Here is a 102309-nt window from a genome sequence, read left to right on the forward strand (position 1 = left end):
ATCGTGGAGCAGTGTGGGTGACTGTATAGGTGAACTCCCTCTGTGTCTCTCACCTTTGGCGGAGGGGTTGAGACAGGAGATGACCTGCGCCCCCAATTCTCCGGCCAGGAATGTGTAACTCAAAGCCCGGAGTGTTTTCTTGAACACTAGTTACAATGACCCCTGTCCCTTCTCCGAACGAATGTGGTGCTGGCTGAGAAAGAGGCAGCACCCGAGGCAAAGGCAGGCCAAGTGCCACGTCACTTTGGCAGATTGTTCCCGACACAGGCAGAGGAGGAGCCCTGCAGAGACCCATAGCATGAAACAGCAAAGAGGGAGCGGACACAGCTAGATGCAGGTATGAGATAGAAGGCGGGGTTGGGGGAAGCCAGTGGAGCTCTTCTCGGCAGTTTTTGTTTTCTTATTCAGGGTGTCAGGTTGCCCTGCTGACGTGGCCATCTCTGCTGCTAGGCAGCCGCTGAGGCCGCCAGGAGGGAGGTGGACAGCAGGCTTCCTCCCCTCCATGAGCACCCCAGCTCCTGAGCTGGCCATCCTAGGGTGATGCCTGCAGCCTCAGGCTTGGCCCTTGGCGGACAGCCGCCTTGCACACAGGGCGCCTGGCAGTCTGTCCCCAGACTGCCCAGTTCCAGACTGTTGATGACCACCCCAAACGTCTTGGGCAAAGCCCGAACCACGGCCCTTGTCTCCCCTCTCTGCAGCTTAGAAGAGAGTACCCCAGAGGAAAAGGGATGTGATGCCTGGGAGCCCACTGCAGCTGCAGCCATCTCCCCACCCACCAATGGAAGGGTTGGGATTCTCCTGTCCATCTCAGCAGAACCTGGGGCCAACCAGGAGCACCCCCAGGCTCCCAGCAGACCATGATGGATGGGAGGTGGCTGGTCGCTGCCTGCAAGCTTCACCCATCTGTCTGTCTCCTTCTTGCGGCCACAGCATCACAGTGTCCTGACTCAGCTGGGACACCCTGGTCTGGCTCACAGGTACCCAGAGCAGAACCTTCACATTACCATGGAGAAATACAGCAGTGGAATACAAACTGCGTGTGCAGTGCATATTACAGATTGGGGAAAAGAGCAGTGTGCCTGACGAGTAGCCCTGTGAGACTCATGCCTCATGCCACACTGGTAACCAGCCTCAGGATCCCGAGAGCAGAAAGAGTGGCTGGGAGCACAGGTGTGCCATGGGTGAGGAGGACTGAGTGCACCAGACAATCCCAGGAAGGCTAGAGACCAGGTGACGGATAAATACTGAGAGTGGGAGGAGAGGGATATTAGAAGGAAATGTGGGAGAACAGTTTTACAATTTTGGAGTAAAATAATTTTATTGAGATTCCCAAAGCAAAAAAGTAAAATGAGATTCATGTAGAAGTTCTGTATGATGAAGGAAGCTGTCAATCAAGTCTTTTTTTTAAAAGGTTTATTTTTATTGGAAAGTCAGATATAAAGAGATGAGGAGAGACAGGAAGATTGGTCCACTGGTTCACTCCCCAAGCTGCCGCAATGGCCAGTGCTGAGCCGATCCAAAGCCAGGAGCCTGGAACCTCCTCCAGGTCTCCCACGCGGGTGCAGGGTCCCAAGGCTTTGGACTGTACTGGATTGCTTTCCAAGCCACAAGCAGGGAGCTGGATGGGAAGTAGGGCTACCAGGATTAGAACTGGTGTCCATATGGGATCTCAGCATTTGTAAGACAAGGACTTCAGCTGCTAGGCTATCAAGCCAGGCCCATCTACAAATCTATATGTAGTGAAGCGTTTAATGGAAATAGTTGTAACAGTTAAGAAGAATGGTAGCAACCCATACACATGAGGAAAGGTGCGTGGTACAGTCCAAACAGCACTAAGAAGACAGATCCATGAGCCATGCCAAGATGCTCAAGCTCTAGGACTGGACAGGAGGCCACCTAGGACCTAACATTAACAGTAACAAGGTGTCAGGGCCGGCATCACGGTGCAGCAGACTGATCGCAGCTGGTGTCATCGGCACCCTATAACAGAATGTCAACCCAGCTCCAGCAATGAGAGTGCCGGTCCAGCTCTGTGCTGATGTGCCCGGGGAAGCAGCTGACAATGGCCCAAGGGCTTGGGCCCATGTCATCGACATGGGAGACCCAGATGGAGTTCCGGGCTCCTGGCTTCAGCCTGGGCCAGTGCCAGCTGTTGTGGCCATTTCATGAGTGGATTGGCAGATGGAAGATTGTGTGTGTGTCCTCTCTGTCACTCTGCCTTTGAGTCTTTTTAAAAACAAAAATCAGGAGATGTAATTACATTGGTGAAGCTGTCTGAGGAGGCAGCACCAACTGTAACGTGTGTGCAGAGCTGGCCCTGGCACAGCAGCCTGCAGACGCCACTTATGCTCCCTTGGCCAGGGGCGGCCGTCCCCACCACAGCTGTGCTGGCAAGGGTCAAACGGGAAACCCTCAGCGAGGGCAGCATGCGGTGTGTCCATTTGGAGCAGCTCACAGCTGCTTCTCGCTCCATGGGCTGGACCCTGCGACCCAGGGGCCCCTGGCTGCCTTCGGAGCCCTCCTTGTTCTGCACTAATCCCAGTTCGTCTGGTGGTTGCCAGCCATGCTATATAGGTACCAGTCCCAACTGAGAAGTGCTGTGAGTGTGAAACACCGTCCCCTCCCCCCGCCCTGGGCCAGCTCCACTGTCTGCAGGGTCGCTCCAACCCCAGAGTGTGGGTGGCTGCGCACTCCCAGCCCAGAGCGGGAGAAGCTGGCCCCCTCAGGCCTGTGGTCTGCATGTTGGTCTCAGCGTGGGCTCCAGGAGGCAGGCCCACTCTGCCCATGCAGGGCGTGAAGTAGCAGGAAGGGCGCTGGTGGTCCTGCTCCTACCCCCACCCCGCTGCCGCGGTAACCCCAGTGACCCAGCCGTCTACTCCTCTGTTCCCGGAACGTCTGCTCCACTCTGAGACAACAGCCTTAGAGCTGAGCAGGTGGCAAGGTCTAATAGGCTGCCGGAGCAGGTGCTGTTGCGGTCGTCTTGACGATGGGGCTGGAGACCTGGGCATCAACTCTGGCTTTCCGCATGGCAGCGCTAATGACAGGAGGGTCACCATGGCAGCCGCAGGCCTTCTCAGGAGCACAGAGGCTGTGGCAGGCGCGTTCCCTACTCCACACCTGGTTGGAGCAGGAAGTGTGGAACGTGACAGTACCCAGGAAGCAGGCCGGGCGTGAGGGACACAGTGGTCCACAGCCTCATTAGGAGTCATTGTGCACCCCGGGAGGGAAGAGGACCCTGGTGGCTGGGTGTGCTCCCCCGCCAGCAGGCCACTGGTGCTGCAGACGCTGTCCCCTCCCCCTTCCCAGAGCTGCCATGGCCACAGCTGCAGGACACCCGGCCTGATGGGCCTCGGGAGAACGATGAAAAGGAGGAAACCGTGACTGACTGGACCCCGGACCGCAACACAGCCTCGGCCGGACCACAGCCTCTGAGGGCCCGCACTGGCCGTGACCCCGGTGGGGAGAGCCTGGGGCTCGGGGGTCCCAGTGCCGGGTGACAGGCTGCTGTGCAGATGCTGGACAACAGAGCCAGGATGGAGGCCGCCAAGAAGGAGAAGGTAACCATGTCCTGGGTTTGCAGCTGCCACCTCACGTCTGGGGAGAGGCTGTGGGCAGGGGACCTGGGGACAACCCTTGACGGATGGACGTCAGGCGGGTCACAGATGCAGGGAATGTGGGGGTGGGGAAGAGGGGCTGTGACTTTCTCCCTAAACAGCGCCATGCAAATATGCTCAGAGCCAGCCCTGGCCAGCAGTGAGCCGGGGAAGAGCTGCAGACAGGGGTTGGGGGCCAGGGCATGCCCACACCCCTCTCTTGTGGAGTACCCTGAGGGCAGCAAGGGTTCTGGGGTGGTGGGGATTCTAGATGGTGGAGATTTGGAGGCAACGGGCTTGGGGGCACCAGGGCATGTTCCCTTTGCCTCTCCCATCTGTGTGAAGTGCGAAGTCAGCATAAACACCTGCTTATCTGAGCTGGGCATGGCTAATGGTTTTGGAAAGAGAGCAGCCAGCCTGAGTCAGAGGGTGCATCTGCCTCTCCCTGGTGCTGTGGCTGATAGGTCCTGCCTGAGGGTTACTTCAGGCCTCCTAGGAGGTGGCCACGGGTGTCCTGAGAGGCGTAAGCAGACAGATGTCCAGAGAGCCAAAAAGGGGTCGTGTGGGCTGCAGCCATGTAGATGAAGCTGGAGGTGTGAGGTGTGCCTGTGTGAGCACATGCACATATGTAGGCGTGCATGTGTGTGTACATAGCCAGGGGCCACTTCAGTGAAAGCTGGGCTGGGGTTCCCAAGCCCCTGTGCTCACAGCAGGCTTGGACTCCTAGCCACACCAGGGCCCAAGGCAGAGGCAAGGGATGGGGCTAGCCTGGCTACCACAGATAGCTCTGTGTCCCCTGGAAGGCACTGCTTCTCTTGAGCCAGGTCTGACTTTGGAGCCCAGGCAGGTGGGTCAGCGACCCACTCGCTGACCGTGGCCTTGGCCGTGCAGACTTCTGGGGGAGCAGACTGCTTTGCGCTCTGGCTGTGCTATGCAGAAGGGATGCTGGTTTGCTGGTGTCTTTTGGCGGCGGGTAAGCACAGTCCGCCGCCTGCACCAGCTTTCCAGATCTCACTGGGGCCCTGGCTCCAGAACCCACAGGAGCTCTGTCCCGGGTCTAGGCTTCCTCTGACCTGGGCACCCCAACCCCCTGCGAGCAAGACCAGGTCCATGGGCAGCACCCTCTGGCCCCTGCCATGGCCCCCTCCTACTGGCTGGGGCTCCCAGGCATCCCCCCCCAGGGCTGATCCACCCCTCCAACATAGAGTTCTGCCCCCTGGGTGGGCCCTGGGCACCTTCCCCTCAGGGTGCCCCTTCTGCTGTCCAGTAAACAATAAATGGGCACACTCGGCTCACGGAGCACCTGGTGCACAGAGGCCGTAGCCCTAGCAGGTGCTGTGAGCTTTGGCCTAGTGACTGGTGAGCACCATTCCTGAAGGGGGTAGGGAGGGCAGGCTTGCTTGCAGGTGCAGTCAGGTGCAGTCTGGGTCATGGCAGGCACACACTGGGGAGTGCAGCCCCAGGTGCTGGCCAGGCTCTGCATGGGCTCTTCCCACTGCAGCTTCCTGGGTGGCGAGCCGCTGGCCCAAGCTCTCTGGTGTAGGTTCCCCTAAGTGAGCTGCTCCCACCCTGCAGCTCCACCCACTGTTCCTCCCAGCGTAACTAACTGATCTAAACCGGTCACTACCAGCATAGTGTGGGATTAGAACTTCTGCATAGGACCTGGAGGCCTGGAGCTACAGTCCAATCCAGGACACCAGAGAGGGCAGCCCAGGGGGCATTGGACTCCACCCAGTGCCTCAGCTGTCCTGGGCACCTTGGCCCACTGGAAGGAGTGCTTGAGGTTACAGGATCAACATTTTCCAGTTTGCCTGGGGCGCGGCAGCTGGGGCCACCCAGGCAAGTGGGCCAGGGACCAAACAGAATGGGGAAGAACTGGCAGGTCCTGAGCCTTGAAGGAGAAGAGGGTGGACAGGTGGCCTGTGGTTCTGGACCGTGGCCACTCTCATTAGAAATTGTCTGCAGCAGTGTTGGGCAGGCGAAAGGCCACACTAGGCAGGAAGGGCTGGGCAGAGAGGAAGAGCTGGCCCTTGGTTCGCATTCTCAGCAGCCTGTAACAGGAGGAGTGCTCAAAGAGTGTCTCACTAGGGAACATGTCCCTGAGGAGGCCCCAGAGCAGGCGCAGGTGTGGAGACAGAGACAGGCAGCAAGAAGTGTGTGGCCCTGATGGGGAGCTGCAGGGAGGGGTGTCCATCCCTGGGCTGAGAAGGGAAGAGGGAGGAGAAAGGCCAGAAAGCAGGGGTGGGGTGAAAAGGGATGCAGCCATGCTGCAGAGGAGCCCACGGGAGCACCAGGACTGCCTGCCCAGGCTCCGGCTCTTCTCAGCCCAGGCGTGAGTCTCCAAGGTGTGGCTGTCCCAGAGCCCTCAGGCCAGTGTGTTCCTGGCCAGCCTTGCACACGGTCTCAGACCCCTCCTGCCCTGCACCAGCCTTGAGGCCAAACTCACCAGTGCCCTATAGCCCTCTCCGTGCGCCTCCATTTGTGTTCTTCAGGTCCCACTAGGGTCTGCCGTGGGTCTGCCCTTGAGATCGGAGGAGCTGTCATGGCCCTTGACCCCTGCCATCACTGCTGATACGCCATCTGCCCATGGGCTCCAGCTTTGTGAAGGCACAGTGTGGTGACATTATGTGACGGGGAGAGAGGTGGTGGCAGCAAGAAGGGTATTATTGCGCGATGAGCCTGGGGTCTGGGCCCACACTGCTTAGCGGCAAGCAGGCATGACCCGGCAGCATCACATGGAGGCAGGCCACAGAGTGCTGCCCAGCCCTTCCGCACATGGTAGTTAGAGGTGACAGAGCACTGCCCACCACGTCCATGATGAGTCCTGTCGATCGTGAGCACGTGACCTTATATAAGCTGCCTACGACAGACAGCCGGGTCTGGCTCGGGGAGGAGGTCAGGCTAAGCACTTGAGTCATCACCTGCTATCTGCCAGGACACATCAGCAGGAAGCTGGATCAGAAGCAGAGCAGCTGGGTGGGTTTGGAATTCTTGTTGGTAAAAGTTTTTTCTAGGCTGTTGTTCCTGTCTAAGTCTTCCTGTCTTCCTGAAGCAATTTGGATCATCATCTACCTGCTCCGGGTTTCTGAGTTATGTGCAGGGAATTCTTAGCTGTGACGGGCTCTGGTCTGTTATCCAGGTCCTTTCTCATTTCTGAGTTGTTCATCAGTGGCTTGGTGTCATCACCAAGCGTTGGTCTGCTGCTGTGGTCTTTTTGAAGAGCCAGGTTTGGGATTATTCAACACGTTTACTGTTGTCTGGTTTGGATGCTTTCTGCACGATTGGTTTCCGTTTTCCTTGTCACCAAGTCCTTTATTCCGATTCCACTTGGTCGCCAGCGTGGGCTAGCTTTGCATCTGGAGATGGACGCGCTGTTCCCTGGTTTCCCACTTACTCCTTAGAAGGTGTTTGGGGGTGGAACATGTCCCTGTGTACTGCTCCGACCGCTGAGCCGAGCCCACTGTCTCTCAGCCCCCAGTGCAGTTTACAGCATTTTCCCTCCCGAGTGGACAGAGTGGCTGCTCGCTGTAGCCTCCAGCCCTGGCGCGTGCAGGCGAACCCTCCGTGCACCTCGTTCTGAGCCACTGGAGTATTTGTTTCTCTGACCCACTCTGTCCTGAGCCAGGCCCCCAGGAAGGGCAGGAGTCGGGGAAAGGACAAGTAGCTCCAGCTGTGGGTTCAGCTAGGCTGCCTGTTTCTGTGCTCTGCGATTGACAAGTCACTGTCCTTTGTTGGGGAGGGGACAAGGGCATCCTTCCTAGAACGTCGTGCTTGGGAAGAGGAAGGATGGGAAACAACGGAGGCTGGTCTGTGGTGCTGACCAAATCTTGGCCAGCGGGAACCGTGCTTCCCTTGCTGGGAGCGTGCACCTGCACAGGGCCCTGGGGCGACGGCATCACCCGCTGTGCCTCAGCCCATGCTTCCAAGGACCCTTCCTTGGCCACCATCCTAAGTGGGCTCCCGAAACTGCCTCCCACACACAGGGTCCTCTGCTTCTGCAAGGCTGGCTACTGGAATTTCTCCTTATAAACCTTGGGGGCCTTGCTCAGAGTGGCAGAGGCCCAACCCAGCTCATCTGCTGCCCGTGGCATTTGTGTCTGCTTTCTGTGGATCAGTTTATTGGAGAGAGAAAAATACAGAGAGCGCTCCTGTCCACTGGTTCCCTCCCCACACTGCCCACGCTGGCCTGGGATGGGGCAGAGGGAAAGCTTAGTCCTGGTTCCCCATGCAGCAGCAGGAAGTCAGTCATTTGGACCGCACCACTGCCTGCCATGATCAGTTTGCAGGAATCTGACCTGGGGATGGAGCCCAGCACTGAGGGGGTCGCAGCCATCCTAGCATGCCTCCCTCCCTACTTCCTTCCTCCTTCCCTTCATCCTCCCTCCTGCCCCCTCCCTCTCTCCATCCTGCCCTCCCTCCTCCCTCCCTGCTTCCCTCCTCTTCCTCTCTTCCTCCTTCCTTCTCTTCCTCCTCTCCTTCTTCCCTCCCTCCCTCCCTTCCTGCATCCCTCTTTGGACTGTCTCCCTCCTAACAGTGAGGTCTTAAGAACACCAAAAACAGCAGTCCCACCAGGTGAACCTGTGCCCCGTGCCGAGTCCGGCTATTGAGATGTCTAAATGGCCTCGGGGGAGTCCCCTTTCCTCGGCCCTGAGGAGGAGCCCTGAGCTGTGGTAGCTTCTGCAGCCCTGTGTGTAGTTAGTGTGGTGCCCAGCCTGATGCCTGCTATTGATCAAGACACCTGCTGGACAGGGAATCCATGCATGGGCGTGGCTGGGCAGCGATTCCCTTTAAGAAAGAAAGCTTGCTTTTTTTTTTTTTTACCATGAAAATAGATGAGCTTGTCAGTTGCTCTTTCTTTCCACCGTGGCACAGTATGTCGGAGGTAAAGTTGATTGTTCCTACCACTGGTACAGGTGCAAGTCGGTGCAGTGCTTCCGCTCCCAGCCCCAGGCACCCATCGTCCATTTCCAAAGCCTTTCTGTCACCCTGCTCAGAAACTCACAGCACTGTGTCCCCCTCAGACCTGCTTTTCTTTCTGTCTCTGTAAATTTTCCTGTTTTGATATTTAATATAAGTGGAATTATCCATATTTGTTCTTGTATGTAAGGACTCCCTTACTTACTGTGTAGTCAGGGTTTGTTCATGTTGTCATCTGTGACATAGTAACAACATTTTATTGAGGCCTGCACGTCTGAAGTAGAGTCACTTGCCAAATGGTGCAACAGCCAGAGCTGAGTTGATCCGAAACTGGGATCTAGGAGCTTTTTCCAGATCTCCCATGTAGGTGAGAGTCCCAGTACTTGGGCCATCCTCCACAGTTTTCCTAGGTACATTAGGTGGGAGCTGGATGGGAAGTACAGCGGCAGGACACAAACTGTTACCCATATGGAATGCTGCCATTGCAGACAGCGGCTTACACCACTACACCACAACACCGGCCCCCAGGTTCCAGAGTTCTGAAGTAGTTGCTTCTCAGGGTTTCCCCCCATCTTCCTGAACAGTTGGGTAGAGAGGGACCAACCCATGGAGCTTTCTGCTCTCCCGTGTTGCATCCTTCCCCAGTCATCTTGGACAAAAGCTTCATTGACTTAGTGCAGGACTCACACCTGAAGGTGAGGCTGTGCTGCCTGATCTTCCTCCTTAGAATGTTCTGGAATAGTCAGCAGGCTCTGGGGTAGGCTTTTGACGTTGTACCTGCCACGGATTAAAGGCTTGGGCAGCCTGAGTGCTGACTGCCCCTCCTCCCCTAGAGCAGGTCTGCCTTTGGATGCCGACTGGGATCTCGCGTTACCTAGGAGTGTGCAATCCTGGGTCTCTAAGGGTCCTAGCTGACCCTCCACCCCACCCCTTTCTCAGCCAGTCCTCGGATTCACAGTGCCCCTCAGCCAATCTCAGCCCATGTCCCCCACCCAGGGCTGGCTTCACGCTGTCGCTGCCTCAGGCCTCCAGCCCTGTCTGCTGTTGAAGTCAAACATAGGGGCAGAGCAGGCAGAAACAGAGGCACCCCATGTGCAGGCTGGAGCCAGAGCCTCTGGCATTTCCAGCAGCAAAGCAGCTGCGGAAGATGCTTCCAGCTCCCAGCACCTACCTGGTCCTGCAGACTCTCAGAAACAACCTGGAGGCAGCAGCCCTGGTAGATCCCAACCACCTCCCCGGCACGATCGCATCCTCCAAAGTCCTTTCTCTCCTGAGGGCCTCCCCCACCTCACAGGTCAGTCGCCACCAGTGACGGGTCTGGCCCGGGCACATGCCAGCTGTTGCAAGCAGCTCTGGTATGCTCCACTGCCCCTCCACTGTCTTCATTCACTGGGCCCCTGGCCTGCCACCTAGCATGAGGGCACAGCCAGTCTGGAGCCCATCCTGCAGTGAGCAAACACTTGCGACACCAAGCTGGCCTCCAGAGCCATTGCATCAGCAGACCCGCACCTGGCCAGGAACAGGCTGGGGCATGGTGCTGCCAGGGGCTCTCTGGCCTCCTGCGCCCACTGGTTTCCCACCTGCACTGGGGTCTCCAGAATTGCCCACTGAAATGTGGACCTTCATCTTGGGGAGTCCAGGCTTTGGTGCTTCTGTGTAAGAAAAGCGGAGAACTCCTCCCTTTGCAATTTTTTTAACTTGAATTTGAGAAATTTCTCCATAAATTCACAGTTCATTACATAAGAATGTAGGAGCTGGAAAAGCACAAAGAGACATAGGTTAAAATCACTCAGATTTCTACCACTGAGGTCACCATTGCCCCAGGTGGGTAGATCTGGCTCACAGATGTCTCTCTTGGACAGAAGGGGCTATGCTGGGTTTCCTAGCTGTGTCCCCTGGGCCACTGCTGCGGCCCCACTGCCTTGAATCCTAGTGGCTCCCATCAACAAAGCTTTTCTTTCTTGTATACTTTGGGCAGGGTAGTGGAGTGGTCTGAGACAGTTGTCCAACAGAGAAGACTAGGGAGAAAGACCTGGCATTTCTGGGGTGGTCACCCACCTGCCTGGCCAGCGGGAGCTGCCCACTGGTGGGAGGGACCTTCCTGGGATGTCAGGCAGTTGGCGTTCCCCCAGGGGAGTCACCCAAGTGAACACAGGCTGGAAACCATCATGTCCTGAGCGGCCTGCCCTCCACAGCCAGCCTCCCCTGGGGCCCAGCATCCTGCAGGATGTCCATATGGTGACCCTTATTGATCCAGGAGCTGCGTGTGTGGGCGACATCCCAGCTTGTGCTACTGGAGTGGGCAAATACCCATCACTGGTACTTTGTCCTAAGATTTCCTGAAGGGAAGCTTGTCTCTCAGCCCATGAGTGGCAACGGGCACAGAGCAGCCCCTTCTTCTCCTGCTCCTTTATCTCCCCTTCCTCACCGTGCTGAACTACCCTGCCATCAGTGTGCTGTTCAGAGTACACGTCCTCACATCTTCCTCGGGCCACCCTGGAGACCCGGGCATGTCCTGGGCGCCCCTCCCTTCCTGCTCCCGCCCTGGACAATTTTAGGACCAAAGAACCCATGAGGGCAGGGATGCTCCTTGCTTGCTGCCATTGGCTTGCAGTGTGGTGCTGGCCCAGTGTGGCTCCCTCCCCTGCACAGAAGGCATTGAGGCAGGACCAGGTGGCATGGGGTGTCAGGGATGCTGGACCCCTCTCTGCCTCACAGGTGTCAGTAGGGGGCAAGGAATAACCCCCAGGAAAAGGCACCTGGTCATCAGCCTGAGGGGAAGGAAGGGCAGTGTGACCAAGGCAGCCTGCTCTACACCCTGCACACCCACCTCCCACAGAGCAGGAATGCAGGGTGCGGGTCGTCTCTGTGGGTGCCGCATGAGGCCAGCAGAAGTGCAACCCCAGGGACAGCTGCTGCTTGGCCTGGCTGATCCTGAAGTCCAACCCCAGCACAAACCCACCCCCATGAGCAAACAGGGTTCCAGAGCCAGGGCTGGATGGCCTGTGGCCAGTGGCTAGTCACCAGGACTTTGGTGAGGCCATCTTTGCTCTATTTTGAGAAAGAGATCGATTGAGTCCAGGCCTTCCTGGGGTTGATAATCAGGCCAGTGGTGCTGACATGGCCCCCACAGACCCTGACCTGCCTCCAGTTCAGGCTAATTTTAGCAGAGCTTGGCAGGGACAAGCTTGCCCAGCCCACATCAGGGTCACTCCCAGGTGAGCCCAAACTGGGGCCTGGGAAGATGTTAGCTGCCTCGTGGTTGTGCGCAAGCACACTGACATCCAGGCCTGTGTGGCCTTGCATGGCTGCTGTGATGGACAGTTGAAGAATCCCAGCTGGAAGGTGGGCTGATGCTTGGCTGTGTCCCTGTGGGGCCTACTGGGGGGGAGCTCTGTGCTGGCCTGAGCAATCGGAGCCCCTTGGCCCTGTGCTCCCCATATCGAGCCCCCTCATGGGCCAACTTCTACAAAAACCCTAGACCTGGCCTTCCAGCCACTGGACTGCCTCTCAAACCCATGCACCATGCAGGTGCCCGACTCCAGGAAAGGCAGGGCATTCCCCCAGCTGCACGGCCACCAGGAACCCCTGTTGGCATTGGCACAGGCTGGGCCCCTCGGACAGCCCCCCTGTGTTTCTCTTAGCATGCCTGCCTCCAGTACAGCTGATGGCATTCCACCTTCCCTCACGAGTACAGAATGAGTGGGCTACCCGCTGCCCCTTCTGTCCTCAGGAAGCGGTGCCCAACCTGTGCTAGGAGGGCATAGTAGCCTGCCCTTGGCCCTGACCCTTCTGGCCCCTCCCACCCCATAGCAGTGAGCACAGCTCTTTTAATAGCCGCTTGCTGGACCTCGGCACAGAAGCCCTGGGCTGCCCGCTGCGGGTGACTTGGGGCCAGGCCTTACCTATATAGGTGACCACGGGCAGGAGCATCTCTGTCTCCCTCAAATCTCCTGCTGCTGCAGCCAGAAATATAACCATGGATGCCACCAGTGGGCAGGCCCAGTCCACTGCAACTCTGTTGAGGCTTCCCCTACCACCCCAGGAACCCTGAGTGGGCAATCCCCAGGTTTTACAGAGTCCAGGTCAGGGGTGGGGATGACAAGCGGGCACTAAGGCCCTGCATCACTGGGGGGTCCTGGCTAAGGCAGTGGGGCCTGTGCTGGCTACTCTCCCCCCGCCCCGGCTCCTGCCCTTATGGTGCTGCGGCTCACCCCGGTGCAACCCTGGGGCCCAGAGTGCCCAGCTCAGGGCCTTGGTCCCTGAGGATCTCGTACCTCCTGGCTCTCAGGCCACCCCGCTCTGGGTGAGTCAGAAGTCTTCCTCGGTAGCTGGCGGGCGGCCAGAGTCACTCAGGCAGTGGAGGGACTTGTGGCCCTGGGGCAGGCAGCTCTGGCCCTTGGCTATGTCCTTTGGGGCTCATGGTCCACCTGGGGGCTACTGGGAAGCTCCTCAGGCCAACCGTAGTCGGCTTGTCTTCGGGGCATGGCCCTCGGTGTCCTGCCTGTTGACTGTGCTCTGGACAGGGGTTGGGGAGACCTGCTCCAAGGCGCACTGCCTGCCTGGCTAGCCAGCCTCCCCACCACCTGAACAAAACGATGACATCAGCCAGGCCTGTGGCCTCTAAGGAAGTCTCTCTCTTGACAGGTTCCAAAGCTGGCAGCGTGGCACCCTCCTCTGTCCCCTGTCCTCCCCACTCTGTACCATCAGTTCCCCTCACTGCTCATGCTGTATCTTTGTGACCGCATGGAACCACCTAGCCAAGAGCTCAGCCTTCCAGCCTTCTGCCTGCCCTCCTGGCCTCATCTTCTCCTCACCCGCCCTGTCTCCTGTGTGACTCCATTCTCCCCACCACTCCTGGGAGTGGGACCTGGCTGCCTGCCTCCTACAACCCACACGGCGCCAGGCATGCAGAGTGTGGGGCCTCAGCAGGTCTCATTGTGTCCATGGGTCCCGATTATGCGACCCTGGTCAAGGTCAGCGGGGGGAAAAGGTCCCTGAGCCCCAGGTTGGGGCTCTTGTGAGTTCGGCAGCTCCCTGGGTGGCAGCACCTCCCTTTGCCAGGCTGCTGGGGAAGTTGACAAGGTTAGCGCGAAAAAGCCATAAATGTCGCTCAGTTGTGTCTCTGAACAAATGCATCTTGGAAGAAGACCCCCATCAGCAGCATGTAGGTTGTGTGCACCTGCACACCGGGCTCCTGTAAACCTCACAGCAGGTGCGGCTGCTTCCTCCCCAGCATGGCCAGGAGAGGACTGTGTGCCCCTGGAGAAGTTCCAGTTCACGGCAGGACAGCCAGGGCTGCAGCCCGTGCTCACTGTCTCACCTGCAGAGTCTGTGTTGGGGGGCAGGACATTGCTGCTGTGGAGCTTTGAGGACAGCCTGGACCTGGGCAGGGCCGTGTATCCCCGGGTCACCATGGGGCCGTTGTGTTGTTCATTTCTGTCTTGGGACACACCAGCCCTCCTACTGTCTGACTTTACTGGGTTTACATTTTAAGTCTGTGGCCTCAATAAGAATTGGCTTTCCATTAAGGATCTGTGTGTTGGGATGCTTTGGACTGCAGGAGGTGATGTCATAACTTGGCCATGGGTGGTGAGGAATGCTCCTTGGCCATCGTGTGTGTAGCTGGGGGTCTAGCATTGACCGCTCTTCCCTACCCCAGCCTGTCTCCTTGTGGTTGCAGGAAGCCTGTGGAACACTTAAGGACCTTCCTTGTGTTAATGTCAGCTTTCCATAGAACAGCTCCATGGCATAGTGATCAAGCCACTGTCTGCAAAGCCAGCATCCCACATGGGTGGCGGTTTAAGTCCCGGCTGCTTCACTTCCTTGCTAATGTGCCTGTGGAAAGCAGTGGAGGATGGCTTAAGTCCCTGGGCTCCTGCACTTCTATGGGGGACCAGGAAGAAGCTCCAGGCTCCTGGCTTCAGACTGGCCCAGCTCTTGCCATTGCAGCTACTTAGGGAGTGAACTAGTGCTTGAAAGATTCTCAGTCTCTCTATGTAATTGCCTTTCATATAAAAATAAATATGAAAAAAATTTAATACAAAAGTTAAATCAGGCAATGAGAACTATGTCACCTGCTCTCTCTAAAGCAATCACTGACGAATGGCTCAAGGTGCAGATTCTAAAAACCGAGGGAAAAAGGCCAAGTGGTGCTGCCACCCAGCCGGAGTTGAAAGCTTGTGTGCAGCATGGAGTAACAACAATCTCCATGATCGTGTCTGTTGGAGAGGCAGAGAGCGAGTGCACGGTCCTCTCCCCCACAGTGCTCCACTTCCCAGGGCCATGCTGGAGTCCAGCTGCGAGCTGGGAGCCCGCGGCACACCTGGGCTGCAGGCGCTCGGCTCTCCGGCCCCCCAGAGCCTGCAGCCACCACCGAGTCTCTAGCCCAGGCCTTCAGGTGTGAGACTCAGGTCAGGGTGTGGCTTCTGTAGAGATCAGACCCGTGGTGTTTCTCTGTGTCTGTCGTCCTCCTTTATGGTTCACCATTAAAAGAGAGAACCACAATGTCAAAGTGACATGTTCTCTACAAAGGACAGACACACGGCTGGACAGATGCAGGGTCCAGTTTCCTGAGGCTACTTGGCCTGAGCCGAGTCCTCATGACACTGAGATTGGGGGACAGTGACCACACCACAGGCCACCCCTGTGCCCAGGAGTGGAGCAGTGGAACTCAAGCTGCAGGTGCGCAGGCTCCTGGGCCACATACACCTGCTTCCCGTGTGGCCCACACCTCTGCTCTGAGGGTCCTGCCTTGGGCCAGATAGCCAGTCACCGTCAAGGTCACCTCTGAGAGCCCTGGACATGGCTCCTGCCATGCACACAGGCACAAGCTGGCTCAAGGAGCTCTGCCTGTGACGTCCGAGAAGCAGAATGACCAGATGTTCACACAGCGATGCCACTGCCTGCTGCCTTGCACTGCCTCCAGTCAGCACCACCCACCTCCCCTTGCCCAGTCTGAGGCACCACGGGCAAATACGCCAGACAGCGTATTGAGAGTCTGGGCTGGAGCTCGTCTAACTCAATCGTGCATAGGAGTCTGACACAACGGCCACCCTGGACCCTGGGTATGCCGGAAGCCCCTGGTGACAGCGCCTCCTGTCCTCATACAGGTGGAGCAGATCCTGGCGGAATTCCAGCTGCAGGAGGAAGACCTGAAGAAGGTGATGCGGCGTATGCAAAAGGAGATGGCCCGAGGCCTGAGGCTGGAGACCCATGAGGAGGCCAGCGTGAAGATGCTGCCCACCTACGTGCGCTCCACCCCTGAAGGCTCGGGTACGCAGGCCAGTGCAGGCTGCCTCCTACCCTGGGAAAGCTGCGAGTCATGTGTAGCCCAGAGCAGCACCCACTTTGGGCTCTGCACTTTCAAGTGCCTGAGGCAGGGTCCCCTAGGCAGCAGGAAGTCCCTGCCCAGCAGGGTGGCAGTCACTCTGGCTCCCCTGGTCCACCCTGGAGTCCTCAAACCCCAGGAGAACTGGCATCCCTTCATCTCACAGTCCCGGCCTTTCCCACTGGCCCACTCAGGAGGCCCAAGCCCTCCTGAGTCTGTCCCTTGACCCTGGAACTCAATTGCTCCTTGGGCTCTGGGTGGCCTTGCCAAGGCAGGCTCTCCCATGAGTTCCTCAGGTCAGTTTAGCCCCTCCCAGAACTTGCTGGTGTGTCCCACAACAACATCTGGGCAGTGTCAATAACTGATGGTTTCTCCCTGTCTCTGCAGAAGTCGGGGACTTCCTCTCCCTGGACCTGGGTGGCACCAACTTCCGGGTGATGCTGGTGAAGGTGGGGGAGGGCGAAGTGGGGCAGTGGAGCGTGAAGACCAAGCACCAGATGTACTCCATCCCCGAAGATGCCATGACCGGCACCGCTGAGATGGTGAGCAGCCAGGCCGGTGGGGTGAGGTGTGGCCTCCCAGATCCAGGGGCTCAGCAGGTCCCAATGGGAGGGCCCACCTGCCCAGCACCCTAGGCCTGCCAGGAAGCAAGGCCCCCTGTGAGAAATGGGGAGTTGGGAGGACACAGCAACAGCAAGGACTCTGGAGGCAGCTGGCAAAGCTGGAGCTCCTACACCCAGCCAGGCAGAGGCTGCTGACCTCCAGGGCCCAGGGCAGGGGACGGTGGCCCTCACCACATCTGTTGCTTAGTGTCTGCTTTGCTTCATGATGGGGGTGGGGCTTGGGACACCTTCCCTGGGCCCCAGTGCTCACCACAGGACTCTGACCAACGCCCAGCGTGTGGACAGGACAGCCAGGACACCTGCAAGTCACAGAGATGACAGGTGCCAGTTAAGGCCAGGGGCATGGGGCATGCCTCTGTCCACAGTCTGAGCTGGTCTGAGCTGGACCCTAGTGGGCTGGAGCATAGCTCCAAGGGCTGCACCAGCAGGGCTCCAGGGAGTCCAGGGGAGGCCAGGCTGGGTGCAGGGTGGCTGGGACCATGTGGCCTGTGGCCAGCCCTGTGTTTGCCTCCCAGCTCTTTGACTACATCTCCGAGTGCATCTCTGACTTCCTGGACAAGCATCAGCTCAAGCACAAGAAGCTGCCACTAGGTTTCACCTTCTCCTTTCCTGTCCGACACGAAGACATCGACAAGGTGGGCAGGGCGGGGGAGCGTCCCCATAGGAGCTCTGCTTCTGCTGCCCTGCAGTAGGCCCCAGCCATGAGGGCAATGGCCATGTCCGTGGATGGGAATGATGGCGAAATGGCAGCCGACTCCCTTGTGCCTGAGTGCCCCACACCCCCCACTAGATATGCTGCCACTCGCTGCCCGGGGTGTCTGAGGGGCCCCAGCTGACCATAGACTCCCACCTGCCAGGAGCTTGCAGGTTAGCCAGCAGCTACAGTTGCACAGGTAAACCACACAAACAAGTGGCACGGCAGTTAGGACGGCCTGGGAATGCCTGCGCCTTGTGCGCAAGCCTCGGGCTGGAGCTTCCACTCCGCTGCAGGTTTCGCTTCCCACTCATTAGCGCCCTAGAAGGCAGCAGGGATGGCTTGGCCCCCTGCCACCCCATGGGAGAGCCGGACTGAGTGCCCAGCTCCTGGCTCGGGCCTGGCATTTGGAGAGCAAGCCAGCAGGTGGGAGCTCTCAGTTGGGTGCTTTTCAGATAGAGGAAATGTGCGCATCAAGTTTGAGTGCTCTGGGTGAGGTGCAGTGCCAGCTCACAGCTCACGGCAGCCTGGCAGGGAGGCCACGCGGAGCCTTGAGGCAGCTGCTGGTCAGGGCTGCTGTGCAGGAGGCCTGGCCTGTCTCTGGGCTTCGCAGCACCAACACTGTCAGACTGGTGGGGATCCAGCACCACTCTGCTCCACTCACAAAGCCATGTGGCTGCTGGGGCCCTGGCCAGCATCCTGTCTCCACAGGGCATCCTCCTCAACTGGACCAAGGGCTTCAAGGCCTCGGGGGCAGAAGGGAACAACATCGTGGGGCTCCTAAGAGATGCCATCAAGCGGAGAGGGGTGAGCGCCCAGCCCCAGCTGCCCTCTCCCACAGCTACCCACAGCCCTGACACGCCCTGTGCTTCTCCACAGGACTTTGAGATGGATGTGGTGGCAATGGTGAATGACACGGTGGCCACCATGATCTCCTGCTACTATGAGGACCGCCAGTGTGAGGTTGGCATGATTGTAGGTAAGGCTCCCATGGGCCAGGGTCATGGCTGGACAGATGGGACCAGCCAAAAATGAGTGACAGTGATTGAGTCATTGCTTCCGGGAAGACTCTAGGGAGCATCTGCCTGGGTCCCAGCTCCCCAGTGCCTCCCCAGGCCCCACCCAGCCCTGAGTGGAAGTGGCAGGCCCTCCAAGTGGAACTGCCCATCAGCCTTTCCAGCCTTTCTCAGAAGTCACTGGGGTGGTCGCGAGCTGACCAGCTCAGCCATCTGCAGTGCACACAGGATGGGAGGTCTAGTGACCAGGGAGTCATGGTCATGGTTCTCTGGCTGTGTAGAGTCTGGAAGGCCACATGTGTGTGCTCCTGGCTCCCATCTGATTACAGCCCCTGGGACAGCGTGGACACAAAGGTCTAACATCCCAGGTCTAACAAAGAGGCACCCAGCCTGTCATGTGCGTTCCAGCTCCAACCGAGCGTTGCAGGTCCCTTTCACTTCCTCACCTGCATGGATGGGGGTTGGGCTGCCTTCAAGTTCAACTTCTGGATAGGGCCACAGCCCCATCCCCTGCCAGGAGTTCCAGCAGGCTGCCCCTTGCCAGGGCAGAGGCAGCAGGGGTGGCCAGCAGCTCACTGCTGCTCCCTGACGTGAGCCTCTGTGCACTATGTGGCACTGTCAGTCACCAGGATCTGGACATGGGAAACATTCATAGGCTAGATTTCCACCTTTCCAGAAAAACCAGGTAGCTGATGGACCCCAGCCATGTACCTGCATCCCTCGGTGCGCAGCCTGGGCAGTGTCCCCTACAGGACGCCAGGGGTGGTCCCACTCACATGTCGAGGACGTCATGTTCCTCTTCCCCCAGGGCCTGCATGTCAGGAGTTCTGCAGCGTGCAGTAGCGTCTGGCCTGCTCCAGGACCCACAGACCTTACTAATTTTGGGATGCCCCCAAACACTGCCCAAAACAAGACACTAAAACATGAGCTTGGAAAGGGCCAGAAAATATGGGCAGTGCACAGACAAGACCAAACACCCCACTCTGTAACATGATTGATTCTTCCCACCATCCAGTCATGGGTTGGGGTGCTGTCACCATCCCTTCTTCGGGAGGAGGACAACCCCAAGACTGGCCCTTCCAGTCAGCGCAGCCCACTTAGCCTGGGGGAGCAACGCAGGAAACCATCCCCCTGGCCTGGGAGGCCCCCAGCGGGGGCACCTGCTGGGGCTCCCTGAAGACTGCCAGTCCCTGGTGGGAGCTGAGCCCACCCGGCATCTTCCCCAGGCACCGGCTGCAACGCCTGCTACATGGAGGAGATGCAAAATGTGGAGCTGGTGGAAGGAGACGAGGGCCGCATGTGCGTCAACACCGAGTGGGGTGCCTTCGGGGACTCGGGCGAGCTGGACGAGTTCCTGCTGGAGTACGACCGCATGGTGGACGAGAGCTCCGCGAACCCCGGTCAGCAGCTGTAAGGATGTGTCCCCGGCTGCCTCGGGCTGCTCTCACTCGGGTGCCCGGCCCGCCCACAATTTTCGGGCTTGTGTGCAGACAACACTGGGGAGAAGTTCAGTATGACCGTGTCCCCTGGGGCCCCTGGGGAACAGGTGGATGCAGGTGTGTCAGCAACTGTGGTTAGAGAATGTGTCTTCCCTTTCCCATGAGCAAACACAGCTCCTAGACGCCCCTAGACAAGTGCACAGCACAGCTCCTAGACGCCCCTGGCACAGCCCCTACATGCCCCTGGCTAAGTGCAAGCTGTGCCTGTGCAGAGTGGACAGTGGCATTTTGTGGGACACTGGCGGGTGATCATCAGCCACAGCTGTCATGTGTCAGCACTGGTGACTCCGCTTCCTGCAGGCAGGGCATAGTAACTGCAGGGCAGGAAGCTTATCCTCCCCTAGCTGAGCTGAATGTAGAAGTTCCCAATGCCCCCTGTTCCTAAAACCCGGGGTCCCAAAGGCTGCCAGCGCTGCCCCGCGGCCTTCCAGTGACCAGAGCGGGGCAGCTCGGCCTCCCTTGTGGCGGGCCAACCTGTGTGACCGGGCGCCGGGTTTCCAGGTACGAAAAGCTCATCGGTGGCAAGTACATGGGCGAGCTGGTGCGGTTAGTGCTGCTCAGGCTGGCGGACGAAAACCTGCTCTTCGGCGGGGAGGCCTCAGAGCAGCTGCGGACGCGTGGCGCCTTCGAGACGCGCTTCGTGTCGCAGGTGGAGAGGTGTGCAGGGGGCATGGGCGGGGGCGGGGCTGCCGTGGGCTTCACTGTGCCTCAAGGCACCGTCCCGGTGCTCCCGAGAGGGTAGACACCCAGCTCTTGGAGGGAGCTGACCTGGGCAGGAGGCTGCTGGCCTCTGGCGCAGACGGGCTGCGACCCGCTCTGTGCCAGAGGCCAAGCCCCCAAACCCTGCCCTGGGCAACCCTCAGCGGCCCTCCCACCCCGCAGCGACTCTGGCGACCGCAAGCAGACTTACAACATCCTGAGCACGCTGGGGCTGCGGCCTTCAGCCGCCGACTGCGACATTGTGCGCCGGGCCTGCGAGAGCGTCTCCACACGCGCTGCGCACATGTGCTCGGCTGGGCTGGCAGGCGTCATCAACCGCATGCGCGAAAGCCGCTGTGTGGACGTGATGCGCATCACCGTGGGCGTGGACGGTTCAGTGTACAAACTGCACCCGAGGTGAGTCCCCCACCCCGCCGCCTGTGCCTGGTCCTGGAGTTGTTGATGTCCTGGGTAGGGTGGCAGCATGGGCTGGGACAAGTCTGGAAGGCACGAGGAGCCATGAAGACCCGCTTCTGACCTTGCAGCTTCAAGGAGCGGTTCCATGCCAGCGTGCGCAGGCTGACGCCCAGCTGCGAGATCACCTTCATCGAGTCGGAGGAGGGCAGCGGCCGGGGCGCAGCGCTGATCTCGGCTGTGGCCTGTAAAAAGGCCTGCATGCTGGGCCATTGAGGACGGCAGTGTGTGCAAGGCAGCCCTGGCTCGGTAGGGGACAGTTCTCCCAGCAAGAGACCTGGCCTGGAGAGGCCCCAGCCCCCCACAGCTAGCCTGGGGGAATGCAGTATATGTCTGTGGCAGAGTCCGTTGGAGGGGCAGCCTAAAGGCCCTGCCACATCAAGGAATGTGGCTCAGGACTTCACTACACTGCCTGCCTCCCACAGCAGGGAGCTCACCCTACTTGGGGCACCAGGTCCAGCGGCTGATCACAGAGTGGCCCTGGGGCCAGCTGAAGCTTGTGTGGGGCTTAAGCTGTTGGGAAGGGCAGGGGGGATGGTGTCACTCCCCAGATGATACTCCCAGGCATCACCCTGAGTAGCTGTGTTCTAGAATGGACGTGTGGGGGCAGGGTCTGGGGGGAAGGGTCTACCTGCTCCCCCAGGCAGGATGGCACCTTCAGCCCCCAGGGCCAGCCCGGGACTCAGGACCCTCCCCTGCCCTGGAACCACCCAAGCCCCTCTCCAGAGCCCCCTGTCCTTTCCATGCCCATCGTGGGGCTGTGTGGAGTTTTTAATTAAAAAAATGTGAAAGACTGGGACTTGGCCTGGGCACTGTTCTTTGGCTACTGTGCATCAGGACAATATGGGAAGAGCCAACACCGTGTGCCCTCAGATGCCTCTGCAGGCCCTGTATGTCCGGGCACATCCGGCCTTTGCGAAGTGTCAAGAGTGATGGGGTGACTGTGGGAACAGGATGCAGTGATGTGGCGAGGGGCAGAGGCAATGACAGGGCACAGGAAGGCCTGGGCCGCTGGCACCCGCCCATGGGTGCATACAGGAAGCAGAGGAGAGTGGCAGGCCAGGCACTGCTGTGCTGGGGGTGGGGGCGCTCTGGCTGGCTGTGTGCCGCATTTCCCATGGGAATCAAAAGCAACACTGTGGCTCCCCTTGGTTCAGGTGCTTCTCCCATGGGATTGCTTGGGATGTCTGCTTAGCTCATCAGAACCGAGTGTTCACGTGCTAGAGACGCTTCGATGTCAGTGGCTTTCCTCCTCCTTTATACGATAGTGTGGGCACTGCACTGATTGGTGAAGATGTGTGGGTAGGGGCCAGCACTGAGGCCTGGCAGGTTAAGCCACTGTCCGTGACACTGGCATCTCACATGGGGAGTGCTGGTTTGAGTCCTGGCCATTTCTACTTCCTACCCAGCTCCCTTGTATGAGTCTGGGGAGACAGTGGCTGAAGGCCCCAAGTGCTTAGTCCCCTGCCCACTCATATGGGAGACCCTGGGGAGTTGCAGGCTCCTGGCTTTAACCTGGCTCCCACCTCACTGTTGTGACCATTTCTGGAGTGAATTAACAAATGAAAGATCCATGTCTGTCTCTCTCTCCCTGTCACTCTGCCTTTCAAATGTATAACAAAAACACAATTCCTGGGGCCCAGCGTGGTAGCTTAGAGGCTAAAGTCCTCACCTTACATGCACTGGGATCCCATATGGACACCAGTTAGTGTCCCTGCTGCTTCATTTCCCACCCAACTCCCTTCTTGTAGCCTGGGAAAGCAGTGAAGCACGGCCCAAAGCCTTGGGACCCTGCGCCCGCATGGGAGACCTGGAGGAAGCTCCTGGCTCCTGGCTTCGGACTGGCTCTGTTCCGACTGTTGCAGCTACTTGGGGACTGAATCATTGGATGGAAGATCTTTCTTTTTGTCTCTCTTCTCTGTAATAATCTGACTTTCCAATAAAATTCCTGGTAGGTTACACATCTGAATGGAATGATCTCCATTTGCAACCAATAAAGATCTTACAAAACGCCACACAAAACGAGACTAGGGTCTGAGAGGTGCAAGCCCTAAATGTCCCCCCACCAGGGATCCCCCTGCTGCCTGCCCTACTTCTCAGCCCTCTGCCTAGCCCCTAGGTTGCTGCTCTGAGACAGCTGAGGGCCCTGGGCTCACCCACGGTCCAGAGCCACCCAAGGGCTCCAGGACCCAACTGTGGTGGTCCCTTGGGATGCTTGGAGCCTGGGCACCATGCAAACAGCATCACAGGTCGCAAGTGTCCATGTGCCCCAGGGCAGATGGGAAATATGCCTTCAGCACTTGGCCCTCCCTGCCCATTGGAAGTTTCCAGCATGGGTACAAATGCATTGGAGCTTGGGGAACAGTAAGGCCCCAAGCCAGAGGTAGAGATGTCCCCAGAGAGGTACCCCTCAGGGAAGGCCGCATGAGGAGATCCCACAGGGGCACAGCCACAGGGGGTGGCATGTACCCTTGGTTCAGCACCTTGGGCTGGGCTGCTCTGCTCAGGGAGGCAGGGCTTGGCTCTGCAGGCCGGACAGGTCCCAAGGTGTCATACCCTGGGCAGAGGGGAAGGACACCAGGAATGTGACTGGAATCTGCTGGGCCCCTCATTCTCTCCCGGCTCCAGCGGGGGCTGCCAAGTTTGGGCCTGTCCTCTGGACCTCGCCTTATTTGGAACTCCAGGTGATAAGGCTGGGACATAAAGGGGGCTGGGCCCTGCGGCTGGGGGAACAGCCAGATCCCCGCAGCGAGGATGGTGAGTGCCTGGCCTGGGGTCAGGGCCTGGGGTGGGGGTTCTCCTGGGAATGCAGAAGATAGAGTGCGAACCCCCCCCCCACACCCCTATGGCGTTGCAGGCCAGCAGGAAGGCGAGCACCCGGGGCAAGGCCGCGGCCACCAAGCAAGCCCAACGTGGCTCCTCCAATGTTTTCTCCATGTTTGAGCAAGCACAGATCCAGGAGTTCAAGGAAGTGAGTGTCACGGGCACTGTCACCTCCTCCTGCAAGTCCCCTGCTCTGTGCCCTCACAGTGCCCTGCCCCCCGCCATCTCGCTCCTGTCCTTGGGCTGGGGACCGTCCCTACTGAAGGTCCCTTCCTCACAGGCCTTTAGCTGCATCGACCAGAACCATGACGGCATCATCTGCAAGTCAGACCTGAGGGAGACCTACTCCCAGCTGGGTGAGTGCAGCCCCTCTCCGTGCCCCGTCCCAGCTCCCACCTCCCGGCCCTGCTCTGGGCTCTGTTCCCTGTGCTCACCGCCTCTGCCTCCTACCCCCAGGGAAGGTGAATGTCCCTGATGAGGAGCTGGACGCCATGCTGCAGGAGGGGAAGGGCCCCATCAACTTTACTGTCTTCCTCTCGCTCTTTGGGGAGAAGCTCAACGGTGAGCCTGGGCCCGGTCTGGGCTACCTTAGCCAGATGGCCAGTGTGTACCACAGGGACCCCCTGCCCCAGCACGCACCCCCTGCATCCTGAAGTAACCCACTTGGCCAAGCCCACCCAGAGTACATGGACTACCCCTGTACACACTGCTGATGTGGGGGTCAGGAAAATAAACCCTCCAAAATGCCCATTCCCAGTATCTTAGCCAGGCCCCCCTGGAGGACAGTAAGGAATGCCCCCACTCCTGCCCCAGGACACGTGTCAGGGTTCACCCTGGGTGGGCCTGGTAGGCAGGCTCACCTGGTTGCCTGTGCCTCCCAGGGACAGACCCCGAGGAAGCCATCCTGAGTGCCTTCCGCATGTTCGACCCCAGTGGCCAAGGGGTGGTGAACAAAGACGAGTGAGTGTGAATCCCCACCCGGGCAGTGTGCTGGGGTAGGGGTGCAGCCCTTGGGGAGCCCCCCATCTGCTCACATACCCCTGAACCCCAGGTTCACGCAGCTTCTACTGACGCAGGCGGACAAGTTCTCCCCAGCCGAGGTGAGATTCCATCAGCACTGTCCCTGGCACCTTGTCTGGGACCTGCCCTGACTCCCCAATGAAAGGGTGTGAGGGTACACACAAAGCCCCATGTTCAGGGGCACACGTATCCCTCGATCGCGGCCCTCTTCCAGAACACTCTCCAGGGTGTTAGAGCCTGGGGCTGAACAGGCAGAGGGCTGGTGCAGCTGGAAGGCCCTGGAGCCAAGTCTCAGCGAGCTGCTGCCTCTCCAGGTGGAGCAGATGTTTGCGCTGACACCCATGGACCTGGCCGGCAACATCGACTACAAGTCCCTGTGCTACATCATCACCCACGGCGATGAGAAGGAGGAGTAGGGCTCATGCTCAATAAACAGCTGCTGAACCACAGCTGTGTGCTGGCTCCTTTGGGACAGCTGGGGTGGGAATGGGAGAGGTGGCCCAGGGGCCCAGTGCGGGGCTCATCCCACACTGACTCCCCAGAGCCCCAGGGAGGGTGAGTGCCTTCCTTTTCTAGGCCAACCCCTGCTCCACCTCTACCTGGCCCAGGCACAAGTACAAGATAGGCACAGCCCAGCTCCTCAGGGCCATGCAGAGAAGCTGGGTGTACAGCCCAGCTGCCCACCTGGTGGCCCTAGGGACCCTGCCGGCAGTCTCCACTTCCCTGGCACATGGGCTCAGGGGACCTGCACTCCAGCCTGCAGTTTGCTGCGTTCTGTGTGAAGGACATGAAGAGCCTGTCTGAAGAACACCCAGACTTCACGCTGGAAGGTCAGGCAGGGACCAGCTCTGAGGACACTGGACCCTAGAAGTGGCCAGAGCAGGTGCCCCTGTTCAGCCTTGTGGGTGGAAGGGAGGGAACTGTCCCTGTCCCATTCATGGCTCACCTGCAGAAACCAGGGCTGACGAGCAGGGACCCCATCCTGGGAAATGAGGGGCACAGAGGATCCCTGAGAGTGATAGAGAGAAGGGGCCAGACCACACAGCCCTACTCCTTCCTCACAAGGGCCGTGGGGATGCAGTCACAGCCACTGTGGAGTGGGAGGAGTAGAGGAGGCCCCTTCCTGGAGGTCCCCAGAGCGGGTTCAGTGTGGGTGTTTGATTCAACCATCTGATGCCTACATCGACACCAGGTCTTGTAAGGGAACATGTCAGGCTCCCATCCCAACGGCAGCCAATGCAGCCCCTCTGGTAGGAAGTGTGAGGCTGCGGCTGTCACATATCCGTCCCACATCAGGCCCATAGCGGCCACATGGCTGCTGGCTCTGCAGCCTGCACCAGGAAAAGGACAAGCTGACCCACAAAGACTTGCGCCTAGACTCATGTTACCACAGCTGTGAGGGGTGGGGGATGCTGGGGCAGCAGCACCTTCACTGCTTCGAGCTGCAGACCATGCAGAGAAGCAGTGGTCTCGGTGACACACGGGCCAGTGCCTGCCATCCACCACGGCATGCTGGCTGTCCTTTCCCAGGGTCCAGCCCACCCTGCACCCACCAAACTTGCCTGTCCTTCCTGACTACACCCGCCCGACTGTGCACACCTGCGGCTATTCACATTCCCTCAACAAGCACAATGTCCTGTTGGTCCCCACAGCAGTCAGCAAAATCAATAAAGCCTTTGATGAGTGTTCCATAGTATTTGTGAGTCAAGATTCTGCTTTTTAGAATTCTCCTTTCACACTTCCAGTAGTTAGCTGGTGAGGCTGGACCTGTCTGTGCCCACACTGCCTGTGTTGGTGTTAGGTTGGGGATAAAGGAAGGACCATGCATGTAAAATGCAGTGTGTGGTGTATGTGGTATGTGCAAGTGTGCATGGCATGTAGCACGTGGTATATGTGGATGTCCGTGTGGCAACAGAGAAACGGACCAAGATGAGGACTTGGGAGATCCTACTGAGGCAGCCACTGACTCCTGTGGCTCCAGGAACCCTAGGCTCCTGGCGGTGTGACTTGGGTTATGAGGCAAGTGTGTCATGCACACCCAATCTTGAAGATTTAGTGCAAAGGAGTATACCCAACACTTCATTAACAACATTCATATTGATTATATGTTGAAATGTCAAAATGATATATTTTTGATAGAGTGCGTTAAGGTATTGCTAAATAAAGCAACATGGTTTTGGACATGCTGAAGTACTGCTAAAATTAATTTCATCTACTTTTTTCCCTTTCAAATGCGGTGAGCAGGGAGTTTTGAATTCCTGGGAGTCCCATGTGGCCCAGGCTGGATCCCATGAGCCTGCCCATGGACACAGCCCTCGGGCCACTCGGGGCCCCACCTTAGCCTGGACAGTTTCCGTGAGGATGTGGGGGCCAGCATCCCTACCTTGGGTTGCTGAGTGCCAGTCTTAGGAGTGCTGCTTACTTCCCCTTTGGGGAAGGCAGTCAGCAGGCCCAGGTGGCCACCCCGAGCATGTTGTCACCAGACTTCCCTGGAGAATGGGGTGGAAGGGGCAGAGCATGCATGTCCAGGCCTGCTACACACTCCACAGCCTGCTCGGCCAGTGCCGTTGCTAGCCCTTCTCCCTGCCTGGAAAAGATGTCTGGGCTGGTGGGAGCTTGTACGAATGGGGCCTCATCTTCCCTCCTGGGGACTCCCAGGCCTGCAGGGGCAGTGGGGACACCCCAGGCAGTGCCAGCCCCTGGCTAGGTGCCCCGCGGGGCTCCGCCTGGCTCCCGTGGTACACATCCTACCCTGTAACACCAACAGCCCCCAACATGGCAGTGGTCCTGCTCTACCCCCAGTCCCACATTCTTCTCTTCTCTAGCTGATAAGAGAGCAGACAGGCGGCCCTCCCCGGCTCCTGCCTGGCATGAGGAGCATGCGACCCTGAGGCTCTGGTCAGCTGAAGTGGGGCAGTAGGGAGGCGTCCCAGGCACAGCCTGTGCTCCGGCTTGGGTTTTCCTGCACAGAAGCACAGGCTCCAGTCCTGCTGGAGGTGGGGAGGAAGGTCCTGCAGCCCTGGGGGGTCTGCTGGGCTGCACACTGCCCCTGCACCACCAGGAGCTCAGTTGGGGCTTGGGCCCAGACTTAGCCTTCAGCTGCACTCACCTGCAGGTGCAGCCCAGGTGTGGTAGTTTCCCCTTAGGAGACAAATGTCACACTGCCCTTTGCCACCTGACGCACGTCCCCCTGGGACTATGGGGGGTACAGCTCAGGGCATGCGGGCCTCACACACCACCCCCTCCTCTGCCCACTTGGGTTGCACCTGCAGCAGCCGCTGTTGTTTGCAGCCTTGCATTCTCACAGCAGAACACAATCCTAGCCCACCATGACTGCCAGGACTATCACCTGGCTGCCAGACGGGCAGGAGGCGGCAGAGCGGTGTATAGGTTTCAGGAGCCCGAGTGTGGTTAGATGCCCTCTCCTGCCAACGCTCCTCCCACTCCTGCAGGGCTCCCAGCCCGGTCTCTGCCACCCCGGGCGCCTAGAACGACCTCTCCAGTCTGTGGATCATCCTCCAGGATGCGCCGCTGACATGCAAAGCCAAGCGGCTCCAAAATAGACCCTTATCTCCCCTCTTGCCCTTCCTCCGTCAGCAGCACCCTTCCCACCCTTCCACGAGGACCCCCTGACCTCCTACCCTCCGACACACTCTCTTGGCATCCTCTGCATCTCTGCCCCTCCCAGCCGTGAGGTCAGCATGGCCTGGTTGCCCCCGACCTCAGGGCAGCCATAGGTAGCTGCCTGGGGACCACACCCCCTGCCAGCAGCCCAGCACAGGCTGTCATCAGCTGAGAGTCCTGCACATGACCAAACTGTCCTTTTGAAGTGAGCACAAAGTTAAGAGAATCCCAGGCCCTAACTTACAGACCCATCCTATACAAGAGGCTAACTTGTGCTTGTAGACTAGAGCTGGGCTTGGCAGATGGACACTCCGACAGACACCTACAAGGACCTGCGGCTCATGGCCAGGGGAGCTCCAAGGGGAAGAGCTGCCAGTATGTCAGAAGTCCCCGGGGGTGAAATTCTTGGGTGGTACTATTCTCCCGACACCCCATGACAGACACTGATGTAATATTAATAACACTGTCAGAAAAGCCAATGAACAGCCAATGATTTTATTTTACAAGAGAAAGAGAATGAAAACAAAGGCACTGCTTAGTACACATATACACAGAGACGCACTCCTCACGTAAGGGCTCTGCTCAGGACAGCTGTCTTCTGCTGAGTGGCCCCTATCCTAATCCTCCGTCTCCAGCGAACACCTCACCTGACCCTGGTCCTCCACCTCCTGGGGTGACCCGCATCTTTGCTTTGGAACAGTCCGGCTGTTCCGCTGCCCACCAGCCTTGGTCAGGGACACAGCACTAAAGGAAGAGCAGTACTAAGCAGTCTCTCGCTTGCCGCATCTGCTCTTCCTCACCTCCTCCGGGGAGTGCTGGTCCAGGTCGGTCACCCCAGCCAACCCTGGCTGCTGATTCAGAGGCACCAGTCTCCCCGGGCTGGATGAAAACACCACTCTGGCTGCAGGCGGAAGTGTCTCTTGGCATCAGAGGCCAGACCAGCAGAACATGGAGTTCCAGGAAGAGGCCAACATCTCACCAGTGGACTGCTGTGTGTGATGACCAGCATCACTCCCGGCCCTAATTCCTGGACCCACCAGTGCTGGCCACAGGAGAAAACACTGGTTGGAAGCATACACAGCCTTCTGGAGGACCCTGCCTCAGCTGGCGCCATAACTGTGATGGCAGATGGTAGGCTAAGTCCACAGACGGTAGGTTTGGGAAAATCGGTGCCTGGGCGAGGGAGGAAAGCTGCAGCAGAGTGCTCTTCCAGGAAGGACCAAATGCTGCTGCACCCACGGTGGGAGCAGCCCAAGGGACACAGCTGTGCCCCAGGGTGCTGAATGCTCACCTCGGGCAGTGGCACTGGTCTCCGCTGCTGGCAGGCTGGGCACACTGCTGGCTTGGTCCGATATGTCTTTGTTAAAGAAGCCTTTACAGCTGAACCCACACACAACCTGTCTCAGCCAAGCCGACTTCCTCTGAGCTATGACATGGGTGACTGCAGAGTGACTGGGATGCACACATCAGGTTCCGCTGAGGCCACCCTCGGTGGCACAGACATCTTTACGTCCTCCGCCCACTTGGAGAGTTCACCCACAACATCTCATGCCCTGACCATTAAGTTTCCAGTCTTGTTCCAAGTCCCTCACCATCCGGCTGAACTGCTGGCCACGGTTCACCGGCTGATGTGGAAGCACACATCCAGCCATTCTTGGGTACACCGGCCTGCAGTCGGCCCTGTCCTTCAGCGATGTCCCAGAGGGGCTGCCTGTGAGGTACCCCTCTCTAGGATACAGAATCCCAGGTGCACCCGCACACCCATCCTTCTATTTCCTGCTGTCCAATCAGGATAAAGGACTGCAGGGGAAAGGAGACAGACGCTGCAAGCTGCAGTGACACGGGCCAGGGAGTGGGTACACCCCTCAGGCAGGGCAGGGAAGGTGTACCACTAGCCTTGCCAGGGAACAGGTGTTGCTCAAGGAGCAAACTGCATCAGGTACAGCAATTCCTACTGCAATCACCACAGTTCATAAAAGTTCCAGATAACCCACTGACATTCTCCAGGGCGGACAGGCGAACTGAATGACGAGCGAGTGTGGGGACAGCCCTGCTGCCTGCGTGCTCCAAGTTCACTTCCGCAGCCCTTCCAGACATGCAGCTCTGGTTCCAGGCTACCGGCAGCAATCCTGCCTTCCGCTCAGCCTGTCCCGCCATGCTAGGCTCACGCCACAAGTGAGCAGACCGACAGGGATCCTGCCAGCTGCAAGTACACCTGTTCCAGGCACGCATCCCGGCATCCCGGCATCCGGCAAACGGCCACAGAGCAGTGCGACTGCGAGGCAGACCTGAGCTGAAATCTCCTCGTCCCATGGCCCCCATACTACCTGAAGGCTACAGCGACTTTTCGGGTCTCCAGGAAGCAACGTCAGCTCAGAGCCAGAGCCGAGTCCCCAGAGGAGTTGAGCACTGCCTTCTCCGCGCACTGAGCCTGGCTCAAGGCCGCAGGTCTCTTTGCAGGAAGGACAGAAGGATTACCATTATGTTTTCAGCAATGAACCGGGAGGACCTGCCTCAAATGGCCAGCCTACTCTCCGTTCGGTCTTCAGAACTGGCTGAGGGCTGTGAGTCTGTTTTCATGACCCAAGGGAGTCTTTTGTTTACTTGACCTGAAACAGTTTTCTGCTTAGATTAAGATAAAATCTGGGCTCTTTCTGGAACATCATGATAGATCTATGCGAAACAATGCTGAGTGCTGCTTTGTCTCTGCTGCTTATGGTGGCAGCTATACCCAGCTGGGGCTCCGCATGGCCCAGGGCCGGCTGGTGGCCCCTGCCACGCCTCCAGCGTCACATCATGCCCATGGCGCTCAGGCTTTCCAGCTGTGCCATGGCAGTGCCCACAGTGAGGCCCGGCCCGCAGAGCAGAGCCACCACACAGCTCTTCAGGGACGCGGGGGCCGCCCTCACGAAGCGGTTTCTCACAGCAGCACTCAGGAGCGTATCCTCAGGCCCCTCCCAGGGTAGGGGAGTCGAGCGTAAGTGACAAAGCCACTCGACCATTCCGATCTCCCTCAGCCTCCGGATGCCCTCTTCCACGGTGAGCCACGGCAGGTCGGGCATCTCCAGTTCACTGGCTGTGGGCCACCTCTTGACCCATGCCTCGGCCAACCAGCCAAACAAACTGTTAGAGCCCTTCTTGACGTCCTGGGCGGCGGCGTTGAAGGCAGGATCTCGGCTTAGGGCACCCATGTCCACAAACTCGGCACGCGTCAAGTGGACGTCCTTCCCACCGCTCTCCCACACCCTGAGCATCCACTCCCAGGCCGGCTCCTCAGACTTCTGCTTGTACCCATCAGAAAGCTCCAGCAACTCCTGGGGGCTGCGGCCTCCCGCCTCAGGGCTCACACTGTCGGCCTCCACCTCCGGGGGCAGCTGTGAACTGGGTCTGGCCGCTGGTCTGGCCGGAGAGACGGGTGCCGCTGGGGGGTCTGGAGGGGAGTCGCCCGAGCCCTGCGCGACCCCCACTGCCCGGAAGGCCGGGACCACCTCCTCCGGGGAAGCGGAGTGAAGCCCCTGCGACACAGGCGGGAAGGTCCACAGAGGCGCGGCCGGGGAACCTGTGAGCGGGAATACAGCTGTGGCTGTCCCGTGGCCGGTGGGGATGATTCTGGGGGGCGGGAGGCCCATTTCTAGGGACATTCCAGCCCCGTCGAAGTTCAGGAGCTCAGCGTCCCCTGCTCCGGGGTCCTCCCACACGTCCCCATCCCAGCTCACCGGATCCCACTCTTTGCCGACCAGCGACCTCACCTTGGCCGCGGACACCCTGCGCGGCCGGGCGCTCAGCTTCCGCTGCAGCTCGGCCAAGCGAATGGCCAGGGCCTGTGTCTGGTTCTCGGCCACCTCGGCCCTGCGGCTGCACGCCAGCAGACTCTCCCCGAGGACGCTCTTGGAGACGCGGAGGTCGCTGAGGCGCAGCTGCAGCCGGGCCACCATCTCGCGGAGCTCCTCCTTCTCCTTCAGCACCTTGTCCAGGGAAGCCAGGAGCAGCCAGCCGGCCTCACTGTGCTCCCTGCTCCTCCACAAGTGCTCGAACGTGCCGTGGACGGAGTCACCCACGTCCTTGCCTCTCACGAGGGGCGAGTCGGGAGCATCGAACGCGTTGATCTTGCAAATCTCTGAGAACAGCTCCTGCCACGGGCTCCTGGGGCCTTCGGCACTCCCGGAAGTAGAGTCCTTAACACTTTTAGGTGTTGTCTCCGGGAAAAGCCAAGTCCAGAGACCCCAAAACCAGTTAAGGAAACCCATGCTGAAAATTCGGGTTCCCCTACAGCGGTGGTACTAAAACGGATGTTGCGGATCTGCAGAGAGAGCGAAACAGCAAACGGCGCAGCTGCTGGGAGGAGACTGCCCAGCACAGCGGACTCACGTGGAGGCGGCAGGGGCGCTCAAGGTCTGCAGGCCTTGGCTCTGAGCTCAAGGCCGGAGGCCTGAGGGCGGGGGAGGGGGCTGCGACAGCCCCAAGGTCGGCGGGCTGGAGTCCTCGAGTCCCACGCAGCAGCCCTGGGGGGAGAGAGGGGAGTCAGCGCGTGTCCAGCGTTGGCGCTCCACCGACCGGCCAGGGCCACGCGGAGCGCGGCCCTTCCCCACTGGAGGTCCACGCGGACTCACGCCAGCCCCCTGAAAGCATCCGCACAACCCCCCCCATAGACGCCTCACCAAGGCATTCCCCAAGGAGCCCTAGCGGACGCCTGAACTACCACAACGACCTCACAAGAGCCCGCCATGGCTCCAGGCAGGGGCTGGCGGGAGAAGCCGAAGGGATGGACCCTGCACCACGCCTCTCGCCCAGCTCGCAACCGCCCCGTTCCAGACCCTCCTCTCGTTACCGTCGCCTGGGCTCCGGTGCACCGGTCTGCATAGACGCCAGGGAGTCGCGCGCCTCTCCAGCACTACAACCTGCCCTGGGACCAGTACACGGCCCAACGTGCACCGGGCCTCTCCGGCTCCCGGACCCAGCCCCCTTCCGGGTTTCCAGGCATGCGCACGGGGTAAGCTGGGGGCCCGTCCCGCCCTTCCCCGCCTCGCGTTGCCCGGGAAACTGGCGGGGGCGTGGCTTCGCGTGGCGCCCGGGGAGTGCAGCACGGGACCGGCGGGATCCGGCGCACGATGACGCACGGACCCGGGCGGAGGGAGATTGGAGAGTGGGGCGGAGCTGGCGGCGATTGGCGGGACACGCGAGGGCGGGGTGGGCGCGCGGGGATCGGCGGGATGCGGCGGGCGGCGCGAGGAGCGTGTCTGGCGGGGTCGCGGCGGCCGTGAGGGAGGGTCGCGCCTGCGATCCAGAGGGTCGGGAGTGTTCCGCCGCTGCCGCGTGGGGCTGCGCTCGGGACCGGCCTCGGGAGTCCCGAGCCCGCGCGCAGAAAGCACAAGCAGACGGGAGGACGCCGTGAGTAGCCGGGGGTCCTCACTGCGGCCCTCGGCCGTGGGCGGCTCGTCCTCCGAGAATCTGCGGGGCTGCGCGCGGGAGCCTGCCCGAGCTCACGGCCTGGGCAGGGGAGACGCGCGGGAAGCCACGGGCCGGTCGGCGTGGGCGACGTCCGCAGACGCCGCGGTGGGCGGCAGAGAGGCCAGATCTGAAGTGGGGGCGCGGGAGGGGACCTCAGGCAGGGAGCTGTCAGCGCTGGGCGCTCTGCTCCACGGGGTGGCGTGGAGACCTGCAGAGTCCTGAGCAGCTCAGTGGGGACCCCGAGCACAGGGGGCCAGAGGGGTACCCCAGGTAGGGAGCCGGCGGCCCTGGGCGCTCCGTGGGGTGACGTGGAGCCCTGGTGGCCGATTTGCTCTACTGTGGTTTTGGCTTTGATTACTTAGCAGAAGCTGACACTCTTACCATAGGCTCATTGCTTAAAGAAAGGCTGCTCTAGCGCCAGAGAAGGGGCAGGTGCAGAGGAGGTGGAGGGGCCTGGGGCTCCCCTTTGCATTCCACTTCTCTCCCCTTTGAGGGCACGGTGGCAGGGATACCTCTGTGTGCCCACAGTGCCCTCCACCGCTGGCCAGACGCAGCCATGTTTTCCGAGCAGGCCGCCCAGCGTGCCCACACTCTGCTGGCCCCTCCATCGGCCTCCAATGCCACCTTCGCCCGTGTGCCTGTGGCCACCTACACCAATGCCTCACAGCCCTTCCGGCTGGGGGAGCGCAGCTTCGGCCGGCAGTACGCCCACATCTATGCCACGCGCCTTGGTCAGATGAGACCCTTCCTGGTGGCACGGGCGCGCCAGCTCTGGGGTGAGTGAGTGGGGGGGTGCCTCCCTTGGAGCCCCCACATGTCTCTGATGTAGCCCACTGCTCAGCTACCCTGGCAGCCTGACCACTCCCCACCTAGGGCTCTCTACTGTGTAGCAAGGGACACTGGAGTCATCTGTGGGTTTCCTGGACGCTGCCCGCTGCTGCAGTGGCAGACGGAGTGGTCCTCCTTGTCCTGTTGCGGGTTACCCCATCTTTTGGCGGGGGGGCAGGCATGGTTGGCAAGCACCCCTCCATTGCTGCTGCCTTCTCCCTGTACTGGGGCTGTGGACCTGCTGTCCCCGGGCAGTGCAGGCCACTGTCTCGTCCCCATCTCTTCCTGTGGTCCCAACTGCAGTTAGACACTGTGGGGTGTGAAGTGGGACCCCATGTCCTCCTGGTAGCACTGGGTGATGCCCATGTCCTAGCCTTAGGATTTGTACGCGGGGCTTTCCATGTTGGGTTTCTTTAAGATTTGTTTGTTTGAAAGTCAGAGTCACAGAGAGAAAGAGCCTGCGCTCTGTCTTCTACCTGCCGTTCATGGCCGTAACAGCTAGGGTGGAGCCAGACCCAAGCCAGGGACCGGGAGTTTCTGCGGGGTCTCCCGTGTGTGCAGGGGCCCAAGTCCTTGTTTCATCCTCTGCTGCTTTCCCAGACCTTGGACAAGGAGCTGGATGAGAATTGGAGCAGCCAGGACTCCGGCTGACCCTCATGGCATGCTGACACTGCAGATGGAGGCTTGGCGTGCTGCACCTTAGCGCCAGCCCTCCCAACCCTCTAGTCATTTTTTAATTCATCTCCTGTCCGTCCCATTGCCTAGTGAGGTTGTTGTCGCTGAGGCTTAGCTTACTCACAGCCCCTGTCCCAGCACCAGGCAGGTGGAGCTCAGCGCAGCTTTCGCATCAGAACCCCTTCCTGGGGGCTTTAGGGGCTCTCGGCCCACCCACTCCATCCCAAGCTAGTGTCTGAAGGCTGCCTTGGGACCTCTGGGGGAACAGAGCTGGCACGCTGCAGGGATCGAACTGGGGGTCGATGCACATGGAGCTGGAGTGGGGTGTTTTCAGGGCATGAAGCATGTGGGGAGGAAGCACAGGAGTGGGAGTGTGTCACACACTGGTGTCAGAGCTCAGGCTAGCGAGTGGCACTCTGCATCAGTCCCCATGGGAGCCACCCTGCTCCCTGCTCAGCCTGCACCCCCATCCTCCTCTGCCTGCCTTCATGGGCCTGCTCCCTGTGCTAGTCCGCCATGGCCTCTCATGAGCAACTCGGCAGCCAGAGCTCTTGTTCTTATGGCTGTCTTCCTTCCCAACCTGCACCCCTCCCCAGCTGCTCTCCCCACTCTCAGTCTGCCCTCCTCCCCAGCTGCTCTCCCCACTCTCAGCCTGCACCCCTCCCCAGGCTGCTCTCCCCGCTCTCAGCCTGCCCCCTCCTCAGCCTGCTCCCCGCTCTCAGCCTGCCCCCTCCCCAGGCGGCTCTCCCCGCTCTCAGCCTGCACCCCTCCACGGCCTGCTCCCCGCTCTCAGCTTGCACCCCTCCCAGGCTGCTCTCCTCACTCTCAGCCTGCCCCCTCCTCAGCCTGCTCCCCGCTCTCAGCCTGCACCCTCCCAGGCTGCTCTCCCCGCTCTCAGCCTGCACCCCTCCCAGGCTGCTCTCCTCACTCTCAGCCTGCCCCCCTCCCCAGCTTCTCTCCCCGCTCTCAGCCTGCTCCCCGCTCTCAGCCTGCCCCCCTCCCCATTCTGCTCCCCGCTCTCAGCCTGCCCCCCTCCCCAGCCTGCTCCCCGCTCTCAGCCTGCCCCCCTCCCCAGCCTGCTCCCCACTCTCAGCCTGCACCCCTCCCCAGCCTGCTCCCCGCTCTCAGCCTGCACCCCTCCCCAGGCGGCTCTCCCCGCTCTCAGCCTGCACCCCTCCCCGGCCTGCTCCCCGGTCTCAGTCTGCCCCCCCTTGCACACAGGCAGCAGTGTGGTAGTGAAGAAGTTGTGTGAGCTGCAGGCGGGGGAGAAGTGCTGTGTGGTGGGCACTCTATTCAAGGCCATGCCCTTGCAACCCTCCATTCTGCGCGAGATCAGCGAGGAGGTGAGACAACGAAGCCGAGCACCGCCCACAGCTGGGCCAAGGACGCTTCCCCGGGGCTGCCCACCAGCCACCTACGTCAGCCCAGGGAGCCCCACGGTCACCTTCTGTCCCTGTGTTCTAGCACAACCTGCTCCCGCAGCCTCCTCGGAGCAAGTACATCCACCCGGATGACGAGCTGGTGCTGGAGGATGAGCTGCAGCGCCTCAAGCTGAAAGGCAGCCTGGATGTGTCCCGGTTGGTCACAGGTGGGGAGCCCCTGGCTGGGGGTGGCCAATGGGGGACAGCCTGTTCCCGCATGGGGGCAGTAGCCCCAGGCAGCAGGGGTCAGAACTAGAGTTCTGTGAGAGCCTTCCTGGCAAGGCTGAGGGGAGCCCACTGGTGTTGTCCCTCTGGGTGACAGATGCTGACACCCCTGCTCCCCAGGGACGGTCCTGGCGGTGCTGGGCTCCGTGAAGGATGACGGCAAGTTTCTGGTGGAGGACCACTGCTTTGCCGACCTGGCTCCGCAGCAGCCCGTGCCTACGCTCGACACAGACAGGTGAGGGGCAGTCCTGGGAGGAGGCCCGGCCCAAACCGGGGCTGCCTCCGTCCTGGCGCCCTGCAGGACCCTGTGTTCCACAGGTTTGTGCTGTTGGTGTCTGGGCTGGGGCTGGGCGGAGGCGGTGGAGAGAGCCTGCTGGGCACCCAGCTGCTGGTGGACGTAGTGACTGGGCAGCTTGGAGATGAAGGGGAGCAGTGCAGCGCCGCCCACGTGTCCCGAGTCATCCTGGCCGGCAACCTCCTGAGCCACAGCACGCAGAGCAGGGATTCCATCAACAAGGTGCGGCCTGCCTGGGTGCTGGGTGCTGGGAGGGTCCAGGCCTAGCTCCCTGGGGATGGGGACAGAGTGTATGGGGTCTGTGGACTGATTCGGCCACATCTCACTGGTGGGCTCTGGGTGTCCCTTTGACCCAAGTCCCACTCAGGTGCCAAGTGGCCTCTTGGCTTCTACTTTAGGCCAAGTACCTCACCAAGAAAACCCAGGCAGCCAGCGTGGAGGCAGTCAAAATGCTGGATGAGATCCTCCTGCAGCTGAGCGTGAGCAGCTCGGGGGCCGGTGGGATCAGGCAGAGGAAGAGTGGCCAGAGCAGGCCCGGGCACCCTTGGGCTCCACGAGCTCCCTGCCCTGTGCCCTGCAGGCCTCAGTACCCGTGGATGTGATGCCAGGAGAATTTGATCCGACCAACTACACACTCCCCCAGCAGCCCCTGCACCCCTGCATGTTCCCATTGGCCACTGCATACTCCACGTTGCAGCTGGTCACCAACCCCTACCAGGCCACCATTGACGGAGTCAGGTAACCAACTCAGTAACCCAGGGGTTTATCCTGGGCAGCATGGGGGCAGGGCTGCCTAGAGCCTGCCAGTCCGCCCTTCCCTCCCAGTGGGGCACCCCCTGTCTGGACTGGGAGTCAGCCCAGCCCTCCCTTACAGATTTCTGGGGACTTCTGGCCAGAATGTGAGTGACATTTTCCGGTATAGCAGCATGGAGGACCACCTAGAAATCTTGGAGTGGACCTTGCGGGTCCGTCACATCAGTCCCACAGCTCCTGACACCCTAGGTAACAGCACATCGATTCTGGGGGAGCCCAGGGTGCCATGGGGTTTCCCGCATGGATCTGTGTTGCTCCATTCTTGTTCTGGCTACTTTGGAATCTTGTTTGCCCAGCCAGGGCCTACTCAGGACTGAGGGCCCTGCACGGTTCCCAGTACTGTGGGTACGGGCAGCAGGGATGTGGCAACCTGGTCCCAAGGCAGTGTTACTGCCACCAGGGCCTCTGTTGCTGGCCTCCAGCGGCTCTGGCACGAGCTTGTGTGGAGACCAGAGCCCTGCTGAGCCATCAGCGCCCCCACAGGTTGCTACCCCTTCTACAAAACTGACCCGTTCATCTTCCCGGAGTGCCCACATGTCTACTTCTGTGGCAACACCCCCACTTTTGGCTCCAAAGTTGTCAGGGGTAAGTTCTATCTTCTGGGAGCAAGGTCCCTTGAGGAATGGACAGGCTGGGACCTATGAACAGCCGTGTCATCACCATGGGGCCACTGGCTGGTGGACTGAGGGTGTGGGCCGCTGAAGGCATGGCTGCCTCTGTGCCCACTGGGAGCCACTTGATGTGCCCCCAGGCCTGAGGGGTCTCCTGTGGCTGCTTTGTAGGCCCCGAGGACCAGACGGTGCTGCTGGTGGCCGTCCCTGACTTCAGCATCACGCAGACAGCCTGCTTGGTGAACCTGCGCAGCCTGGCCTGCGAGCCCATCAGCTTCACTGGCTTCGGGGCGGAGGACGATGACCTGGGCGGCCTGGGGCTGAGCCCCTGACCCTGTCACGGAAATAAAGCCTGTGTGTTTGCTACTGGGTTGTGAGCCTCAGGACCCATGGGCAGCACTTGCTCTCTCCTCCCTGTGCTGCCAAGGATAAGGCAGTCGGTGTCACGAGCTGGTTTTATTGGTGTGATGTGGGCTCCCCATGGTGTGGCAGGAGTCCCTGCACAGGCCCTGGGCTGCTCCCTGGGCCCAGGCCAGGCCTGGGCAGCTCTCAGAAGTCCCCAAAGTTCACGGTGTACGTCTCCACAGTGGTGAAGGGGAATGTGGGGCCAGTGGCCTCTTCCTCCCCCCACTCCTCTGGCTCCAGCTCCTCCAGCTCTGTCACCACTTCTGTGTAGGTCTCGGTCTCTGTCTCCTCCCAGCCTGCTGAGGTTGGAGGCAGCAAGTCCCAGGGCGCCAGGGTGGGGATGGGGGTAGAAGTAGGGACGGTGCCTGTAGTTGGCATAGGGGGCGTTGGGCTCACAGGGCCTGCCGTGGTCTGGAGGCGTTGCCGCCTCATCTGCTCCCGCAGGCGCAGCCGCTGCTGTAGGCGCTGCCTCTGCATGCGCCGCTGCTGGGGAGTCATGGGGCGCGAGGGGTCAATGCGCAGGATGGGCCGGTTTCCGTTCATGGCCATGATCTCCCGGATGCGCTTCCAGTTGGAGCGGGCCAGCACGAAGTTGCACTGGGTGGCCCCGATGTCATAGTCCACGTTGCAGGTCTTAGAACTGGCTGTGTAGCCCTCTGCGTGTGCCGTCACGCGGTATTCCCCCGGATTCAGGATGCGCCAGTAGTCACCTCCGCTGGCTGCCATGGGAGGGAGGGGGGACTGGGTGGGCTGCCCCCAGCCCCTCACCTGGGGAAGGCAGGCCAAGGTGTGACCCACGTACCTGTCTTCACACCGTGGTTGATGCCACTCACAGAGATGGTGGCATTGGCGATGGGGATGCCTTGCTCATCTGTCACTACCCCCTTGATGCCACGGTGCACCTGCAGAAAGAAGAGGTGCGTGTGGAGGGCCCACGCCCAGGCCAGGGTTCAGGTGCCCCCATAGCCCCATGTGGCCTGGCCCCACCTGCTCCATGAAGGTGAGCAGCGCCTCCTTGTTGTTCTCCCACTCACGGGGCAGCTCGCTTTCGTGGGGGAACTTGTCGCAGCCCAGGTAGATGGAGAGCTCCAGGCAGTTGGTGTGCAGGTAGCTGAAGTCATTGATGGCTGGACAGGGACAGGCAGACCTGTGTTCAATCCTGCCCTGAGCCATGACCCTCCTCCCGACCCCTCTGGCCGACTCACTGCCTGAGCGGGGTTTCCACTTGGCCCCATTGACGATGCCTGTGCCACTGGTGTAGTCCTGGGCCTGGCACCCACCCCGGTAAGGCTCCGTCATGGTGAGGTGGGCAGAGGCAAAGGAGATGGCCAGCCAGCGGAAGATGGCGTGGTCAGGGGTCTCCTGGGCCTCAGAGACCTCGTCGTCATCTTCACCCCGGGCAGCTGCCATGGCTGCAGCCAGCAGCTGCTCCTGGCTGGGCGTGCGGGCCATGTCGTAGGGGTAGGACACGAGCCTCTCACCTCCGTTCAGATTTGCTCCCAGCACAAAGGGGTTCTTCTCCATCCAGGCGATGATGGCCCGTACCTCCGTGGACACCTGAGGCAGCCAGGGTCATTGTGGCACCAGCACCACCACCGTCCCCTCACACAGCGCCAATCCCCTCTCATGCATGCCCCTCTGGCTGTCCGCCAGCCCCTGCCCTGTTAGCAGGCTGCTGCTGTCTCACCGTGGCATCAGGGGACAGGTAGCGCTCGGGGATGGGCAGGTTATTGTTGGGGACCCGGTAGGGGACCCATTTCCTCTCCTCAGCTCCCCAGAGCACGGTGTTTAGATCTGGGAAGTCCTCAAAGATGTCAAACCCCTCCTCCGTCCACAGTCCCAGCGCCCAGTTCCCAAACTCGGAGCCCTGCGGAGACAGCCAGCCAACTCAGCAGCAGACCTGGCGCCGGCCACACGCTTCCCGCCAGGTCCCCTGCCACCCACCATCTGCGCTGCCACCTCGTAGCCGTCGGGGTTGAGGGAGGGCACCAGGTGGATGCGTGTGTCCTGCACCAGGCTGCGCACGCGGGGGTTGCCATCTCGATACTCGCGGCACAGGTACTGCATCAGCAGCAGCAGCAGCTCGCGGCCCAGCACCTCATTGCCGTGGATCCCGGCTGTGTAGCGGAACTCGGGCTCCCCTGCGAGGGCAGGGGCCGTGGCAGCCACTTAGACAACCGAGGCCTGCTAGACACCACAGGACAGACCTGTGCCCCAGGTGGCCAATGCCTCTCAGAGCTGGACCAGTTACAGCGCCAGGGCCTTGCCTGAGCCCACAGTGGGGGGAGGAGGCACAAAGCCCTGTAGGGGTGGGGCAGAGGGGAAGCCCTGGTACCATCATGGCCATGTCTGCAGGCCTTACCTAGCTCATGTTCCCCGGGGTTGTCCGAGATCTCCATGGCGTAGATCTTGAGGCCACGCGAGCTCTTGCCCAGGCTGTATGTGCGTGTGATGGTGGGACACTCCTCATTCACCACCTTCATCAGCTGGGGCAGGATGTCAGGTCACTGCTGGGGCCCCTCCCGCTGCCTGTCTCCTGCGTGTGCAGGGACAGATAACCCCTGCCCGTCCCAGGCCCTGTCCTACACAGGAAGGCCAAGTCCCTGGACCCAGCGGGCCTGGGACACGCACTCCCAACCTGGCGCATGTCCTTGTAGCTATGGTGCCGGAAGTCCAAGTCGTCTGTGACCACTACCTCGTTCTGTGCATAGTAGCTGTAGACGGCTGTGGAGGGGTACAGGGCAGAGCCCTGAGCCTGCTGCTCAGCACCCAGGCCAGCCCCAAGCCCTACCCTCAGCAGGCCCCAGCACTCACGGGACACAGGGCAGCCCAGCACCTCGAGGCGCATGCACAGGCTCCCATTCCAGGTGAGTGGGTAGACACGGATGAAGCGAGCCACCACTGGCTCTGGAAGTTCGCTCAGCACGGGCGTGTCCTTGTCCACGTTGCCGTGGAAGGTCTGGGGAGAGCAGGCCTCAGAGCAGCCCTGCACCCCTCTGAGAACCCACCCTGCCTGGGAGAGGGCAGATGGGGGGCCTGGCACCCACCATCTCCTCATAGCCGTTGGTGTACATCACCCATGTCTGGCTGTCGTTGCTAAAGCCCAGGAAGAAGGTGGTCACGAAATCGTCGCTGTGCGGGGGCAGGACATTGGTCAGCTGTAGGCCGCAGGCGCCCCTTGTGCCACCCCCAACTGGGCCCCAAGGACCTGGAGGCTGTGGCTATGGCCAGGACTTGTCCCTGACCTCTGGCCTGGCAGGCATGGGTAGGCCCCTCGCTGGCCTTCCTGGTATCCCACAAACCCCACCCACTTCCTTGGGGTCTGCCCTGGCCACGCACTGAATGCTGGAGTCCCGGCCCTGGGTGATGACGCCCGTGAAGCGGGTTGTCCTCCTGGTGTCCACCTCAAGCCACTGGGTCTGCGACTCATCCTCAGCACACCAGGCCCCATCGTAGTAGTCATCCTCATTGGCACCGGCCTGTTGGGGGGTGGCAGGAGGCTGAGCCTGGGCCCAGGAGCCCCTCGCCCCACTGGGATGACAGCTAGGGTACCCACCTGCATGTTGAGCCGGCCACGCTGTGCCCCCAGGCCGTGGCGGAGCATGGAAGAGGCACGGATCTGGTTGTCCTCGATGCGGTGGGACTCCATCCCGATGGGCGGGCACTCTGGGGACACACACATACAAGCCGGGCTCACAGCTCACCCCGCCAGACCCCAGGCAGCTGTGACTGCTCCAGGCACGGAGGCTCACATGACATCCTCAGGACAGGGATGCCTGTGGTGGTGACACAGGCCTTGCTCCTCCCCTGTTGTCCCCTGAAGCAGATGACCTTGGGCCAGAACCAGGCTGCTACTTGATGAAGCTGCCGCATCCAGGGACACCCCTCACCCCAGGACAGAAATTGCACAGCAAGAAGGGGCTCTGGGCACCCCCACCCCTGCCTGACTCCCACTCACTGATCTTCTCTGTGGGCGCCCATTCTTCCTCCAGTTCCTTGCCCTTCGAGGGCCCTGGGGGCACAAGGACAGGAGGTGATGCCAACTCCAGGCAGAGGGAATCCCTGGCCTGCCATCCCCAGCCCGGTCCAACCATGCACCTTGGGCGTCCTTGCCCTTCTCCACAGTCCACTTGTCCTCCGTCTCCTCCTTGGGGCCGCCACCCTGCTTTTTGGGTTTTTCTGGAGGATACAAGGCAAGAGGCTGGTCATCCAGCCCTGGGACTCTGTGGGCAGGGTGCGGGGAGAAAGGGCCGGCCCACTGCAGGGACTACCACGTCCCACTCACTCCGCTCCTCCTTCTCCTCGTGGGTGTCCTGCTCAGCATCAGGCTCCGGGGCCGGTGGGGGCGGGAAGTAATAGTCCACTATGGGGAGACAGATGGCTGAGGTAACAGCCACAGAGCCAGGGGTGCAGACAGCACAGCACAGAGAGGCGGGGCGTGTGCCCACCTGGCCCTCACGAGGGGTGCAGGCAGGGAGAGGCCCCAGGGCTGAGTGGTGACGTGACAGCAAGCACCTGGGATGGGCCGGAGAGGGGACTTGAGAGGCAGACAGGGACCTGGGGCAGGACCAGGTGAGGGCCTGGCAGCTGCTGCCTCGAGTGTGGACAGACCAGAGAGGCGGGGTGGGCCTCAGGCGGGGCCAAAGCTAAGCCAGGGCAGGCTGGGGGAAGGACAGCAGGTGGGGCGAGGCAGGCTCCTTCTGGCCCTGACCTTGGATCACATGTGCCTCCCATGCGGTACTCACTGTCATCATAGTTGGGGATCACAAAGCCATCCCCGTAGTCAGGGGGCAGCGGGGGCAGCAGAGGTTCCGAAGGGGGCTCTGGATGAGGGGAATGGGAGAGTGAGGCACAGCCTGGCCCTGGCTGTGGCCTTCGCCCTGACCCCTGGCCCCATACCCTTATTCTCAGCTTCCTTGGCCTTCTCTTCGGGGCGCTGGGGCCACAGCCGCTCGGGCCTCTTCCTGCTGGGCGGCTTGGGCTTCTTTTGGCGCCGGATGTACTCAACTGCAGGCAGGCGGGCTCTGAGCTCGAGCCAACCCCCACCTCCTGCACCCTCCAAGGCGCCGCCAGCCGGAACCCCAAGCCTGCTCACAGTCCTCGTAGTCTTCCCGCTCGATCTGGTCGTTGTAGTCCAGTGTGGGCACCTCTGTCTCCTCCTCCACCTCTGAGGGGACAGCACCAGCCTGATGACCAGGCCCATGCTCCTCAAGGAAGCCCCTTGGGGGCTGGGGCAGACGGCAGCCACTCACCAGGCCGTGGCTCTTGGGGCTGTCCACGGGCTGCCGACTCCTCCTCAGGGCTCGGCCAGACATGTGTGGGGGGCTCACCTGCAACAAGAGGTCCCAGAAGGGGCAGGTAAGGGGGCCCCACGGAGACAGCGCCCAGGGTACACGGCTGCTGTCTCCGGAGCACCCCCTCACCCTCGCTGCTCTACTCAAGTCCACAGGCGCCCACACAGACCTGCCTCCCAGAGCCGCTCCTCCGGGCCGGGGCTGGGGGGCGGGGGCAGGGGCCACTCCGGGGGTTCTGAGGGGGCTGGCACAGAGGGCCTCTTCCCTGCCAAGGGCCTCTTAATGGCCTCAAGTGGCTTTTCCTTGGGTTTCTTGGTGGCCTTGGGTGGCTTCTCTTTGGGCTTCTTGGTGGCCTTGAGCGGCTTCTCCTTAGGTTTCTTGGTGGCCTTGGGTGGCTTCTCTTTGGGTTTCTTGGTAGCCTTGGGCGGCTTGTCCTTGGGCATCTTGGGCAGCCTGGGAGACTCCTCCAGGGGCTGTTTGGTGGCCTTGGGCGGCTTGTCCTTCTTCCCTCTCTTCCCTTTGTCTTTGGCCTTTTCTGGAGGGGCTGGCCAAGAGGCAGACAAGTTAGCAGAACTCTGCCCCATGGTAGCCCTCCACCCAGGAGGCCTGGGATGTCCCTCGCCCCTGGCTGGGACCTGACCTGAGCTTGAGTCTGCCAGTCACAGGCTGTTAGCACCATGACTCGGTCCTCATGGACAGACCCTCACCCCCAACCAAAGCCTCTAAAGGGGAACCCACAATCCACTCTGACTGGGAGGGCACTTTCTGTGCTAGACTCAGCACACACATGTGAACCACCCCCACCTCCCAGCCAGACCTGGGGAGGGAGTCGGCCACGGGAGAGTGGGAGATTCAGGGGTAGGGAGCATGAGGGCGCTTGGCAATGACAAAACGGCAGCTAGCCAGGTGAGGGCAGTCAGGCAACTGTAGGTGCCGGTGCCGCGACCCCGGGAACGACGGCGCCTCTCAGTGTCCTGAGAACAGAATCACCAGACCCTCCGCCACACTGGCTGCCAGGAAGACCGCCAAGATTTATGGACGCGGATTACGTAAGCTCCCCGCGTGCCTGGACAATGCCTCACCTCGGTAATTCTGACGAGCCCGACTGCCTCTGCCACCTGCACGCCTCCTGGGGCAAGGGTCCCCAGCAGGCCCTTCCCCACCTGCTCTCCCGGGTCCAGAGGGACAAGCCAAGCACGAGCCCGTTGTGCTCCCCGCATACAGGCGGAGCCCGCGGGGTGGTGACGGCTCACCCCACATGCACGTGTCCCGCAGGCGCCCAGCCCCGCAGGCCCCTCGAGTCCCGCCCCAGCTCACCTCCAGCGGCCGCCCCTGGCCTTGCCCCAGCCTGGGCTTTGCGGCCGCGCTGGGTGGGCTCGGGCGGCGCCGGGGCCTCCACGTCGTCCTCCGGCGGAGTCCCGGGCCCCAGCTCAGAGAGGAAGCCCTCGAGGAACTCCTCGATCTCGTCGTCGGTCAGCACCGTCTGCGGGCACCCTCCGGGGCACAGCGCCAGCAGCGCCAGGAGGCCGCCAAGCAGGGACGCGGTGCGCGCCACCGCCATAGTCACTGAGGGTCCCCGGAGTGGCAGGAGAGGTGACCCGAGGGGGCGCAAGGGGCTCCGGAGGGAGGAACCTACAGGGGTGCAGGGGAGGGGGGACCCGACGGGTGCAGGGGGCTCCGGAGAAGGGTTCCTCGGGGGTTGCCGAGTCTGCGCGCGGCTCTCCGGGGCCGACGGGGGACTGGGCGGTCCGGGATCCGCGGCCCTGGCGGCTGTGCACTCCGGCCCGGCGTGGTGAGCTCCCGTCCTCTCCAAAGCGCTGGCTGCGGCCGGGGCGCGCCGGGGCTTCCGGAGCTGGCTCCCCACCCCCAGGGAGGAGGAGGAGGAGGAGCCGGGCGCCGACGGAGGGGCTGCGGGGGGAGGGGGGTCGAGCCGGTCGGCGCCGCACTCTGGGCGCTGGGCGCAGTGCGAGCTGCAGGGATGTCCCAGGACCCGGAGGCTGGCACCCAGGACACAGGGACTGGGGAGAGGAAAGGTAGGAGCCCCACGCCCTTACCTCACGTTGCCTCCGGGGCCTGCCCACCCCCATTCCTCACTTTTTGTGGGCCCTTGCCTGACAGGCCTGGGTGTCCTCTGTGCTGTCACATAGCCAGCCACTCAGGGCTGTGTGGTACTGTGAGACGGCGGCTCCCAGTCAGAGGCAGGTGCAAAAGTTCCCTCAGAGGTGCTGGCCCTGACAAAGGAGCTGGGCGAGGGCACCCCCCCCCCCCCCCGCCCCGGACGTGAGCCAGAGTCTGTCACAAGAGCTCTGGCCACTGTCCTGTACTGCAAGTGCCAGTGTGAGAAGTTGTGCCTGGCGTGGGCCGTGAGCTTCCCCAGGGTGAACCTGGGCCAGAGCTCGCTGGACCCCCTGCGGGAAGGAGCAAGCAAGAAAATGCAGCCGAGCCCTGGGTCCAGGTCAGAGGTGGTCAGCAGGAAGCCAGGGTGGTCCATGAGGCTCAGGGATGAGATCAGGTGACAGGATGGCAGACAGGGAAGCACCGAGGAGGAAGAACAAGACAGCTGTGCCAAGACCTGGTCCTGGTCACCGGGTCTCCCCTGGCCTTCAGAGCCCTGCCCTTCCCCCAGCCCTGCCTTGTCCCTGGACTCTCCGAGCAGCGCCCAGGGTCAGGCTCCCACACCCTGGCCCAGCTTGCACCCTTGCAAATGTCTGAATCATCGCCCCTGCCTGACTGTTCTGGGAACTCACTGTTGTCCCCATGGCTGAGGTGGGAGGGGGCAGTTGGTGAGGGCTTCCTGGGAATGGCTCCCACATCCTCAGCCAGGGAAAACAGAGAGAGACTGGAAGAGCCAGGCGGTGGAGCTGGGGCGGGGTCTGCCTGGTACAGGGGCATTGCAGAGCCCAGGGAACCCCTCCTCAGCTGAGGAGCACAGGGCTAAGCCACACTGCCCAAGGGCACAGCCCAGGTCAGGATGAGGCCTGGATTCTGCAAGCCTCCCTGGGCCAGGAGCCTGGGGCTGGCAGAAAGGGCCTGGAGCAGAGGGCTACCCACCAGAGCTCAGGGTGGGGCTTCCCGGGCCCCTCAGGCTGTGCTAGAGGGCAAGGGCTGTGGGCACAGCTGGCCTCCTAGCCCCTTGGGTAGGGGAGGGAATGTTGCCAACCAGATGTGAGTCAGAACTTTGATTTCACCCCAGTCTGATCAGGAAATGCCAGGGAGGCCATGCTGCATCACCCTATGGCCCTGACCCTGACCGCTATGGGGTGGCTTGTGGCCAGCGGCTGTTGCAGACAGCGTGTTTCTTGGGGCAGCTCTAGCCTGGCCTTGAAAGGTGTGAGGATTGCACCTGACCCTGCCGCTCACTTGCTGGTGACCCCTGACCTTGTCTGCTGCTCTTCCCGCATACATACACCATGGGGCCCTGTCATGTGAACCTGCTTCAAAAGCATTTGAGAGGGATTCAGGGGTCCTGGAAGTAGGACCCTGGGATCCCAGACACTGCCCTGCCGCTGTCTTGGGTTAGCTTCCAGCAATCAAAGGAAAAAGGTCCAGACCCCTAGGGGGTTTCCCTTTTGTGTGGCCTAGGACATTGCCCTTAGTGGAGGGGGTGGCGCAGGAGGCGGGGCGGTCTGGGCTCTTGCAGACGGCATCTCATCAGCCCCGTGCCTGGCACAGCCATCTCGTGGCTCCCGGCAGCCTGGAACCCGCATGTGATTTTCCACAGGCCAGTGGCCGCGGCGAATTCCTTCCACTGACCGCAGGGCAGGCTGCGGGCCCAGCTGTGGGGAGCCATGCTGGGGTGGGGTCACACACCGCAGCCGGGGGGCCGGCGGCCAGCACCGATGAGTCAGTGTGCAGCCCTGGGAGCTGGGATGCGGGAAGGGGGCATGTGACCGTGTGAAGTCAGAGGGCTCTGGTGGCAAACCAGGTCGGCCCTGCCCCATGCTTTCATCCAAATTAACTCCAGACGCCTGCCTGCCTCGGAGTTGCCGGAAGGCAACCAGCCAGCGCACGCAGGCTGGGGAGTTTCCCAGCAAGCACAGAGGACTTGGGGGATGCGCATTGCACCCTCTGGGTTTCTCAGTATGCTGGCACTGGAATGCAAAAGCAAACAGCACTGAAGAAAAAGCTCGTGGGCCAAGCTTTGGGACCCTGCACCCGCATGGGAGACCTGGAAGAGGTTCCTGGTCCCGGCATCGGATCGGCGTGTACCGGCCTGTTGCGGCTCACTTGGGGAGTGAAACATCAGATGGAAGATCTTCCTCTCTGTCTCTCCTCCTCTCTGTATATCCAGCTTTCCAATAATAATAATAAAAAAAAAGAAGAAGAAAAGGCTCGTGGGCCTTGGCTTGGAGAGCAAAAACTGGGAGCCCCAATGGTGCCGATGGCCTGCCCTGAAGCTCAGACCAACCCGCAGCGAGTCCCGTTGCTCCCTGCCTTGCACTGAGGGCTGAGCAGGAAACGGGCAAGAATTTGCTGTGATGAGTCTGTACCATGGGGCCTGAGAAACAGCAGGTTTTTTATCAAGAGTAGCTGCTAAGGAGACTTCTTCCCGCTTGTAAAGCTCATTCAACTCCATTTCCACCTTTAAAGAGAGCTGAATGACCATTGACAGACAACCCATGGAAGAAACACGGGTGGCCGATGCAGGTCCTAGAGAGTTACTCCATAGACAGTTCCCCCACACCTCTCTCTCTCTCTCTCTCTCTCTCTCTCTCTCTCTCTCTCTCTCTCTCTCCCTCACACACACACACACACATTTCTGAGCTGTGTGGGTGTTCAGTCTAGCAGCTAGGATGCCCACAGCCCATACAGAGTTCCAGCTCCAAGCTCAGGCTCCCGACTCAGCTTCCGCAGACCCTGGGAGGCAGCAGGTGGTGGCTCCAGGGGCTGGAGTCCTGCTGCCACCCATGAGAGAGAACTGGAATGAGCTCATGGCTGCTGACTTTGGCAGCATCCCATGCCCAGCTCTGGCCAATGGGAGCATTTGAGAAGTGGGCCAGCAGATGGGATGGGAGCTCTCTCTCCCTGCCTGTCTCCAAGTTCCTATCAAACTGTACCACTTTTTCCGTATCAAACTTCCATAGCCTAAAGCCTCTGTGGTGCTGCGACTCTAGCCATCTGAGAGCTGCTGCAAGAAGAGCCCGCAGCCTGCAGGGTCAGCCCCTTCCAGCTCAGTTAGCGTCATCCACCAGGAGCTCCCTAAGGCAGCTGAGCCCCTCGGCTGGCTGTCATTGATGGAAAGTCCCAGCACCCAGGACCTCATTCCTGCTCACATAAACAAGATTTAGAGGTTGGCTGGCACGGCAGCCCAACAGCCTCCAGAGATTCTGGCTGCTTCTGCTTTTGCAGCTCCCTCAGCCCCAACATGTGGCGTCCTTCAGCATGAAATCCCAGGGAGTAGCACAAGTAAGTACCAACTCCAGGTCGGCCTAGTGGCACAGCAGCTTAAGATGCCAACTGCAATGCTTGTATCCCAGCTGCTCCACTTCCCCTCCTGCTTCCTGCTTGTGGCCTGGGAAAGCAGCAGAAGATGGCCCACGTGCGTGGGCCCCTGTACCCCTGTGGGAGACCCGGCTGGAGTTTCTGGCTCCTGGCTTCAACCTAGCCCATTTGGGGAATGAAACAGTGGATGACAGAGCTGTCCATCTATGGCCCCCTCTCTGTAACTCTGTCCTTCAAATAAGTAAAATAAATCTTTAAAAGGGAGAGAGAGAGAGACCCGTTCTTGGTGGTAGCAGTTGTGTTGCCAGCTGGCAAGTGAGGTATTCACATTCTCTTCTGTCTGCAAACCAAGCCAGGAGCTCAGCCAAAGCAAGCCAGAGGCAGGCAGCTGTCCCAGGCTGCGGGGACCCTGGTGTGCAGCTTGCACACTGGAGAGGGTAGCACCACAGCTGCCCAGGCTCTGTTCCCGATTTCCTGCAGGCAAGGAGGGGTTCTCCCACAAAGCCCCTGCTGTCTGCATCCCCCCACATCCATTGGCCGTTTCTGCACCCACAGCCCTGCAGATGCCAGGGTCCGTCTGTCCCCACTTGGGACTCATGAGCAGCGACCTCAAGAGAACCATGGTGCAGTGAGCCTGCAGGCCCTGGGAGGTGTGGTCAGTAGACAGGCCCACCCGGGTAGGGCGCCCTCCCCTGGTCGCAAGAAGCAGGCCCTTGTGCTCGGCATGAGGCGACATGCCCAGTCCTGGGAGGTGGAACCCATATGCCAGCGCCACAGGGAGGCCCTGGGGTCTGCTCTCCTGCTAAGACAGGTGGTTATGGCTCCCGGGGCTCCAGGGTGGAGTCCCTGCAGGGAGCAGGTGGCTTGTCCCAAGGCCCGTAGCCTGGGTGTGGATGGCCCACCTGTGCTCAGTTCTGGACTGGCTGTGGGAGCTCCATACCGCTGACAGAGGTCAGGGAGAGGCTGGGTGGCCATCCCTAGAACTGGGGGTGAGGCTCGTGGGGAAGGCACCAGGACAGACAGCAGGCAGGGGACTCCAGGGATACATACCCCGACCAAAGCCACCCTCAGCTATCCCTCCAGGCGGTGGCAGTCTGGGCCCAGCATCTCGGTGGGCCCTGAATCTGGGCTTCACTGCACAAAGTACAGAAGGCTAGGAGGTTGCTGTCGGCGAGCTTGGACCCCAGCCGGAGGGGGTGGTGAATGTTCTCTTACATAACCTGCTGGGCGCTCTGGGAGTCAGCTGCCCTCCAGATGGGCTGGCTCGACTGTGTTGCCGGCCCAGCCTTCCCGGCACACTGTCCCATCCCTGCACGATGGACATGAACGTCGCTCCCTGGGGATGAGGAGGGAGTTGCCAGGGCCAAGCATGGAGAGCAGCGTGATGGTGGGTGCCAGTTCAGACATGTGAGCACCACCCACCACTCCCAGCCCCTCATGTTCCACCTGGGCGTCCACAGCTGCTTCTATCCTCCCAGGGATGTCTCACAGAATATTTCTAGAAGGAAAGTAAGAGCCCCTCCTCTCCTCTCCCCTATTTGGAAGTTTCAGCCACAGTTCCTAACCTGGGGCACGATGCTGAACTCTACCACCTGCCATAGTCCTCACGGATGACTGGCTTGAACCAGGATCCAGAGGAGGCCTCATTGCTGTGGCTGATCCATTGCCCACCTCCATCCTAAGCCACTGGCTTCCTCCATCTCACTTACCCTTGTTTGTGAAAACCAAGTGGCCCCCACCTTTCCCCAGGGCATGCATTTTGCAGATTTCCTGATGACGTGTTCAATCTCTGACTTCAGTGATCATATCTGCCAGGGACGCGAACCAGGTCACCAAGCTGACTGCCCCAGAGGCATCTTGATGCTCCTTTCCCCGCGGTGACCACAGTAAGGATGCCTTCCACCTCCGCCCTGGTCTCCAGGGCCTCAGCTCTACAGGTCACAGGTGCTCCATCCTTGTCTGATGGTAGAGCCACCATGAGCAGCAGGGAGACATCCGGGTGCAGACAGGGTGGGCTTGTCGACCTCGGTGAAGTCTGGTGCTGTGGCTCTGCAAACAAGGATTCAGGTCGCTTAGGGACTTGGTAGTCTGAGACAGGAGCTAAGCCACACCTGTAAAGAGACAGAGATGAAGGGTCACCTCCCACAGGCCCTTGGAGGGGGTCTGCCCCCATGTGCAGGGGTCATGGTACACCCAGCACTCACACCTGCTCTTCTGAGGCCTCTGAGCTTGTTTCTCTGCCACCTTCCACTACTGGGGCCTCAGTGTGAGACTGCAGGTCTCTGGACACGGGGCTCCTCTGACTCCAGCCACTGAGCTGCACCTTGAGATCTGCCCGACTTGCGGAACTGGCAGTCTGGTCTTGGGATCCTCCTCCCTTGATTTCTCTGTAAACCTCATGCTGCCCCCTGCTGGCCGCCTCCGCCCCAGGCCGGGGATAATCTCCCTGGCTCTCCTCTCGCAGCAGATCCAGCCCACATTCCTGCCGGTCACCACCCCACTCGCCTGGGCCAGCCTGCCCCCGCCCCACCCCGCTAGGCCAAAAGGCCCCATTCCTGCCTCTGCACAAAAACCCCTCTCGCTTGGAGTCAACGCAAAGTGCTTCCCGGGCCACAGCCACGGGGACTGGGCCCGGCTTTCCAGTCCCCGTGGCTATAGCCTCTGGGTCCTCCTCTCTTGAGTCCACCAGGAGTGGCCTCCCCTTGCCCTGTGCCAGCGCCCACTGCATCAGGCCTCCTGTCCACGCGGTCTCTGCCACTCGGAGCCTGTTGTCACAGGCAAAGCCCACAGGAGGCACTATTGCTACTCCTTTCTCTGAGTCACTGTGTGTCCCAGCCAAGTCCCCTTGGCCATCTGCCTGTCATCTGACATCGTGTGTCCCCCATGATGCACTCCTGCACTTCAAGCACAGCTGGTCACCACAGGGGATCTCCTGGAGCGAGCAGTGTGGCCCTGGCTTCTCAGGTGTGCTCCCCCAGGGATCATCTTCCTGGCTGTCCCCTTTTCTCCTTGACCTTGACCCGCCGCTGTGCCAGGCAGCCTGTGGTTGCCTGTGCAGCCTCTCAGGACTCTGTGTTCCACAGGGAGCAGGAAGCTGGCAGCCATGTCCCTGTCTGTGACCGGCAGGAAGCTGAGGGCCACGTCCCTATCTATGATCAGCAGCAGGATGTGGAGACACCTAAAGAATGGGCTGGGCCCATTGTGCAAGAGCACAGCAGGGTTCCATTTTGCCGTGATGCAGACAGAATCATCTAGAGCAGGGCACAGAAGGCTCAGCAGCTTGCAGGAGTCCTGGTGCCCCCTACCACCAAGCCAACGGGAACACCTGCTGGGAACACCAGGAAGGCTCTGAGTAAGGATGCAGCACTTGCCTGCATCCTCCAGCCCAACCCTTGGGTGGCCGGGCGCCAAGGCCTTCTCTGCCCTCACCCACACTCCAGACCGCCCGCCGGGAGCCCTGAGGGCCTGCAGTTCTGCATCCTGCTCCCACAGAGCCTGTCCTGACCAGAGCTGCTCATCCCCTTAGCAGGCGGGTGAGGCTTCCGGACCTGGCAGACTTCCCACTGGAGCCCCAGGCTGTGATCCTTTGCTAGCCCAGCCACTACTCCAGGCTGCCCTCACCCCAGCACCAGGCTGAGAGAGCAGAGGCGCGCACGCCAATGCCCAGCACCCTCACCCCAGCACCAGGCTGAGAGAGCAGAGGCGCCCACACCAGTGCCCGGCACCCTTACCCCAGCACCAGGCTGAGAGAGCAGAGGCGCCCACACCAGTGCCCGGGGCCAGCAGCCTTGGCAGCCCAGGTTCAGCTATCAGCAGCTTCCCCCGCCCCCCACCACTGGCTCCGATGAATACTGTTGACAGGCTGCCTGTAGGGGTGGGGGGTGGCTAGGCCCCAGAGCAGGGCAGAGTCCTGGCCCTGTAAGGACAGGGCCCTCCTGGGATGCTTGGTGGAGAGTGGCGCTTGGGAGTGACCCCCTGGTCTCTGAGCAGGGAAGGGGAGTTTGCCCGAGAAGGGGAACTGCCACAAGTAGTTGGATACAAGCACACTCAAGCATGGGGGCTCATAGCAGACCTCAGCACAGGCTGTGGCAGCCAGAGAGGGTGCTGCGGGCGCTGTAGTCGCCAGAGCACCCATTCAGCAGGATGCCCGGCCGGGCAGGGACCAGTGTCGAAGGGGACCTGGGGTCGGGTGTATTCCCTGGAACCACCCACCCCAGCAGGCTCTGTGTCCCACAGAGCAGACAGCAACTTAGGGGAGGGGATGGCAGGGCAAGGGAGAGCTCTCCAGTTACCCTCTGGCTCAGGCCAAGGCCTTGCCTCTCACGGAGCCTCCCTGGCCTGATCCTGGGGGCTCTCAGGCCAGCAGAGCAGGTGCCTGGAATCCAACAAATGTTCTGCACTTAAAAAAAAAAAAAAAACTTATCTTTTAATTCCGTTTTTTTGAACTTTAAAAATAAATGTTATTTGAAATGTGTAGTGACAGAGAGCTCTGACGTACTGGGTCACTCCCCAGCTGACCGCACCAGCCGCACGAGGCCAGGTCTCCCCGTGGGGGCAGGGCCCAAGCACTTGGGTCCTGTGCTGCTGCTTTCCCAGGCCCTCGGGCTGAGCTGGACCAGGTGTGCAGCAGCTGGGGCTCGAACTGTCGCTCTGCTGTGGGATGCTAGTGCTACGGCTGGTGGCTGAACCAGCTGCTCAAGAACTCTTTTTTTGTTTTTTTAAAGACTTCTTTATTTTTATTGGAATGGCAGGTTTTCAGAGAGGAGTGACAGAGAGATCTTCCATCTGCTGGTTCACTCCCTAAGTGGCTGCAGCGGTTGGAGCTGAACTTGTGACAGGGTGAAAAATCAGAGTGAGTGCATCCAATGGCAACAGCCGGGTTAGATTGGTCCTCCTGCCCTGGGAGGAACCAGGTCCTGGGAACCGCCCCGTGAAAAGTGGAACCAATTTCCAAGAAGCTGAACTGGAACTGTAACTATAAAATTGTTAGTCTTGGCTCTAATCTGTGTATTGTGGTTTCTATGCCCTTGCTTGCTTGCTTGCAGGCATAAACCTTACCAGGATGTGGGTTTTTTTTCCCCTTAAAAGCTCACTGCCCTGGGCCCGGTGTGATAGCCTAGCGGCTAAAGTCCTCACCTAGGGCCTGGCACAATAGCATAGTGGATAAAGTCCTCATCTTGCATGCGCTGGGATCCCATATGGTCGCCGGTTCTAATCCCGGTGGTCCTGCTTCCCATCCAGCTCCGTGCTGTGGCCTGGGACAGGATGGCCCAAATGCTTGGGACCCTGTGCCCATGTAGGAGACCCGGAAGAGCTCCTGGATCCTGGCTTCAGATTGGCTCAGCTCCAGCCGTTGTGCTCACTTGGGGAGTGAGCCATCGGACGGATGATTTTCCTCTGTCTCTCCTCCTCTCTGTACATCTGACTTCGCAATAAAAATAAGCAAATCTTATTAAAAAATAAAAAAATAAATTGGCTGTAGTAGTCTTTTATATGGAGCATCTACAACAAGCCAACTCCAAGTCAGGAACCGGGAGGTCTCCCATGCGGGCGCAGGGTCCCCAGGCTTTGGGCCGTCCTCGACTGCTTTCCCAGGCCACAAGCAGGGAGCTGGATGGGATGTGGAGCAGCCAGGATGTGAAGCAGTGCCCATATGGGGTTCCAGTGCTAATGAGGGGAGGATTAGCCAATTGAGCCGTCACACTGGGGCCCTGTTCTTTGAAATAACGGTTGTACAAACAGAATGAAAAATGTCTGTACCACTTGTGGGCCCACAGGGTCCTGAAGACGCTTTCTTGTGCAGGAGGGCACTCTCCCACGTCCCCAGTGTGTATGCCACAGGTATTCCGACAGACACAGCCCCACCTTACACTGGAAGCAGTCAGGAAGGCCCACAAGGACACCCCTCCTGCATGGCACCTGTTGGCTCCCAGGCAGGGCTGGGAGCACTCCTGGATCCCCCACATGGTGACGGGAACCCACGTCCTTGGGCCGTCACCAGGAACGTGGGTCAGAAGTGTGGTATAGCTGCAAACCTGTCGGCATTCTGATGTGGATGGGGGACCTTCGTGGCTGCACATATGCAGGTGGTCAGGGCCCCAGCCAGCACTACTGCATTCTCAGTGCCTTCCACCTTTGTTGAACACTGCAGCTGCTATGCCCTGGAGGTGCCTGGGGGAGCCCCTCTGGGCCCCAGGAACTCTGCCTAGACCATACATTAGTTCCCCAGGGTGCTAGGACAACGCCCATGTCCAGGTCCCGTGCAAGGCAGTTGGACGGCTGGCCTGAGGAGAGCCGAGTGTCAGCACTCCAAAGCTGTGCTTTCCAGAGTGGGCACCTGGGCCTCTGCTGGGACCCAGCTCGGCCCTGCGCAGACATCACCCCACGGCCTCCGCTAGCAGCCTCCGCTAGGGCCCCCCGCAAACCACCGCGGAGGCAGGCCGTGCAGAAAGGGCCACAGATAGATGTGTCCATCCGTTCCATTTCCCCACCGCCCTCCCAACCCTGGAACTGCTGAGGCAGCACGCGGGGTTCTAGCCTCCCCTTCTTGGCCCATGGCTGCCAAATCAGCTTCCAGTGCCCTCAGCGCACGCCGGCTGGGAGCTGGGAGGTAGCTGGCAGTCTCTCAGGTGAAGGAGGAGCCTCTCTTGCTGCACAGGCTAGGTGCCCACCTCCTACCTGCAGCAGGTGTACCAGTGCGCATGGCGGCCTGTGCTCCTGCCCTAGGGCCTCCAGCTCTCAGGCCCTTGTGTCACGCTTTCCTGGCAGTTTCCAAGCTGACCGTCACATGGAAATCAAGAAAACTCCGGTCGCCTTTCTGCCAGGCCGGTTTTGGTTTCTTTTCCGGGTTTAGACGCATCACTCATCTGGAATTTATTTTGGTGTTAAAGGCACCAATTACCGTGGTTGCAAGATCGCCGACCCCGCCGCCATTCGGCTGAAAACCCCTGACGTGGTCCCCACGCAGGTGTGGGCGTTCATGGGTCGACTGGTCAGGGGCGCGCAGGCCGCGCTGACCCCACAGGTGAAGCCCATCACCCCCAGAGCCTGGACGAAGCCCCTCCCATGCCCATGCCCCGCCCCCGGCCATGACCACACCTCCCATGCCCAAGGCTCTCCTCCGTGCCTGGCCACGCCTCCCCAGCGCTTTTGTAGGCCACACAAGGCATCCCGCCAGGGTCATTTGCATAGGGGGCGAGCCAGCCTACATATTTGCATAGAGGCGGGGCCTCCGGCGTAGCCCGGACACTACAGCGCTCTGATTGGTTCCAGGCTCGCCCTAAGGCTTCTCTTGAACGGGGCGGGGCCCAGCGGGCGCTCAGCCCGGCTTCCGTCTTCCGCAGGCCTCCACGGGGACGCTCCCGGATGCTCCCGAAACGGCGGCGGGCGCGGGGCTCGTGTGCCGGGGCTTCCGCCGCTGCCTCTGCAGAGTGCCCCGTGCGTTTTCCCGATGTCGCCATCCACCTGGTGGAGTCGCGCATGGGTCGCACTCGCCGGGCCTTCCTCACGCGCCTGGCGCGGTCCAAAGGTTTCCGCGTCCTGGAGACCTGCAGGTGCGCAGCGCGGGGCATCCCCGGCCCTAGGTGACCCCCCATCCCGTGCCCAGCCCCCCAGGGCCGCTCCCGCGCTGCCCCGGCCTGGCGGGTACCTCAGCCCTCTCCGCCTCCTCCGGGCCGCACCTGCAGCTGGGTTCAGAATTGGCCCCGGCCTTTGGGGTCTAGAAGGATGCTGGCGGGACTGGAGTGTGGGCAGCGTCCAGCGAGGTGGAAGGCTCAGTGGCCTCCTCACCCCCAGGGTTGGAGCTGGGGCCGGTGCCCTTGCTTAACTGGGTTGAGGAAGTTCACACGTGAGGGGCTATGTCCCATCTGTTTTTGCACTGGCTCTGCAAGGTTGGGTGAGTCCTTGGCTGGAGTGGACCGGAGCCCTGGGCACCCTGCCCCACCTCCCCCCAACTCCTTTGTCAGAGGCGGGCTGTAGGATGGTGGGTGCCACCTGCTGGAGCAGGGACCTCAGTTCCAAGGGGCTGGAGTACAGTCAGCCTGGTGTCCCAGAAGGACAGAGGGCACTTGACCAACAGGAAGGGCCCTGGGCCTCCCCTGCCTTCTCCTTGCCCAGCCCCGAGGTGACCCACGTGGTGATGGAGCAGACGTCTGCAGAAGAGGCTGGCCGCTGGCAGGAGTGCTGGGCAGCGGCCGCACCCCCGGGCTGCCCCTTCCCGGCCCTGCTGGATGTCAGCTGGTTCACAGAGAGCATGGCCGCGGGACAGCCCATCCCCTTGGAGCAGAGGCATCAGCTGGAGGTGAGCTGGTGCAGTGTGGCCTCCAGGGCAGGGCCGTGCCAGCTTGGGACTGCAGGTTCTTTCAAGTCCATGGCCTCCGCCTGCCCCAGGGCTCCCCCTGCTGGGCGGGCCCTGCAGCCAGTGTCCCCCTGGCTGTGCTCTGGCTGGGCTCTGCCTGCCCAGCAGGGTGGATACCCCAGAGAGGCAGCAAAGACAGGTTCTGGTGACCTGTGCATTCCTGCCCACAGGTGCCCAAGCCAGAGGAAGGACCCCAGGGGCCACTGTGGCTGCCCACCTATGCCTGCCAGCGGCCCACGCCCCTCCATCACCACAACACTATGCTGTCGGTGAGCTACCGCCGGGGAAGGGTGAGGTGTGCCATATCGGGGTGAAGTGCCCTGTCCTTGCCAGCATGTCCCCTGCAGGAGGCCCTGGAGACCCTGGCAGAGGCAGCCAGCTTTGAGGGCAGTGAAGGCCGCTTCCTGTCCTTCCGCAGAGCGGCCTCGGTGCTCCGAGCCCTGCCCTGCCCCATCACAGCGCCGAGCCAGCTACAGGCACTGCCCCACTTCGGAGAACATTCCTCCAGAGTCGTCCAGGTAGGCACATGTCACCCTGGGCTGGAGGTGCCAGCACACTTGTAGTTTCCTGGCGGGTATCACCTGCATCAGGAAGGGCCGGCCAACCACTGATGCTCCCAGGAGGCCCTGAGCAGCCCCATGAGTAGTTTTCTGCTTTCTTTTAAAGAAATATTTATTTACTTGAAAGCCAGAGTTACACAGAAAGAGGAAGAGTGAGATCTTGCATCCATTGGGTCACTGCCCAGATGGCCACAATGGCAGGGGGTGGGCCAGGCTTTAGCCTGGAGCTTCTTCCAGGTCTCCCGCCTGTGTGCAGGGCCCCCAAAACGTGAGCCATGCTCCACTGCTTTCCCAGGCTGTAAGCAGGGAGCTGGGTCTGCAGTGGAGCAGTCGGGTGTTGAGCTGGTCCGCACTGGGATGCCAGCGCTGCAGGCAGCGGCTTAACCTCTGTGCCACAGCACTGGCCCCATCAAGAGTTTTTGAGGACCCCACAGATTGAGGTTCCCTTTTGTACACCTTCATTGCTAGGACACGTAGTTACAGGAGCTGCATGAAGTTATGGCTTTAGTAAGCAGATATTTATGCGCCCCAGGGCTTGCTACTCAGCTTAGAGATGGGCTGTGTTAGCCAGGACCCAGCTGCGGGGCTCCTGGCTTCCTGGGGCTCTGACCAGATCCCTCCCCAGCTCTGGCAGCGACCGTCTCCTGACATAGGCTCCGCTTCCAAGTTCTGTTATCCTGACTTCACCAAGCCCCCAGCTGCAGGGCCTGGGGTGCCTGGCCCCCTTGGGCTCTAGTCTGTCCCCCATGTTCTTGAGCTGTGCCCTGTCTGACCTGGCTGCCCAGAGCTTGGCTGTGTCACCTCCCATAGGAGCTTCTGGAACGCGGGCTGTGTGAGGAGGTGGAGCGTGTGCGGGGCTCAGAGAGGTTCCGGACCATGAAGGTGTGTGGCTGGGGTTGGAGGGAGGACAGGCAGCAGGAAGGCCTCGTGTCGGACATGGCAGCTGATGCCTGGGTTGCTGGATTCCAGCTCAAGCCAAGTTCAGAACTCACAAAGGGTGGGTGGAGTAGGCGCAAGAGAAAATAAATGGACCACTACAATTTCATGATCATAATGGACAATGCAAGAAAGCTGTCCCCTTTATTTATACAGAAGCAGTCACAAGCTCTGGCACAGACGTTTTACGGCATGGTCAAGTATGTGTTTCCCAGGATAATTCTGCCGTTTATTTCATCTTAAAGCAGGGTGTTATCTATCCTGACCCTGTGGTCAGGAAGTTCTCAATAGATGGTGCATATCAATCAGTAACACTTTCTAGGACTTAATCTTGAATCAGCTAGGGGAGGAAGTGCATCACAGAAGGAGGGACCTAAAGATCAAGCAAAGAAAACCCTAAACATTGGTTCCCACGACACCCGTGGAGTAAACACCCTACATTAGCCTTGTAATGATAGTATAAGCGTTCTCCAGCCCTCCCAGCCATATGGTCAAGGGGGGCAGCAGAGACGGCAGGGATTGTAAAAGGCCCTTTTGCCAAGAGTCATTCTCTGTTGCCTTCCAGCAACATCGACTTCCAGGCTCACACTGGTAGTAAAAACCCACACAGCAGTGGCAAACATTGCCTCAATGGATTACAGAATTCTCAGCGGGGTGGTCAGGTGTCCATGCAGAGGGAGGTGCACCTGCCTGCAGGTGGATGCAGAGACATCCGCAGGGCCCTGCCACGCAGCGGGAAATTCCTGGCGGCCTTGCCTGCAGGGGAATAGTTCACACACCCTTGTGTCCTCCACACCCACTGCATGGACCCCAGCACTGGGTCCCCCGACACCGTCTGCCTTACCTGACCATGAGTATCTTCAGGCAGGCCTTGTGCTGCCGACACCTGAAGGGAAGCCTTTCTTGGTGTCACCCGGCACTAGCCTGTCCTTGGTCACGGGTGCCACTTCCTTGCCATGCCTGGATTCCTGCTACTGCTGGCCACCTCATGCCTTAGTTCTGTTGGCTCTGACCCAATTTTGCCGCCTGGCTCGTAGCTGGGTTGGCATAGGTACAGCATGGCCTTGGGGAGGGTATGCTGTCCACCATTAATGAGGAGGCCTCAGCAGAAGGCAGCTGAGCCCTGTGGGGCAGCAGCCTATGGCAGGATGGGGGCCCTTGTGTTTAGGGCATCCAGCAGGTCTCCTGGGGTGCCTGTAGTGCCCAGGCAGGCAGACCCTTGGGATGGGGCACCCTTGGCTCCCAGAGATCCAGATGGGAGGAGGTGTGGGCGGCCACCCCTTCCTGCTGCTCTGCAGAGCAGCCCCAGGTGCTGGCTACACAACAGCCTTCTTTGCTTCCAGGCAACCAGGCTCCCTCTGCTTCATCCTGTGGGTCTGGGAGGGCTCAGGGTGGTCGGTCCAGGGCATGGGCTGTGGTACCTGTGGGAGCCCCTGTGTTGGGGGCCTGGTGCCAGTGCCTGCAACTCGCTGAGGCCTGGCAGGGCACACATAGTAGGGCTGCAAGTCCAGTGTCCAGCCCAATATCTGTGGGGCTGTGCCCGGGAGCCAAGGGCACTGCCTGGGTGGCCCGGGTTCCAGATGTGGGTTTTGGCTGCCAGGGGAGTGTGCTCCCCCGACCAGAGCGTTACCCCAGTGGGCTGTTTCTTCTCGCTCACAGCTCTTCACCCAGGTCTTCGGGGTAGGGGTGAAGACTGCTGACCGCTGGTATCAGGACGGCTTGCGAAGCTTGGATGACCTCTGTCAGCATCCCCGGACACTGACCTCACAGCAGAAGGCTGGTGAGCTCAAGGGAGGCTGTCTAGGGCTCCCAAGCCACCTGGGTGTGGAACATGTGCAGCCCAGGGCCCTTAGCGCTGGTGCACAGGGGGTGGGGGTGCGCAGGTGCCTGGTGGCCGCTGGCAGGTGGGCTGCCTGGGATCGGAAGAGTTGAGTGTTACTGTGCTCCTCTCCACTGTCTTCTGGTTAGACTCACCTGGGCCAGGGTCAGCTGGGGCCCACCTGCCCAGGGCCGTGCTGCTGGCTGTAGGTCTGTGGAGGGGTCCAAGTCATGCTGACATGACTGGGGGCCAACGTAAGTTCAAGGGGCATTAAACTGCAGTTGAATCTGTCACAAGGTGGGTGTCTATGGCCTTGGAACCCACTCAGGCTCTGTGTGTCACTCACATCTCTGCTGCATGGGGGAGCTGCTTGAGCTGCCAGTGGCAGCTGTGCCCTCCAGGTGGCCGGCCTGCCCTGCCCGAGGGCTCTGGGAGAGGGCCCCTCAGACTTGCTGCCTGACTCAGCTGTGGACAGAGAGCCCAGCGCTTCCTGTGCCACACCTCCCATGCCACAGGCAGCGAGAGTGCCAGCAGCGTTTTCCCGGAGCACCCACGACACCAGGTGCTGTGTCCCATGGCTGGGGAGTGGGCGGTGGCTGGTGGCACAACTGTCTTTCTCATAGTGGCATCTCGTGTCATGGCTGGGAAGACCACGACATTAGAAGGGACAACCTGCAAGTTGACTGTCCCTGTTGTATCAGTCCATCTGACTGCAGCACTGTATCATGAGCTGCAGCCCCAGGCAGGAGAAGCTGACTGGGAGGTGGGGGTGCAGGGCTTGGGCACCCTGCTGTCCAGGAGTACATTGGGGCCCTGGAGCAGAAGGGCTGGGCTGTGCCTCTGCCTCCCTGCCCTGTGCTGCTGGGAGATAGTGTGGTGGGGTGTCAGGACCGGCCATGTGAGGCTAGCCTCTGCTTCTCATAGGGCTCCAGTACCACCGGGACCTGAGCTGCCCAGTCCAGCGGCCAGATGCCGAGGCCCTGCAGTGCCTGCTGGAGGCAGCTGTGGGGCAGGCCCAGCCCGGGGCTACTGTCACACTGGCTGGAGGCTTCCGGAGGTAAGGGGAACCTCACATGTCCTCATGGCTCGGCTCCGGGCCTCTCCCCCAGCGTTGGGACCTCCTTGGAAGGACTCGCCCCAGGTCCGGTATCACCAAGTTCTCTCAGGGGGAAGTTGCTGGGCCACGATGTGGACTTCCTCATCTCGCACCCTACGGAGGGCCAGGAGGCTGGGCTGCTGTCCACAGTGATGAAAAGCCTGCAGGACCAGGTGAGGGTCTCCTGCCAGCTTCTGCCCAAGCCCCCTCCCCACACCTTGCCCAGCCTGGCCACACAAGCCTGCCTCCCTGGCAGGGCCTGGTCCTGTACCACCAGCACCAGCCCAGCCGCTGCGGGGACTCCAGGCACCTGCTCTGGCAGAGCCATACCATGGATGCCTTCGAGAGGAGCCTGTGCATCCTGCGCCTACTGCAGCCGCAGAGAGCTGCTGCTGGGGGCCCCTTGGGGCCTGGCCCAGCCTGGAAGGCTGTGCGGGTGGACCTGGTGGTGGCCCCCAGCAGCCAGTTCGCCTTTGCTCTGCTGGGCTGGACCGGCTCCCAGGTGGGTCGGGCTCCCAGGAAGGGGTGTGAGAGGAACCCAGGGCTGGGCCAGCCCTGCTCAGGGCAGTCTCCCTCCTGCCCTGCAGCTGTTTGAGCGGGAGCTGCGCCGCTTCAGCAGGAAGGAGAAAGGGCTCTGGCTCAACAGCCACGGGCTATTTGACCCTGAGAAGGTATGTCCTGACCCCTCCACTGGGGTGCTGCAGTGCCTCCAACCTCTGCGCCATCCCTCAGCCTGGCCTGGGCGGGGCAGCTGACGTCAGCTCCTGTTGCAGGGAGCCTACCTGCCCGCGGCCACTGAGGAAGACATCTTCTGCCACCTGGGCCTCCGTTATCTGCCCCCAGAAGAGAGGAATGCCTGAGCCTGCCCTGGTGATCCTGAGTGCTGCCCACCTGCTGGGGGTCGATCCCTGCAGAGCCAGCCTCATACCCGGCCCTTGGGTTCCTGCCCTGGCCAGGGACCAGGGCGGCCCCCCAGCTTGTGGAGCATGGCCTGTGGCCCCTGTGGCCAGTGTCCCCACCTGGGTTCTGCTGTTCTTGGCACAAGCCACTGCCTGTCCCCACCTGCTCACCCATGGCAGTTCCTAGCTAGGAGCCTCATGTGCCTGTTCCTTTCTGCCCAGCCTGCGGCCTCATCTGTACCTTGCTTGGGTATAGGGGTTTGCCCCCCGAACCAGACCACCGGATGCCTGAGAGACCCAAGTCATTCTGAGCAGTCTTCCTGCTGGGACTGCGATGACCTCGCTGGCCAAGCGTGACTGGGGATGCGTAACGCCTCACTGCCTCTCCTCCTGTTAGTGCTGGTGGCCCAGCGTGTCTGAGTACAGAGATTTTGTGATGTTCCTTTTCTTGTTCATCTGTTTGTTTACTGTATCAGTTTCTGTAACTCATGTTTGCTGTGCTGTTACCATAAAGCCTGGTGATTGTTGCCCAACTTCCTTGTGATCTTACAGGGGCTGTGTGCTAGTGTTTAGTTAATAAGTAGCTTACCTGCCTGCCCTGCAAAAGTTTTAGTATAAAAGTGCTTAGGAGGGCCTGGTGGCGTGGCCTAGCAGCTAAAGTCCTTGACTTGAATGCGCCGGGATCCCATATGGGTGCCGGTTCGAATTCCCGGCTGCTCCACTTCCCATCCAGCTCCCTGCTCGTGGCCTGGGAAAGCAGTCGAGGACGGCCCAAAGCCTTGGGACCCTGCACCCACGTGGGAGACCTGGATGAAGCTCCTGGCTCCTGACTTCGGATCGGTGCTGCACCGGCCGTTGTGGTCACTTGGGGAATCATCAGACGGAAGATCTCTGTCTCTCCTCTCTGTATATCTGACTTTGCAATAAAAATAAATGAATCTTTTTAAAAAAAGTGCTTAGAAAAACAATAGAATGTGCATTGGTTCACTTGCCTTTGCATCCCTGTGCCATAATGTTCTCCTTAAGAAATGGCTTGGCAACAGTTGACAATAATGGAAGTACAAAGAGTTTGTTTACTGCGCAGCTTCGAACTGCTGCCTTACACGGATGACGCAGTTTGGCTTCCCACCACATAAAGCGGAAAGTATACGGGGCATCTTCTAAAGGGAGACAAATGCTGTGAGCCCCTACAGGAAAATGGTTTGAAACTTATGCCTTATATTGCCACTTATAATCAGGGAAAGAAAATAGTTCAAAAAGATAAAAGGAAGTTTGTAGTGAAGGCCTTCCATTCAGAGAAAGGACTGCCCTGATCCTCCCCACTGCCCTTTAACAAAAGAACAAAAACAATTGAATAGGTACTAGGTGAGGTGATCAGTATATCATTGATTGTAAGATTTAAGAAAGAATCTATGACATATGCCTTTATAAACTTTTCATTTGTAAGTTTCTTTAAAATTTTGTATCCTTGATATTAGTTTAGGTTTAGTGAAAATTGATTTTGGATGTAACCGCATGCCAACCGTGGAGCTCCCGGCTTCAGCTGGTGTCTGCAGGTTTGAATGAGTAATGGCTTGCCGAGAATGTTTTCTTTGAAGTGAAGTAATTTTTTTAGGATTGTTTTTGTATTCTTTTAACCACGAAGTAAAAATGAAACAATTGGATGTTGTGCAAAAGCTTGTGATGATTTCCGTATGAATAAAGAAGGCGACTTCTCTGAGTCGTCCATTATGAGCATCATGCTCTAGTGGGCCACGTGTCGTCTTGCCTTCCTGCTCGATCCACACATCCTTCCTGAGCTCTGGAGTCAGCTGAGCTGGTCTCTGGCACTGTGCCTCTGCCTGCTAGGGAGGGCTGAGGGGGCTGTGGCAGTGGGCCCTGGAGCACCCCCTCCCCCAGGCCTGACTTCTGCCTGGCCTTGCTCTGAGGCCCCACACAGCACAGGCTGTCACTGGAGCCCGAGCTGGGCTATTTTAGGTTCAGCTCTTAGGCTTGCTGCCACCCGCTCTACTACTGGCTACCTGCCACCGCCTGTCCCTCCTGGAATGCTGATTGGCAGTTGGCTGGGTGGGGGCAGGGCATGGACTGTTATAAAGCCGGGGTGCTGCCGAGGTGCTGCGCTGGCCCCAGAGCCCCTTGTCCACCACCACCACCATGGCCACCCACCGCCTAGTGATGGTCCGCCACGGTGAGAGCACCTGGAACCAGGAGAACCGCTTCTGCGGCTGGTTCGACGCAGAGCTGAGCGAGAAGGGTGCTGAGGAGGCCAAGCGGGGGGCTGTGGCCATTAAGGACGCCAAAATGGAGTTTGACATCTGCTACACATCAGTGCTGAAGCGGGCCATCCGCACACTCTGGACCATCCTGGATGGAACAGACCAGATGTGGCTGCCCGTGGTGCGCACCTGGCGCCTCAATGAGCGCCACTACGGGGGCCTCACAGGCCTCAACAAGGCAGAGACGGCTGCCAAGCACGGGGAGGAGCAGGTGAAGATCTGGCGGCGCTCCTTCGACATCCCGCCACCCCCCATGGATGAGAAGCACCCCTACTATGCTGTCATCAGTAAGGTGAGCCTGGGGTGTGTGTGGGGGAGGTCCCAGGGTTGGGCGGGGGGCTGGCATCCAGGGAGGGAACAGCAGTGTCCCTGTACTCCCCAGGAACGCAGGTACGCAGGGCTGACGTCCGGGGAGCTGCCCACCTGTGAGAGCCTCAAGGACACCATCGCACGTGCCCTGCCCTTCTGGAACCAGGAGATTGCCCCGCAGATCAAGGCTGGCAAGCGGGTGCTCATCGCAGCCCACGGCAACAGCCTGCGGGGCATCGTCAAGCATCTGGAAGGTGAGGGGCCAACTGGGGAAGGTGTTTAGAAGTCATGCATGCACCAGGACGTGGGGCAGACATCCCCAAAGGTCATGGGCACAAAGCTGCCCAGTGCTAACTACTGCCCCAAAGCTCAGGCCCCTGCAAGCTCCAGGGTGGCTTCCTGCCAAGGGCACCCAGCCGGGCAGGGCTTCTGGACTGCCAGGCGGTCCTGGGCAGAGCGGAGACTGGCCCCTCTAAGTCTAAGTGCAGAAGCAGACGTGGGTCTGTGGTGAGGCCATCAGATACAGCAGGGTGGGGACTATGCTGACACACTGGCCCGAGGGGAGCTGCCATCTCCAGACCTTCTTTTCAGGGGCCTCTCCTGGCCTGGTGAGGGGACAGGCAGCACAGTGGCAGGGGGTGCACGACTCAGCAGAGAACACTCTGGACCATCCTATGTAGCAGAGGGTGGGGCAGCACTGCCAGCAAAGGTCGCGCTGCTATTCCCGGCCAGCAGGGCCCTGGAGCAGATGGGGTTGGATTTCCCTCACCCCAGTGGCTGGGAGCAGAGCTTTCTCGGCTCCCGGCATGCAGGATGAGCTGTGGATGGCAACTTCGCAGGTCTTGGTTTCAGCACTACGCTATTTCTGTAGCTGCCAGCCTGGCTTGTCTGTGACCTTTAGGAATGGGGCTGGTGCCAGAGGGACTGATGGATATTGTGCCTTGGTCCAGGGATGTCGGACCAGGCCATCATGGAGCTGAACCTGCCCACGGGGATCCCCATCGTGTACGAGCTGGACCAGGCACTGAAGCCCACCAAGCCCATGCGCTTCCTGGGAGATGAGGAGACCGTGCGCAAAGCTATGGAGGCTGTGGCAGCCCAGGGCAAGGCCAAGTGAGGGTGGGCACCGGCAATAAAGCCAGCTTTTCCCCCTGCTTCAAGGTGTGTGGCCAGACGTGCCAGGCTCACGGCCTGCCAAGCTCAGTCCACCACAAGCAGCTCAGTGCTGAGCCATGCAGCGACCATGTGTTTGGCCCAGAGGGAAGGCAGGCCTCCCTGCAGGGAGCAAGGTGTGCTCCTCTGAAAGGGGGTGGTCCTGTTTTCCCTGCCCTGAGTCCCACCTCCCTGCTGCAGACACGCCCTGTCAGTCTGGGGGCTTCCCTACCAGGGACTCCCCCACTTGGGGGAGGACATCTGCAGGGGAGGTTGGGAAGTGGCCTGGAGCGCAGCACCACCTGAGCAGAGGGGCCAGGCGCTGCCCTAGGCCACAGGCTGGATGGCCGGGCCTCTCCCAGAGCCACTGACACACAGCGAGATGCCAGCTGGCATGTTTATGCTCTTCCAGGTGGCTTGTCACTGGCCCCTGAGGGTGCAGCCCTAGCACAGCGCACACCCCCGGGAGGTACTTTCCCACGGGAGCTTTCAGGGCACAGCAGAGCCAGAAACCCATCAAATAAGTGATTGGCAGATTCGTTCTTCAGATAGACAGGCTGGGACACAACGGCAGGCGTGCAGGCCATTCCAGCACACCTCAGATGTCAGTCAGTAGTGGCCCGCACCGTGGGGGCAGCCACAGGGGAGCCTGGCAAGGACCCCTCTCACAGGCCGGCCCATCCTCAGGGTCAGCCCTCACTGAGATTGGCTCCGACTTGGTTTGGATGTCACCAAAGACCATTCTCCTGAGGGTAAGCATCAACCTAGGCAGCTGTGGTCACACCCCGAGAACCAGAGCAGGAAAAAAGGCAGGTGCAGAAGGCAGCTCCGCCCAGCCAGGACTGCAGGAACCGTTGGGGAATCACCAGGTTATTGCTGCGTCTGGGGTGACAGGTTGTCCCCAGGCTTCGGCGCTCAGCTGTGTCCCTGGTTGCGGAGGGGAGGACGGCCTTGGCCTCACTCAATGAGCTCCACGTAGTTGGCGGGGAACATGCCGAAGTGGCCGTCTGGCCCGTAGCCGCGCCACCAGCCCTCATCGATCACCTCGATGCCCGTGATGAGGTTCTCGGGGTCGAAGGAGATCTCGGTCTCGTCCGCTGCAAGGGGGCAGGCCCGAGGCTGCAGCAGGGGCTCCGTGTGGCTGAGCGCCACCCGCAAGCCCCTCCCCAGAGCTGCCGTCGGGCGCCCCCGGCCAGCAGCACTAACACCGGGCGGGATGCGAGGTCATCCCTGCTCCAAGGGGTTCTGCCTCCCACTCTCCGTCCACTGGCACCCCATACCCCGGCACCAGACCTGCGAGGTGTGGTGGCCAACTGGGAGCCTTACCTGCCTGGTAATCGTACAGGGCTCGGGCACATAGCCCCTGCCCGCTGAGGTCCTGGCCCTGCACGTACTGCTCTGCGCCAGCTCCCTGATGCATCTGCCGGACGTGAGAGTGACAAGGGACCTCAGGGCCAGCCAGCACGCCAGGGTTGGTCCCTGACAGCTGGCTCAGTGCTCACAGCCTGTAGTATGTGCACCATAGGAAACCCAGGCATGCTCGAGCCCTCCCATGAGGGAACCCACCAGCGGAGGCGCCTCGTAAAGATCCTCTGGCTGCGGGGGCTCCTCGTACACAGCCTCCTCTTGCTCCTGCTCAAGGTCTGGAGGGCTGTGGGGCGCTGGCTCCTCAGGGGCACCTACAGCAGAGGCCATGATAGGGCTGAACCCCTCTGTAGCCCCAGCACCCCTGTACTCCACCAGTGCCCCCTGCAGGCCCCTGGGAGGATGCACGCCTTGCCTGCCCGGGGCCTGGAGAAAGTAGGAGTTGGCTCCCGGCTGAAGGGGACCTCCGGCTGTGTGAGCTGCTTCTGCAGGAAGGGACTCTTCAGCTTGCCTGCAGACACAGCAGAGATGCCCGTAAGAAAGCGACACACACACACATACACACACACGTGGACATGACCCACCAGTGTTCCAGGCCTCCTCCCCTCCCGCCCCTCTGCCCGTATCACACACTCGGGGCTTCGTGGAGGCCCCAGGCTGGAGGTCTACCTGGCTGAGGGCTGGAGATGGAGGTTGTGGACAGGGCCCGCTCCTTCTGCTTGAAGATCTCCCGCGGGTGCACGGCTTGTGCTCTGGCTGACTCCTGGTGGAGGGCGGGCAGACACACGTACACTGCCGAGGGAGCAGGAACCCAGGCTGTGGCCCACTGCATCCCTCCTAGGGCAGCCCCTCAGGGCTGTGTACGTGTAATCTGGAGGCTTGGGGCCCGCACAGCCTGTGTTGGCACTGCTGCCCTTGCTTCTCCGCACCACGCCTCTTGAAGCCTCAGCTGGGTTTGGGTGCACTCCATGGAGGCTAGCAAGCCCGGGTGAGGGGCAGCCTTGAGGCCATGGGGGTGTGAACCTGAGGTGCCCAGGCTCTCTGGGGGTGAGAGGTGTCCAGCCTTACCCACTCCTCTCTGTTTCTTGAAGCCACGTCCTGCTGCTGCTCACTCGTCCTGCAGGCAAGGCCGGTGTGGCAGCTGAGGTGCAGCACGGGGTACCTGGTCCCCACTCCGCACCTGGAGGGGAAGGCTGGGCTCACCTGGCGGGGCTGGCCGCAAGCTGCTGCGCCTGGTAGCGCTGCTCCCGGAGCTCCGCCTCGCGCAGCTCCCGCTCCCGGTGCTCCTCCTCCAGCCGCTGCCGCTCCTCCTCTGCCCGCCGCTTCTCTTCCAGCCGGCGGTTCTCCTCCTCCTTCTGCAGGGGGGCCTGCCTGCTTAGCCGACCTCCCCTTGGCCTTGGGCCCAGCCTCGGACCAGTTCCCACAGGTGTGTCAGGGAGGGGAGCCACCACTGTCCAGCGCAGGGACAACCCGTGTACATTCCAGGAGGGCTGATGGGCATTCCCCACACAGGCAAACAGCCCATCCCCCATCTCCCCCCAAGCCCATGCCTGGCAGGGAGCTCATCTGCCCTACCCAGCAGCACCCACCTCAGCTTTGGCCCAGAAACTGTCTTTGCCAACCTTCTTGATCTCAGACACAGCATTGGTCTTCTGGTACACAGAACCCTGTGGGGTGAGGGCGTGTGCTGGCACTGAGGCCTTGGGTCAGGCCACAGGCAGAGCTGTGAGGCTGGGCAAAGGCAGCCAGCGTCCCAAGCGCCAGATCCCATAGGCAGAGAAATCCCCCAGCATCCCCTAGCAACTGGCAGAGCCATGAGCAGGGAGCCAGCATATACTGCTGGTTGAGGCAGTGGCTCCTGGCCCTGCCCCGCCTGTTGCCAAGGATACAGGGTCACAGCAGCAGGAGTTCCCACATCATGGTGGCTGTGGTTTGGGGCTGCATCCCAACACCACACGAAGCTTCTCCCCTTGGCATGGGGCACCGTGGCCTAAGGGTGGCAGGACGACCAGAGGGCTGTATCCCCTCAGAGCCAGCTCCAGATCAAGGCTCCGGACTGGCAGTCACCCCCAGGCAGGCCCCAGGACTCAAGCAGGGATGGGGGGTGGCCTCACCACGGGGGCCTGAGGCCCTGTGTCCTGGAAGCGGTTGCTTTCCCTGTGGAAACTGTAGTTGGCCCCTGAGGCCTTGGCCACCTTCTCCATGATGCATGCGGGCTCCACGTCCTCCTCTGCCCGTGCATTGATGGTCACGTGAGCCCCCTGTGGTGAGAGCAGTGCGTGCCTCCCTCAGCTGAGGCTAAGGGTGGGTCCCAGCCCCTGCACTGAGGGTTCTAAAGCAAGGGCTTCCCTCAAGGTTCCCGCCAACCAGCTGGGGCACACCCGGGCACCTGTGCTGCTGCGGAGAGCCCTGCCCACTCCCCAGGGCAGACACCCCTGCTGTAGTTCAATGGGTGCCCAGGCACCAAAGGCCTCCCTTGGGCTAGGTGGCATGCAGCTGAGACAACACTGGGAAACCACCTTGTTCTGCAAAGAGAGCCTCCTTCCTGAGAAGCCGCACCCTTGCCAGTGTCCTGTCACTCTGGACCCAATCGCAATCAAAGCTAAATGAGCAAAACTGAAGAACTGGCAGGACCACACTCGAAGTCTCCTTGCCAGTAAGCAAAATGCCAGTCAGCGGCTGGCACAGCAGCACAGGAAACTAAGCCTCTGCTTATGGCACTGGCATCCCACATAGGCACTGTGTTCTAGTCCAGGCTGCTATACTCATGACCCAGCTCCCTGCTGTCCGGGAAAGCAGCAGAGGGTGGCCAGTGCTTGGTCTCCTGTACCCACGCAGGAGACCCAGGAAGATGTGCCTGTAATTGCCTTTCCAATAAAATGAATCTCTTCTGATACATGCACTTTGGAACTTAAGGTGTGCATGCTCATGCCTGGGAGTGGAATCTTCTGATCTTGGCCCAATGACCAGACGGGATGGCAGTGGTGGGTGAGTTCCTGGCCCAGCACCTGGACAGCTGGAGTGGAAGGCCTGCCCGTTACTGCAGCAGGACTGGCTTGGCCCTCACCTTCAGGAAGCTGGCCATGGTGCTAACATGGTTGGCGCACACTCCTTTCCGCGCATCATTCACACCCTCGCCCGTCTGCAATGCAAGCACAGCCAGCATGACCCAGGGCACTCCCAGAGCCACTGCTCCCCTCCCCGGGTACCCGGAGGCAAACTTTCAACCCCCAAAGCAGAGGCCAGTCTCCTGAGCATGTCCCACAGACCCTTCGAGGTGCCCAGAGTGTGCTCTGCAGGGCAGCGCTGCCTCCCACCACAGGGTCTCTCCTGGGGTGACCTGCCCCGCAACAAGTCCTGGCCCTCTGCCCAACTGTTTTGGCTGCCCCATTCCTACTCCATCTGATGGGAATGTCTCTGGGCTTGAAGGGTGAACTGTTCGCAATGAACCAGCCACGGCCAACTGAGGGCTCTCCTGGCCTCGGCGGCATCCTCATGGCCAATCCCCACGTACCCAGTTGATGAGGACAAACTTGGGCAGGCCGGAGTTGGGGTCCTTCACCCGGCAGAAGGCGTACATCACCTTCCCGCTGCTGAGCTCCTCCACCAGCTCCTCGAGGCCGCCCTCTGCAGTGCCACAAGGACAGTTAGAGGCGGCCTGCGCCCCAGCCCACCCCAGTGGCCACGGCCACCTCTACACCAGGCCTTCCCACTCCCTCTGGCTGCTGAGCTGCCCTGGGCCCTGCCCCGCTGGCTGAGTACCTATGGTGACTGTTCTCACCCACACTAGCCTAAAGACTACGCCTCTAAACCCCTGGGGACCTCTAGAATAAGAAAACAAAGGCCGTTGCCACTGAGAGTGGCCAGGAGACTCCCACGGCAGGCCTCTGTGCCAGTGGCTGGCTGCCTGGGCCCCTGTGAGGGCCCCTGGACAGCAGGGTTGGGCTGCTGGTCACTCGATGTCAGCTCAGGCTCCAGGGCCTCAGAGGGCCAACCCTCAGAGCCAGACAGAAGATGGAGTGGGGAGGGCTGCCCTAAAGCATTCACCCCAACACTGAGCCTTGGTCTTCCTGCAGGGAGGAGCAGCTCAGGACACAGGCAGGCCATGGGTTGGGAAGGCATGGTTCTGCTTTCCCGTGGCTCTGTCCTGGAGGCTGCAGGGCTACACCACTTGCTGTCCCGGGTGAAGGAGGCCACAGAGGAGTATTTTCACTTACTAACTGCCTGGGGCTGGCGCATGAGGGGCAGTGGGGCAGGGAGCCCCCCCAGCTGCTGCAGGAGGCCTGGAGTTGTCGCTGCGGCCGAGCCACACTTACAGCAGCGCTCCTTCTGCTGTGACGGCTACAATCGCCTCCCCTCTGCACACTTCCCTACCTCGCTGCAGGGCTTGGGGAGCCCGCCCGAGGCCACACTCACCGCCCGTGCCAGCCACACGGATGTCATTGCTGTTGCCTTCATAGGTAAAGAGTGCCCTGGAAGAAGACACGCGCAGGTTCTGTGGCCTGCACCAGGCCCGCCCCACCTTTCTGTACTCAGGGCCTGGTGGATACGCCCCGCCCCGCCCCACCCTGCTGCGACCCGCCTGGCAGGTTCTCTCAGGTGGCCAGGTGACCTGCAGCTCAGCCTAGTGAGATAGGGAACACAAGTCCACTCGGGAAAACGTAAGCTGTGGAGTCGGATGACCTGCCACATGCTCACAGGTGAAGCCCTCGTCTGGTAACCAGATACACGGCTTTGAAGAGACAAAAAATGTTTACGCATTCCTGCACCCAGAAGCTGCTGCCAGGCAGCGAGTGCCATGGGCAGATGCCACACAGAGCAGAGAGAACAAGCCATCCCAGGCCCTGGCCAGGAGGAGGGCAGGCAGCAGACCCAAGACGGAGAGCCAGGGCTGGGCCCTGCCTGAGCCTGTCCAGGGCCCTGACCGAGGCTACACGCTGTGTGACCCTCCACACCGGATGGCACCTCTGCCTCTGTGCCTGGGCCTAGATGATTTTCCCTGTAAGACTATCAGTCCAGAGAAGCAGGGCCACTCCAGCCCTTCCAGCGGATGTACCACACGTGTCCCAGTGCTTCCGATCCAAGTCAACCAGAGCTGGAGGAATGTGAGGGCCCCAGGAATCCAGAGGGCCTCCCTGCGGGGGCTCCTTCCCCAGGGCCAAGAGGCTGAGAGCCACCTGGGATGGCAAGAGGAAGTGCGCCGCAGAGCAGGGGGGCCAAGAGGAACCAGCCTGAGGTTTGAGGAAGAGACGTCTTCCGTGCGGCAACAAGCAGGTGTGGCCACCGTGCGAGCATGATGGTCGGGTGCAGAAGCTGTGTCACCCACAGCCAGTGGCTGGGGCGGGCATGGGCCTCCACCACCGCAAAGCTATCGGTGAGGAAGTGACACCGCTGAGCCGTTTTCTCAGCGAGCACGTAGGGAAAGGCCACTATCTGCTGAGTAACTCAGAGTGGCTGTGACCAAGTGGGTGGGGGACCGGGACAGGGCTGCCCGTGCTGGGGGGGGAAGGTGGGGTCAACACCTGCCTGGGAAGGTGAGAAGCCCCAGGTGAAGAACAGGGAGCTGACACGCCTCACCCCAACCCAGATGCCTCCCAGCAAGGCGGGGCACGGGGATGGACTGGGAGCCAGGCTAGGAGTCATCCAGGGAGTCGGTGCAGGTTAACCCTGGTGGCCAAGAGCCCCCTTCCGGGGCCAAAGCAGGTGACTGCACGTGGATGGGGAAAGGGGAATTTGGCTTGGGGTGCAGATCCTGCTGACGGGGTATGAGGCAGGCGGGGGGAGGCGGGTCAAGTATTCCCAAAGGCACCGGTGGGAACGGCAGACGCCTGAGCAAAGCAGGCAAAGCCGCCTCGCAGAATGAGGAGCGCAGGACAACCCCGGCCCAGGGAGGGGTTGCCTCCCAACCGCCTGGGCGACCCAGGCCCCGCGCCGAGGCCTGGGGAAGGGTCCCGCCTGGGACTCGCACACCTTCCCCGCACATCCAGGGCGGGAGCCGGACAGCTCGTCCCGGTTGCGGTGCCCAGCCAAGAACCCCCTCTTGGTTCACCTGCCTGGGTTCGGCCCGGTCAAGAGAAAGGGAGGTTCGCAAGTCCACGCTCACGGCCTTGGACGCCCCCCACCCCAGCCCAGACCCCAGGGCGCTGTCAGGGGAGGCCGGGGCGTGGCTTCCGCCTTCTCACAGGAGGCTGCGGCGGAGCCCTCCTCTGCCCCAGGACCGTCCTCCGGCCAGCAGGCACCCGGCAGCCCCCCAAAGGCAGCACGGCCAGGCCGGGAGCCCAGTCCCGGGCTGGTCCCGGGTGGGGGGCGCACAGCCGCGCCCGGCGCGCACAGACCCGCCGCGTCGCGCACCAGTCGGTCGGGGACTTCTCCGTGACCACCCGCACGTAGGCCTCCTGCAGCGCAGGCCCGTTCCGGCTCAGGTTCGCCGCCATGCCCGCCGCGCTGCCCGCCGCGCTGCCCGCGCCGCCTCCGCCGCCGCCCCGCCGCCCTGCGATACCAGCCGCGCCGCCGCCGTCCGGAAGCCCCGCCCCGGAGGCCGGAAACGGAAGTGGGGCGGGGCTCCGGGGCCGGCGGGCGCAGGTGGACGCGGGATGGCGGCGGGAGGTGGTCCCTTGCGGAGGCTCGCACCTCAGCCTTTGCCGACCCGCCGCAGGCACTGCCCGGTGAGGCTCGGCCACTGCAGGCGGTGCCGCCTCCTCCCACCTGCGCCTTCTGCGGTGTGGTCCGGAGGGGAAGGTGAGGAAGGAGGAGAATCCATCTTGGGTTTCGACTCCACGCCCGTCCGGGGGTCGTCCTACGTGGAGGGGAGGAGGCCACGAGATGTGGGCGCTGCTGTGGGTGGACTCACCGCCCGCCAGGAAAAGGCAAAGCCAGGTAGTTCCCAGCTTCCTTCCCAGCCTCTCCTACCGCCTTAGCATAAAGACCCACAGGCGGCAGGTGTACAGGTTAAGCCCCTCCTGCAGTGCGGGCATCGCATATGGGTCCAGGCTAGTGTGCCTGGGAAAGCCTCGGATTTCGACCCCAGTGCTTCGGGCCCCGCACCCCTGTGGGAGACCTGGAAGACGCTCCTGGCTTCAGGTCGGCTCAGCTCCGGCCTTTGCGGGCACTTGGGAGTGAACCAGTGGATAGAAGTTCTCTGTAATGCTGCCTTCCAGATAAGTAATGCACCCTGCACTGTCGTTTCAATTTGAATTACTTCCCCAAGTTTCAGTCTCCTAAGCTTGGCGTGTATGGTTCTAAGAGACCGGAAACGATTCTGGCCCTGGGGCCCTGGCAAGGGGGCTGCGCCACAGCATCAAATCCTGCAGCAGCAGCTGGGGGTCCTGCGTATTGCCCTGCGATGCTGTCAGAGGTCTTGGCGAGATGAAGCCTGAGACCTGGTATCTCCAGAGCAGTGGCCTGGGGCCCATGGACATGACCGCCTCAATTGTCAGAGTGATGGAAGGGCGTGGGAGGGCAGGCTTATACTGTGGACTCCTGTTGCCCTCAGCGGCAGGAGCCGGGCCAGCCCCGGGGTGGGCAAGCCCCTTGCGCTGTGGCGGTGAGCTCAGGCAGGCGTGGCAGGCCAGATCTCACTGCTGAACAAGGCCTCAGCTAACCAAGCTCTCAGAGGGCTGGGACTGTGCTGGCTGTTTCTATTCTGGCTCACATCAGGGTTGCGTATTGTCTTGGTTGGCTGTGCTCCTGTAACAGAATACACCCTGTGCGCCCTACCAGAGGACATGGGTCATCTTCCCAGGGAAGCCCAGGCCACGCCCTTCACAAGGCAGGAGCTTTCTGCCCATGCGGGGACAGTGCAGGGTCAAGAAAGGGAGTGGGGTGAGAGCCCCCCCCCCACACACACCTTGGTCACAGGAGCCAGAGGGCAGTGCATGGACAGGGAGGACCCCAACTCGAGGAAGTCCCAGGCGCGCCTGCCAGCTGTGCCCCAGGTCCTGCTGTTGCCTAGGCAGGCCTTCCTGCCTCTCCTTCCTCAGCCCAGCCTCCCCCACCCCTTGTGAGTTTCTGTTCCCAGCTTGGTCCTTCCCACCTGAGGAACTCAGCCCATGGTCCCCGGCTCTTTTGCGTGTCTGGAGGCCTGGTGTCTTCCCCCTCTGGCGAGGCTGTTTCAACCCCTTCCATTGCTGGTTTTGTTCCTGCGGAGGCCTGTAGCCACCTGCTCTTCAGTTCGGCCACCACCTGCTCTGGTTTCCTCTGCTACACTCACGTGTACAGTCAGATGCCCATGGGGGCAGATTGGCCAGGTCCCATGCTCTCTTGGTTGTACAGGCCCAGGGAGCAGGTCTCTGTGCTTGGAGCCGCGTCAGCTGGTGACTGGCTCCTGCCTTCCAGGAGAAAAAAGCAGGCCAGGGCCAGATCCAAGGAGCCAAGGCTGTGAGGAGGGGTCTCCTGGGGTACAGGAAGCTCCTGCAGGAAATTGGAGATGGGAGCGCGCCTGAGCATGTGCGGCCGGTGGCAGTGGGAGAGGGCGAAGGGAAGGCCCTGGGTTTTATTCTGGGTGTAGTGGATCTTGAAGAGGGAAGTGATATTCCGTCCACAGCCCGTCTCTACCTTGGGTCTCTCCCAGCCCTACTGGGGAGGGAGGAGCCCTACGTGTTAGAGCAGCTTGGGATTCCCTACAGCTGCTCACTTTCAAGTACAGCCCATCCACGGGGAAGACCAGGTAGTGGGAATGACAAAGCTAGAGACTGGCTCTAGAGAGGGCACGAGCCTGCCTCCCATCAGCAGCCCTGGGTGAGGGAGCAGGCCTGGGGACAGTGCTGCTGTCCTGCCGTGGTGGTGGAGTGCCAGCAGAGGTGCAGGTCACAGGTGCAGAGCCCACAGGTGTGGGCCGGGGGGGAGGAGGGCAGGCAGGCCTGCGGGCTCAGAGCTGACCTCTGTCCCCCTGGCAGGCTGGTGCGCACAGGCTGGTGCACAGCCACCAGGAAGCCCCTTCTCAGACACAGACCTCAGCTGTGAGCGTCCAGGCCTGTGGACGTGCGTGCTGGCACTGCCCTGCTGTGTTGGGGACACATTGCCTCCCTGATGTGTTCTTTTTTCTCTTTTTGATTTTATTTATTTTTATTGGAAAGTCAGATATACAGAAAGGAGAGACGGAGGAAGATCTTTCATCCGATGATTCACTCCACAAATGTCTGCAACGGCTGGAGCTGAGCTGATCCAAAGCCAGGAGCCAGGAGCTTCTTTCTGGGTCTCCCACACGGACGTAGGGTCCCAAGGCTTTGGACCGTCCTCATCTGCCTTCCCAGGCCACAAGTAGGGAACATGGATGGGAAGCAGGACCACCAGGATTAGAACTGGTGCCTATATGGGATCCCAGTGCCTGCAAGGCGAGGACTTTAACCACTAGGCTACCGCGTCAGGCCCCCTCACATGTTCTTGCAATTCCTGCATTTTCCTGGAGCCAGATGCAAGGTCAGAGTCTTGGCTCTTTTCAGCAAACCCAGAGCTCTCCATGCCAGAGAGGGAAGACCTGCGGCTTTCCCGACTGTTGTCCAGTTACTGAGCACAGATTTGCCTTAGAAATGGGTCTGCAGATGTGGGTCCCGGGGGAGCCTTGGGGGTGCCATGGTACCCCTAGCACGAGGCGTCTGAATGGAAGAGGCTCTTCTCCAGGCATGCCTGAGCCTGCGGAGGCACAAGTGATGACCACTGGGGCCACAGCTGCCAGAGCGAGGTGCCTGCGAGGCACAGAGCCCGCTCTAGGCCTGCAATGGCCAGGGGAAGCTCAGTTTGGACCCTATCTCCAGTAGAAAAGGCAGGCTGGGGGGAACTGAGTGCACCCAAAAAACTCACTAGTTTCTGGGGAGTCACAGGATGTTCCACTTGAAAGCCTCTGGCCTCAGCAGCAGTGTGGGTCAGCGCCCCCTTGCCTTGCCCCCGACCACGGCAGGAGGCTGTCTGAAGCTGTGCTGGTACCACCTGTGGCCCCACGCAGCCTTCCTCTTCAGCCCGGCTCAGGCTCCTCCACGCATCACCTTCCAGGCGTGGACCAGCTTTCTAACCCATTCACAGAAGGCCAGGCCCCCACCGCTCGGCTTTAGTGATTCAACCCCCTCAAGTTTAGTCCCTCTCAGTGCTGTCCCTGACCTCACCCCACAGCTCTTAGCTGCTGGGACAGCCCCATGTCAGGAAGCCTGCTAGCTAGTTGGCTGCCCACCATACTCCTACGCAGGCTCCAAGGTGCCCGTAGGAGTGTCCACCCCTCCTGCTGGAAGGGAAAAAGGAGCCTGGGCCGTTGCTGTCCCGCAGGGCTCCGAGCGAGCTAAGCCTTTATTGACACTGTGGTCTCCCTCCTCCCGTGAGGTGTCTGGGTGGGCTCCTGGTGGGAGGGGGCAGGTGGGGGCCCTAAGCCCTCACCATGCAGCCAGCACTCAGACCCCTTGGGGGTTCATCCTTTTGTCTCTTCCACTTGCTGCATCTCGGGTGGGGGAGAAATGGCACCGTGCAGCCTGCGCAGCAGGACTGGCCAAGTCCCAGGGAAGCCCTGTACCCGGGCCTCCAGAGAGCCCGCTCGGGCTGAGGTCCTGGGAGGAGAGTAGGCACCGAGTTCTCCCAGCCAGGGGTGCGTGAAGAGGGGTCAGGCTGGGCCCGTCCATGAGGGCAGGGTTGGGGAGGCCACCGTTATCAGCCCCCGGGAGAGCAGAGGAGAGGGGCTGCTCGCAGACCCCAGTGGGCCCAGAGGGAGGCTGCGGATCCTAGCAGTGGCAGCTGATCTGGCGTCAGAGAGGGAATGGCGTGTTTGGCGATGACCATCAGGAGTCTGAAGAACAGGTGACATCCTGTGAGGGACCTAGTGACGGCTCAGTCCCCCGGAGCCCTTTCCACCTGGGCAGCATCTCTTGGCCATGTCCCCCATGAAGCTCCATCCAGGACGCCTATATGGCATACTTCTGCGTCCATTCTTGCTAGTCTGTTGTCCCTGGAAGAGAAGCGGAGGCAAGGCACCCTCATTTCCAGTGGGTCCTTGCTCTCACTAGGGAGCAGAGCCCTGCAGTGGAGAGACGCTTTGGGCTGCTGCTGCCACCGCTTCAGCATCCATGGAGTCGGACTTGCCTGCGGGGGAGGACCGCCCATGGCACCCTGGCATGGCTCCAGGCAGCCGCCCCACCAATGCCACAGCACAGGCTTGGGACCCGGGTGGGAGTGAACCAGCAGCCCCTGCTGTGGCTGGGCCATCCCACTGGGCCCTGGCTCCATGGGGAGGACAGGATGAGCCAGTGTGAGGCACAGGAGCAGGCCTGGCTCCCAGCGGGGGCTCTGTGGGTGTGGGTACATCCTTGTTCCAGCCAGGAAACCCAAACTGGAGAGATTGGCGGTTACAGAAAACAAGGGGAGACGACCTTTGTTCTGTCAGAATGGCTGTGGCGGGGGTAGAGGTGGGCGACTGACAGGCGGTTCAGATCGTCTGGGGAGCAGTGTTGTGGCACATTGGACAGTTGCCGCCTGCAGTGTTGGCAGTGCACGTGGGCGCCACTTGCAGTGCAGCTGCTTGCTAATGGCCTGGGAAGACAGCGAGCATCCTGGCCCCTGGTGCCACAGGGGAACCCTGGAGGGCGCTCCTGGCTCCTGTGGCTCAGCCCTCGCTGTTGCAGCTGTCTGGGGAGTGAACCAGTGGGTGGAAAATCTGTCTCTCCCTCTCTCTCTCTGTAACTCAAGTAAATAAATACATCTTTTTTTAAAAGATGTATGTATTTTATTTACAAAGTCAGATATACAGAGAGGAGGAGAGACAGAGAGGAAGATCTTCCGTCCGATGATTCACTCCCCAAGTGAGCCGCAACAAGCCGATGCGCACCGATCCAAAGCCGGGAACCAGGAACCTCTTCTGGGTCTCCCACGTGGGTGCAGGGTCCCAATGCATTGGGCCGTCCTCGACTGCTTTCCCAGGCCACAAGCAGGGAGCTGGATGGGAAGTGGAGCTGCCAGGATTAGAACCGGCGCCCATATGGGATCCCGGGGCGTTTAAGGTGAGGACTTTAGCCGCTAGGCCACGCCGCCGAGCCCAATAAATACATCTTCAAGAAAATAAATAAAGATGCATCTTGCCCCCGCCCCCAACTGTGTGTGGCTCAGAACCCTGCCTCCACTGCCAGTGCCAGCTTCTGCCACCATGTCCCGCGTGGCAGCGGGTAATGGCTTGAGGACTGGGGTCCCTACCACCTGCAGGGCTCCAGATTTTGGCCTGGCCCAGCCAGAGCTGGGATAATTCCACCTGTTTCTATCGCTCTGTCATTCTACATTTCAAAGAAATAAATGTTTCAGGTCCTGCTTGTGAGACCCAGTGTCTTCCTACATTTCAAACATGAGGACGCACAGGTAGCCAAAGCTATAGCGCCTCCAGGTGGTTGGGTGCAGGGCTACGACTGGGCGTGGCTGTCCACAGGGAAGGGCTAAGCGCCCGGAGGCTGGAATTCCCAGGAGGCATTGACGCCAAGAAAACAGTGACCCACGTCCAATCCAGTAGCAACTCCCTTCCTGCACATACCTTGGGCCTGACGACCCCAAACATACCAGCACCTGCCCGTCTGTTCCTGTGAGACAGGCAGGGACGTCCCAGCACCTGCCCGTCTGCTCCTTTGAGATAGGCAAGGATGTCCCAACTGACAGTCATCTGGTCCTGGACTGGAAGATCCTGTGAGGAAGGGTACTGGCTCCTGGGGACTGGGCCCGGCTCAGGGCCACCACCAGGGCAGCCTTGGCAGTGCAACCTTGTCAGCAGCCTGTCCCCCAGCCTGGCCTTGCTCTGCACATGGCTTGGTTCTGATGTCCTGCAAAGCTGCACCCGGGGGTGGTAGGGTGACAGGTGCCAGGCCGCCCTGGGGACAGTTCCCCTTCCCTGGAGCAAACATCCAGGGAGCTGGGAGCTTCACCTCTGGGACCCTGAAAGCGTGGTCGGTGGGTAAGTGGATGCTCATCAAGAAAGCGCCTCAGGCTTGGCAGCATGGCCTAGTGGCTAAGGTCCTCGCCTTGATCCCATATGGCCACTGGTTCTAATCCCGGCAGCTCCACTTCCTCTCTATCTCTCCTCCTCTCAGTATATCTGAGAAAAAAAAAAAAAGCGCCTCCGTGGTAAGGACTGTCCGGTTGCAAGGACGAGACAAAGAGATCAGTGGCTGGGTGGGCACAAGAGCCAGGGGCACACTGGTGTATGACCTACAGGCCCAGGGCAGTGGCCTGCCAGTGGAACACTGCACAAAAGAGAGAGACAGCATGTGAGGCCCCTGCTGACACCCGCTGTGAGCCCTGGGCAGCTGTCCACATAGGCCAGCTCTCATTGCTACGACCGCAGGGTGCTCTGAGCCACCCTCTGGATGGGTAGCTCACGGCACCTCTGCAAGTTCCCCGGTAGAGCTATGCTCGTGGCTGGGATTCACCATGGGGACAGTCACACAGCCTGTAACCTCCCCAGGGTCCCTCTGTCTTCCCAGGCTTGCAGGACAAGCTGGTCCCTGCTGGTCCTCATGCAGCTCCACGCACCTGTGCTCACCCCCTGCCCCCCTTCCCATGTGGGGCTGCCTTCCCCATCCAGAAACATGCTGGGCGTGGGACTGGCCCAAAGTTTCAGGCTGATCCTGAGCCGGCTTCCTGCTGGAGTACCCGGGCATGGGGGGAGGGCACAGTGCAGGGCTGCTCCTCCACTGCCCCCACCCCTGAAAGCAGAAGTGGAGGCAGAGAGCAGTGGCCCTGGGCCCTCAGGACTAGCTCTGGAACATTCACACCTGCACCCTGCGCCCAGAGGCCCTGCCTGGATGCCCATGTGACCATGACCCTGAACGGGCCCCAGGGAGGGAGGGGTGCCAGGTGGCAGAGCCAGTCCCCTCTGAGCACCCACAGAGTAGCCCTGGTGGGCAGCGGTTGGCAGAGACAATACACACACGCAGAGCCACCCAGTGGCCACCATGGCAGTCACACTCACACACATAGAGGGGTACCCAGTAGCCACCATGGTGGTTGTGGCAATTGCAAGGCATTCCCGTGTCAGAGGAGATGGATGTCTACCCTGAAATGGCTGAAACTCAGGCAAGACTATACTGTCCTGAAACCTGTAGTTCTGAATAGCAGTTTCCACAGTTACAACCAAAAATGAAGTTGACCTGTCTTTTAGAAGGTGAAATAAAGTTTAAGCAATCATTGAAAATAAGGGAACAACATGAGACCTCGTTGTGACACAACAGTGGGGTTACATGGGATGTGCCACGTGGCTACAATAATCAGAAAAACACCAGGCCCAAAGCAAACCGCAAGGTCACCACAGAGACATGACAGGGCCAGTGACAGCTTTCTGAACAAACACACACTTGGTATTTCTCAATTTTCGTTTTTACTTTTTAAATTTTACCTATTTTTATTATTATCATTTTATGATACAGTTTCATAGGCCCTGCGATTTCCCTTATCCCCGCCCCAGGTCCTCCCCCATCACTGAGTCCCCCTGTAGGATTGCTATAGTATTGTTCTTCATACACAGTCATATATCCATCATTGGACATATGGCAGAGTCCAGCATCCTATTGTCAAGATATAGTAAACAGTTTCACTGGGATTCCAGGTATTTCTCAATTTTTTAAAAAAGTGTATGCGGGCTTGGCAGCGTGGCCTAGTGGCTAAGGTCCTCGCCTTGATCCCATATGGCCGCTGGTTCTAATCCCGGCAGCTCCACTTCCTCTCTATCGCTCCTCCTCTCAGTATATCTGACTTTGTAATAAAAATAAAATAAATCTTTAAAAAAAATAAAAAAGTGTATGCACTGCTTTAAAAGTGCATGAAAACTGATATCAAGATTACAACAAAAGAAATTTTGCTACATCGAAACCTTGCCCATTCACTTAGAAATGCTATGCTGGCGGCTCAATGGCTCAATGGCTCAATACTCCCCTTACAGGTTCTGGGATCCCATATGGGCACCACTTCCTGCCCCAGCTGCTCCACTTCCCATCCAGCTGCCTACTTGTGCCCTGGGAAAGCAGTGGAGGGCGGCCTAAAGCCTTGGGATCCTGCACCTTTGTGGGAGACCTGGAGGAAGCTCCTGGCTCCTGGCTTCAGATTGGCTCAGTCTCCTACATGGGATGGAGGAGGAGGGAGGGGCAGAGGGCTGCTCCCAGCTGCCAAACTACATCAGCACCTGGGAATGGGGATGCAGATGTCCACTTTATGTCATCTTAGAAACCCCAAGGCAGGGCCCGGCGGCGTGGCCTAGCAGCTGAAGTCCTCACCTTGAGCGCACCAGGATCCCATATGGGCGCCGGTTCTAATCCTGGCGGCTCCACTTCCCATCCAGCTGCCTGCTTGTGGCCTGGGAAAGCAGTAGACGACGACCCAAGTCTTTGGGACTCTGCACCCCTGTGGGAGACCCGGAAGAGGTTCCTGGTTCCCGGCTTCAGATCGGCACAGAACCGGCCGCTGCGCTCACTTGGGGAGTGAATCATCGGACGGAAGATCTTCCCCTCTCTCTCTCCTCTCTGTATATCTGACTTTGTAATAAAAATAAATAAATCTTAAAAAAAAAAAAAAAAACCAAGCCGGAGGAGAATGTCCAGGGGTATTGCTTGAGTGGTTGAGAGTTCTGAACACTGTTGATTTTATTGCTTAAAGGTTGAGAAAATCCTTCCAAGTTCCATTGGCTGACAGAGTCCCCCCAGTGCTCCACTCATGCACTGGGGCAGAGTCCAGCATCCTATTGTCAAGATAAACAGCTGTCCACGGCACAGGCATCAGCAATGGAGGAGGCGCAGTCCTGAAACATGCATGTCAAGGCTGGACCACAAACTCCATAAGTTTCCCTGTGGCTGGAGTTTTGAGTCCAGAGGTCCAGTTGGGGATTCCCCCAAGGAACCTCTTCTGGGGTGACCCCAGATGTGACTTCTGCATGTGCCAGCCAGCACAGGGTCCAGTGCAGTCCATCACCTACATCAGCCTACACACACTGGGGATGTGGCTGCCTGGTCAGTTTCAGCCCCAGCCCCATGTCCCATGCAATTCTGCACTTTATCTACAAGGATAGTTACTGCCCACATTTAAAAAATTATTTGTTTTCTTTTTTTTTTTTAAAGATTTTTTCATTTTATTACAGCCAGATATACACGAGGAGAGACAGAGAGGAAGATCTTCCATCCGATGATTCACTCCCCAAGTGAGCCGCAACAAGCCGATGCGCGCCGATCCGAAGCCGGGAACCAGGAACCTCTTCCGGGTCTCCCACGTGGGTGCAGGGTCCCAAAGCCCTGGGCCGTCCTCAACTGCTTTCCCAGGCCACAAGCAGGGAGCTGGATGGGAAGTGGAGCTGCCGGGATTAGAACCGGCGCCCATATGGGATCCCGGGGCATTCAAGGTGAGGACTTTAGCCGCTAGGCCACGCCGCCGGGCCCTATTTGTTTTCTTAATTTGAAAAGTAGAGAGACAGATATCTTCCATCCACCTGTTCATTCCCCAAATGCCTCAAATAGCTAGGGCTCTACAGGGCAGAGCCAAGAAGCAGGCACTCACCCCGGGTCTCCTATGTGGGTTGCAGAGGGTGGCACACCAAAACACTGCTGCCTCTGAGGGTGCATGTTAGCAGGGAGTTGTACTCGAAGGCGCCTCAAATCCAGGCACCCTGAATAAGCCAGGCTAACTGCCATCCTAAAAGTCCACTTCTATCACACCTCTTTTTATAAAATACTTATTTATTTGTATTGGAAAAAGCAGACTTACAGAGAGAAGGAGAAACAAAGAGAAAGATCTACCGTGCAGTGATTCACTCCCCAACAGCTGCCTGAGCTGAACCAGTCTGAAGCCAGGAGCATCTTCCAGGTCTCCCACGCGGGTGCAGGGTCCCAGGGCTCTGGGCCGTCCCCTACTGCTCTCCCAGGCCACAGTAGGGAGCTGGATGGGAAGTGGAGCAGTCAGAACACAAACTAGTGCCCATATGGGATCCTGGCGCATGCAAGGTGAGGATTTAGCCATTGGGACATTGTGTTTGGCTGGTCTACACATCTTACAATAAAGTACGTACTGGCAGCAATACTAAAGTCCAAACGGGCTGGTTAAACACAAATTCAGTGGAACACTAGGAAGTCATGTTAATAAAGATTTTGGTTTCAGTGAATTTATATTCATGTAAGCCATACAAGTGAGCTTTAAAAATTATTTGGGGAGGGACAGTGAGAGAAACTCCTCCCTTCTAGTTCACTCCCTTCAATGTCCACAGTGGCCAGGGGATGGACTAGGACCAGCATCAGCAGCGAGGAAGTGGCTAGGACCCAAGACAGCAAGCTGTCATCAGGCACCGGAGCCTGCGGAAAGGGAGCAGGTCCCCAGACCCCACCACCTGCCCCCAGGTGGGGCTCTGGCTGGTCCACTGTCAGGAATACACCGAGGGCTGCCCTTTCCCCAACGCCCCCTTCTCTCACTTCGGGGATCACAGTCCCCTGGGCGTGACTTCCAGCCGGAGCGGCCACAGGCACAGCGACATCCTGCCCTGGTCTTCTGAACGCAGGGCAGCCACCGGAGTCGCACCCCCCGCGCGAGGCGCCGTGTGAATTTTTGCTCAGTCGCGGCAAGGCGCGGGGCCCCGGCCGCCCGGACTCCAGCCCAGGTATTCCGGCTAAAACAAATGACCGCTGCTGTTCAACACGACGGCACGGAAACGTGGCCAGCCACGGCTGCAGGGCCCGGAGCGCGTGTCCACTCGCTCCTCAACTCGGCCGCACAGAAATGGGGACTCACCTGGCCCACGGCAACGTGCCGCTCGGCTCCCGCGCCCCGGCCGCGGGAAGGCTTTCTTTCGGGACCTTAACCGCAAACTGCGGGGATGTCTCGCAGCTGGCCGCTGCGCAGACGTCCCGGGCACCTGGACAGGTGGGCGGGCAGGGAGGCCCGGCCAGGCTCCGTCGGCCGCTCCGAGCTGACCCCGGGGCGTCCCCAGGCCGCCCAGCCCTGCCCCGAAGCGCCCTCAGGCCCGCCCCCGCCGCTCCCCGGGCCGCCGCTCTCTCGCCGCCTGGAGCGTGGCCCGGCGCGGCGCGCGGAGCCGCCGGGAGCGGCGCGGGGCGGGCGGGCGCGAGGCCCCTCCCCGGCCCGGCCGCGGAGCAGCGCAGGCGGCGGCGGCGCGGCCCGCTCATGGCGTCGCCCGGGTGAGTGGTGCCGCGGGCTGCGCCGACTCGGGGGCCGGTGGGCGGCCCGGAGCACCGACGCCCCCGCCTCGCCCCGCCCGGGCCTCCGTGCGACCCCGACTCCGACCCCGGCCTCCGCCCCGATCGCGCCCTGCGGCCTCTCCGGCGACCTTGGGCGGCCGCGCGCCGGGCCCGGCCGGCTCGGAGTCGTTGCGCCGGGCCACGGGCGGGGATCGGTCGAGGAGCGCGGCGGCTCGGCGAGAGGGGGTCCCGGTGTGGGGTCCCGGGGGAACGGGTTCCTGGAGGAACCTGCGGCCTAGGGTTGCGGGCCGGGTGCGGCTGTGTGGCCTGGGGGTGGGGTGCGGGCTGAGGCCCGGGGGACGTTGGAGCGTGAGGCCTTCGGGTGTTGGGGGACCCTGGCGTCGCGGAGGCCTGTGAGCCCTCCCACCCCTACCCCGGGCTTGCCCTGGACCCTGGTTCTGGGTTGTCAGCCAGACGGGGGAGGCGGCTCCGCCCGGAGCAGGGAAAGCCGGGCTTGGGCAGGCCCTTGCCCAGACCTCCTGTTTCCCAGCTTTGGATCTTAGGAAATGATGGTGACACACACGGTGCATCATTTTTGGAGCGATTTCACACTTGACAGTAATAATAACGATGCATTAGTATACTTTTTAAAAAATTTGATCATGTTGCTAGTCATGCAGTCCGAGAGTGACAGCTGGGGCCAACACTTGGGCTTTGCAGGGTCACAGGGTGAACTTCAAGGTCACCACTCTGGTCCATATACTCTGGGCTGCTCGGGGCCCTCACAGGGTCTCAGCGGGCGGCAGCAATTCCCAGGGGGCTCCGAGGTGGCGGGGGTCTCCGTGCTTCCCCCAACCCACCCCTCCCCATCGGCAGTAGCTGGCTCAGGTCAGTGGGCTGAGCAGAAGCTGGGTTCGAACCCCAAGCCCAGCAGATGGGGTGTGAGAGGGGAGGAGGTGGCTGTCTTCTTTAGGACCAGTCTGGCTGAGGATACAGTACTTTGAGCTCATAAATACGCCAAGCAGAGGCCAGGCAGGAGCTGAGGCTGGCTGAAGGCGGGGTCAAGGCGCCACTGAGTTTCTGCCTCATTCCTCAGCAAAGGGTGAGGCCCCAGAAGTGGCTCAGCCCCAGGCACCAGGAGGCTTTGAACCACTTGGTGAGTGCATCTCTGGGGTTTGGTGGTATGTTGTGTGCTGTGCTGCGTGTTAAGATGGCCCTAACCCTGGGCCAGTCATGAACTGCCTTCAAGTGACAGCTTGCAAGTGACCCCCCAGGGTCTGGAGTCATCTGTGGTTTTCTGCGGGGTGTCAGTTGCGACCTGCTGGTCACAAAACTGCAGCACACCTGGTTTCATGTGATGGGGAGACCATGCACCTGTCTATGCAAAGTGGGGGCTCAGCTGTATCCCTAGGATCCCTGGAGACCCGGCTGCCGAGATCCCTCCGGGTGCCACTCAGTCTGCTGGCTGCATGCCAGCACACCAGGTGCCAGGTGGCAGGCAGGGCGAGGGGAGCTCCTGCCCGGGTCTGAGCACCGGGTGTGTGTGTTGGAGGAGGTGGCGGGGATGGCAGCGTCAGGGCGTGACCTGGGGCCTGCAGTGTTTGGGGCTGAGAGGCCGCAGGGCTGAGCACGGGCTGAGCCAGGGGCCCCGTGGTCTCACTGGTGCTCTTACCGCCCATCCTTGCTGAAGGCTGTTTCTGTTTGAGGAACAGCAGTCGGGTTGTGGCTCTGGGGTTAGGGTGATGCCAGTGTTGTGGTGTGGGGGACACCTAACCCACCTGCTCTCACCTCTCCTCTTGGCCCCTTGGTCTGGTCTCGCAGTACCCCAGCCCCCTTTCTCTGCCCGGCAGCACCTTCCCTGCCTGCCCTGACTGCTTTTTTTTTTAAAAGATTTATTTACTTTTATTGGAAAGGCGGATATACAGAGAGGAGGAGAGACAGAGAGGAAGATCTTCTGTCTGATGACTCACTCCCCAAGTGACCGCAACGGCTGGAGCTGAGCCAATCTGAAGCCAGGAGCCTGGAGCTCCTCCAGGTCTCCCATGTGGGTGCAGGATCCTAAGGCCTTGGGCCGTCCTCAACTGCTTTCCCAGGCCACAAGCAGGGAGCTGGATGGGAATCAGAACCGACGGGATTAGAACCGGCGCCTATATGGGATCCCTGCGCGTGCAAGGCGAGGACCTTAACTACTACGCTATTGCGCTGGGCCCTGCCCTTACTGTTTTAATACTTGTTTATCTACTTGGAAGGTAGAGCTAGAGCAAGAGATTCCATCTGCTGGGTTGCTCTAAATTCCTGCAACAGCCAGGGCTGGGCCAGGATGGGGTCAGGAGCCCAGAACTCCATCTGGGTCTCCTATTTGGGTGACAGGGGCCCAAGTACTTGAACCAACATCCACAGCCTCCCAGGATGCATTAGTGGGAAGCTGGATTGGAGTAGGGCAGCCAGCATGGTGGTATACCAGTGGGCATTCCAACTGGCCGGAGAACTCCCATGGTGGTGGGCAAGGGCCCAAGGACTTGGGCCATCTTCTGCTGTTTTCTCAGGCAGGTTAGCAAAGAGCTGGATTGGAAGCGGAGTACCTGGGAATAGAACCGGCACTCCAATGTGGGATGTCAGTATTGTACATGGCAGCTTAGCCTGCTGCCCATTTATTTATTTTTATTGCAAAGTCAGATAATACAGAGAGGAGGAGACAGAGAGGAAGATCTTCTGTCCAATGATTCACTCCTCAAGTGGCCGCAATGGCCAGAGCTGTGCCAATATGAAGTTAGGAGCCTGGAACTAATTCCAAGTCTCCCACATGGGTGCAGGGTCCCAAGGCTTTGGGCTGTCTTCCACTGCTCTCTCAGGCCACAAGCAGGGAGCTGGATGGGAAGTGGGGCTGCTGGGATTAGAACCAGTGCCCATATGGTATCCTGGCGCATTCAAGGTGAGGACTTTAGCTGCTAGGCCACTGCGCTGGTGCCCGGTTATCAAGTTTTAATTTACAAATTAGATAGTAGGAGAGATAACACTACCAAATGAAATAGAGCATTTCTAACAGTGTGCTGCACTGAAAGTTTATGCTTTGGACTGTCCTTAAATAAAGTAACAGTTGCTTGAAAACAAGCGCTGTGAGAGCAGCACAGGTACCCCGCCCCGAGCCAGTGACTGCTGATTCACATCCAGGCCTGGAAGCAGAGGGTGACCCGGGGCCTCCAGCGCAGCTCAGAATAACCCCCCTTAGAAAGCCCCGGAGTTAATGTATTTCCGGAATTTTCCTTGTAACGTTTTTGGAGTGTGGTTGACCACAGGTAACTGAAACCATGCAAAGCCAAACCACAGGTAAAGGGAGGACTGTACACCGAAACAGACTTGGGCCTGGGATGATGGTTCAATGGCTAACTCCTTACCTTGCAAGCACCAGGATCCCATGTGGGTGCCAGTTCATGTTCTGGCTGCTCTACTTCCCATCCAGTTCCCTGCCTGTGGCCATACTGAAGAATGGCCCAAAGCCTTGGGACCCTGCACCCACATGGGAGACCTGGAAGCGGCTCCTGACTTCAGATTGACTCAGCTCCAGCCATTGTGGCTACTTGCGGATGGAAGATCTTTCTTTCTGTCTCTTTCTGTAAATTTGATCTGCCTTTCCAATGAAGAGAAATAAATCTTTAAAAAAAAAAGTGACAATCTTGTGAGAGCTGGTGTGTGGCCCGCATCCCCCACCCCGTAGCCGCCGTACTTGGCAGGTGCGCCCTGTGCTCTGGTTTTTCCGGAAAGCACAAGGTCCCTGCTGCAGCTTACCTCCTCCAACGAGCCACGGCTGAAACTCGGACCGTGTGAGAATGGGGAGCAGATCTCGCCTACCTCTGCGAGCCATGTGACAGTCTACTGCATGGCGGCTTCGTCTACAGGGTTTCCAGTTGTCCCTAAGACTGTGCTGTGTGTGTCATTCCACGATGAGCATTCCATCTCCCTGAGTGAAGTCCCTGTGGCACTGAGGCCACTCCTGGCTGGGTCAAGGTGACAGATGAGAAGGCTGTGGCTGAGGATGGAGGGGAGCGTGAAGGGGCCTGAGTGGCCTGGGACCACCTAGGTTCCCAGAAGTGGCGCTCCTGTGGTGGGTGGGGCAGGGACCTGAGGGCCACTCCAGAAGGAGGGGACAGAGCTGGGAGCAGCTCCGGGCCTATAGCTCACATCTGGGAGGGACCCAGGGGACCGTAGCTTGTTTAGGAGGCGGTGGGGCCCCTGCCAGCCGAAGTGAGGCTTTGCATGGCTCCCCTGTGGGTGTGCAGTGTGTGGCTAAGCAGCCTGCAGCCCCTGCAGGTTCCCCACCCTGGGTGTGCTTGGAGTTTAAGACGGGGTGGGTTCTGTAGGGCCTATCCCAAAACATCATTCACCTTGAGACAGATGGCAAAGCCCATCCCAGCTCAGGTGCCCTCCTACCCAGGTCATGAGGGCCAGGGACTTTCCAGTGCTTTCCTCATGGCCTGTGTGTAGTCAACCTGTCCCACGTGCCCTGCCATGTAGGAGTGGCTTCACCTGCCCTGAAGTCCTGGGCTGTGGGTTTTGTCACCATCCGCATTACCAATGAGAGGAGACTGGGGCCCTGGGAAGCCGTGGAAAGTGAACCCCGGGGCCATGTACCCCATCACGTGGTCAAGGCAGGTGTAGGGTTGCTGGCCCAGATACTAGATGCTGTGGCTTCTGGCTGCTGTGGGAGGCTGTCAGCAGGACCAAGCCATCAGTCAGGGCTTTACAAAGATGCCTGAGATGGAGTAGTCTAGAAGCTGGAGACCCACCTGCTGACCGGGACAGTCTGGCTTTTGTGTTGGTTCTCTGCATTGCCAGTGGCTTTCTAAGATAGTTGCTTCATTTCTTTTTCTTTTTCCTATTTTAAAGATCAATTTTATTTTTATTGGAAAGTCAGATATACAGAGAGGAGGAGACAGAGAGGAAGATCTTCTGTCTGATAATCTTACTCCTCAAGTGGCCGCAATGGCCAGAGCTGTGCTGATCTGAAGCCAGGAGCCAGGAGCCTCTTCCAGGTCTCCCACGTGGGTGCAGGGTTTCAAGGCTTTGGGCCGTCCTCGACTGCTTTCCCAGGCCATAAGCAGGGAGCTGGATGGGAAGTGGGGCTGCTGGGATTAGAACCAGTGCCCATGTGGTATCCTGGCGCATGCAAGTTGAGGACTTTAGCCACTAGACTACTGATCTAGGCCCATTTGCTTCATATCTGAAATGAAGTGCCCCATGCACAGGGTACCCAGTGGAAGTTAGGGCCCCTTTACCCCCCCCCCCCCACCTGATCTTGGAGCAGCTTCCATGGTGACATCCTGGTACACAGGCTAGGAGGCGATCTGCCTTCTCCTTGTTGGAGCCTGAACAGAAGCCAGCTGAGGGACGAGCCCTTGCGTGCTGGTTTCAGGGCTGACTGGGCTGCTGCCCTGGCTGGTCTTTGCTCCTGCAGGGAAATGAACCCTGTGTCTGCACAGCACTTTCCCGCACTCATGTTCTGAGAACTACCTGTTCTCTCTTTAAAAATGCCTCTCATCCCTTTTTTGTCTTGTTAATTTCACGCTTGAGCCAGGGGGCATGCGTTTTGGAAAAAGGAATAGAGGCTCGACTTGCCTGAGTGTAAGTCAGGGACAGAGGCTCCCGACTGCCTTGAGTCACATTCCCTGACCACTGTGTGTGTTCCTGCAACCCTGCGGGGTTAGCGGGACTTAACTGCTTCATTAGCACCTCTTGTTTCCTGGCAGGTTTCAGCTGTGTTGCCCTTTTCTAGGATTTTCCTGATGGTTTTGGTAAAGCATTTCTCAACAGAATCAACTCATCTGTTTTTTTTTTCCACCTTAGTTCACTGAAGGGTTAATGTAAGAGAAAACTAACTTAAAATTACATGAAGTCTCTCTGAAAACAGAATGAGCCTTTTCATTTGTTTGTGTTTGTTTCATAATCCCTAGTATTTAAGTATTATTTTCATATAGATGTTGCATAGAAAATTTAAAGGCAGAGAGTTGGAGTGAGAGACAGCGTGTCCATCCGCTGCCTCACCCTACAGATTGTCTCAATGACTGGACCTGAGCCAGGCTACAGCCAGGAGCCAGGCGCTTCCAGCTCTCCCGCATGGGTGCAGGGGCCCTAGCACATGGGCCATGTTCTGCTGCTGTCTTGGGTGCATTAGCAGGGCAGTTAAGTCCCCCCAGGACACTGGCGTGCCCCTTCTGTGCGTCACCCAGCACCCGGGCAGCGTCTGCTGGGTGAGTCTGCACGTGTTTGTGCCCCTTCCTCCCACCATGGGCCTTGGAGGATTATGGCTCCGTTGCAGTCACACAGGGAACTCCGCAGGCGCCTGCCCGCCCCTGCCAGCCAGCATCGTCGACAGCGTGTCTGGTGTCTCTGTGGCCTTAGAGGCTGCATCTCTGCTACTCTCTTTCTCTACTTGTGATGCCCACCTCGCTTCACCCAGCTGTGGGTGTTGGATGTCCCTGAAAGCATGGGGGATGTCCTAGCCTCCAGGGCCTTGCATGTGGCTTTGCTGGAGGTTGGGGTCCTCGCAGCCACAATTTTGTCCAGAGGATGCTCCTCTGGGTGGCGTGGCAGGTTCTCTCATGAGAGGCAGGAGAAAGTAGCTGCAGCTGTCAGGCCAGACATCCTGTGCTGCTTCCCGCCTGTGCACTGTGGGTTGACTGCTCCAAAGAAGTGTGCCTGTGAGGTCTGCAGGCTGTGGCTGGGCCTCTCCCGGTCCCTCGCTGGTTGCTGGCGACTGCTGGTCTGCAGAGCGTCTGTCACTACAGTTGCCACTGTGGGGGTGTTTGTCCTGGGACTGCTGGTCTGCAGAGCGTCTGTCACTACAGTTGCCACTGTGGGGGTGTTTGTCCTGGGTCTGCATTTCCCTCCTGTGCGGTGCCAGGGGCTCCCCTGCCCACCCCGCCTGACCTCACTCTCATTTGGGCACAGTCACAGGGCTGCTGTCTCCAGGTTAGTTACTCTGCCAGCCTGTGTTTGGGCCTTGCGGTTTAACCCACGGCTTATATTGGGGGTTGTTACTTGGGCTCCCAGGCTCTCTAGGTAGAATAGATGCCTTGGGGTTCTGCTGTGGTTGGGAGGTGGTTGGGGGACAGTGGGCCCAGGGGTGGGGCAGAGGGAGAGGGGATTTGAGCTGGGCTCTCATTTGGAGCAGCTAGGGAGGTGCCATGGGGTGAGATGGAACAGGTACACCTGGGCCCCTGCGGGTACCTCCTGATAGAGTGGCTTCTTGTGCCCGTCAGTAGTGCTGGCAGAGCTCAGAGCATGAGCCGCGGTCCTGGCAGGGAATTGGGGATGGCAGTAAAGCAAGCCTGGGCCCAGGCGGTGCCCACTCTGAGGCAGCAGAGGCAGGGCAAGGTGTGACCTTTGCCCAGGGCATCAGGGCTGCTAATTGAGGACCTGCCTGTGTTGGTACAGAGCCCCCCACACTCAAGGGGAAAAGAGGAGGACAGCGAGCGAAGTCTTCCTGGCACATTAGCAGCACCCCACACAGAGATCCTGCTGGCGTGGATTCTCAGCCTGTCCCCAGCAGCACAGCCACTGGAGGCCCTGGGAGGAGCAGCAGGATGGTGCCTGGTCGTGTATCCCCTCAGCTGTCTCTCGCACTCAGCCTCATGGTCCCTGCAGCAGCTCATGGACTCGGCTTCCCTGGAGAGGCTGGGCCTGGGTTGGATTACTTCCCCAAATGACAGAGCTGGTTTGCGAACCTGGGCACTCCTGCAGGTTTTACTAGTTTTGCTTCTGGCCTGACTTTCTCTCCATGTTTGTCCCCTCCACCCCCTTTTGTAGACATCCTGAACAAGGTCTGGCCTCCAGGGTCCAAAGGAGAATGTTTTCCAGAGCTGTTACAGATATGGGAGGGTAATCATGATTAGTTCCGTGAAGAAGGAAGTAGAATAAAATACACTATCTACGAAATCAAGCTCAGGGTCAGAGTGTGACCCAGGGGGTAGCTGCTGACCTTTCTTTTTTGGGGTTGTTTTCAGGCACTCGAATTTGGGAGAAGTGGTGCCGGAGAGGAAAGCCCCCGAGAGACAGGCGGCTGTGGTGGCTGCAGGTGAGGCTGCCCACTGGCCCTGGCTGCGACCTCGTGAGTAGAGAACCCCAAGGCTACGACTTTTCTTTCCTTTTAAAGAAGAGGATGGCACCCAGCCCTAGTGGGCATCCATCATGCATTCAGTGCAGGAGTCAGTTTTAGGAAGGTGATGGTCACACTTCACCAGGAACACATGACTCCAGTGCTACTAGGTCACGAAGCCACCTGGCTCCCATCCTGGGTGTCTGTGGCACTTCTGAGAGCGTGAGCGCGCGAGGGACTTTGCACCGGGGCCTGCGGATTGCCTGGTCGTGGCAGCAGCCCTGGGCAAGGAGAACGATGAAAAGGGCTGGAGGCTGCGCACGCACCTCTAATCTGTGTCTCTGAGTAAATAATTAGACCAGGCCAAAAATCCCCACAGCTAGTAAATCAGGGTCCAAGGACTCTGGGGTGTAGACTGAGCATCCCTCACATGAAAATCCAGAACTTTGTGAGTGCCAAGACATCACGAGTGGAACATTCCACACCTTGGCCCTGCGATGGGTCAGGTGAAAACAGAGCTGCACTACAACCATGGCACCGATGACCTGGTGCCGTGTGTGAGGCGTGCACTAAAGTACACTCCGTGTGTAGCTTGGTCCCGTCCATGCAAGTGTTCCAGATCCGAGCAAACCTACAATCCAAAGCACTTCTGGTTCTGGCCATTTCCAACAAGGGAGACTGAGCTGGCAGGACTGAAAATACCAGCGTGAACTCTGTGGCAAAAAGCTCTGGCTCACCGCTGGCGCAGCTAAGAGAGGGGCATGTTTTTCTTTCCTTCTAGATCTGGAATGGAGAGAAATGGCAGGAGATGGTTGCGGCTTCCACTATGCAGGTATAGACCCTGTGCTGCGGAGAGCGAGGCACCTGGCATTGTGTGTGTTTTTTCTGATGCTTACCTATGTATATTATTTCTAATGTATATTTGCTTAACTTCCATCTGCTTGAAATGTAGAGACAGAGAGAGAGAGAGAGGCCTCCCATCTGCTGGTTTGCCTCCTAAATGTTCACAAGAGCCAGGGCTGGCCCAGGCTGAAGAAAGCAACCTGGAGCTCCACCTGGGTCCCCCGCGTGGTTGGCGGGGGAGCATGAAGAGGTAGCACTGTGGTTCAGTGGGTTAAACCACTGCCCGCAATACAGGCATCTCTTATGGGCAACCATTTGGTGTCCAGTCTACTCCAGTTTAGCCTTGTACTAATGGCCAGAGGCTTGGGGCCTTGCCACTGACATGGGATGACTCGGATGGAGTCCTCCTCTCCTGTCGGCTTGGCCATTGTGGTCGTCTGGGAAGTGACCCAGTGGATAGAAGATCTCTCTGTCTCTCTCTCTCTCTAGCTAAACTTCAGATCAATTAAAAAAAAAGTCATGGAGGAGCCAAGATTCGTACTGGTAACTCTGAAATGGGATGCCACAGCACCCGCCCTGAGAATTCTGTATTTAGAATGACTGGGTAAAAAAGGTGAATTCTGGGTTTAGCTGACAGTATTGTATGTCAATCAAAGCAGGCTGATTGGCAGGTGTTCTTTCTTTGCTCTTCCTGCAGATGGTGCCAGTGAGGCTCAGGACAACGACTTCCCAGCAGGTATGCCCTCCCTTCCCTCTGGGTCAGCTTCCTGTTCTGGTGAGGGATGTGGCCTGGGCTGGCGGTCCCACACCTGACTATCCAGTGCTCCAGGGCCATTAACCTTTTATGCATCATTAATGACTTAAACAAATGCCTGGGGAGTGTCGGACACAAGGTACCCAGCCGCCCCTTGCCTGGAAGTGTATCTCAGGAGTCAGCTTTAAATAAACAATGCCGGAAATGCTGGGATTGGAAGCCATTCCTGCAGTGTGATGGGGGGTTTGCTGAGGCCCAGCCGGGAGCCTGGGCAATAGTAGCTGGTACTATGCAGTGGTTTCCCTGCCCTTGTGTGTCCCGTGGCTCCCCAGGGCGTTGTCCTGCTCCAGGCTGTGCTACTGGAGGACCCGGATCCATCATTCCTTCTCCCGGGACACAGGAAAAGGGCCAGCTCAGCCATGTTTTTCTGGTCCTGGCTTGCTGCAGAGGGGCTCTGGAGAGTAGCCTGCACCTGTGGGATGTGCATTTGTCATTCTGTGCCCTGGCCTTTTTGGGAGTCAGCGATGTGCAGTGGGGAGACCTGGGGGCAGAACAGGAACCCAGGAGGCACGGCGCTGTCCCAGGCTCCTCACTGGTGAGGCTTGGTGTCGTGCGCGGTGCCCTCGGAGCACCTGCAGACATACACGTGCCGGCTGGCACTGAAGCTGCACCGTCAGGTTCAGTGGGCTGGTAGTCAGCATGCGACTGTGGCCCCAGTGCTTTGACAGCTCTTCCCGCTTCCCTTTAAGATACTGTGATTGTTTACCAAGAGCAGGGCACGTGAACCGGAAAGCCAGAGGCTGAATCGGGGCCATGGCCGCAAGGGAACTTGGGAGCCAACATTGAAGGAACTCAGCTGGGTTAGGATGTGGATTGTAGCCTGGGCCCAGGGCCTTCCTCCACACTGAAGGGGCGATGCCACCTGCTAGAGCCAGGTGCTCCGAGGGCTCGGTGGTGCTGAATCTTCAGGGGACACAGAGGCCGGTGGTTACATGGCCTGCATCTTATGACCTCTCCCCATCCTTCAGTGTGGCTTCTGTCTCCTTTCCTCCTCACTCTTAGTGCAACTACTGGTTATTCGCCCTGACCTCATGCCCACCCTAAGCCCCAGACACCGGTGTCCTGCTCTCTCGGGGTGCACCTCCCCCACCTCATGGTCCCTGACGCGTGGCCTCCGGGGGTGGCACACTCACAGCTGTTTCTTTTCACAGTGGAGAGGAGCAGGCTGCAGGAGCTGCTGTTGCTGCTGGGACTGGAGCCATACCAGGCACGGAAGCTGAGCCTGCAGGACTGCCTACAGATCAGCTCTGACAGCATGAGGAACTGGGCGCCGCAGGTCCCCAAGGACCTGCCCTGGCACTTCCTCAGGAAGCTGCAAGCCCTGAACGCTGAGGCCAGGAACACCACCATGGTGCTAGATCTGCTGCCTGACGCCCGGTTGGCGGAGAAGGAGAGCCAGATGGAGGGGGAGGGGGAGGAGGAGATCATCCACTGGGACCCAGCCGAGGATGTGGCGGCGGATGACATCTACTCCTTCTCGGAGCTGCCGACGCCCGAGACGCCTGTGAACCCGCTGGACCTGGTGTGCGCTCTGCTGCTGTGCTCCGACGGCGCCCTGCAGCAGGAGCTGGTGAGCAAGATGGCTGCATGCCAGTTCGCGCTGCCCCTTGTGCTGCCTGACTCTGAGAACCACTGCCACACCTTCCTTCTGTGGGCCCTGCGGGGTGTGGTGCGGACGTGGTGGGCGCAGCCCCCGCGGGGCCCCCCAGGCGCTCTGCGGGAGGACAGCGTGGTGGGGCCCAGGACGCCTGCCTTCGCCTTCGTGCGCATGGACGTCAGCAGCAACTCCAAGTCCCAGCTGCTCAACGCCCTGCTGAGCCCAGGCCGCCGGCCGTGGGACTGCTTCTGGCACCGGGATCTCAGCCTGGCCACCGGCACCCGGGAGATCGCCGACGGCCTGGTGGAGGTGTCCTGGTTCTTCCCCAGCGGCAGGGAGGAGCTGGACCTCTTCCCGGAGCCCGTGGCCTTTCTGAACCTGCGAGGGGACATCGGGTCTCACTGGCTGCAGTTCAAGCTGCTGACCGAGGTGTCCTCGGCTGTGTTCATCCTGACAGACAACGTCAGCAGGAAGGAGTACAAGCTGCTCTACGCCATGAAGGGGTCCGGCACCAAGTTCTACTTCATCCTCAGCCCCTACCGCGGCAAGCGCAACGCCAACCTGCGCTTCCTCAACAGGCTCATCCCCGTGCTCAAGATGGACCACTCGCACGTGCTGGTCAAGGTCAGCAGCACGGACGGTGAGAGCTTCGTGCGCAGGGTGCGTGCCATCCTGCGTGGCGTGGCGCGGGCTCCCTGCCGCAGGATGTCGGTGGAGGACATGGCGCATGCCGCACGCAAGCTGGGCCTCAGGGTGGACGAGGACCATGAAGAGTGCCAGAGGGGCAGGGAGCGCATGGAGAGGATCACCAGGAGGATCAAGGATGTGGATGTGTACCGCAGGGATGAGCTGAGGCTGCAGGGCGAGCTGGGGTGCAAGGCAGCGCAGGCCGAGAGGGAGTTAGGCCAGCTGCAGTGGGTGCCCGAGGCCGCCCCCGAGAAGCACCACGCAGAGCTGCGGCGGCGCGTCCTGGAGCTGCGCGCACAGCAGAACAGCCTGGAGCCCGTCCCTGGGGTGCAGGAGTTTGTGGCCGGCATCAGCTGCCCGTCCCGGGCTGAAAGGCAGTACTTTCTGCGCTGGTTGGAGTGGGGTCTGGCTCGGCTGGGCCAGCCTAGGCCAAGGCAGTCCACCGACACTGCCATGCTGCTGGCGCTCAGACCTAGACTTGGAGCAGGAGGTGGAGGGGCCCCAGAGCCTGGGAGTGGTGAGCCGCCGCCACTACCACCAGAGCCCCTTGGGACAGAACACTTCCTGCGCGAGATGGGCCAGTTGTACGAGGCTGAGAGCTGCCTGGTGGAGGCGGGCCGGCTGCCGGCCAGCCACCGGCGCTTTGCCCACTTCCCTGGCCTGGCCGCCGAGCTGCTGCTAGCTGGGCTTCCCCTGGAGCTGGTGGACGGTGGCACGCTGGGCATTCCGGGGCGCTGGGTCACGGGGCTGCTCAGGGAGCTGCAGGCGCGCCTGGACAGGAGGTCGAGGCTGGTGGTCGTGTCCGCCCTGGGGGTGCCAGGCACGGGCAAGTCCACCCTGCTCAACTCCATGTTCGGGCTGCGCTTCACCACGCGGAAGAGCTGTGGCCCTCGGGGCGCCTTCATGCAGCTTGTGACGGTGGCCGAGAGCTTCAGCCAGGACCTGGGCTGTGACCACATCCTGGCCATAGACTCTGGGGCACTGATCAGAGGGGCCCCGGCCTCTGTGGGGGATAGGTTCGAGCTTGAGGCCTCGCTGGCCACCCTGCTCTTGGGGCTGAGCAATGTCACGGTGGTGAGCCTGGCCGAGACGAAGGACATCCCAGCCGCCATCTTGCACGCTCTGCTGAGGCTGGAGAAGACGGGCCACATGCCCAACTGCCAGTTTGTGTACCAGAACCTCCACGACCTGCCTGCCTCCAGCCCCAATCCCAGGGACCGGAGACTGCTTCTGGACGTGCCCAGCGAGCTGGGCAGGGCTGCCGCACAGGCTGAGAAGCAGGGCAGTGGCTTCTGTGACCCAGAGCGCCAGCACGTGTGGCATGTGCCCAGCCTGTGGCTTGGGGTGCCACCCATGGCCACCGTGAGCCTGGGCTACAGCGAGACCATCTTTGAACTGAAGAGGTGCCTGCTGGAGAACATCAGGAACGGCCTCTCGAACCAGAACCACAACATCCAGCAGCTCATTGAGCTGGTGCGGCGGCTCTGAGCGGCCGGGGAGTTGGGTGGGGGAAGCCACCTGGGGCCGGAGCTGGCAGGCGTGCAGGCAGGCAAGGCTCCGGTGGGACAAGGGTGGGACCAGCCCTGAGGCTCCTACCTTTACTCCAGCAGGGCGCAGGGCTGTCATGGCCTTCTGGCTGCCCATCCTCTGAAGGTCCCTGCAGGGTGGGCTGACTGGCGTGGAGCCCCATGGTGCCGTATCACCTTAGGCCTGGCTCACTGTAGGCTCCTAATAAAAGTGTGTTGAGTGGATGCTCAGTTGAGTGCCAAGCAGTTTGCCTCTCTGGACCCCGAGGGGGTCCCACAGTCACACACACCTTCCATTTTACTCTGTCCCCACCCCAGCTCCTGCAGGTGGTTCCTGGGGAACAGCACAAGGTGTCCTTGTGGGAACTGCAGCGCCAGGTGGGTGCTCACCTCATCATGTCATTCTTAGGAGTTCTCAAACTTCGTCCCATCCCTCTGGCTCTACAGGAACTTCACCCAGGACCTCCCTGGTCCTCTGAGAATGTGAGGCTGTTCCTACAGTTAGCACAGGAAATGGCCCTGGTGCTGTGGCGGAGGCCGAGGGCTGTGCACTCTGCACAGCCTCCGTGTGATCTACAAGTGCAGGTCGAACCCCAGTGGACGCAGGCATGTGCCCAGCAGTCAGCAGGGCGTCCCGCAGTCCTATCAGACACTGCCCTGTGCAGCTTTCACTGCTGCACCATCGTGCCAACTCCTAGGCACTTTTTTCCTAAACTGGCATTTCTAAGTGAGTAAAATTGTTTTTGTTTTTTCCTTTCCATTAAGGGCTGGCAGTCAAAAGAATCCCAGTGTCTGGAGAGCCCCCCCAGAGGAGTGCATGCCAAAGATGGTTTTACCCCTCTGCAACAAGGAGGCAAGATGCAAACGGGCAACCCCAAGTCCTGCTGCGGCCCACCTGCCGGGTCCCTCCAGTGCCCCGGAGCCCAGAGCAGAGAGCGTGGACAACAGTGCAAAGGCTCTGAACCGCCCTGCCCGCCCTGCCTTTGCCCTGCACCCTAGGATCCTGCAGAGTGCTACCCGGACCCAATCAACCAAGTACCCCTGATCAGTCAAGGAGGGTCAGGCTGAAGGAGCATCTGCCCTCGGCTGCGCCTGACCTCGGCTCTCCCTGCCGCCTCCATGTCCCTCCTTCGGCTCTTTCGGAGGATGGCCTGTCTGCATCTGGTCAGCACCCGTCCACACTGGAACTCAGACTTCCTGGCAGCGCCAGAAGCTGGTATTCCACCACACGCCTTGGCCTAATTAGGAGCCTCCTGGCTCACAGTTTTCCTCCTGGAAATCTGGACCTTTCGATCCATGTTTAACATGGCCATGCCTGGCTATCTTATGTTTAGCTTGCCTGTGCCTTTGCCAGTCCCACAGAACAAGTCAGGCCTGCTGGCAGAAGCAGGACAAGAGCTCCAGTTACCTTCTACAGCCTGAATGACGACACACCTGTGTGGCTTGTCTCGGGGCAGCTCCTTGACTCTGATGCAAGTGCCTCAGTGTGTGTCCCCCACCATGAGAGTTTCAGTGCTTGGTGCCAGAACATAGCAGACAGGCAGGGGTGTGGGCAAGGACAGGAATGTAGCAGTACTGGCAGGCCAGCTCCCAGTCCCACCGCTGACCCAGCCATGAGGGAGACCATGCGCATGGCCTCTCTCTGCCATCAGCACACAACCTGAAGGACAAGCCACTGAAATAAAATCAGAGAGGCATGGGACCCCGCCAGCGCCGCATCCCATTACACCCTGGGGCGCAAAGCGTCACACCTTTGTACAGATGCAGCCTTGCACTGGTGCTGGCCAGCCCCCCAGGACCATTTCTCCCTATCTGCTCCATTCTGGTCTCTGCTTGTCCAAGGACTCTGATGAGGGGCACGGACAAGGAAGGGAGTGAAAAGCAGAAGTGGTTTTGGAGAAAATAAAAGTGAAAGAGGGGGTAGAAAACTCTCCTAAAGATAGAAATATTGGGGGCCTGGTGCAGTAGCCTAGTGATTAAAGTCTTCGCTTTGCACGCACCGGGATCCCAAATGGGCGCCAGTTTGTGTCCCAGGAGCCTCACTTCCCATCCAACTCCCTGCTTGTGGCCTGGGAAAGCAGTTGAGAACAGTCCAAAGCC

At 60.1% G+C, this 102309-nt stretch overlaps 9 protein-coding genes across 17 annotated transcripts; 6 read left to right on the forward strand and 3 right to left on the reverse strand.

Annotated features, from left to right (window-relative positions):
* Window positions 1-1449: 1449 nt before the first annotated feature.
* On the forward strand, window positions 1450-21233 carry GCK (glucokinase). Of its 6 annotated transcripts, none has more exons than XM_058678070.1 (13): window positions 1450-1559; window positions 2362-2574; window positions 3307-3557; window positions 15623-15785; window positions 16228-16382; window positions 16979-17098; window positions 17254-17330; window positions 17853-17964; window positions 18037-18136; window positions 19400-19583; window positions 20174-20329; window positions 20536-20788; window positions 20917-21233. In XM_058678070.1, exons 3-13 carry the CDS (start codon window positions 3513-3515, stop codon window positions 21034-21036), a joined length of 1485 nt encoding a protein of 494 aa, XP_058534053.1. In that variant the 5' UTR covers window positions 1450-1559; window positions 2362-2574; window positions 3307-3512; the 3' UTR covers window positions 21037-21233. The 6 variants fall into 6 exon arrangements, with proteins under 6 accessions (XP_058534053.1, XP_058534054.1, XP_058534055.1 ...); XM_058678071.1 differs by having other exon boundaries at window positions 20174-20321; window positions 20555-20788; XM_058678069.1 differs by having other exon boundaries at window positions 1465-1559; window positions 20555-20788.
* Window positions 21234-23660: 2427 nt separating this feature from the next.
* On the forward strand, window positions 23661-25137 carry MYL7 (myosin light chain 7). Its single transcript, XM_004582263.3, has 6 exons — window positions 23661-23816; window positions 23949-24024; window positions 24125-24229; window positions 24550-24628; window positions 24720-24768; window positions 25003-25137. The coding sequence occupies exons 1-6, from the start codon at window positions 23691-23693 to the stop codon at window positions 25102-25104; spliced, it is 537 nt and encodes a 178-aa protein (XP_004582320.3). The 5' UTR covers window positions 23661-23690; the 3' UTR covers window positions 25105-25137.
* A 5729-nt stretch (window positions 25138-30866) lies between these two features.
* LOC131482733 (Friend virus susceptibility protein 1-like) lies at window positions 30867-33392 on the reverse strand. Its single transcript, XM_058678042.1, has 2 exons — window positions 33141-33392; window positions 30867-32814 (listed from the first exon to the last, which is right to left on the reverse strand). Exon 2 carries the CDS (start codon window positions 32557-32559, stop codon window positions 31102-31104), a length of 1458 nt encoding a protein of 485 aa, XP_058534025.1. The 5' UTR covers window positions 32560-32814; window positions 33141-33392; the 3' UTR covers window positions 30867-31101.
* A 148-nt stretch (window positions 33393-33540) lies between these two features.
* Window positions 33541-38994, forward strand: POLD2 (DNA polymerase delta 2, accessory subunit). Its single transcript, XM_004582262.2, has 11 exons — window positions 33541-33700; window positions 34289-34536; window positions 36485-36606; window positions 36728-36851; window positions 37030-37144; window positions 37228-37426; window positions 37603-37683; window positions 37785-37942; window positions 38079-38206; window positions 38501-38602; window positions 38800-38994. Exons 2-11 carry the CDS (start codon window positions 34317-34319, stop codon window positions 38958-38960), a joined length of 1410 nt encoding a protein of 469 aa, XP_004582319.2. The 5' UTR covers window positions 33541-33700; window positions 34289-34316; the 3' UTR covers window positions 38961-38994.
* Window positions 38995-39069: 75 nt separating this feature from the next.
* On the reverse strand, window positions 39070-46181 carry AEBP1 (AE binding protein 1). The gene is made up of 21 exons (XM_004582503.2): window positions 45645-46181; window positions 44497-44871; window positions 44286-44363; window positions 44129-44200; window positions 43933-44040; window positions 43779-43856; window positions 43319-43396; window positions 43132-43212; window positions 42992-43045; window positions 42590-42699; window positions 42373-42512; window positions 42081-42165; window positions 41848-41992; window positions 41672-41757; window positions 41396-41519; window positions 40978-41174; window positions 40721-40900; window positions 40239-40590; window positions 40021-40160; window positions 39836-39935; window positions 39070-39752 (listed from the first exon to the last, which is right to left on the reverse strand). The coding sequence occupies exons 1-21, from the start codon at window positions 45886-45888 to the stop codon at window positions 39178-39180; spliced, it is 3402 nt and encodes a 1133-aa protein (XP_004582560.2). The 5' UTR covers window positions 45889-46181; the 3' UTR covers window positions 39070-39177.
* Window positions 46182-57133: 10952 nt separating this feature from the next.
* On the forward strand, window positions 57134-63447 carry POLM (DNA polymerase mu). 2 transcript variants are annotated; one of them, XM_058678348.1, is made up of 11 exons: window positions 57134-57322; window positions 57885-58068; window positions 58296-58394; window positions 58473-58643; window positions 59496-59567; window positions 61281-61401; window positions 62365-62497; window positions 62598-62709; window positions 62793-63038; window positions 63124-63207; window positions 63310-63447. In XM_058678348.1, exons 1-11 carry the CDS (start codon window positions 57135-57137, stop codon window positions 63394-63396), a joined length of 1497 nt encoding a protein of 498 aa, XP_058534331.1. In that variant the 5' UTR covers window position 57134; the 3' UTR covers window positions 63397-63447. The 2 variants fall into 2 exon arrangements, with proteins under 2 accessions (XP_058534331.1, XP_004582321.2); XM_004582264.2 differs by having other exon boundaries at window positions 62607-62709; window positions 63310-63446.
* Window positions 63448-65584: 2137 nt separating this feature from the next.
* Window positions 65585-67175, forward strand: PGAM2 (phosphoglycerate mutase 2). The gene is made up of 3 exons (XM_004582265.2): window positions 65585-66003; window positions 66094-66274; window positions 66971-67175. The coding sequence occupies exons 1-3, from the start codon at window positions 65590-65592 to the stop codon at window positions 67135-67137; spliced, it is 762 nt and encodes a 253-aa protein (XP_004582322.1). The 5' UTR covers window positions 65585-65589; the 3' UTR covers window positions 67138-67175.
* Window positions 67176-67693: 518 nt separating this feature from the next.
* DBNL (drebrin like) lies at window positions 67694-75008 on the reverse strand. The gene is made up of 13 exons (XM_058678349.1): window positions 74889-75008; window positions 72954-73009; window positions 72052-72164; window positions 71605-71679; window positions 70652-70798; window positions 70127-70204; window positions 69741-69892; window positions 69606-69654; window positions 69207-69300; window positions 68953-69048; window positions 68739-68851; window positions 68499-68592; window positions 67694-68269 (listed from the first exon to the last, which is right to left on the reverse strand). The coding sequence occupies exons 1-13, from the start codon at window positions 74969-74971 to the stop codon at window positions 68130-68132; spliced, it is 1290 nt and encodes a 429-aa protein (XP_058534332.1). The 5' UTR covers window positions 74972-75008; the 3' UTR covers window positions 67694-68129.
* A 112-nt stretch (window positions 75009-75120) lies between these two features.
* URGCP (upregulator of cell proliferation) lies at window positions 75121-100282 on the forward strand. 3 transcript variants are annotated; one of them, XM_058678346.1, is made up of 5 exons: window positions 75121-75275; window positions 94651-94721; window positions 95524-95574; window positions 96283-96321; window positions 97551-100282. In XM_058678346.1, exons 3-5 carry the CDS (start codon window positions 95541-95543, stop codon window positions 100169-100171), a joined length of 2694 nt encoding a protein of 897 aa, XP_058534329.1. In that variant the 5' UTR covers window positions 75121-75275; window positions 94651-94721; window positions 95524-95540; the 3' UTR covers window positions 100172-100282. The 3 variants fall into 3 exon arrangements, with proteins under 3 accessions (XP_058534329.1, XP_058534330.1, XP_058534328.1); XM_058678347.1 differs by lacking the exon at window positions 75121-75275 and adding an exon at window positions 75392-75413; XM_058678345.1 differs by lacking the exon at window positions 75121-75275 and adding an exon at window positions 86184-86650.
* The last annotated feature ends 2027 nt before the right edge of the window (window positions 100283-102309 follow it).

The sequence above is a fragment of the Ochotona princeps genome, chromosome 20 (genome assembly GCF_030435755.1).
Source record: "Ochotona princeps isolate mOchPri1 chromosome 20, mOchPri1.hap1, whole genome shotgun sequence".
Taxonomy (NCBI): domain Eukaryota; kingdom Metazoa; phylum Chordata; class Mammalia; order Lagomorpha; family Ochotonidae; genus Ochotona; species Ochotona princeps.

Bases quoted from the DNA above. Each gene is read 5' to 3' on its own strand.
- GCK (XM_058678069.1), top strand. From the start codon at position 3,513: ATGCTGGACAACAGAGCCAGGATGGAGGCCGCCAAGAAGGAGAAG. The intron at 19,584-20,173 runs GTAAGGATGTGT...CCGGGTTTCCAG, and splicing joins GCGAACCCCGGTCAGCAGCT to GTACGAAAAGCTCATCGGTG. The intron at 20,789-20,916 runs GTGAGTCCCCCA...CTGACCTTGCAG, and splicing joins GTGTACAAACTGCACCCGAG to CTTCAAGGAGCGGTTCCATG.
- MYL7 (XM_004582263.3), top strand. From the start codon at position 23,691: ATGGCGTTGCAGGCCAGCAGGAAGGCGAGCACCCGGGGCAAGGCCGCG. The intron at 24,025-24,124 runs GTGAGTGCAGCC...TCCTACCCCCAG, and splicing joins GGAGACCTACTCCCAGCTGG to GGAAGGTGAATGTCCCTGAT. The intron at 24,629-24,719 runs GTGAGTGTGAAT...CCTGAACCCCAG, and splicing joins GGGGTGGTGAACAAAGACGA to GTTCACGCAGCTTCTACTGA.
- LOC131482733 (XM_058678042.1), bottom strand. From the start codon at position 32,559: ATGGGTTTCCTTAACTGGTTTTGGGGTCTCTGGACTTGGCTTTTCCCG.
- POLD2 (XM_004582262.2), top strand. From the start codon at position 34,317: ATGTTTTCCGAGCAGGCCGCCCAGCGTGCCCACACTCTGCTGGCCCCT. The intron at 37,943-38,078 runs GTAACCAACTCA...CCTCCCTTACAG, and splicing joins GCCACCATTGACGGAGTCAG to ATTTCTGGGGACTTCTGGCC. The intron at 38,603-38,799 runs GTAAGTTCTATC...GCTGCTTTGTAG, and splicing joins TGGCTCCAAAGTTGTCAGGG to GCCCCGAGGACCAGACGGTG.
- AEBP1 (XM_004582503.2), bottom strand. From the start codon at position 45,888: ATGGCGGTGGCGCGCACCGCGTCCCTGCTTGGCGGCCTCCTGGCGCTG. The intron at 43,857-43,932 runs GTATGGGGCCAG...CCCCTCATCCAG, and splicing joins CAAGGAAGCTGAGAATAAGG to AGCCCCCTTCGGAACCTCTG. The intron at 40,901-40,977 runs GTGGGTGGCAGG...CTGTCTCCGCAG, and splicing joins ACGAGGTGGCAGCGCAGATG to GGCTCCGAGTTTGGGAACTG.
- POLM (XM_058678348.1), top strand. From the start codon at position 57,135: ATGCTCCCGAAACGGCGGCGGGCGCGGGGCTCGTGTGCCGGGGCTTCC. The intron at 62,498-62,597 runs GTAAGGGGAACC...GGTATCACCAAG, and splicing joins CTGGCTGGAGGCTTCCGGAG to TTCTCTCAGGGGGAAGTTGC. The intron at 63,208-63,309 runs GTATGTCCTGAC...CTCCTGTTGCAG, and splicing joins GGCTATTTGACCCTGAGAAG to GGAGCCTACCTGCCCGCGGC.
- PGAM2 (XM_004582265.2), top strand. From the start codon at position 65,590: ATGGCCACCCACCGCCTAGTGATGGTCCGCCACGGTGAGAGCACCTGG. The intron at 66,004-66,093 runs GTGAGCCTGGGG...TGTACTCCCCAG, and splicing joins ACTATGCTGTCATCAGTAAG to GAACGCAGGTACGCAGGGCT. The intron at 66,275-66,970 runs GTGAGGGGCCAA...GCCTTGGTCCAG, and splicing joins CATCGTCAAGCATCTGGAAG to GGATGTCGGACCAGGCCATC.
- DBNL (XM_058678349.1), bottom strand. From the start codon at position 74,971: ATGGCGGCGAACCTGAGCCGGAACGGGCCTGCGCTGCAGGAGGCCTAC. The intron at 70,799-71,604 runs GTGAGGGCCAAG...CTCTCACCACAG, and splicing joins CCATGGCCAGCTTCCTGAAG to GGGGCTCACGTGACCATCAA. The intron at 69,893-70,126 runs GTGGGTGCTGCT...GCCCCCCTGCAG, and splicing joins GTTTCTGGGCCAAAGCTGAG to AAGGAGGAGGAGAACCGCCG.
- URGCP (XM_058678345.1), top strand. From the start codon at position 86,235: ATGGGGACTCACCTGGCCCACGGCAACGTGCCGCTCGGCTCCCGCGCC. The intron at 86,651-94,650 runs GTGAGTGGTGCC...GGTTGTTTTCAG, and splicing joins CCGCTCATGGCGTCGCCCGG to GCACTCGAATTTGGGAGAAG. The intron at 96,322-97,550 runs GTATGCCCTCCC...TTCTTTTCACAG, and splicing joins GGACAACGACTTCCCAGCAG to TGGAGAGGAGCAGGCTGCAG.